At 36.3% G+C, this 144,179-nt stretch overlaps 1 long non-coding RNA gene across 1 annotated transcript; it reads left to right on the top strand.

Moving 5' to 3' along the window:
- Positions 1 to 82,291: 82,291 nt before the first annotated feature.
- On the top strand, positions 82,292 to 142,605 carry 4930523O13Rik (RIKEN cDNA 4930523O13 gene). Its single transcript, NR_040451.1, has 9 exons — positions 82,292 to 82,416; positions 86,152 to 86,242; positions 117,888 to 117,960; positions 121,282 to 121,291; positions 121,413 to 121,526; positions 125,047 to 125,153; positions 125,323 to 125,460; positions 136,544 to 136,665; positions 142,088 to 142,605. It is a non-coding gene; the product is annotated as an RIKEN cDNA 4930523O13 gene (long non-coding RNA).
- The last annotated feature ends 1,574 nt before the right edge of the window (positions 142,606 to 144,179 follow it).

Below are 144,179 nucleotides of genomic sequence, written 5' to 3'. Positions count from 1 at the left end.
CCTGAATGTGTTAGAGCACCTGGTTGTGATACCTCCTCTGGGGACTCTGGGGCTGCACACTGAGTTCAAAACCAAGGTAGACCAGCGCTGACAGGAATGAACCTGAGCTGCTGGTTGGGTAGAGCTCCTGTGTCCCTGTTCCTGCTGGTTCCAGGCACTCCCTATTGTGTTAGACAAGATGTGCTCCACTCAGCAGTGATCCTAAGATCCTGGGTGTGCTAGGGTGCCTGGTGTTTGGAGAGGCCTCTGGGGACTTTGGGACCATCTACCAAGGTTCTAAGGTTTCTGTTAAGTCATTTATTAATAATATTTGGAAGTTCCAGAGTCATAATATTTGGCTTTTTCAAATTCTTCCATTACAATACTGAATGATGACAGTTGTAGAAAAGGCATATAAAATTGCATAGAATTTGTCAAATTACAAGGTTTTTACTAAAGTTGAGAATCCCTGGGATGATAATTTCAGCTATGACAAATGTCTACCCTTTGTTCTTGTATTTTAAATGATATTGAAAAAAATTGACTACTTCCTGGAGGTCACATTTATTAACCAATAGCCCATATGTCTAGAATATTCAAAAGTAAGTTGTAAATAATTTGATTTTTATAGTAATTGTTTAGGAACATATCTTAGTCTTCAAAAATATTGATTAAATGCAAATATAAAAGTAACTTTTTCTTCTAATTTTAAATTTTTAAAATTCATTTTATACTTACAACTACATATTTGCATGTATGTATGAATTTATGGTGTTACAGAATACACTAAAATGAAAAGAAGTTTTGCTTGTTTTCATATGAAATTATATTTAATATGTGTAGAAATTTTATTTTTAATAAATATATATCCAGCAATGACACTACATACTCATATGAAAATTATATTTACTTTCTGTATGGAAATAAAACTATGAAGATGATATCTCAATTCAGAACATATATACCTCAAACACAAGGACACACACATTGATAAATCAAAGATTGCTGAAGCATAAATTGCACATAGAACCCCATAGATTAACAATGAGAGACTTCAGCTATCTACTCCCACCAATTGACAGAGCACCCAGATGGAACTAAACAGAGAAACAATAAAACTAACCAACATTATGAATCAAATGGACCTAACAGACATCTATGGAATAATTCATCCAAACACAATTTTCATTCATAATGAAAGCTCAACAGATACAAGAAAATTGAAACAAAGTCATGAATCTTACCAGACCACAATGGATTAAGGCTGAAGTTCAACAAAGGCACAAACACCAGAAATCATACATACTCATGGAAATTGAACAACTCTCTGCTCAATGATCTCTGTGTCAGGGAAGAAAGAAAGAAAGAAATTAAAATCTTTCTAGGATTCAATGAAAATGAAGGTATAACATACCCATATTTATGGGACACAATGAAAGCAGTGCTAAGAAGAAATTTCATAGCACTAAATGCCTCCATAAAAATATTTACAAAGTTCTCATATTAGCAATTTAAAGTTCACCTGAAAACTCTAGAAAAAAGAGTAAATACACCAAGGAGGCATAGAAGGCAGGAAATAATCAAACTCAGGGTTGAAATCAATCAGTGAGATATTATGAAAACAATGCAAAGAATCAAACAAACCAAGACCTGATTCTTTGAGAATATCAAGAAGATAAATAAACTCCTAAACAAACTAACCAAGAGAAAGGGAGACAGTATCCCAACAAACCAAATCAGTAATAAAAAGGGAGACCTAACAACTAACACTGAGGGAAATGAAAGAATCATTAGTTCTTACTTCGAAAATCTGTACTTCACAAAATTTGCAAATCTTAATAAATGGATTAATTTATAGATACTAATTAACAAAGTTAAATCAAAATCAGATAAACTATTTTAACATCACCATAACCTTGAAAAAATTTGAAGTACAAAGTTCTACCAGGCGTTCAAAGAAGAGCTGAGCTAGTTCTATAAATTCCTCAAACTATTCAACAAAATAGAAACAAAAGGATCACAACCAAACTCATTCTATGAGGCTATAGTCATCCTCATACCTAAACCACAGAAAGAATCAAGAAAACAGGGATACAGGGCCCATACATAAACATAAGCAAAGCAATATATACTAAGCAAGCTAGTAGTCCATATCAAAATAAATGGAGAGACAATTAAAGCATCACCACTATGATCGGGGACAACAAAAGTTTGCCCCCTATATTCCTATCTATTCAATAGAGTATTTGATTTCACTTTTTTTGTTTGCTTGTTTTTGTTTTTGTTTTTGTTTTTGAGACAGGGTTTCTCTGTGTAGTTCTGGCTGTCCTGGAACTCACTTTGTAGACCGGGCTGTCCTGGAACTCAGAAATCCACTTGCCTCTGCCTTCTCAAGTGCTGGGATTAAAGGTGTGCACCACCACACCTGACTCAATACAGTATTTGAATTTCTAGGCAGATCAATAAGACAACTAAAATAGATAAATGGGATAAAAATTGGAAAGGTGAGTTTCTCTATTTTCAGATGATATGATAGTATATATAATGACCCCCAAAATTCTACTGATCTCCTATAGCTGATAAACACCTTCAGCAAAGTTGCTGGGTATAAAATTAATTGAAAGAAATCAGTAGTTCTTTATACAATGATAAATGGGCCAAGAAAGAAATTAGGAGAATAACACCCATTATAATTGCCAAGAATAATATAAAATATCTTGGTATAACTCTAACCAAGCATATGAAAGTTTTCTATGACAAGAACTTTAAGTTCCCTGAAGGAAGAAATTTAGAAGATATCAGAAAATCGAAAGATCTCCCATGCTTATGGGTGAGGTAAGACTACCAGAGTGAAAATGACCATCTTAACAAAAGCAATCTACATATTCAATGCAACCTCCATCAAAACTCTGACACAAGTTTTATAGACCTTGAAAGAGCAATTCTCAACTTTATGTGGAAAAACAAAAATCCCAGCACAGCCAAAACAATCCTGAACAATTAAAAAACTTTGAGAGGAATCACCATATGTGACATCAAGTTGTACTACAGAGCAATAGTAATAATAACTGCATGGTATTGGTACAGAAACAGACACATTCATCAATGGAACTGAATTAGTTAAAGACCCTGAAATTAACACACACACTTACAGAGAGTTGATTTTTTCATATAAAACAAAAAAACATACAACAGATAAATGCAAGCATCTTCAACAAATGGTGTTGAGCTTACTGAATGTCTATATGTATAAGAAAGAAAATAAATTCATACTTACCACCTCACAAAATCTCAAGTCCAAGAGGATTAAGGATCTCAGTATAAAATTGAATATATTAAATTTTATCGAAGAGAAAGTGGGAAATACCCTTGAACTCATTGGTACAGGAAACAAGTTCCTAAACAGAACACCAACGGCTGAGGCTCTAAGACCAACAATTAATAAATGGAACCACATGAAACTGAAAAGTTTCTGTAAGGCAATGGACACTGTTAATAGGACAAATCAGCAGCCCACAGATTGGGAAAGAATCTTCTTATTGGCCTTCTGTCAACCCTACATCTGACAGAGGGCCAATATCCAAAATTTACGAAGAAATAAAGAAGTTAGACATCAACAGCCTGAACAACTCAAAAAATGGGCTAAAGAACTTAGAAAATAATTCTCTACCAGAGGAATAAAAAATGGTAGAGAAATACTTGAAGAAATGTTTAAAATCATTAGTTCTCGTGGAAATGCAAATCAAAACAACTATGATGTTCTATCTTACTCACATCTGAATGGCTAAGATAAAAACAAAACAAAACAAAACAAAACAAAACGCCCTCAAGACATAGAAATAGTACATGATGGTGATAAAGTGAAGCAAGAGGAACACTCTTCCATTTTTGGTGGGAGCATAAACTTGTAAAACCACTTTGAAATCAATTTGTCAGTTTCTCAAAAAACTGGGAATAGTTATATCTCAAGGCACAGCTATACTACTCCTGGGCATATGCCCAAAAGTTGTTTGAACATCTCACAAAGACACTTGCTCAACTATGTTTATTGCAGCTTTATTCGTAGTAGCCAGAAGCTGAAAACAACCTAGATGTCCATCAACTGAAGAATGCATAAAGAAAATGTGGTACATTTACATAATAGAATACTATTTAGCTATTAAAATCAAAAACATCATGAATTTTAGAGACAAATGGATGGAAATTAAGAATATCGTACTGAGTGAGGTAACCCAGTACCCAAAGGACATGCATTGAATGTACTCATTTATAAGTGGACATTATCCATAAAAATAAAAGTACCATGGTAGATTCCACAGATACAAAGAAGCTAAACAATAAAGAAGGCCCAAGCACGGAAGCTTGAATTTAACTTAAAAGGGAGAATGAAGTAATCATAAGAGGCAGATGGATGGAGGGAACTGGGAAGAAGGGGTTATGGAGAGGAGAATGGGGTTTCAGGATCAGATGTGGGAAAGAACAGGATAGATGGATAGATGGCCATGAAAATGAATGGAACTCTGCATCTGATAGGGATTTTGATTGGTGGTGGTGGTGGTGGTGGTGGGGTCATCTTCGGATGAGACAGAGTCCTGGGATAAGGAAGGTGCCCATGAATCAATGTGGATGACAATAACTGTGACTCAATACATTGGGGATATGGAACCTGAAGAGGCCACCTACTGTAGCCAGATGGGAACCCTTTTGGAGCAATATAGACACACACACACACACACACACACACACACACACACACACACACACACACACACACATATACACACACACAAACACACCATGTTCAACCCAAAACTTTTCCTTTCTACATGTAATGTAGGCATGGGGGAGGAAGCAGAGGCTGATAGAAAGCCCAGCTAGTAACAGGCCCAACTTGAGACCCCTCTCATGGGTAAGCACCAGTCTCTAATACTATTAATGATACCGTTATGCTTGCAGACAGGAGCATGTTGTGTTATGAAAGAGTCCACCGAGCAGTTAACTCAGACAGGTATAGAGATCCACAGCTAGTTGATGGAGCTTGCAGACTTATATGGAAGAATAGGAGGAAAGATTGTAGCCCCAAGGGGGATAGGAACTCCACTGAGAGACCAACAGAGATAAATAATCTAGGCCCTTTGGATTCTCAGCCTGTACCAAGCCAAGAACATACACAAGCTAGACCTGGGCCTCCCTGTTCATATGTAGCAGATGTGCAGCTTGATCATAATGTGGGTCCTGAACAACTAGATCAGGAGCTATCCCAGAAGTTGTTTGCTGTATGGGAGATATGTTCGTCTAGCTAGGCTGCTTTTTCTATTCTTGATGGGAGAAGAAGTTCCTAGCCTTGAAGAGACTTGAAGTACCAGAGTGGGGGAGATATCCAGGATGGCCACACCTGCTCAAAGAAGAATGGGATGGAGCATAGGGGAAGGACTGTGGGAGGGAATGACCTGGAGGGGGGCAATGAGGGGGATGTAAGTGAATAAGTAAATAATAATAATAATAATAATAATAATAATAATAATAATAATTGTAAAGCAGCTACCAAACCTGGACCCTATTGTGAATCCCAGAAAATGCTTGCTGAAGGAAGCTTGATATGGCTGTCTCCTGAGCGTCTTTGCCATAGCTTGACAAATACAGAGGAGGATGCTTGCAGCCAACCATTGGACTGAGTGCAGAGGGTCCTCTGAAAGAGCTGAGGGGGTTTGCAATCCCATGGAGGGAGCAACAGAGTCAACTGGCCAGACACCCCGGAACCCCCAGGGATTGGACCACCAACCAAAGAATACACATGGAGGGACCCATGGCTCTGGCCGCATATGTAGCAGAGAATAGCCTTATTGGACATCAGTGAGAGGAGAGGCCCTTAGCCCTGAGATGCCCCAGTGTAGAAGAGTGCCAGGGAGGGAAGTTGGGAGTGAGTAGGTGGGTGGAAATGCACCCTCATAGAGGCAAGGGGGGGTTGGGGATGGAATAGGGCATTTTGAAAGGGGAGACCTGAAAAGGGGAAAACATTTGAAATGCAAATAAAGAAAATATCAAAAACATAACAAAACAAAATATACAAATAACCTGCCTAGTCTAAAGGCACTTCAGACCCCCAGGGCTACACAGAGAAATTCTGCCTCAAAATAATATAAAAGCAAAAATAAAACAAAACAAAACACCCAGTAAATGTATACTTATGTAAAATAATTCCATTCATGTCTGCAAAATGTAAACAAGTCCCACTACAATACAATTGGCTTCATTCTGGAAAACCTCAAACCAATAATGTATTCTTTTTTGGAATCCATCAATGCAATAATAGTTGTCATAGTTTTCCTTTATGCATTGTCTACTTATATTAACAGAGTGTCTTCCAGTGACATCCAAGTTGGCAAAATGTCAAAACATCATTATGTTTTGTTAATAAATTTCTCCTATGAAAATACATCAGATTTTTCCTTATGCACTCATCTACTGCAGGGTACCTTGGTATATCCTATATTTTGAATTGTGGAAAGCAGAAAATTATTATTATTATTTATCTTTATTTTTTGCTGGGTATATACTTAAGAGTTGAAATTTGGGTTTCTCATAAGCAAGTCAGACCACGACCATTGAAAAATTAATAAAACTACAAAGGCAGTCTATGAAGAAGGCATTGACTATCAAACCTGATCTTTTAATCAACTAAAGAGAAAATAAGACTAAAAAAACAGTGCTTGTAGCTAATCAATGATTAAATGTATTTTGTTAATTGATAGTTTCATGAATTGTATTTTGAACATCTTTACCTCCATTGTCCATCTTTTTTCTGATCCATGCCCTGTTGGAGTAATGTTTTTGTGCACCGTGTAAAGGTTTTCTCTGTATTATTCAAATGCATGTTTCTATGGGATACATTACTTCATTATTGTCAGTTTTATGAAGCACCTGTCTCAGTCTTTTTAAAACATTCTTCTCCATCATTTTTGATTGGCTAATAAAGAGCTGACAAGCCAATAAGTTTGGCACAAGGACATAATGTGTGCCTTTCTATCCCAAGCAAGGGTCCCAGTTAGAGAGTCCCCAAAAGAGAGGAATCTAGAGATCTAGGAGGTGGCTATGGAAGAAGAAGAGTTGACGAGGACCACAAGAAAGGAAGAGAAGAGGTGGCCATACATTGTTGTGATGAGCAGTCAACCTAGGAATTCATGATGAGGATTCAGATGGAACAGAGTAAGTTAGGACAAGACTCTAAACTACAAGCATCATGAGAAGTAGATACTTAAATGGTTAGAATCACTTAAAACATGCCCAGTTTAGACTTGTACCTTGTTAATAAAATACCTATGTCTCTATTATCTCTATGTCAGATATTTAGGAGCTAGAATGAATGAGCTGGAGTAGAATGTAGCAATACTGCAGTTTATTGGAAGCAAAAGATGCATAGCAAAACCTCTGAGATAATTCTACAATGCCCCATTTAATTTCCTCCTAATTCTGCATCCTCGGTTCTTTAGTGCATTGAATTTTGTATATTCTTATCTGTGTTGTCATCTTCTGGAATCATCTAGCATCTCATCCACCAACTTTTTCTGTCTTTCTGTGGATCAATGACCTTTGGACAGAAATACAAGGTATAGATGTTCCATTGGTGCTGTATACTCCACAGTCTCATATTATCTGTATCATAATCAGTTATAAAACTCTGTGTTAACTATAATCTACAGAAAATAGAAGCTTCTCTGAGAAAGGTTGAAAAAAATTAATTTATAGAACCAATGATAAGTCATTGGGTTTAGTTCAGTCAGTTGCCATTTCAGTAGAGCAATACTCATAGGGAAATCAGTTAAGGCATGGGCTCATAGTGTCAATATTAGTGCCAGATATAGCATGCATCCTGTGGAGCTTTCTTAAGTTCAATCAGAAAGTGGTCAGATAATACCACTTAATTTTTGACAGTGTCTCATCAGTGGGCATATTGTGACAAGCACAATGTCATTTTTTTTCTATTTAAAATTTCTAGTTTTTTACTCCATTATTATTTAGGAGTCTTGGTCACTAATAAAAAGGTTGTAAAAGTGTATCATGCCCCAATGATATTTATAATGAATAACTACAAACTAGCTGCTTAGAACATAGGTCCACTTTCCCAGAAACTTGAACAGAGAATTCTAGACTCAAGAGACTGTCAAAGTCATGTTCTATCCATGTGTTTTTTGTAAGATCAATTTTTCACTTCTTCTAGTTTCTAGAATACCAGAAAGATCCTTACCTCTTTTTCTTTATGATACATAAAATATATGTTTGAGAGAATCCATTCTTTCGGTTGATGTTAAAGAAAGCAATCCCTGCTTGTCATTTCTTTCTTTACTTCTTTATTTTTTTTTTGAGCATCTTTTTAATGAACATACTTCTGATACATCTGAAGTATAAAAATACACCTTTGAAAATTTCTTAGGCCCTCTTCCAATGTTAGGACACAAGATTTTCAAAATGTAAGTTAAAACAATGTATAATGGATACAGTGCTAGACTCTGACTGCTGAGTCAAGCTTGAGATTCATGTCAGGCACTTGACGAATGATCTTAAAACACCTCAGAACCTACTTTCTCTTTTAATAAATTACAAACATGTGAAGTCTTAGAATTTATTAACAAAACCACATGTTATGAATAGAAACAAATTATGTACACATATGTTCCATCAAAATGGCAATATTTAACATATTTGGACATTTTTTGGAAGAAATAAATGAGGAAATAACAGAAATTCAACACATTTTTTATGAAATGTCACCATTAAGGAGGAATGTCTCCAACTTCATACAGGAATTGGGAACTTTTCTATAGTAAAAAGCTTGCTTGCTGCAAAACTATTTTCTGTCATAAGGTCAAGAACAACTTTGGTTTTCCATTGTGTAAATCTGATTTAGTAACAACAACCCAGAAAGAAAATCACTTAAATTGCCAAGCAATGTTAGGAGGGCTTGGAAATGAAAAGAGTGCTGTCAAATTGTATGTGAGCACTAGTTGTTTGCCTTGCCATACTCTGTCTTACCTGTTATAGCTGCTTGTTTATGTAAAAAATAATTGCTTCTGTGTTTGTAACTACAGCAGATATTTCTGTGTCACATCACAGCCTGGCTTAATAGTTACTTAGCTAATAAATGTGTTATCATCTTCTATAACCTTTGTAGATATGGATTGTTAATTTTACATAAGATTTTATTTTTAGTTATATGTCTTTCCATCTTTTATATGGCTTTGTTCCCTTGATGTCGTTACATCTGTGCTTGACTATGTCCATATTTCCCTTTCCTTAAAAAGATGTGACTCATGTTCTATACAGAAAATAAATGATCTCATCTCAACTGGATTGTAGACCCAAAAAACCTATTTCCAAATGAGGTCATCTTTTGAGGCCTGAGGAAATAAGAATTTGATAATACTTGTTTTGAAGAAGGGACATAGCTCAGCCCACTGGGAATATTCATTAACACAGAGCCAGTAAAATAGAATAGCATTTGACTGTTCTTTTCCATTTTGAAATCTGGAGAGAGCTTCCTCTAAACACATAAAAGAGTGGAAGTGGTAAGCAAAACCAATAAACAACACTGATTTTTTTTTCCAAGTAGATTCTCTATATGACACACTGTCTTTGACGACTCATTTCTGTATAGGAATTTAAAACAGCATGACATTTGCTTTGTAGTTAGTTAAAATTTCCACAGGTTTTAGAAAGAGGTATTATGATGGAAAATCAAATGGTTTCTGATTTTCTAATTTTTTATCTGCCAGTGTTGCATGATATTTCTTCCCCAAATTGGAAAAATACTACATACTGCTTGTCCTATATCAGTACGGTTTGTTCATAATTCTAACAGGTTGCCATGTATCCTTCTCCAATTCCATGAATGATTATAGTTTCCCATTGCAGCTTGATGTAGGGTCCTGATCATCTCCCTTCAGTTTTCATTCAGTTTCACCAGCTGGGTCAATGTTTCCCTCTTTATACTACCTAATGGTTATTTTAATTACATTGTTTTTATGTGGCTGTTATTATATGTCTGTTTAATATATAATACATCATTATATACAATATAATTAATATAGTATTATTCATACTGTATAAATAAAGCAGTATTATATAAATGCAGTAACATATATAGAGGTTTACAATTCTTACCAGTAAATTATTTCATTTATTTATGTACAAATTTGAAGAATTATCCTTAGATCATGGAAAGACTAAAGAAGTTCAGATTATGTTGGACCAAAAGGCAGGAAAGATGGCTCCATTGTTAAGTGTGCTTAGTACTTCTCAGTTCTAAGGATACATGTATATTTCTCAGTTACCTATAACTAAAACTACAAGGGATTTGACACCTTCTTTATACTCCACAGGTACCTGCTCTCATGTGTACTAACCATCCCACACACAGCTACAACTGTAACTAAAAATAAAACAAAGCTTTAAATATTTTCCACTAGTAGTCTTTCCAAAACAATTTGCTGGAGTATTCAATTGGTAAGTTACTAAATGGTTTGGTAGAGCTGCCTTTGCAGGATATGCAGTGTGAATCAGTTTCATAACTTCCCTGTGGGCAAATAAGCAAATAGTCTCTGTCAATTCTAATCATATTTTCTTGATGCTTAACCTTTTATCTCCAAATGGTAGTCTCTTTAAATTATCTACCTTTGTTTAATTATTTTAGGTATAACTATGAGTATTCTCATATTTTTGCATGAATACATGGATATCATAACCAGCTTGTCAAATTCTACAAAAGTTGTTAGAGATGATGGCAGGAGCCTGAGGATGCAGAAGCAGGCTGATCTTGATTTTGAGGCCAACATGACTTACAAGCAGATGTAAACTAGCCATCATTACATATAAAAGCATGTCTGAAAAACAAAATAATTCTGCACTGTAACGCAAAGTGTGCTTTATTCTTGTTTTGTTTGAATTTTAGCAAACAGATTAAGTATTGTTTCCCTTATTTACTCTGAAGTAACAGTAGTTATGGGAATTTCCATAAAAACTTAATTCCCAGATCTCTCTCTCTCTCTCTCTCTCTCTCTCTCTCTCTCTCTCTCTCTCTCTTCTCTCTCTCTCTGTGTGTGTGTGTGTATAAATCAGCTGATCAATGTATATAATAGAACCTACTCATACATCACCAAAATTGTAACTAATAGAAAAATGACCATTTTGTATTGAGAATACCTTGATGCTAATGGTATTCTAATTTCCTAACATGTATTTTCTGCAGCTTTTACATATCTAAATGTGAGTGACTTAGTATAAGGAAACACAGACAAAACTCCTGTAAAGGAAGTGAGTATCCTAAGATCAGGTCTGTACATCTTCTTCCATGTTCTCTAAGTACATTCTCCTAGTGACCAACCCCCACCTTTCAGAAGAACACGTGCTATAGCCGTCCTTCCCCTTTGTCCATCTTAGAGGATCACACAGATATTTTTTTTCTTTTCATTTTCTAAAATTCGTTATTTTATTTATTTACATTTCAGTTTTTTCCCCCTTCCCAGTTTCCCCTCCTCAAACCCCCTAGCCCTTCCCCTTCCCTTTGCCAGATGATGATGCTTTCCCACTTGCTCTTTCACTCCTGCTTCAGTGCTCTACCATTCCCCTTCCCTGGGTTGTTGGGAGCCGCGCCCACATTCGCCATTACAAGATGGCGCTGACAGCTGTGTTCTAAGTGGTAAACAAATAATCTGCGCATGTGCCGAGGGTGGTTCTCCACTCCATGTGCTCTGCCTTCCCCGTGACGTCAACTCGGCCGATGGGCTGCAGCCAATCAGGGAGTGACACGTCCTAGGCGAAGGATAATTCTCCTTAATAGGGACGGGGTTTCGTTTTCTCTCTCTCTTGCTTCTTACACTCTTGCTCCTGAAGATGTAAGCAATAAAGTTTTGCCGCAGAAGATTCTGGTCTGTTGCGTCTTTCCTGGCCGGTCGCGTGAGAACGCGTCTAATAACAATTGGTGCCGAATTCCGGGATGAGAAAATCCGGGACGAGAAATTCCGGGACGAGAAAAAATCCGGGAAGAAAAAACCCGGGAGGAAACTCGGGACGGGAGTTTCACCGGCGCAAGGAAGATCCCTCATTCCAGAACCAGAACTGCGGGTCGCGGTAATAAAGGTTCCCGTAAAGCAGACTGTTAAGAAGGATTCAACTGCATGAATTCAGAACTTTTCAGCTGGGGAACGTAGGTAACCCGTAAGTATAGCTTTACGAGGTAAGCCTGGCCTTGAACTTTCTAAGGAAATTCAAGACAGTCTATCAGAAGTAAAGTGGAAAATGTTTGGCCTTGAATTTTTTCTAATGTTAGGAGCCCTTTTGTTCCTTTTCACATGTTATCAAGTGGTTAAGGCAGGGCGGATTCTAGATGAAATTCAGGACAATCTATCAGAAGTAAAGCGGGGAGAGAGAGTAGGAGCAAAGAGAAAATATGGTACACAAAATAAGCGTACAGGCCTTTCCACGGGTCTTGAACCTGAGGAAAAGTTTAGGTCAGGTAAGAATACCTGGGGAGAGATTAGAAGGAAGGAGAAGGAAAAAGAAAAGAAAAAAGATCAATCAGCAGAGGTTTCTAGGAGAAGGAGCCTATACTCATCACTAGGTGAGCTCAAGGAGCCAGTTTTTAATAGTTCTGAATCAGATGAAAAGGCTATTAGGGCCTGGAAGGCGCTCTCCCGAGCAGGTGAAGCCACTGGACAATAATGACAGAGGCAGGCTCTTGCAGCCTACAAGGTCTTATTGTCCACCCTGGAGTTGTAGATCAGGATTGTAAAGGGGAACTTCAGGTTCTCTGTTCTTGTCCTCAAGTTGTTTTTTCTATATCACAAGGGGACAGAATAGCTCAACTAATAATTTTGCCAAGCCTACATGGCTGTTTTTTCTTCCTCTGGTATTCCTAGAGCTGCAAGAGGGATTGGTTCTACTAGAAATGATTCTGATTACTTAATAATGCCTTTAGATTGTTGTCAAATTTTATCTACTCACGTAGGGGTAAACCCTCGTGGCGTCAGGCCATTACAGGTCTGACAAATGGATGTCACGCATATTTCCTCCTTTGAGAGAAATCAATATTTATATGTTTAGATAAGAAGAGATCACCTCCATACCTTAAATGATTTTCAAAAGCTGTTGAGAAACAGTAAGAAACCCACTTAAAAATGGGATTGTGGTATATACTGATGGATCAAAAACTGGCATAGGTGCCTATGTGGCTAATGGTAAAGTGGTATCCAAACAATATAATGAAAATTCACCTCAAGTGGTAGAATGTTTAGTGGTCTTAGAAGTTTTAAAAACCTTTTTAGAACCCCTTAATATTGTGTCAGATTCCTGTTATGTGGTTAATGCAGTAAATCTTTTAGAAGTGGCTGGAGTGATTAAGCCTTCCAGTAGAGTTGCCAATATTTTTCAGCAGATACAATTAGTTTTGTTATCTAGAAGATCTCCTGTTTATATTACTCATGTTAGAGCCCATTCAGGCCTACCTGGCCCCATGGCTCTGGGAAATGATTTGGCAGATAAGGCCACTAAAGTGATGGCTGCTGCCCTATCATCCCCGGTAGAGGCTGCAAGAAATTTTCATAACAATTTTCATGTGATGGCTGAAACATTACGCAGTCGTTTCTCCCTGACAAGAAAAGAAGCCCGTGACATTGTTACTCAATGTCAAAGCTGCTGTGAGTTCTTGCCAGTTCCTCATGTGGGAATTAACCCACGCGGTATTCGACCTCTACAGGTCTGGCAAATGGATGTTACACATGTTTCTTCCTTTGGAAAACTTCAATATCTCCATGTGTCCATTGACACATGTTCTGGCATCATGTTTGCTTCTCCGTTAACCGGAGAAAAAGCCTCACATGTGATTCAACATTGTCTTGAGGCATGGAGTGCTTGGGGGAAACCCAGACTCCTTAAGACTGATAATGGACCAGCTTATACGTCTCAAAAATTCCAGCAGTTCTGCCGTCAGATGGACGTAACCCACCTGACTGGACTTCCATACAACCCTCAAGGACAGGGTATTGTTGAGCGTGCGCATCGCACCCTCAAAGCCTATCTTATAAAACAAAAGAGGGGAATTGAAGAGACTGTACCCCGAGCACCAAGAGTGTCTGTGTCTATGGCACTCTTTACACTCAATTTTTTAAATATTGATGCTCATGGCCATACTGCGGCTGAACGTCATTGTTCAGAGCCAGATAGGCCCAATGAGATGGTTAAATGGAAAAATGTCCTTGATAATAAATGGTATGGCCCGGATCCTATCTTGATAAGATCCAGGGGAGCTGTCTGTGTTTTCCCACAGAATGAAGACAACCCATTTTGGATACCAGAAAGACTCACCCGAAAAATCCAGACTGACCAAGGGAATACTGATGTCCCTCGTCTTGGTGATGTCCAGGGCGTCAATAATAAAGAGAGAGCAGCGTTGGGGGATAATGTCGATATTTCCACTCCCAATGACGGTGATGTATAATGCTCAAGTATTCTCCTGCTTTTTTACCACTAACTGGGAACTGGGTTTAGCCTTAATTCAGACAGCCTTGGCTCTGTCTGGACAGGTCCAGACGACTGACACCATTAACACTTTGTCAGCCTCAGTGACTACAGTCATAGATAAACAGGCCTCAGCTAATGTCAAGATACAGAGAGGTCTCATGCTGGTTAATCAACTCATAGATCTTGTCCAGATACAACTAGATGTATTATGACAAATAACTCAGCAGGGATGTGAACAAAAGTTTCCGGGATTGTGTGTTATTTCCATTCAGTATGTTAAATTTACTAGGGCAGCTAATTTGTCAAAAAGTCTTTTTCAGTATATGTTACAGAATTGGATGGCTGAATTTGAACAGATCCTTCGGGAATTGAGACTTCAGGTCAACTCCACGCGCTTGGACCTGTCCCTGACCAAAGGATTACCCAATTGGATCTCCTCAGCATTTTCTTTCTTTAAAAAATGGGTGGGATTAATATTATTTGGAGATACACTTTGCTGTGGATTAGTGTTGCTTCTTTGATTGGTCTGTAAGCTTAAGGCCCAAACTAGGAGAGACAAGGTGGTTATTGCCCAGGCGCTTGCAGGACTAGAACATGGAGCTTCCCCTGATATATCTATGCTTAGGCAATAGGTCGCTGGCCACTCAGCTCTTATATCCCATGAGGCTAGTCTCATTGCACGGGATAGAGTGAGTGTGCTTCAGCAGCCCGAGAGAGTTGCACGGCTAAGCACTGCAGTAGAAAGGCTCTGCGGCATATATGAGCCTATTCTAGGGAGACATGTCATCTTTCAAGAAGGTTGAGTGTCCAAGTGTCCTTCTCTCCAGGCAAAACGACACGGGAGCAGGTCAGGGTTGCTCTGGGTAAAAGCCTGTGAGTCTAAGAGCTAATCCTGTACATGGCTCCTTTACCTACACACTGGGGATTTGACCTCTATCTCCACTCTCATTAATATGGGTGGCCTATTTGCTCTTATTAAAAGGAAAGGGGGAGATGTTGGGAGCCGCGCCCACATTCGCCGTTACAAGATGGCGCTGACAGCTGTGTTCTAAGTGGTAAACAAATAATCTGCGCATGTGCCGAGGGTGGTTCTCCACTCCATGTGCTCTGCCTTCCCCGTGACGTCAACTCGGCCGATGGGCTGCAGCCAATCAGGGAGTGACACGTCCTAGGCGAAGGATAATTCTCCTTAATAGGGACGGGGTTTCGTTTTCTCTCTCTCTTGCTTCTTACACTCTTGCTCCTGAAGATGTAAGCAATAAAGTTTTGCCGCAGAAGATTCTGGTTTGCTGTGTTCTTCCTGGCCGGGCGTGAGAACGCGTTAATAACACTGGGTCATCGAGCCTCCACAGGACCAAAGGTCTCCCCTTCCAGTCACACCAGATAAGGCAATCCTCTACTACAAAGCCACCTGGAGCCATGGGTCTCCCCCTCCCCCAATGTGTACTCTTTGGTTGCTGGTTTCATCCCTGGGAGCTTTGGTAGGTCTAGTTGGTTGATATTGTTTCAAACCTATGGGGTTGCAACCCCTTCTGCTACTTCATTCCTTACCCTAACTTCTACATTGGGTCATACATTCAATCAGATGTGTGGCTGTGTACATCTGCATATCTATTAGTCAGGCTCAAGGGTCCTGTTAGCAAGGGCATCTTGGCAACATCAATCGGATCACATGGATCTTAACTACCAAAATTCCTTCTGCCCACACAATGCTTTGTTCTACTCTCCAACTCTAGCAGGCACTCCCTGCAAATCCACAGGCCACAATGATCTGGGAAGCAAGCAGACTAACTGCAGATCTTCACTTCACCCTCTATTCCTCCAAGTCAAATTTCTTAGTCTCATCTACATTACTGTTGCACACTTTTTGTTGTTGATAAGTGACACTCTTTGTCTGCATTCCCAAGGGACTAAGTAAGCAGATTCAGTAGAAATGCTTACCCTGCTCTTGTGAAGCTTCCCCACTGCTACCAAACGATTTCATTCCATGTCTCCCTACTCCATAACACATTTCACTTGGAACCACCAGTGCCTACAACTCTTAGGAACCCAGAAGATTTTTCTACAGGCAAAATGCAACAACAATACTCTACAAAGAACCAGCAAAGAAAAAGAAATCAAGGAACAAAAACCTATGCCACAAAGAGAAGAATAGATATCAGCACCTGGAGTTATAAATTCTCAGTGCCAGGTGCCTAGACATTGGTCCAAAAATACAATCAATAACTGTCAGAATAATATGTATCAACCAGAATTAGCAATCCTGTCATATAGGGCCCTGTATGTACTAACAAACCTTCAGGAAATCTGGAACACTATTAAAAGACTAAGTCTAAGATTGAAATACATAGAGAAGGGAGAAGAAACACAGCTAAAAGAGCCAGAAATGTTTTCCATTAATTTACTTGACCTCCTGATTGTAGCTTTCCCTCCTCCCAGTTCTCCTCTAACACAGCCCCTTCTATATCACTCCTCTTCTTCACCTATGAGAAGGGGGTGGACCTCCTAGGTGACAACCTACACTGGCACTTCACTGCACAAGTAGGCACATCCTGTTCCACTGAAGCCAGAGAAGGCAGCCATGTTAGGGAAACAGGACCTACAGGCAGGCAACAGAGACAGGGTAAAAAGTTCTGGAATAAAGATGGAAAGAAACTGAAAGAGACCAACGAATGACTGGCCTAACTTGAGATACTTCCAATAAATGACATTAACAATACTTTTTTTTATGGATGGTGACAGGAGCCTAGCACAACTGTCTTGTGAGAGACACCTCCCAGCAGCTGAGTGAAACAAATGCAGATGTACCTAGCCAATGTACCTAGACAGAGTTTGAGAAATCTTGAGGAAATTAGGGGAAAGATTGATAAATGCTGAGGGGAGAGGGATTAACAGATTCAACTAACCTAGATCCTTGGGGTCCTATCCTCCTGCTGCATCCTAGAAACAGAAGTTAATGTGAAAGATAGATAACACATCAGGGCAAATGATTGACAAAAGATATTCCATTCATCAATCACAAAAGCATTCAAGAAGTTTACTAGGACCCCTGCACATATGTAGCTAACACAGAAATTTTTAGAACAAAGTTCTAGAAGAAAATTTATCTAAACTTAAAGAAGGTTATAAAAAGCTTATAGAACACCAAATAAAATGGACCAGAAAAGAAAGCCACATCAACACAATAATGAAAACTCTAAATGTTGAAAATGAAGAAAGAATGTTTAAAGTTCCATGGGAAAAGACAAAGTAACAAATAAAGACAAACCTCTTACAACTACAGCTAACTTCTTAATGGGCACAGTAAAAACCAGAAGGGTTTGGTTCTACAGATTAAAGGACCTCAAACACAATCCCAATGAACTATGCCCAGCAAAACAAACTATTAAAATAATGGGATAATATAAGACATTCCATGCTAAAACTAAATTTAAGCAATATTTATGTCTAAATGTAGCCTTACAAAAGAGGACAAAAGGTAAAACATAATCTAAAAAGATTAAGTACATCCGTCAAAACATAGGAGTGAACAATTCCAGATGAACAATTCATACTAATTAAATGAAAAACACATGAAAAGGACATTGTAATTCTTAACAACTAAGTCCAAAACAAACTAACAAATTACTTGGTAGAAGAAACACTGCAACAAGTTAAATCACATATTGAACTTCACACAGTATTAAGGTGAGTTTTCTGTACCCCATTCATGCCAAACACATTGTCAGTTAGATAAAACCTAAAAAGATAAATGTAGGAGGTAAATTAAGTTGCAAAGATAATGGACCTAACTGATTTTTACAAATTTCATCAAAATACAGAAGAATATTCCTTCTTTCCTGCACCTCATGGCTCTCTCTCAATGGTTGATCATATACTCAGACACAAATACACCCCCCCCCAAATAACACTCTTTTGACCAAATTAGATGTCCACAATAGCATTAACAATAGAAAGCTTTGATACTAACACCTCTGGTGAGTGGAACACAGCGTCTGCTCTAATCCAATCTTGCGGGACCTGAGACTGCATTAACTAGGGATGCAGATAACCCAGCCTGATCAGGGGCACAAGTCCCTTCTGGTACACTCCAGCACCGGGGGGGTTCCTTCCATGCAGAGTTTCCACACACCCCCAAGGTCCTCACAGGACCCTCCACGGGATCTTAAGAAATCTGATGAGTGGAACACAACCTCTGCCAGGAGACAGGTTCAAACACCAGATATATGGGCACCTTCCCTTCAAGAGGAGAGCTGGCCTGCTGAGAATACTCTGACCACTGAAGCTGAGGAGAGAGCTAGTCTCCCAGGTCTGCTGATAGAGGCTAACAGAGTCACCTGAGGAACAAGCTCTAACCAGAGACAACTATAACAACTAGATTCAGAGTTTACCAGATGGCTAAAGGCAAACGTAAGTATCCTACTAACAGAAATCAAGACCACTCACCATCATCAGAACACAGCACTCCCACCCCACCTAGTCCTGGGCACCCCAACACACCCCAAAAAGCAAGACCCGGATTTAAAAGCATATCTCATGATGATGGTAGAGGACATCAAGAAAAGCTTTAATAACTCACTTAAAGAAATACAGGAGAACACAGCTAAACAGGTAGAAGACCTTAAAGAGGAAACACAAAAATTCCTTAAAGAATTGCAGGAAAACACGACCAAACAGGTGATGGAATTGAATAAAACCATCCAAGACATGAAAAGGGAAGTAGACACAATAATGAAAACCCAAAGTGAGGCAACTCTGGAGATAGAAAACCTAGGAAAGAAATCTGGAACCATAGATACGAACATCAGCAACAGAATGCAGGAGATGGAAGGGAGAATCTCAGGTGCAGAAGATTCCATAGAGAACATCACCACAACAATCAAAGAAAATACAAAACAGCAAAAAGATCCTAACTCAAAACATCCAGGAAATCCAGGACAAAATAAAAAGACCAAACCTAAGGATAATAGGAGTTGATGAGAATGAAGATTTTCAACTTAAAGGGCCAGCAAATATCTTCAACAAAATTATAGAAGAAAACTTCCCAAACCTAAAGAAAGACATGTCCATGAACATACAAGAAGCCTACAGAACTCCAAATAAAATGGACCAGAAAAGAAATTCCTCCCAACACATAATAATCAGAACAACAAATGCACTGAATAAAGATAGAATAGTAAAAACAGTAAGGGAGAAAGGTCAAGTAACATATAAAGGCAGGCCTATCAGAATTACACCAGACTTTTCACCAGAGACTATGAAAGCCAGAAGATCCTGGAAAGATGTTATACAGACACTAAGAGAACACAAATGCCAGCCCAGGCTACTATACCCGGCCAAACTCTCAATTAGCATAGATGGAGAAACCAAAGTATTCCAGGACAAAACCAAATTCACACATTATCTTTCCACGAATTCAGCCCTTCAAAGGGTAATAACAGAAAAAACAAACAAACAAACAAAAAAACAATACAGGGACAGAAATCACGCCCTAGAAAAAGCAAGAAAGTAATCCCTCAACAAACCAAAAAGAAGACAGCCACAAGAACAGAATGCCAACTCTAACAACAAAAATAAAAGGAAGCAACAATTACTTTTCATTAATATCTCTTAATATCAATGGACTCAAATCCCCAATAAAAAGACATAGACTAACAAAATGGCTACAAAAACAGCTCCTTCCATGGGTGCCTTGCTCCCAATTCCAAGAAGGGGCAAAGTATCCACACCTTGGTCTTCATTTGTCACGGGCTTCATATGTTTCACAAATTGTATCTTATATCTTCGGCATTCTAAGTTTCTGGGCTAATATCCACTTATCAGTGAGTACATATCATGTGAGTTCTTTTGTGATTGGGTTACCTCACTAAGGATGATGCCGTCCAGGTCCATTCATTTGCCAAGGAATTTCATAATTTCATTCTTTTTAATAGCTAAGTAGTAGTCCATTGTGTAAATGTACCACATTTTGTGTATCCATTCCTCTGTTGAGGGGCATCTGGGTTCTTTCCAGCTTCTGGCTATTATAAATAAGACTGCTATGAACATTGTGGAGCATGTGTCCTTCTTACCAGTTGGAACATCTTCTGGATGTATGCCCAGGAGAGGTATTGAGGGATCCTCCGGTAGTACTATGTCCAATTTTCTGAGGAACCGCCAGACTGATTTCCAGAGTGGTTGTAGAAGCTTTAAAATCCAACAACAATTGAGGAGTGTTCCTCTTTCTCCACATCCTTGCCAGCATCTGCTGTCACCTGAATTTTTAATCTCACCCATTCTGACTGGTGTGAGGTGGAATCTCAGGGTCGTTTTGCTTTATATTTCGATGATAATTAAGGATGCGTAACATTTTTACAGGTGCTTCTGAGCCATTAGGTATTCCTGAGGTGAGAATTATTTCTTTAGCTCTGAGTCCCATTTTTTAATGGGGTTATTTGATTTTCTGGAGTCCACATTATTAGTCCCCTATCTGATTTAGGATAGATAAAGATCCTTTCCCAATCTGTTGGTGGCCTTTTTGTCTTATTGACAGTGTCTTTTGCCTTACAGAAGCTTTGCAATTTTATGAGGTCCCACTTGTCAATTCTCGACCTTAGAGCACAAGCCATTGCTGTTCTATTCAGGAATTTTTCCCCTGTGCCCTTATTTTTGAGGCTTTTCCCCACTTTATCCTCTACTATTTTCAGTGTCTCTGGTTTTATGTGGAGTTCCTTAATCCACTTAGATATGACCTTAGTACAAGGAGATAGGAATGGATACATCGAATTCTTCTACATGATAACCACCAGTTGTGCCAGCACCATTTGTTGAAAAGGCTGTCTCTTTTTCCACTGGATGGTTTTGGCTCCCTTGTCAAAGATCAAGTGACCATAGGTGTGTGGGTTCATTTCTGGGTCTTCAATTCTATTCCATTGGTCTACTTGTCTGTTGCTATACCTGTACCATGCAGTTTTTATCATCATTGCTCTGTAGTACAGCTTTAGGTCAGGCATGGTGATTCCTCCAGATTTTGCTATCTAGGTTTTTTGTTATTCCAGATGAATTTTGAGATTGCTCTTTCCAATTGGTTGAAGAATTCAGTTGGAATTTTGATGGGGATCGCATTTAATCTGTAGATTGCTTTTGGCAAGATAGCCATTTTTACTATATTGATCCTGCCAATCCATGAGCATGGGAGATCTTCCCATCTTCTAAGATCTTCTTTAATTTCTTTCTTTAGAGACTTGAAGTTCTTACCATACAAATATTTCACTTCCTTAGTTAGAGTCACGCCAAGGTATTTTATATTATTTGTGACTATTGAGAAGGGTGTTGTTTCCCTAATTTCTATGGCAAGATAGCCATTTTTACTATATTGATCCTGCCAATCCATGAGCATGGGAGATCTTCCCATCTTCTAAGATGTTCTTTAATTTCTTTCTTTAGAGACTTGAAGTTCTTACCATACAAATATTTCACTTCCTTAGTTAGAGTCATGCCAACGTATTTTATATTATTTGTGACTATTGAAAAGGGTGTTGTTTCCCTAATTTCTATCTCAGCCTGTTTATCCTTTGTATAGAGAAGGGCCATTGACTTGTTGGAGTTGATTTTATGTCCAGATACTTCACTGAACCTGTTTATCAGGTTTAGGAGTTCTCTGGTGGAATTTTTAGGGTCACTTATATATAGTATCATATCATCTGCAAAAACTGATATTTTGACTTCTTCCTTTCCAATCTGTATCCACTTGATCACCTTTTGTTGTCTAATTGCTCTGGCCAGGACTTCTGTTGTTATGTCTCCCTTTTCATTTTTGATTTTTGTTAATTAGGATGCTTTCCCTGTGACCTCTGGTGAGTCTGGCTAAGGGTTTACCTATCTTGCTGATTTTTTCAAAGAACCAGCTCGTTTTTTGGTTGATTCTTTGAATAGTTCTTCCTGTTTCCACTTGGTTGATTTCGCCCATGAGTTTGATTGTTTCCTAACTTCTACTCCTCTTCGGTGAATTTGCTTCCTTTTGTTCTAGAGCTTTTAGGTGTGTTGTTAACTGCTAGTTTGTGCTCTCTCTAGTTTCTTTTTGGAGGCACTCAGAGCTATAACTTTTCCTCTTAGAAATGCTTTCAATGTGTCCCATAAGTTTGGGTATGTTGTGGCTTCATTTACATTAAACTTTAAAAAGTCTTTAATTTCATTCTTTATTCCTTCCTTGAACAAGGTATCATTGAGAAGAGTGTTGTTCAGGTTCCACGTGAATGTTGGCTTTTTATTTTTTATGTTGTTATTGAAGATCAGCCTTAGCCCATGGTAATCTGATAGGATGCATGGTACAATTTTAAAATTTTTGTATCTGCTGAGGCCTGTTTTGTGACCAATTATATGGTCAGTTTTGGAGAGGGTACCATGAGGTGCTGAGAAGAAGGTATATCCTTTTGTTTTAGGATAAAATGTTCTGTAGATGTCTGTTAGATCCATTTGTTTCATAACTTCTGTTCATTTCACTGTGTGCCTGTTTAGTTTCTGTTTCCATGATCTGTCCATTGATGAAATTGGTGTGTTGAAGTCTCCCACTATTATTGTGTCAGGTGCAATGTGTGCTTTAAGCTTTACTAAAGTTTCTTTAATGAATGTGTTTGCCCTTGCATTTGGAGCATAGTTATTCAGAATTGAGAGTTTCTCTTGGCAGATTTTACGTTTGATGTGTATGAAGTGCCTCTCCTTGTCTTTTCTGATGACTTTGGGTTGGAAGTTGATTTTATTAGATATTAGAATGGCTACTCCAGCTTGTTTCTTCAGTACATTTGCTTGGAAAATTGTTTTCCAGCCTTTCATTCTGAGGTAGTGTCTGTCTTTTTCCCTGAGATGGAGTTCCTGTAAGCAGCAGAATGTTGGGTCCTGTGTATTTAGCCAGTCTGTTTTTCTATGTCTTTTTATTGGGGATTTGAGTCCACTGATATTAAGAGATATTAAGGAAAAGTAATTGTTGCTTCCTATTATTTTTGTTGTTAAATTTGGCATTCTGTTCTTGTGGCTGTCTTTTTTTAAGTTTGTTGAAGGATTCCTTTCTTCCTTTTTCTAGGACATAGTTTTGTCCTTGTATTTTTTTTTCTGTTATTATCCTTTGAAAGGCTGGATTCGTGGAAAGATAATGTGTGAATTTGGTTTTGTCATGGAATACTTTGGTTTCTCCCTCTAAGGTAATTGAAAATTTGGCTGGGTGTAGTAGCCTGGGCTGGCATTTGTGTTCTCTTAGTGTCTGTATAACATCTGTCCGGGGTCTTCTGGCTTTCATAGTCTCTGGTGAAAAGTGTGTTGTAATTCTGATAGGCCTGCCTTTATATGTTACTTGACCTTTCTCCCTTACTGCTTTTAATATTTTATCTTTATTTAGTGCATTTGTTGTTCTGATAATTATGTGTCGGGAGGAATTTCCTTTTCTGGTCCAGTCAATTTAGAGTTCTGTAGGCTTCTTGTATGATCATGGGCATCTCTTTCTTTTGGTTTGGGAAGTTTTCTTCTATAATTTTGTTGAAGATATTTGCTGGCCCTTTAAGTTGAAAATCTTCATTCTCATCAACTCCTATTATCTGTAGGTTTGGTCTTCTCATTGTGTCCTGGGTTTCCTGGATGTTTTGAGTTAGGATCCTTTTGCATTTTCCATTCTCTTTGATTGTTGTGCCAATGTTCTCTATGGAATCTTCTGCACCTGAGATTCTCTCTTCCATCTCTTGTATTCTGTTGCTGATGCTCGCATCTATGGTTCCAGATTTCTTTACTAGGGTTTCTATCTCCAGGGTTGCCTCACTTTGGGTTTTCTTTATTGTGTCTACTTCCCTTTTTAGGTCTAATATGGTTTTGTTCATTTCTGTCACCTGTTTGGATGTGTTTCCCTGTTTTTCTTTAAGGACTTCTACCTGTTTTGTTGTGTTTTCCTGTTTTTCTTTTAGGACTTGTAACTCTTTAGCGGTGCTCTCCTGTATTTCTTTAAGTGATTTATTAAATTCCTTCTTGATGTCTTCTACCATCATCATGAGATTTTCTTTTAAATCCAGGTCTAGCTTTTCGGTTGTGTTGGGGTGCCCAGGCCTAGGTGAGGTGGGAGTGCTGTGTTCTGATGATGGTGAGTGGTCTTGATTTCTGTTAGTAGGATTCTTACGTTTGCCTTTTGCCATCTGGTAATCTCTGGAGCTAGTTGTTATAGTTGTCTCTGGTTAGAGCTTGTTCCTCAGGTGACTCTGTTAGCCTCTATCAGCAGACCTGGGAGACTAGTTCTTTCCTTAGTTTCAGTGGTCAGAGTACTCTCTGCAGGCAAGCTCTCCTCTTGAAGGGAAGGTGCCCAGATATCTGGTATTCGAACAGGCCTCCTGGCAGAAATTGTTTTCCACTAACCAGAGGTCTTAAGATCCTGTGGAGGGTCCTGTGAGAAACTTGGGGGTGTCCAGAAACTCCACACACAAGGAACCCCAGTGCTGGAGTGGACCAGAAGGGACTTGTGGCCCTGACCAAGCCAGGTTATCTGCTTTCTTAATTAATGCAGTCTCAGGTCCTGTGTGATTGGATGGGAGCAGAAGCTGTGATCCACTCACCAGAGGTCTTAGGGTCCTGTGGGGTATCCTGTGTTGGTCCTTGTGGATGTCCGGAGACTCTCCAGGCCAGGAACCCTGGTGCTGCAGTGGACCGAATGGGCCATTTAATATTTATTTATGATTCTTTTGTATCAATACCTTACAGAGGATTGTAGAATTGTTTTGTTCTCACCTTTCCCCTAAAATTTCTTTCCAGAGTTCACATATAGAATTACCTGTCCTTTTAGTGTTTGGCATTGCACATGAGGATTGTATTTTCATTCATTAAACAAAAAATTATACTTTATCTTCATTTTCCTGTGATAGTATTTTTCTTTTTCTTTCTTTCTTTTTTTTTTTTTGATTCAAAAATCAAATTTTAATTTGATTTAACTAAATGCCTTCTTTATAAAAAAAAATTATTGTTTTATTTACATTTCCAATGTTGTCCCCCTTCTTGATCCTGCATCTATGAGCACTTCACCCCATACCCTCACTTTCACTTCTAAGAGGGTACTCCCCAACCAACCCTCAAATTCCTACCTCTTCTCTCTAGCATCCCCATTCTATGGGGGCATAAAGCTTTCACAGGATCAAGACCATCCCCTCCAACTGAGGCCAAAAAAAGCAATCCTCTCGTACATATGTATGCTTTTTGGTTGGTGGCTTAGTCCCTGGGAGTTCTTAGGGGTCAAATTAGTTGTTACTCTGTTGTTCTTCCTATGGGGTTCTAATTCCCATTCTCTCCTTCAGACCTTCCTCTTCTATAGGTGTCACAGGGCTCAGCCTATTGGAAGACTGTATCTGCATCTGTCTCAGTCTCTCCTGGTAGAGCCTCTTAGAGGACACAAAGAAGGCCCAAATATGGATTCTTCATTGGGAAGCCGCAAACACCATTACAAGATGGCGCTGGCTACCTCTGGCCACCACACATGATTATGGGTATACAACCAATGTGCACATGTGCATAAGAGATTTTTGCCTAGTCACTACCTGGCCCGACACATATTAATGAGGTACTGGTAGCATAACCAATCAGGTATGGACACGTCACTTCTAGGCCTATATAAGCAGCACTATTTCTTGGCTCGGGGTCTTTTCGCCTCTGTAATTGAGCTCTCCCAATAAACGTGTGCAGAAGGATCTTATTGTGGCATCCTTCCTGCTGGAGAGACAGGAGCTCACAATTGGTGCCGATATCTGGGAAGTAACATCTTCAGGCACGAGCGAAGACCCCCCTGTTACAGGGAGGATTCAGAACTGCATCACGGGGAAGGAGAGGTTAATTAAGTGTTCCTGCAACACACACTGTTGAGAAGGATTCAACTGTGTGGATTCAGAACTCTTCAGCTGGGGAACAGTGGTACTGGTAAGAAGAAATTAATGTGAGTCTCTGAGAGGTATGTTTTCTTACGCAGTACGTCCGGTAATTGTTGCTGTGGTTGTGTTGCTTGCTTTCTTTCTTAGCCTTGATATTATGCTATTACCTTAATTTTTCATTGCCCTGGAAACGAGTGTATCTGCTGGGAGTAGCTTGGAAGACACATAAGATCATAAAGCAAGTGTAGATAAATTCGTGGATCAACCTTGGGGCTAAGAACCTCACGTAGATAAGTGAGTACCTCAAGGACGCTTTAGTCCAGGACTCAGATGGGTACTGGCTAGTCTACACCATTAGTAGGGCCGGTGCAAGCCTTGCTCAAAGAACAGGGTTTAAAAATTTCTGAAAGTACAGTGAGCAGGTTTTTAAAAGAGATAGACAGACTCGCTCCTTTGTTTGCCCCCACTGGGTCGCTGATGCTACCTAGGTGGGAAAAGTTGGGAAAAGATATAGCGAGAGAGGAAGCAGAAGGAAAAGTGAGAGCAGGAACAAGGCCGTTATGGAAGCTGATTAAGGCTTGTATTTAGGACAGGAAATGTGAGCTAGCTGTTAAGGAAGGGCAACGACTTTTGCAGGAGCACCAGGGAAGCATATCAGAAACAGAGAGAAATGAAAAAGAAGGCGCGCACAGAAATATAAGTAAAATAAGAAATATTAAAAAAATTAAAATAAGCTATTTCAGATCTCTCCTAGGGACAGAAGGAAAACGGGAGAAGTCCTGCTTCCTCTCTGGTTCCTATATGAGATATTCTTAGCTCTGGTTAGGATATCTGGGTCCCTTTGAGACACCAAGTTCTATTCCCTGTCTGTCTATTATCTGGCTTTGGTGCACGAAATTGTCCATATGTCTGTCAATTCATGTTTGTTTTTGTTTTGTTGTTCGAATGATTGTTCTGTGTTTCATGTTGAAAAATATAATTGGTTAAAACTTTATCTGCTGGCTGTCCATCCTTTAACTTCTTTAAAAAGCAGTCTCGATTTGCACAGGAGAAAGTGATGTAAGCACTGCGGCTGGGAGTCAGGTACAGCTGAAAAAGCCCTGCTGAGGGCTGATTGCAAATGGAGCTCTTAAAGGGGCAGGCAGCCTTTTGCTTGTAACAGAAAGTTAGCTTAAAATTGGGAACTTGGGGTTGGAGTCATTCTAAACAACATGAACAAACACAAGAAAACAGGTCATGTGCAATAGCAGTGTACAAAAGATGGAAAGAATAGGTTAAAAAAGAAATTACCAGGCATTTGCTCAAAATGGGGAAAAGGAAGACATTGGGTAAATGAATGCAGATCAACCAGAGTTGTAACAGGAAGGCCAATACCTCAGTATTGAAAAGTGCAACAGCCTAAACCCCAAATGTATGGGGCACTTCAGACCACAGTGTCCATGAGGCCACCCAAAGACCGAGGAGAGCCACTCCGGGTTCAGCAGGATAGGACATCTGTGCCAACTCCAGAGTAATTCTTACACCATAAATGGGGTGCCAACCTATTCCCTCAGATTTTAGAGGTCCCTTACCAAAGGATACAGTGGGCCTACTAGTAGTTGGGTAGGTCCTCTTCCGCTTTGAAAGGATTGCTAATACATCCAGGAGTTATAGACTCAGATTATGAGGGACAAGTCAAGATTATGTGTTCTGCACCCCAAGGTATTGTGGCCATTTCTCCTAGAGATCACATTGCTCAACTGTTGGTTCTTCCTAGTTTGCATAAGAAAGAATGACAGGGCTTTTTCAACTTTATACTGACTAATGATTACTCTCAGAAAAGCAAGGAAATGATGAAAGAAATGGGATATATACCTGACTAGGTCTTGGAAACAATTTACAAGGTAGAGTTTCTCCAGTTAAAGCCACAGAAAAAGCAGATAGGAAAGGGCTGGGTTTTTTTCTAGGGGCCACTGAGGAGCCTTTGCCCATTCCGTGGCGTGCCTCAGTGACCTTTACCCTCTGAGAAGTTAAAAGCCGCTTATGGCTTGCTTAATGAAACTTTAAAAAATAATGGCTTGATTATTGCACCAGAAAAATGTTAGTCATTTTTTAGGAGCCACTATTACTTCACGATGTTTCCCCACAAAAGATTAGTATAAGAAAAGATCATTTAAAGACATTGAATGATTTTCAAAAATTATTAGGAGATATAAATTGGATTAGACCTTATTTAAGGATCCTTACTTCTGAATTAAAATCTTTATTTCAAATTTTAGAAGGAGAATCACATATTGCCTCATTGTGACAACTAACACCTGAGGCTTCTGAAACTCTTAGGAAGGTAGAAACAGCTATCCAAAAGGCACAGTTGAATTGTATAAATGAGCCCATATACTGCTGCACAAATGCAAATATTGTGTGCTACTATAGATGAATGGGCCATTCTTAGATGTGCTTATTCTGGTTTAATTAATAATCATTAACCTAAACATCCTTTATTACATTTTATGCTAGTGAATCCAGTGATATTTCCAAAGGTGACAGCTAATACCCCTATAAAGGGAGCTATTGATATTTATACAGATGGATCCAAAATAGGAATCGGAAGTTATGTGATTAATGAAAAAGCTGTAAGGTTGCAATTTACACCAGGAGGCCCTCAATTGGTGGAATGTTTGGTGGTTTTAGAAGTTTTGAAAAGGTTCCTTATGCCCATAAATATTATCTCTGATTCTGTTTATGTAGTTAATACTGTATTAGCATTAGAGACTGCCGGAAATTTTAAGCAGTCTAGTTCAGTATCTGAAATTTTGATGAAAATACAAGATTGTATTTTGATGCGTGAGCATTCCTTTTATATTCAACATATTAGAGCACATGCATCGTTACCTGGACCTATGGTTAAGGGAAATGCAATTGCTGATTCAGCCACCAGAGATATGGTTTTCCTATCACAAAGTTCTATAGAAGGTGCTAAGAATTTTCATCAACTTTATCATGTCCATGCTTCTACACTGTTCTGTGTAAAATTTATTTATGCACCTTCCGTGGGCATTAATCCTCGTGGATTGCGACCCCTAGATGTTTGGCAGATGAATGTGATGCCTATCCCAGCTTTTGGTAAATTACAATATGAACATGTGTCCATCCATACCAGTTCTGGTGTCCTACATGCCTCTCCCTTGACAGGGGAAAAAGTAGTTCATGTCATATCTCACTGCTTAGAGGCTTGGGCTGCATGGGGCAAGCCCCTAGTGCTGAAGACAGACAACAGTCCTGCATATACTTCTTCTAAATTCAAACAAATGCAAGTGAAACATATTACTGGATTGCCCTATAATCCACAGGGCCAAGGCATTATTGAAAGAGCTCATTGTACTTTGAAACAATACTTGCAAAAACAAAGAGGGGGAATAGAGGCTATAACGCCTAAGATGGCTCTATCCCTTACAATATTTACTCTTAATTTCTTAAAATTGGATGATGCTGAAAGGCACCGACAATGGCCTCAACTGCCCAATGAAATGGTCAAATGGAAAAATGTCCTTGATAATAAATGGTATGGCCCGGATCCCATATTAATCAGATCCAGGGGAGCTATTTGTGTTTTTCCACAGGGTGAAGATAATACACTTTGGGTTCCGATGCGACTGACAAGGACTGTGAAAGAGCAAGATGAATCCCAAGATGATCCTGTTTTTCTTACTCCTGATGATTGAGACCGGGATAAGTATACCTTCATGGGCTGTAGTGAGATCATGGCCAGTACCTTTACCGGTAAATTCCAATTCTTCTACTTTGCCTTTGTTTTTTACAACGGAATGTTTTTTGGATGCACCTTGTGCATGACAAACTCCTCACGAGCCACGAGTGTCTAACAGTACGAGTTTCCATTTAAATTATACACTATGCTTTGTGCATAATGTGGATAAACTTTTTACACCCTGTATATTTTTAAAGAAAAAGATTATCTCTAATTGGGCAGGTCCCATTATCCAAAATAAAGTGAGCTCTGGAGTGTTATTTAATGCTTTAATGTAAATTGCTCACAGAGCACAATCAGGATCAGGTGATGTTGGAAATAATGTAACTTCACCGATAAATATCACCACTATCATGATAAAGGGAAATGTGACTATTCCCAAAAGATCACGATGGCCTGTCTGAGGCATTGCTTACCCTGCAAAGGGTGGATTCTCATATTGCCTCAGGACTAATGTTAGTGAATCAAAGAGTAGATATTTTACAACATAACATGGAACAGATGATGGATGTCATACAAATGAGTTGTGTCGCATCAACTCCGCATATGTGCATTACTCCTGTTAGGTATATTAATAATTCTTTTATTAAAAGTACAGATTTATCGAATTATCTGAAGGGGAACTGGTCTGGTCGCAGGAGCTGGAAAGGTTGCAGACGAAGCTGCAGATACAGATCCTGAACCTTAATGGAACCAGAGTGGAACCAGTGACCCTTGGAGACTTTACCTCTTGGCTTACCTCTGCTATTTCTTACTTTAAGGAATGGGTCAGAATGGTTTTGTTTTGTGCTGCTATATGCTGTGGACTGGTGTTCATGCTTTGGTTGGTTTGCATATTCAGAACTGAACAAAAAAGTGACAAGGTGATTATAACTCAGGTACTTTTAGCCGTTGAAAACATTGAAAACACCTCACCTGAAGTTTGGTTATCTATGCTCAAGAATTAGTTGGCATCTGAGTTCTCTGCTCTTGCATTCCACGGATTTATGGATCCATTGCACTGGGATGAGAGAGACTCAACGATCATTGATCAGCCCTTGCACATCGCTGAGGTTTCCTCATTGTACGTGATAGGGTGATCATGATTTCTCCACTAATTCATTCCTTAAAAAACTTGGCTGGCCTCTTTTGTAGAGTTTGCCCTAGGTCATTTAGCAATTACTGTCACATAGCATAGCGGTATCCAGAGACGGGCAACTTTCCTCATGCACAGACCAACCTAAGACACAGGACCTGGTGGCGATAGGGTTACCCTATGATGGGTAAGTCTGTAACATAGAGGAACGACCTAAAAGAGGAGCCATGGCGGATGGACATAATTGCATAGGCCTAGTCCAATAAAAAGGGGGAGATGTGGGAAGCGGCAAACGCCATTACAAGATGGCGCTGGCTACCACTGGCCACCACTGGCCACTACCCATGATTATGGGTATACAACCATTGTGCACATGTGCATAAGAGTTTTTTGCAGAGTCACTGCCTGGCCCGACACATATTAATGAGGTACTGGTAGCATAACCAATCAGGTATGGACACGTCACTCCTAGGCCTATATAAGCAGCACCATTTCTTGGCTCAGGGTCTTTTTGCCTCTGTAATTGAGCTCTCCCAATAAACGTGTGCAGAAGGATCCTATTGTGGTGTCGTTCTTGCTGGCGAGACGGGAGCTCACATTCTTCAATTCCCCTTAGAAGGGGGAACAAAATAATCACGGGAGAAAGATGGAGGAAGGGACCTGGGTGGGAGACAGGTATCCAGACCCATGGGAACCATTTATTCATGGGGTCAAGGGGGACCAAGCCTAAAAAAGAAAAGGGACTGAGACCAAGCAAAGGGTTGTCAAGGTCTGTTTAATGGAGGCTGGGAACCTGAGTATAAGCACACAGTGAGAGAAAATAGGGAGGGGCCAAGGGGGAATAATCAAAGCACAGAGAGAGGGATGGACATCTGGGGCGGATGCTGAGTGCAGGCTTCAAACATCTTGCGGCTTATCTTGGAATGCTGGCTTTGTCTAAATAGTCCCAGGTGCCTGGTCGAGATAAGAAGGAGGGGGCGGCTCCATTCCCAACAAAGGGTCAATTGGATCTCAGGGTAGGAGTTGTTGAAGGTCTGGTTTCCCACAGTTTGGTCTCTCACAGACAGGAGGGGGGCTCAAAAATGGAGGAAGAAGGATCGGTTATTGGGGGGAAACAGGAGAGAAGCCCAGATGGCCAGGAGAATGAATAGAAATGTGCAGATTTGTGAGGTGGGGGATGGGAACAACCATTGGAAAGTTCTAGACACCAGGCATGTGAGAGGCTCCCAGGACACAATGAGAATGATATTAGTTGAAATGCCCAAAAGTGGGGAAATGGAACCTTAAGCAACCATATCCTGTAGGTAGACATGGGTCCAAGTTGACGGATGGGGCCACCCACCCATCTCAAAAATTTTGACACATAGTTATCACTGTCTAAAGAAAATGCAGTAACAAAAAAATGGAGCAGAGACTAAAGGAAAGACCACCCAGAGATCATCCGAATTTGTGGTCCAACCCATGCACAGACAACAAACCCTGACTCTATTAATGATGCTAAGATATACTTGTAGACTAAATGCCTTCTAAACAAAGATGTCTTCTATATTTATTAAATTATACATGCTTACATACTTCAATGATATGAATTCTCTGTTTCTGTCAAAACTAATGTCTAATGAGATAATACCTTGTTTCTTAACATTCTCCAAAATTTCTTGATTTTAACAGGTAACATTTTAGCTATTATTATGCTTCTATTAGCTTCATTTTCATCCCTAAGTGATTCATAGCATAAAATTTGAACGTAACCAAAATATAGACATTGTGCTTCACCAATTTTTCTGATATTTATAAACTAAAGCTAAATAGCATTGAGTTGAGTTTTTGATAATTTGTATTAAAAAGTAAAGTTTATGGGACAACCAGTATGTAACACAAAAACCATTTTTATTCAGTTCAGTCAACATAGGCAGAGTATCTAGGAATTGGTAAGGATCTTGGGAAAATATTTTACTATAAGCTATAAATTAAAATATAAATTAAAATAATAGACAAGCTATTCAAACAAACCCAAATTTCATTATACAGTATACTATAGTTACACATTTCAGGATACCATATTCTGTGGATTTAATAAAAGTAATGACTAGAATGAAGTTATGGATAAGAGGAAAAACTAAAAATTTTCAGACCAAAGACAGTACAAAAACATTAGCAACGTGAACCAGAAAATACTGAATAAAAATGTAAAAATTTTAATAAACAGTAAAGTTTTAAAGTAGCAAATAGAAGTAATCATAGCTAATATGTTCTGCTTTGTTCATCAGCAGAAAAGTCAGAAGAATCAGTAAGAGGAAAAATATAGTAACATCAAATGTCATTAGTGAAAACAGTAAAGTAATAATTAAATATAACATTATTCATTTGGGAAATTCACAAATAAAATAATAATAAAATAATAGAATTGCTTAGCTACTTAAGAAAAGCCTAACTGGTCTTTATTTGACATAAAGTATCTAAATTATTTCAATGAACTAAAACAATTGCTCTAGCATAAAAATAATACAGTTTGGTGAGTTCTTATGAATATTCTTAAAATCCTTGCAGTAACATTGTAATCTACCCTTCTAGAAATGGATTCGAAAGAAAAAAATGTGAGAGTTCTTTCTAATCTAATCTGTAAGAAATTTTAAGCCAGAATTAGAGAATAATTGTATAAATGAAGCTTTTTTATGGTAGTAAGATAGTTAAATACCTAGTATGAACTACTGCAGTTACACGAGTATAGTAATTTTCATGTAGAGAACACTGACTTGTGTGAAAATAAACAAGTAATGATAGATAATTTCCTTACTAGAATAGGAAAATATCTGTCCAAAGAAATTTTTGGAAAGATATTTTTATTTTTAATCTTACACATAGACGGAATATGAGCAGCTACTGACCACATTGTGTAAATATTTGAAGGCAATGAGTGATGAATGTCACTATTCATCAGTTACTCTATCTATATGGTTCAGAATGACAGCTCATGGTTTAGGGATGCCCATATCTAGTAGGAATCTATTCATATCAATTAACCTAATCTAGAAAATCTCTGAAAGTTTTTCATAAATGTTGTTTTCCTGATGATTCTAGAGCTTGACCATATTGTAGTCATACCTACATGGAACCATGGAGTTGTCCTGGCCTACCTTCCTTGAAAGACATGCATCACACGTTCCTTGGACAAAATGTGCTTTCCAGTTCCTGAGAGATTGGTGCACTCCCTCAGGAATGATGGATCTGAGCTGCCTTATGATTTTCTGTATGTTGACTTAATAGACATAGAAGCCTGGAACTTACCAGGACAATTGCTCTTAGATATCAATCTTGTGTACCCAATATAACTTGCAAACATCACTGTATCCTGGCAACTACAACTGTATTGATGTTGGTAATTGGTATTATATTCTGTTTCTAATAAAGATATAAAATGTCTCATTGAGCCAGGCGTGGTGGCCCACGCCTTTAATCTCAGCACTTGGGAGCTAGAGGCAGGCAGATTTCTGAGTTCGAGGTCAACCTGGTCTACAGAGTTAGTTTCAGGACAGCCAGAGCGATACAGAGAAACTCTGTCTTGAAAAAACAACAAAAACAAAACAAAACAAAATAAAACAACAACAATAAAAAAAATGTCAAGTTGTTCTCATTAAAACTGTCATAGTCACAGTCTTGATGTGTCTCTTCCAAACCAAGTCTGGTTTCATTTCTCACTGCTGTATTCAGTGATCATTACCCATTACATAAGTGTAGGCATTTATAGACACCCATGGACATATACCTCTAGAGAGTAAGGTCCTGAAGTATAGACACTTGAATTGATAGAGGATTATGATGTATGAAATTTGAGTATGCTAAGACTGGTATTCAGTATCTTCTATTACTTTGAACTTCAGTATTTTATTGTCTTTGTAAGTATCATTGCTTGTGCCTTAGTTAGAGATTTTTATTTCTGCAATAACCTAAGCAACTTGGGTAGAGATGTATTTTTTTCATTTTACAGATATTTTCCTACTCTGGTAAAGAAAGTATCTATCATTACTTGTTTATTTTCACATAAGTCAGTATTCTCTACATGAAAATTACTATACTTGTGTAATGGCAGTAGTTCAGAACTCAAGGAACTCAGAAAAAGAACTCAGGGAAGAAACCTGTAGACAAGAACTGAAGCAGAAACCATGGATGATGTGATTGCTTTTCATGACTTCTGTCTGTTTTCTTATCCAACATAGAGCCACAGTGTAGGTGTAGTCCTTCTCAAGATGAGCAGATTCCTCCCACATCAATTATCCTGCATCACAGGGTTTACACACAAGACAATCTGGTCGACAGATTTCCTCAGTTGAGGTTACCTCTTCCAAAATTACTCTAACTTGCGTCTATTTGAGGTAAAACTGTGAAAAACAATATACTTACTATTTAATTCTTAAAGTAATTTACAATAAATATAACCCTGAGTCCTATATTTCTTAACATGCAATATATCATAATTATTAAGATTATAATTGTCATGGAATAATTATTTTTAAATAAATTTTAAACTAGATAGCATAATGTTCTCTGCATTGAAGAAGTTGCTGCAGGATAGCTTCTGGCATTCAATAAATAAATATATATACTAACATTTGCTTGTACTTTACCTTCTCTGTAGAAAAGAAGTTGCTGGATGCTTAAATATGTAAAAAGAGTCATATTAAGCTCTCTCTCTATATATATCTATATATAATATAGATATTACATATCTTTGTAAATTTTAAACTATTTTGCAATTTTGGGTTTGTTGATATGTAATACTCATTGTATTTTTTCATTTTTGTGTTTTTGTGAAATAGTTGAATTTTTATCAGTCATTTCATTTATTTACATTTCAAATGATATCCCCACTTCCTGGGATCCCCTCCAGAAAAAATCATTAGGTCCCAAGCAAACCAGGCAACCTTTGCTTCTATAGTTTAGCCAATACCACTGTTACAAGGGAAAATTCCCTTTGAGTTCATAGTCACCTTAATATAAGATCTTAAATAGACTCTTCTAAAGTTCCTTACTTTTCTAATGGATGTGCTTCACACCTAATCATTTAATTCACATATTGTAAGTAGTTTGGCCAATATGCGTAGGTTTGCTCCTGCCTCCCATCCTGATCCTGATGTGTAAATTAGCCTTCTTGGTTGTTTTGTTTTGTTTTTTCTGAATGAACATTTGAGAATTTGTCCTCATCTCTCTTTAGCCTTATGGCTTCTCTTTTGTGATATTTCAACTCAAATAAATAGCTATATTTTCAAAGATAAAATTCTGTGATTTCCTCCATACTCTGTGTAACAATGCCACATAAATACCATAATTTTATATGCCAGAGTCTTTATATAAATAAATCAGTGAACTGGTTGGATTATTTCCATGGTTAAGTAAAATTGTGTCAATGAGATAATCTAATCAAAGTATCTGTCTGTATATCACTATCTTTATGGTATCAGGCAAAACTTCTTAATAAAGGGTAGAGGACAGTAATGGTGTCTAATCTGTGCATTTGCATTATCTAATCAATGTAATTTCTTGAATGAACATCATGCATGTGTTTGTTTCAAAACACTGATAGTATATTCTTCTCTAATTTTTGTAAATACCAAAATGTTCATAGTGGTATGGATCTGTGATTGTAACTCTGTCATATAAAAGATTATCTTAAAGAAAAATAGGTTTATTTTTAATATAAACAAAATATTAATCTATTTTAGGGCTTCCAATAGATTTGAGATATTATGGCTGTGGAAGTAGTTTGACATTATTTTTGAATGATATACAAGGAAATAAAATATTATGATACTATATTCTTAATTGAATCTTTATTTGACAAACCACTTTAATTTTCATAGATCTTAACATTTCCTATATTAAAAATTTTAAACCTGAAAAGTTGTCACATCTATATAAATTTAAACTTCTTATTATAGAGGTTTAGTGAAAATGATTGAATATTTAATTTATCATATTTGATTTTAAATTTCTTTATTTTAGCTGGTATAGTCATTAAAGTTTAAAAGTAAACATTGATTCATTCTGGAGAATATACCTCTTAGAGTATATTATATTGTTCAAACAATATATGCAAACTCCAGTTCTGTAAACCACTGAGATTACCATAAAATAAATGTTTACAGTGTTGTAAACAGTGATAGAGAAAGAGAAGGACAGAAGGAAGAAGAAGAAACAGAGAAAGGAAGGGAGGGGTGAAAGCAATAGGGTAGGAAGGAAGGGACAAGGAAAGAAGAAAAAGGGAGGGAGGAGACAAAGGAAGAAAAGTATCACGTAGCCAACGTCTCTGTTCACGTAGCACAATGCATAATTAAGACACATAATTTGAAGAATGAAGACATTTATTCTTTATATGAAAATATATTTCAGGGCTCAGCCAATTTTAACATAATTTCAAGTGACAAGTTAAATAACTGTGAATTATAAAATGGTGAATATTTTAAAAACCCAATTTAATAACTTATAAGATTTTCTCATTCTTAGATAAATGTGATGTGAAATCTTTAAATCATTTTTGTCATTAAAATGACATCTGTGTTTCTATAAGTTATATGAAAAAAAGAGTATGCTATCAACAGACATGTCACTATTCTTTTGTGTCCAGAGATATATGAAGAATATATATATATATATATATATATATATATATATGAAGATATATGTATTTTTCTTTTTTAGTTCCCAAACATATGTTTTTCCATGTTATTGATGATATATGCTGCATATTGCTTCTTGATATATATATCATAACACAACAAAGTCCAGACAAATTTTACTATTTCTCAGGATTAGCTGGATGAAATAAATCAGTTTCAGTATAACTGAGTCAATGTCTTTAAAAGGACTGTGGATAAGAAAGGATTTCACTTTGTGTATTCACTTAAGCAAAGCTTCAATGGTTTTTGTTTTATTTTGTTTTGTTTGGTTGTTTTTTCTTTGTTTTCTATTTTTCAAAAATGAACTTCAAACAAAGAACATAAACTGTATGAGCATATGAGAGACTAATTATCCTTACTAAATTTAGGACAATTTAAAATTAAAGAATAGTAAAACTCCACTTGGAAAGGCTTTTTTTAAAACAATGTTTCTTTAATGAGGTATTAAAACTGACTCCATGCATTCATACGCAAGAACTTTTCTTGCTAGCAAGCAAACTTCAATACATAAAAATAATTCACCTAACATTGATTTCAGAAACACAAAATTGTTTACACTGTTAGAGATTGGTCTTGTCTTCTAAATATTATGGTTATGTTCTCTGTCTTCATTCTTAATAGAGGTACTTTATTTTGATATTAAAAAGGGATAAGTGAGAGATTAAAAATGTTTTAGATGTCTGTAATATCAAAACGGATAAGAATCACTGGCTCTTGAAACTGACTCACCCTTCCTCAGCCCCCCACTTCCAGTCCAAAGCTCAGCTCCCCCTCCCTTCCTAAAGCTGAATTCTACCAAATAAGCTACAATGTATGACCTTGTGATAACAGCTCCCTCAGCCAAGGTTCTTGCTATTTTTCCCAATTTGTTAACCCTTTTCTGTTCTGAAACTGCCTTAGTCTTAAACCTAATCATACAGGAAACTATTATGTTCTATATTGATACACCTCATAAAGGTCAGAAAAAATTCCCAGTCTTTTATGGACTATGTTTATGGATTAAATTTTTTTATTTTGACACTACAAGAGCTTCGACTCAAAAGTATAATTATTTGTATTGGATGTTTTGTTCATTTATATTTCAAATGCTATCCCCTTTGTTCAATTTTAATACTTAACATTCTTCTTGATAAGCTTTTAAGAAAAGGATATAATAATTATAAACATTTGTATATAGTCAAATGACTCATAGGTTTTGCATTGTTTATCTGTCTTTGACAAGCACCAACATATTCATTTTATTTATTCATATATAATTTTCTAAGTTTTAGATTGTAGAGTCTATTTCCCAGGAATCTTACTTTGCACAGAATGGATACTAAAGGTATGTCACAGGCGAATGCATCAGAATATGAACCTTAACTTTCATATTAATTGTGAATGTCATGCAAGACTCATTACTGTTATCATGGGATGATGTATTCATATCTCCAGTATTCTCATTCAACCCACAGGGCTGTTCTCAAGCTAATAGAGTACATTGTAATACTATGCAGAACAAGTCACAGAACCAAGGATGGGATGACTAATTTTACTCTTGATAAGGAGACAGGCAATATCATATTTCATTTTTAATGATTCATTTCTCATATAATATGAAGATTATCTGACAGAAAACGTTCGTTATCTAAAGTCACCAAAATTGAAAAGGAAAGCCTTCCAGTATTAGATGTACAAATCATATTTATATTTTAGAGGGCAATTTTTCTATATGCAAATTGAGCTTAAATATAAATACATTTGAGATTTCATTTCTTGACATTCAGTAATATTTTTCTATTTTAATATTAAATTTTTATTTAGAATGATTGATGGACTTTTATTGTACAATATACACAGACATACTTACATTTGGGTAAATCATCCTCATTACTTGAAATCTAAGACAAGCTAAAAAAATACATTTTATTCCACTAAGTATTCTAAATGTAGATTAAAAAATACAAACATATAAGAACCATAATCTGAATTTTGTGTCAGTTTACTGATATAAGATTTCAAGGACAAATTTTAACATTGTTTAAACTAGAATGTTTGAAACCATTCTCCATTATTATGTCCAATGATATATTTTATTCAGTACCTGTGATATTGTCTATCATATAATAAAATTAAACATACTGAGAATATTTTGTTTGATAAATATAATATTTCTGTATCAAATAAATGTATACAATGTTAATAATTTATAGTTAAGAATATGTATATATGTGTACAAATTTCAGTACTGTAAAAATAACATCAAAAGGCTAGTACATATCATCAGTGTATTTGTCAGGATCTCTGGAGTCACAGAACTTATGGGTAGTCTCTATATAGTGAGGGTATTTGTTGATGACTTACAGTCTGTAGTCAAACTCCCTTACTATGGTCAGCAGCAATTCTGAATGGAAGTCCAAGGATATAGCAGTGGCTCCGTCCCACAAGGCAAGCAGGCAAATAAGAATCTTCCTTCTTCCAATGTCCTTATGCTGGTCTCCAGCAGAAGGTGTGGCCCAGATTAAAGGTGTGTACCACCATGCCTGGATCTGGGATGTGCTTTGTAGAAGATGACCTTGAACTCAGAGATCTCCTTGCCTTAGTCTCCTGGGATTCATACCCACTATGTCTCAAGATCTCCATGCTAAGATCCAGGATAGAAACATGCATATCCCAGCCTCAAGATCAGGATCATAGGTGAGCCTTCCAATTCTGAATTATAGTTCATTCTAGATATAATCAAGTTGACCACCAGAAATAGTCACTACAGTCAATGACATAAATTTCCTCTAAGATTAAAAGAATTTAAAATGTATAGATAATGCATTGAACACTTGCCTTTTCTATTTTTATTTTTGGTGACTTTTTATCTTATAATGGAATGTAACATTTACAGTAGATTTTGTAGTATTATAGCATATATAAAATTGCAAAATTTCCAAAATAGACATATCATTTCTGTCCCTGAGGCATTTTCTGATGTGGACATGTCATAAATGACCTAAGGCAATTTAGGAACTTCATTTTCTGCATTGAAATAAAAAGGGGAAAAAAAAAAGAAAAATTGCCAATCTTAGGCTTTCTAACGCTAAAGAAAAAATCACTAACTATAGAAAATTATAAGTACATGATAGTAATTGAAACAATTTAAAATAATGAAATTATGAAAGTTTAAATAAAAGTATTTTATTTATATATAATAAATGATATGTATCCAATGAAACATTCCCATAATAGTAGTAATTTCATTTTATTTTTCCCTTCCTGAAATCTGACCCCATGGTCATTTTCTAGTTTAAACAATAGCAACAAGTTAATTCCATTCAAATACTCACCCAATACAATGAGTTTTGTTAGACAAGATTCCATTTGTTCAGATTCTATGGATAATTTGTATTAACAGGCTCCTTAAGGAATATATATGTTTAGTAGAAAGTTGAGAAAAAAATCAAAGATCATATTTTATTCTATTCAGAAGGTGCAAAGACATCATTATATCCACAGAATGGAGATATAATGAAAATCATGTCAAATTTATAGTGAAACTAAATGTTTCTCTGGTACATTACAAGTCTTTACATTTCTAGATGGAATGTGAAATGGTGAGGAAGTCTACAATTCTCAGAAGTAAGATTGACAGCAAGAATAATATCTCTGCCTTAGATTTTTTAAAAATTTCTCCTACAGTTATTTACAAGATGCATAGACAGGGATGGAGTAAATATTGAGACGGTTTAAGAGAGCCATAGTATTTCAATATATTTCTGCTGGATGATGGTTTTCAAAATTTAGATGATACTGGGTATCCTGTTTGAAAGAATTTTGATTGGGGTATGTGATATTTGTTCCACACGAGCTCGTCAGTTTTTGTGATAATTAAGACCTGGCTACAGTTTTCCAGTCATCTGTGACATCAATCTCAAGCAGTCCTCAGTGTAAGGTAACATTCACATTTTCTTTTTACACTATAGCCTACTCTGTTAATAAATATGGTTAGAATCTAAGTATTTTGGTTTGCTTAAAGTTTTCTTTCAACTCATTCTCAAGAAAAAAAAATTTCTACAATGCATTGTTTAAATAATGCTACCTCATCAGTATTATACAAAAATTAGTGATATCATAAGATTGGTGTATAGAGAAATGATTGGGGTATTTGGAATTGTAAAGTGGTCCAAAGAAACCCCTTAGATGATTAAAAAACAAGTTCAAGTGTATATGCATCATGTAAGCACATAGAAATTCAAAGGCATACACTTGTAAGGGTAGATTAAGGTGGTATGAAAACTGTGAGCATGCTTTTTTGTCATGCTATGAGGATTTCTCTGAAATCAAAACGTGAACATACAACTCTTGCATGTAAGAGTAGAGTTAAACTACTAGGCACTTCCATTACAAAGCTCAACTGACCTCACAAAACAAAACAAGACTGAACAGTTCTCTGAGAACATACTTCATAAAAAGAGTAACATGAAAACCTAAAGTACAAACTGCATAAATCATAATACACCAGATCTCTTTTCTAGGTTTTCAGACTCCAAAAGTTTTAGAGTATAAAATTCATTAAAGGTGTATTTGCCACATTTATTTCTCCTGTCTCCTTATACCTCATTTCAGTCCATGTGTGTTCTTAGGTTGGTACTTCATTCTATGAAAACTCATAGAGGTCCACAGTAGTTAATTTTGTTGGTCCTTCTATGGGATTCCCATCACCTTTAAGACTTTTCTACCCTTTCTCAACTCTTCCATAAAAGTCCGAGAACTTTGAAATGCTTGGCTGAGCTTAACTTGGTCTGTTTCAGTCAGTTGATGCATAGAACCTCTCAGAAAGGGATGGGGGATGAGGCAGGGTCTTGGTGAGTAGAAAGCAGAAGGGGGCAGCACATTAGATGCAAGTAAATAAATAAATAAATTTAAAGTAAAACAAAGAAACAAAAAGACTTTCATGACCTATTTGGTGAAAGAGAAGAAATCTAAGCTGCAGCCATTTTCCTAGCTTTCCCTTCTCTTCACATGACTCATTGAGGCAGAGTAATATTTTTCTTACTGCAATCAAAATAAGCAAAATTCCCACAAGCCTCTCATTCAAAAAGAAAGGAACACATATCATTTTCTTATGAATTGTATAAGATAGTGCTGCTTAGTTTTCATCCAATCTCTTTAATGTTGATATTTGTCCTATGTAATATTTTCTCTTAGCAAACAAGGTTGTTCTCTCTCTCTCTCTCTCTCTCTCTCTCTCTCTCTCTCTCTGCATATATATATATATGCTATGTCCACTGAATGAATGAATGAATGAATGAATGACAAAATTGTATGAGACATTTATATATCCAATTTATCTGCATTGGTGAAGGCTTCTTTCCTTTCCTTTCCTTTCCTTTCCTTTCCTTTCCTTTCCTTTCCTTTCCTTTCCTTTCCTTTCCTATGCAATGTGAATCTTTATCTCTTGTTGTAAAAGTTACAGATTGTATTTTCTAATTTTTCAGCAAGGACTGAAATGGAATGTCCAGAAATAAAGGTAATTTTCTAAAAATATTTCCTTCTTCTCTCAAGATGAAAAATATTTCCAGATGCATGCTTTACCTTTATTTTTCATCATTTCATTAAATGTAGTTTATATGTGTATTTAAGGTGTGAGCACATGCTTCCGTGAAGTAGCAAATTTGAAGTCAGAAGATACATTTGTAGGAGATGATTCTTTTCTTTCACTTTGTGGGCCAGGGGGATTGAATTTTGGCAGTCAAGCTTGATAGAAAACACCTGTATCCACTGAGCTATCTCCCTGGCCCTCTTGAACTGTATTTTGATGTTTGTACTCTAGAATATTTTTCTGGAGATACATAGTCACTTACCCATTTATACATTCATCTATGTGTTTACTCTTTCATCATTTCCTACCTAAAACCCCCTGAATGTCCATTCAACAATAGCAAATGACTTGGTCTTGACATCAAACAGGCTAGTCCATCAATTGACTCATGTGATGAGTTCTGACAAATTATCTTACGTAATCCTTATCCTTTATTGAGTCATTTAATACCTATTAGGTATTTATTGTCTTAGGCATTACTTGAATGATAGATGAAATGTTTCTTCCATTTGTATAAGTAAGAAATTAACAACTTATTCAACGTAAGTTCCATTTGACATGATGGAACCCAAATCCAACACTACTTGAGTGATCACTTAAGTAACCAGGAACCTAGGGTTAAACAGATAATACTGATCTAAAAATATAACTTAAGGAATAAAACAACTCCTAGTGATAATCTTCTATACTCACAGATCAGTGCCTTGCTCAGTCATTATTACAGGGGCTTCTACCTGCAGAGAAGTGAAGTGGTGCTGGGAGCCTCCCGGCCCAGGCCAGGGTAGTGGTGGATTCACAGAGTAGGACTCTGGTGAAGGCTTTAAAATTTGAGGGTCTCTGGGCTTTCTAGCTCTCTAATTATACTGAAATGCTGATGATAACTTCTAAAAAGTCCTAAAATTTTTCTTGCTGTTTCTGAAGGTAAAAGACTGCTGGTTTAGGTGATTAACACCTGAAGCCTAACAGTGGAGGATTATGCAATTCAGGCTTTGTTCTATCTTAGCAGGAGCTGCTGGGCTCTAACTTTCAGTCTGCTAGTCAGAAGTCTCAGGAAGAGAAGCCACTTAGATAAGTGATTATAGAATTTATTGGATGGAACACAGGGCCCACAATGGAGGAGCTAGAGAAAGTACCCAAGGAGATGAAGGGATCTGCAATCCTATAGGTGGAACAACAATATGAACTAACCAATACCCACCCGGAGCTCGTGTCTCTAGCTGCATATGAATCAGAATATGGCCTAGTCAGCCATGAGTGGAAAGAGAGGCCCATTGGTCGTGCAAACTTTATATGCCTCAGTACAGGGGAACACCAGGGTCAAGAAGCAGGAGTGGGAGGGTGGGGGAGTGGGTGGGAAAGCATGTGGGGGACTTTTGGGATAGCATTGGAAATGTAAATGAAATAAATACCCAATTTAAAAAATGGTAAAAAAAAAAAAGAATTTATTGCCAAGATGTAAAAGGTTTCCTATGAAAGCTATGTAAGGGGAAAACCAGAAAGGTCCTAAGTAGGTAAAGGGAAAAATTCTCTCTAAGTGAGGAAAGGGAAACGATGCTAGTCTAAGTGGCAAAGGCAAAAAGGTCTCTTCTATTGATCTTAGCTCTCCAGTGATCTTAGTTATCTTGATGATTTTCTTGTTTCTCTTTGTCCTCAGTACTTATAAATCTTTCAGAATACATGATCATATGTTAGAAAGTTCATCACAAGTTCACACAAAAAATCAAATCATAAATTGAAATAGAAGTTTACAATGGCGAATGTTTACATGTATATCCATTACGAGTAATTATATGCCTAAACATCCATTATCTGTCTGAGCTCCACAGGTTCACTGAAGGTTTAAAATCATAACTAACTTATTAATGAAGTTTTGTATAGATAAACCCAATTGGTAGTTTATCTTCTGTCCTAGCACCTATAATAAATCATTAGTTGCCTTTTAATGACCTTTGGTTTATTATTTTACAACCTATTGGAATGTGCTCTGAGTAGGAGAAAGTCTGGTTACCATCTAAGAGCAATTAACTGGTTACACTTGGGAGACTGACAGAGTTCTCACTGCATCTTTGACTATCAGAAAGGGACCTAATAGCATCTCCATTATAAAAGATGTTAATAATCACAGATATAATTTTAGGAATTCTGATAGGATCATCATTAAGACTTAAGTTATCTTTTTGTCTATATAGTATCACTACAAGATAGTACATCTTCTTGGATCTGCAGAGATGTGCTTCAAAGGGGGTGTGCTTCTACTTAGTGATTGTTATATATGTTTAATAATTGCAGGAAAAGCATATTAATAGCAGGATTCTTTCCTAAAGTTAGTCCCTCACAGTTTTGCTTAATGAGGGCTCACCTATCACAGATTATATAATAATCTGAGGCAGGCCACTTCAGGATGATCGCCTGCTAGTAATTAGCTTGTCCCATTAGGTCTCCAGACAAAGGGGAAACATACCCTGATCCATAACCATAAGCAATCTCCAATTGATAACCACATTGAAATGAAAATATAGTTTCCCACAAGGGAGTTTCACTGAGGAAACAAACTACTCTTAAGGGTTTTGTATTTCCAGCAATAGATAGCCAACAGGAAAGGAAGTCAACTGCATTTTTGGATGTTCCTTATCTCATAAGGTTGTGTCAAGGCTTTTTCTTCTACTTTATTTTTGAATTTATTATCATATTATTATCTATTATTTTATTTTACTATGTTCAATATAATGTATATATTATTATTATCTTGTTTTACCTTAACAGGCCTTTTGTGTATACACTATATTTAGTGATATTATGAGATTCCTGAGTATGTCAACTAGTGGATTTCTGTTTCTTGTGCCTTCTCTTCCTCTTGTTTCCTTTCATTTGTTTGTTTTGTTCAATTCGAATTGTCAGTTTTTGTTACATCATATTACATTTTATTTTATTTTACTTTATTTTATTTTTACCCAATAGAAGCCTGTTTATATTTTAATAAGGACATAATGGGGAAGATGGATATGGCTGTGGAAAGAGGGGGAAATCTGGAGCAGAAAGAGGGAAAACTATAATCAGGATATATTATATGAGAAAAATATTTGTAATAAAAGGAAACTTAATAATATGTTTTGACTTGTGATATAGATTTAGAGGTCACATGTTATATTTATTATGAGGTCTTTTTTTTTAACTATGTGAAGTAGCATAGTATGTGGTAACAACTATTTCTACATTTCTTTTGTCCAAAGAGAAGGATAGAGGGCAGAGGCATGTACTGAGTCTTGAAAGTACTGAAAGATATTCAAATGGAGTACTATGAGAAATTATCTACTTTCTTTTTGTTTATACAGAATAGAATAGCTTTTGCTGAACTAGGGAGTTATGTTTTTAGAATCATGAAAATGTTACTTACAAATAAAGAAACCATGGAAATCAAAATAGTTTGAAAATTACAGGCCCTTGTATAACAATGGCTTAAGAGAATTAGTGCTGTTAAATTGTGTTCATAATCTTTTTCACATGGATATAAAGAGAGGACTGGAAGTGGAAAAACAAGTTTTCTCATTGAAATCCTATTCAATCTAAATGGGATAACAAAGAAGCCTTCAAAAGAAGAATCATACTTGTTCAAAACAGTAAAAACTGGGTTGGGATTAATGGAATTAGGGACTATTTCAGAGAGCTAATAGCATCAGAACTTTAATAACTGATGGAACTTTATCAAGCCAGATAGCATGGTGTAACTGTAGTTTTGCCAGAGAAGGGTTAAAAATTGTGTGAAACAATTGTCTGAGAATTCTAATCTATAAATAAATTATACAAAACCACACCATCATCAAACTAATCAAAACCATCTAAAGCATACAAAGAAACACTTAGGTCTCATCAGAAATATTAATTCAAACATCTGAGAGAGGAGACCCCATATTCCAATCCATCTGACAGGACCCACTACACTCAGAGCAGTGGGTAAGAACTGCCCTCCCTCCTGCCCCCAGAGTCTTGGAGTTCCTGCTGGCAGCCTGATGGACTCAGGAAATTTCACCCACTAAGCCCTCCTTCCTGAATAACATTCCCCTTCCTTCCATCCCTCTTACCCCTTCCAGCTGGTCCTTGCTGCTGGGGCAGACCCCTAGTTGGTCTGCTCCCATGAAGACTCCATCTCCCAATCCATCCAAGAGGACCCACTGCACTCAGAGTAGTTAAGGAACCATTGCATTCAGAGCAGTTAAGGATCTGCTGCTCTCAGAGAAGTTGAGGATCAGCTGCACTGAGCACTGTTGTAAAGAGCTTGAGAGCTCCACTGAAGACCCAACAGTCTGAAGGCCTCCCAGGAGATCTACTTCAGCCAGGGCAACAGTTTAGCTGCTTATCTGCCTCTGTGTAGAACCCCTAGTTGGAAGGCCCCACTGTTGGTCTGATACACAAGCCTACCAGGAGACTTGAAGCAACCCAGGGACAAAAGAGGCAGACTCCATATACTCACCCAGATCAACAAACACCAGGGACATCCAGAGGCTGAAAGGCAAACTCAAGACCTTAAGCAACAGAAGTCGATATAGATGGATATTATCAGAACCCAGTTCTCTCACCATAGCATGTCCTGAATACACCAACCCACCTGACAATCAAGAATCTGTCTTAAAATTCTATCTCATGAAGATAATAGAGTCCTTTAAAGAGGATATCAATAACTCACTGAAAGAAATATAGGAAAAACCGGTAAACAAGTGAAGAAATTGAATAAAGCGATCCAAGATCTAAAAGTGGAAGTAGAAACAATAAAGAAAACACAAATGTAGGCAAACCTGGAAATGGAAAACCTAGAAAAGTGGTCAGGAATTACAGATGTAAGTATTGCTAAGAGAATAAAAGAGATAGAAGAGAGAATCTGAGGTGGAGAAGATATGGTAGGAGAGATTGACACAATTGTCAAAGAAAATTCAAAACATAAAAAAACTCTTAACTCAAAGCATCCAGGAAATTCAGGACACAATCAAAAGACCAAATCTAAGAATAATCGGAATAGAGAAGAATGAAGATTCACAATCAATGGACCTGAAAATGTCTTCAATAAAATCATAGAAGAAAACTTCTCTAACCTAAAGAAAGAGATGGACATAAAGATAGAAGAAGCACCAGGCTTGGTGGCACACGTCTTTAATCCCAGCACTTGGGAGGCAGAGGCAGGCGGATTTCTGAGTTCAAGGCCAGCCTGGTCTACAGAGTTCCAGGACAGCCAGGGCTACAGGAAGACACCCTGTCTCGAGGAACCAAACAAACAAACAAAAAAAGTACAAGAAGCCTATAGAACACCAAATAAATGGAACCAGAAAAGAAAATCTTCTTGTCACATAATTATCAAAACACTAAATGCACAGAGCAAAGGAAGAATATTAAAAACTGCAAGGGGAAAAAAGATCAAGTAATATACAAATGTAGACCTATCAGAATTACACCAGACTTATCAACAGAGACTATGAAAGCCAGAAGAGCCTGACCAGAGTTATGCAGACTCTAAAAGAACACAAAAGTCATCCCAGGCTACTATACCCAGCCAATATCTCAATCAACATAGATGGAAAAAACAAAATATTCCAGGACAAAACCAAATTCAATGAGTATCTATCTAACAATCCATCCTTACAGATGATCCTGGAAGGAAAACTCCAACATAAGGAAGACACCTGCACCAAAGATATTAATCATCTCACAACAAAGTCAAAAGCAGAGATCCACAAAGAAATAACAGAGACACATTAAGACCTCTATGCTTTTTATTTCCAATCACTGAAAGGTTCTAAGAGGAGACTTAGTGGCACAAGTCTGTCCAACCTGATTCTGTTTTTCTTTGTATGCTAGGAAATGATCTGTAAAATACAATTCCAAGAAAAGCAGAAAGCTCTGTTTGTCCAGTGTATTACTTACTCTGCTGAATGGGGAAGGGGTGTTTTTTAATTGTTAATATTATTTTAAGTTTCTTTAGTTCTCCACGTAGAAAAAAACAATAATTCTGTGTGTCTCTCTTTCAGCAATATTCCATCCCATCTCTATTTACATCCCTATTATAGCAAGTGACATTTTGCCTGGACTTTTCCAGAACCAGGGGTTTGTATGACAACACCTGAGATATGTGGTGTGCAGCCCATGATATGCTCACTATCCTTCAGGGGATTCTCTGTCCTCAGGCCAGAAGACCTATAGTATAAGTACCTCAGTAAACTTTCATTAACAGATTTCTCCCTGCCTTGTGTAAAGCCTTTGTTGTAGAAAATGTTAGCAAGAAGATGTTGAAATTAAGACCCATAAGATTGAGCCTAACATGGTTGTCCTCTGAGAGGCCCCACAAGCAGCTGACTTAGACCAAAGATGCTTACATCCAATCATTGCACTGAAGTCAGGAACCCCTATGGTTGAATTAGGAAAAGGCTGGAAGAAACTGAGGAGGAAGCAGATCCCGTAGCAGTCTCAAATAACCCAACCAGACAGCATACAGGAGTGCATCTGAGGTCCCCTAACATATATATCAGAAGACTTTGTGGTCTGGCCTCAGTGGGAGAAGATGGGCCTAATCCTCCAGATACGTGAGACTCCAGGGAGTGGGAAGACGTAGCAGGGGGTGGAGGACACATCCTGTTGAAGACAAGGTAGAGGAGGAATGTGATGAGGAACTGTGGAAGGGCAGACTAGGAGGGGAACAATGATTGTACTGTAATAAAAGCAGCCCACCCTAAAACCAAATTGTAGGCTTCTGAAAACATATTTTTATTGTAAAATTTTAAAACATGCTGTTGATTCTTCTATGTCCATTAATGTTTTCTTTACATGTATGTATGATCACTACATGTGAGCCTTGTGTCAATGGAAGTCATACAAGGTTTTGGATATACTGCAATTTTTTTATACAGATAGCTGCAGGGCACAATGTGGATGCTGGTCAGCAAACCCAGGTTTCTTGTTAGAGCTACAAGTAGTGTGAACCGATGAGCAACATCTGCAACCATGAAATAGGTATTATTAAATATTTTCATAAATTAATTTTACAGGACTCAAACATGAAAGTCACAGATCACAACATTGTCATATATTAATACCAAAAGTTTGGAGATGATGTTACCTGCTCATGACAATACAGTTTTACAAATAACAGATAAGTAACTCATTAGAAAGTTAAGCATAAACTCAATATGGAGCTTCACTCCTGGAACCAGTACTCAGGAGGTTGAAGCAGGAGGATATTAAGCCAAATGTAGCCTGTTTTAAAGTGAAAACTTAAAAAAAAAATGAAAGTCAAAAGAGAAAGAACACCTCAAACATGCAACTCAAATCTTACGTATGTTTAAAATAATTAGAGAAAAAAAATCTTGCACAGCAATTTGTCACAACACTATTCATGATAGCCAAAAGGCAGAAGTAAACCCAAATTGCATTTGTTAGATTAAAAAGCAATATGTGAGTATAATTAGATGGTATATATGGAGATTTACAAATTAAATTTCAAATTCTGTTGTATTGACATGTAGTTTAGTAGTCGAAAAATAGTGTAGTAGTGACATTAAGATAACTTTAGTTTGAAAAACTAAATATGCAATTCTTACACTTTGTTATATGTAAAATAAATCTCACAATAAAGATTATTTGGGTTCAGAGAAAGAAATTGCATTAAACTGGAGAAAATAGAGGGCTTTATGTGGAGTTAGATATTAATATTAAAATATTTCATGTTTGTTATATTTTAGGATATAGGGTCTTACAATATAGCCAATAATGGTATTAAATTCAAAACCTTTCTACCTCCATTCCAATTTTGAAACTACAAGCACATTGTTGTGAGAAATAATAAAAAAAAAAAGAATCCATTGCTACACCTACTGTAGTAGTGACTTGAGTGACAAGACTAGAAACCTGGACACAGTCTCCAGGCAAAAAGTTCACGGAAACATCGTATTCTGGAACCATGGCATCCCGTATAACAATTGCTCCAAACTTGTCCTTGTGAATGGATCTGTGTGCTTTCTTTCAGCTTTGTTTTATTATAGGTGCCTCCAAGCAATGACTTGCCAAATACCTAAGCATAATCAAACTTTGCTTCCTGGCCTTCACCAATGCCCTAGGTAGTCCTTGATCTGACCCTGGGTTTGGAATTCAGTGAGAATGTTACCTATTCAGTAACGTTCAGAATTGTCTCTAGTATTGTAAGAGAGAGAGAGTGAAAGAAATCAGGCATTACTATCTACTACATAGAGTTAGAAGTCTCAGGGCAAGCTTAGCAAAGTAAGTGTAGAATTCTTATTATAGTTATGTATAGCAGATTATATTACTTATTAGTAGAAAGTCCCCACACACAGTCACTTAGAAGAAAAGTCAAGTCACTCACTTATACAGGAATGTACAATGGTTAAGGTAGTAGATCAGGCTCTGGTTTGAGGAGGAGCTAGAATATTACAGTACTCATGAGAAGGTTAGCTAGAGCAGAACTCCCTAATTAGAACTATGGCTTGGGCGTGAAAGCCCTTGCCCTGGGAGTGTAAAAACCTCACACCTGGCTTCTAAGAATATGGCTGAAATGGTAACTCAATCACTAGTCTGTGGCAATCCATGCTATTCCAGCAAGCCCTGGAGGGCTTGCAGACCAGACAGGGGCATAGCAGGCCCGATTTCATCTCATAAAGTCTGACTCAGAGCTCTGAAGTCTCTCCACCCAGCTTGCTAAGTTCCCACTGGCAGATCATTACCACCCCAGACCCATGCTTCAAAGTCCCATGTCTTTTTGTGGTGCACTTCTGGCAAACCCACCCTTTGCTGCTATACCTTTCTCTCTGGAACCCAGTAGAGCTGCTGAGTGAAGGAAAACACCACACAAAACTAGTTCAGAAGAAATGGTAACTCAATCACTGGGGGCACATCAACTAGAATCTATTCTTGTAAGCCATATTAAATTTAAATAGTCTGGTGGCGAATCTAATTCGCCATCTAAACTGGGACACAAGTAGTTACATTTTTTCCTCTCACTGTCCCTGTCCAAAGGCCCCTCTCTCTCCTGCCTCCTCTCTTTCTCTCTCCAACCCAGAAGTTCCTCCCATTTACCCAGTGATTGGCTTATTTATTCATTAGGGGAAGGTTCACAAGAGGTCTCTTTCTCTCTCCAACCCAGAAGTTACTCCCATTTACCCAGTGATTGGCTTATTTATTCATTAGGGGAAGGTTCACAAGAGGTCACCTGAGTATGTGACGCATTCCTCATTCCAGAGAGCTCCTCCTGGGAAAGTGGAATTAACATTAAAATATAAACAGCACCAGAGCCATCCACAACAGCACAGGACAAAATATTAAGCTGTAAATAATGAATAAATATCACATAAATATTAATATTAATAAGGTTACATAATATAAAATCATATTTTCCCTAGATGCAGAAAAATCTCAGGAAAAAAATAATAAACCACCTAATTTCTATCGTAAGCTTCCAAAATAGTATGAATTCATAGGCAACATGTAAGTATAACTTGTATCAAAAATATAAAAATAGTGAACAGTCATCAAAATTGAAGCAACATATTTTATTCTGATACACAGTTCATAATGATTAGACTCGATCCGATGTGTTTCATCAATATGACTGTCAAAATGGCCAATAAATATATTAAAGTGACCTCAATCTCATTAGTCATTGGGAAATGCAAATCACAACCATAGTGGAAAATCACTACTAGATCATTGATATGTATTTAATTAAAAAGAGCCTCAACACCAAGAAAAACTCACATGCTAGCAAATTCTTGGTGAGATAGTTAATTAGTAAAACCTCTCTAGAAAGTATAAGAAGCATCAATTAAATTTAGAAGTATGTGCAACTGGTTGTCAAATAATTCCACATTTGAATAATTTCTAACAACAGAACAACCTGTGTCACCAAAAGAACACAATATTCATAGCATATTATTTAAATTATTTAAAAAGCCAAGAAATAAATGTATGTATATGTTAATTTGTAGGTATTGCAGATAAGTACAAAGTGCAATGCTCCCCAACAATGGGAATATGTAACAGACCAAATGGCTATAACTCTCCCAGATCTATAGCAGAAATACATAAAACATAAATTATAATGTTTGCTTGCATTATCTATCTATTCATAAACTGAACTAGTCAGCATTTAATCTGTGGTGAAACAGTTCACAGTGGTCACTGAAACTGGGCATTACTCAAGGAAAAGTAAAGACTTAGAAATGCTAATACATTTCTGAATTTTTTTGGATAAAATTTATACACTGTGTGTGAAAGAGTGTGTGTGTGTGTATGTGTGTGTGTGTGTGTGTGTGTGTGTGTTTGTATATACGTTTTTGTCCTTTTTATGAAAAGTGAACAGTTGATTTTATATTACAACTTTTAGGATATAATCCATCACTGAGAGATGCCAAGACGGGAACTCAAGCAGGGCCAGAGGTAGGGATCATAGATTTGCTACAGGCCAGTCTGATGGAGACATTTTCTTATTTGAGGTTTTCTCTTCTGAGATGACATTAGCTTATATCAACTTGACAAATTCTTAACCAATATCTGAATATTATATAGAGAAATGTACACTCAATCAGTATTTTGAGGTAGATGTGGTTTTTCATCTGTCTTTAAGTAGCACATTTCACCATAGAGAAGTAACAGGAAATGAATACATGTAAGTGGGGAATAAAATGTGTTGAGTAAGAGTGCACTCAGTGATGTTGGGACCAGCACTTAATATCTACTAACACTTTTTGAAATTAAGTTGAAGTAGGTAAATCATATTTTCTTTCTTGGATTTTCTGTGCCACAGTTTGTTTAGGATACAACTGAGGCCACAAATAGTGAAAAAGATACTGCCTTTTAATCTTTTCTGGGGCAACAACTACTCCAAAAATTTTAAAGCCTATTGTTTAAGAGAAAAGGCCTGTAACAAACCCAGGGATCCATCCCATAATCAGCCTCCAAATGCAGACACCATTGCATACGCCAGCAAGATTTTACTGAAAGGACCCTGATATAGCTATCTCTTGTGAGGCTATGCCAGTGCCTGGCAAACACAGAAGTGGATGCTCACAGTCAGCTATTGGATGGATCACAGGGCCCCCAATGGAGGAGCTGGAGAAAGTACCCAAGGAGCTAAAGGGGTCTGCAACGCTATAGGAGGAATAACAATATGAACTAACCAGTACCCCTAGAGCTCGTGTCTCTAGCTGCATATAGAGCAGAAGATGGCTTAGTCGGCTATCATTGGGAAGAGAAGCCCCTTGGTCTTGCAAACTTTATATGCCCCAGTACAGGGGAACACCAGGGCCAAGAAGTGGGAGTGCGTGGCTAGGGGGGTGGAGGGGGGAGGGTATGGGAGACTTTTCCGATAGCATTTGAAATATAAATGAAGAAAATACCTAATTAAAAAATGTAAAAATTAATCCACCATGAATAATATACATTGAGGAATTCAAAGTCCTAATTTATTGTATTGAAGCAAAACATTTTTTTTACATAATATAAGGCTATTAGCCACTCCTAGAAGCAAAACTTTCCAATGAAATTGCTTCATTGATTCTTTTAAAATTGGCTCACTAGAAGTAAACCCTTTACAATTTTCAAGATGTAAAGGACTAATAAAAACAATCTTCCATATCCATAATAATTCTATATGAAGTAGGCAGGGTAGGTTTTGATGCCTCTACAAGTTGCATAGCCTCATTAACCTTTCATAAATCTTAAGTTTCAAATTTATTTTGAACAACACCTTGATAGATCTGTTAAAAATGCCTGAAACTTCCTAGGTGAGGTTTGCAAGACAAAGGCAGTGCCATACAAACCTTGCTGAGGCTACTCTGAGCTTTGTATTAACTCAAAAGTAAATATTTCTAAATCCGGGCCTATTTCCTGAGGCCAGGCCCAATGATTACCCTTTCTCTGGTGAACTGAGGACAGATTCCATGGGGAGCATTCTACTGTCTGTCTATGTCTTTAATTTTGGACAGCCTTTTCTAAAATGATTTATGCCACAAACTTAAAGCATTCCTTATCACCTCAGAGCTGTGAAAGCATTGCTTGTTCTGTAGTCCTCTGTAAGGCAACAGACATAGCCAGACCCCAATTGTATGATCCAATTTCTGCATGAAGAGCAATATAAGTCTGTCTTTGCCTTGTTGGATGGCCACATGGCAGACAACTTTAGCATTCTTATAAGACAATTGTGTAACAAATGGAAACCCTGATTGAAGATCTCCAAAAATTCTACTAGGTGTTTTTTTTTTTTGTTTGTTTGTTTGTTTGTTTTCTTTTGTAGTCTGTCCACAAATTCCTGAAACAGTGTATCGGGAGCCTGTTTAATACCAAATAAATTCCCACTGAGATCTCCTTCCCAATAATGGGGGGGGGGTGGGTAATTTGCTTCTACCACTATATCCAATAAAGCTTGTGTAAACATGGGCAGCAGGCCCATGCTAGCCATAGCTGTTTTTGTTTGTTTGTTTGTTTGTTTTTACTTTTATTACTCTAGCAACCATCTTAATTACAAATATGAGTGAGTTAAAATTCCTAAGCCTGTGATCAAACTGCCAACTGCAGCCAATGGAACACTGGCAGTTTACAATTTTTAAGTTTCTCTTGTAACACTAGAGTACTACCACAATTTTGGGATGCAAAACCCAATTTTAACAGTGTAAGCAATCTATTCTTTTTAAAAATCAACATCAAAAGCATGACTTTCATGTTACACAGTTAAGTGTCTCCCTACTTTTGAACTGCAGTTATCAAGCCTGGGTCATTCTATGATGGCATCCCAGAGCACACCAGAACTTTGGAAATCAAAACTAAACATCTAACCGTCTAGTCTCTCCAAAAACACCAAGTGAATCACCTCCATGTTACAAAGTTTGGCTGCCTGTTCCTGCAAACAAATGCAAGACAATTCAGCCTCCAATACCTGAAAGAGACACTGCCCTAAATCCTATCTTTTATAAGTCTGGTTTCTAGGGTAAAAAATTACATAGAATATTACCCAATTTAGATGTATCTTTAGAGACCTATTTCCCTATGTTTGGCTCATGCCACATGTAGTTCTGAATTGCTCCAACCTGTAGCTACCAGTTTTAAGCCAACTTTCTATTACAGATGTTACACATTTTTATTCATACCCAATAATTTATAAGCCAATAATCTATAACCAAGACATGTAGAACATATTTATAATTTCTAAACAAGTCAGAAAGAAAAATGAAATGGCTGCATATATTTACTTCTTTAAAAACAGACAAAATTCTTAATTTTCTAGCTATAATCTCAAGAAAGGAGCACCTTGTCACCTGCTGAATCCAATAATCACAAGCACAGCGATCTTTCTGTAGGAAAAACAATCATCTGCTCCTTTACCATAGAAACCAAAAAGTGTCTGGTCCCTTTAAGAGCAGCTTTTACAGACAAATCAGTTCCCAGCAGGGCTTCTCCAGCTGAGCTAGACTCCTAACTACAGGTGTAGGGCTACAAAGGCCAATTGAGACTATTTATTATTTATTTATTTATTTATTTATTTATTTCCTTGAAATAGGTTAAAAAAAATCAAGGGCTGAACAACCTGCAGATAAAGTTTTAACCATTTTTCTTTTGAACATGAAACACAGAACAACAAACAATCAACCAAACCACGAAATGAAAAGAAAAAAAAAAAAGACTTTAACATAAAACAGTCAGTTTTGACAGACATGGACAGATTGGCATGCCAAGAGCAGAAAATAGACAGAGAGGGAAGAAAACAAGATGTCTCAAAGGGACTTAGACCAAGCATTTCTCCAGTAAGAGGGAGAGAGTGGGCAGGACATCTCCCGAATTCCTCTTCTTCCGAGGAGAGCTCTAAAACAGTTCACATTCAGTTTCTTTCTCTTTCACCAAAGCATCCCCAGATAGTCAGAAAGGACTGCTTTTCTTAAACCCATTCTCTTCTGTCTCAGGTGTAAACTATCTCTAGTTAGATTCCAAAGACTAAAAACACCTATGAAAATTACCTTTGATTCTCTAGATTTTAACATAACTCTAAACACATACATAAAACACATTTTACCATTACGTTGTCCTTCTACAAGGTTTATTCACTATTAGCTCAAATCTTTGCAATAATCTTGGAAAGTGCTACCCATGAACTCCCATCTTTTAAGAGCAATGGTACATTCAAGAGGGAATCATGGCTGGGTGTGGTGGCTCACGCCTTTAATCCCAGCACTCCTGAGGCAGAGGCAGGTGGATTTCTATTGCGTCCCGCTCGACCAGCAAGAAAGACGCAACAAACCAGAATCTTCCGCGGCAAAAGCTTTATTGCTTGTTTCTCAGGAAGATTCCGAACCGGGAAAATGGTGCTGCTTTTATAACCCGCAGCGTGACGTTTCAGCACCTGATATGGCGTGACAGCTCCCGATTCGTTGCTTGCCCATCACCCCACTATTACACCCCGAGAATGGGAGTGACTAGGAGTGAATTCACTCTCGCACCTGCGTACAAGGCTTGTTTACTAGTTAGGCACAGCGGAGGCCCGCGCCATCTTATAATGGCGATTGCTCGCGGCACACACGGCTCTCCTCAGAGATTACTGGCAGCACACATGCGATTGCTCGCAGCATGTACCGGCTTTCCACAGATTTCTAAGTTCAAGGCCAGCCTGGTCTACAAAGTGAGTTTCAGGACAGTCAGGGTTACACAAAGAAACCCTGTCTCAAAAAACAAAACAAAACAACAACAAAAGAGGGAACTGTGGACAAATCTCTTTTACAAAATCAAAAAAATGCAAGTAAGTCATGTATTTTAACCTTTATCTCTCGTGCCTTCAAAGCCTTTTTCAAACCTTCCACAAAGAGTTCCTGGTTACTAAGTGCCTCTCCCATGATCACTGAAGACTCAGTAGGATTTCTAGTTGAGGCAGCAGGCTCCCATTCAAGACGTCTTCCATCCAAAATCAGCTGAACACCACGGTGTTCTTCACTGAAGCCCCCGTACTTGAGCCCCACTTACTGGGCACCAGTTGCTCCAACCTCCAGGACTAAACAGCAAGGGTTTTGTTCTCTTGGGATGGAGAGATAGATCACCTGTTAAAAGATAAGTTTACAAGCAAAACATCAAATTCCTATTTGATCAAGCTTCTTGTCAGTAGTCTAGAAATTACCTCTCTTTCTTGTACTACTTTAATAAAACACTTCATGTTCATATTTATAAATCACTCAGTATACTACAGCACAAACACAAAATGCATCATTTTAAATATGTCTCTTCAGTATTTTTTTTGGTCTTTCCTTTAACAAAGAAGATATTCTAGTTGTTTATCTTATTAGGCGAGTCCTTCATAGAAATCTTTATGAACTTTCTATTGTTATTTACTTTATGCTCATAAGTAATTGCTGATATAAAGTAAAAATGAATGGAGAAGCATACAGTATCATATTCTAATGGCTATCTGAAATATAATGACTTACCTTTATATTCTATAGCCTGTCTCCAGCTCAGAAAATATTTTGCCCTTTAAATTTATTTCCAAATATTGTATATTATTAAATTAAAATATACGTATAATATGTTAAATTAAATACAAGAATAATCTTTTACACACTAGAAATTTGAAACAAGATAGTCATTAATTCCTTAACTCTATCATTCATATGTCTCCCTTTTTAGGGATACAACGTTGTTCACCTATAATAGTATATGAAGACTTTCTCTTTATTTGTAAAGGACCCTTAAGATAAACTTGTAGAGCAGAACACACATACACAATTGTTCCCACAACATATCTCTTGTGATTCTGAAGGGGATAGCAACCCTATAGGGAGAACAGTATCAACTAACCTGGACCCTTCACAGCTCTCATAGGCTAAGCTGCCAACCAAAGTGCACACATAGACTGGTCTGTTCCCCTGCTACATACATAGCAGAGTACTGCATTGTTGGTCCTTAGTGGGAAAGGATGTGATTAACACTGCTGAAACTTGATCCCTCTGGGAAGGGGGATGCTAGAGGTGTGAGGTAAATGAGAATGGGCAGGTGGCGCAACACCATCTCAGAAGCCAAAAAAGAGAGGAGAGAGGGTAAAGAACTCCTTCAGTGGGGACTGAGAAGGGAGCAACATTTGGAGTGTTAAATACATAAAATAATTAATAATATAAAGAAGTAAAAATTATTTGGTAAGGCAGACAAAGGACTCTAAGATATCTTATTCTAATAATAAAACGGATAATTGAAAAGTTTTCTTTTGCTATAAAAAGAAGAAAATACGTAGACTGGCCAGATGGCTCAGCAGGTAAGAGCACTGACTGCTCTTTCGAGGGTCCTGAGTTCAAATCCCAGCAACCACATGGTGGCTCACAACCACCCTTAATAAGATTTGACTTCCTCTTCTGGTGCATATGAAGTCAGCTACAATGTACATATGTATAATGATAAACAAAAAGAAGATATGTTTCATGTAATATCATGACCACTTAGGAAAAAAAACAGCTTTTATTGTCATGAATAAAATTTCATTTTTGTTTTTGTTACCTAGGCAACATATCATACTTAACTCATTTTCATCAGTGTACTCTGTTCTACTCAAGACAATAACAGAAGCCAAGATTTTTGGAGTTTATTCCACAGAGAAATAGTAGAAAATAAAAATTAATTAATAAAAATTATAACAACATAAGGGTAAAGATAATTAAACAATATTTGGACAAACTACTTTTCATGTATTAATACTTGAATTTGACAGATTGATGGAAGCATATACTTAGTGGCTTAAAGCTGAAGTCTCTTACAGTTTTTGTATGTTTCTACAGCAGTTAGGACAGGATATATATTGAGAGAAGCTAACAAGGAAGTGTATGCTGTTGTTACATTACAAAAGCTGTTGGGGTCAGAGACTGAGCATTGTCACAAAAGATGGTGGCCTGATTTGTTTATTCTCAATAGGTCAATGCCAGACAAACCTGAAAATGAAGGAATTTTTCTGTGTGGAATCATGTTAGAAAGAAAAATTAAAGGAAAACTTTCATTGATAATATAATATATTTATCTACAATGTATAGCTATGAGCTTTAGATCAATAAATAAAGGAAAAAAATGCACAAACCTAATCAATTTTCATCAAGGTGTGTTCCATCTATCACTGACTTATCATTGTCTTAAATGGAGTATATCCTGTAAGATCATAAGCCAAGATATCAGAACTTGAATTATGAAATCCCTCCCAGGGAAACTAGATTCCCCTCTCACTGAACCAAAGATTCATCATGTTCTAGTGATTGGTTCCTTATAAGTATTCCAACTTATTAAGGAACATTGCTTATGCTCTAATAAACCATAGACAAACACAGTAGTATCTGTTGTAGTATGTTCACTTTTGGTATAACAGATTCATGACCAATATTAGGATTCCTTATTTGTATGTCAGTTATTCCTACATGCACCTAGAAAGTAGATCCACAAGTAGAAAAAAAAAAAAGTTTGTTGCTTAAGCTTGGGAGAATAAGTTACTGTCATAATTTTAAGGTGAAGGGAAAACATAACTTGCTATAGAATGTGGGGCCACTGACCTTTATGCTTTCCACATTCTGAACTCTCACTGCTTAAACATCTTAGTGTTTACAATTCCCCTGTCTTCTCCATTCCATTTTTGTCCGTTTTCTAACCTAACACTGTAGGAGAGTGTCTCCAGGCACCCTGCCTTCTTACTGTTCATTCTTTTTCTGTCCGCAGAGAATTTCAGTTTTAAACAATAGGCACATATTAAGATGTTTCCAGTTATTCTTCTCCAGGGCTCGCTTGCTTTGCAGAGGACTCAGAATCAGCTCAACACACAATCTTTGCATGGCTTTAAAACTTGAATGTACCTTTGTTTCTCTGTAGATTAGGCTTACTAGACTGAACTTGGGTTTCACTTGTGTTTGCTTTGCATTCCTGGAAGGCAGGGTTAAATCAAAGTCTTTTCTTCCTTTTAATTGTGTTAGATTTGTTTCGCTATGCATTTTTGTTGCCCATTCACATTTAACTTGTACCTCAACTTTCTTTCTCTATCTGGAGTTTGGTTTTTGTTAAGCAGGCACTTCTCATTCTCAGGTTCACAAGAAAGAAACGTGATATTCCTTCTTATCCAAGAAGGTGCAGACAAGGGCCAAAAGGACAGCTGTCATTTCTGCAGGTATCAGAGTCCCCAGGGTGCATTGTAAACATTTGTAAATAGATTCTGTGTTTTGCATCTTGTTGAGAGAGAAGCCCAAATAAACAAGCTGGTAAGTGAAATGGTAGAGAAAGATTGATTACCTGCAGCAGTCCAGGAAGGCAGGGGATATAATCACAATTCATTGCTCTGCTCCTGCAGAACAGGATACAAAAGTAGCCATTGTTACATTGTTACAGAAAGTATTTTAGATGTAGACATAATCCTGAACATACACAAAAGACATTGCTGTCAAGGAAAAGGTGGTAGAAAAATTATTTAAGAATGTTTTGATGAAGGTTATCTAATGCACATTTTAAATATTAAAATTGTGTACAAGAACACGAAAGTATGCTCATCTTGAAGCAAAAACACAGCAAGCAGGAATATTCAGCATTCTCCTTTGATAAGTCTCTGTCAAATTGAAGTTTTAGAGACAAGCAAAAGGAAGGACACTTTGAATGTCTGTTATTTGCCTCTACATTTGCCTGGTTGATTTAGTAGCTAACGGTGCACTCATATTTTACTAGATGGAGAGAAAAATATCTATTTCTTCTTGTTTTTTAATTTAATCACTTTCTCCACATTTTTAAAGGAATAGTCACTAAAACAAAGAGTTCTTAACATTCTCCATCTTCGACCCTCTGACACCATCATCTGCTCCAGATAATTATCTTTTCTTATTTCAAATCTTTTCAGTCAATATTTTTAGATACACTTTTATTGGCCATTTTTTTTACCTTATACTTGAAATGTGTAAAGGAAATTTTCAAATTAACTACTATTTTTCCTTTGTAAAATCTCTTGTCAGGATTTCCTACTGTAATGCTGTGCTGGATATAAATAACCAGACCTAAAACTTTTAATCTATCCTTAATATTGGTAATTGCCAGGATAATCTATATTTAGTCCTTCAGCAAAGTTTGCTAAATTGTATGCAAAGATGATCAGAGTCTCCACCTGCAATATTTTTAGTTAACTGGCCATATCTTTATCTAAAGTGAATGACAAATATTCAATAGCAATTTTCTCCTTACACAGAAAAATGTATTTATATAGCTCTTTATATCAACCAGTGTTCTCCATATGGATAGAAGGAAAGATCTGGCTCCATAAAATTTTCTTGACATGCACACTATCCTGTTTGTGTACACAGAAAGAGATACAACACACACAAACACACAGAAACTCACACACACACACACACACTCATACACACACATGCACACACAGAGACACACATTTAGAAAACACAGTAACAGTAATTAAATAGCTCAATAAACACTGGAATATAGCTTATAAACTTATCTATAAATCTGAAATTTTTTAATGATATGGGGCTATATTCTTTCAAGATTTTATTGCTAAAAGATGGTTGCTAATCTCTCTTTCCTATTGATTTTTGGTAGATATTTAATTCAATATTATTTTACATAACATCAGTGCTTGCTATTGGGATTGCATGTCCACATTATTATAACATCTTTGCATTTTTAGATTTGCTTATCCTATGCAATATTTATGTTTACATGTTGTCTGGATATTTACTTGTTTCATTAGATTTAAGAAATTTTATCCTATGTATACTTAGTTTAGATCTCTTAGTATGTTGACAGTTTGACAGGGAGTAATCACAGCAACAAAGTGTAGGGAAATAAATGATGGAGATCAAGAACAAGTCATGAAAAAAATTAACAAAAGCTAACAAATTTTCTAGCAATGCTTGTAGAGACAATTTATCATCAGAAATATCTAGTGTGTTCATGAAGTGATTCAATATAAAGAATTTGGACCTCTGGAACAAAATAATATTTTAATTGACACAATTAAAAACATAGTCCATTTTTCTATATCTAATATTTGTACAACAGTAAGAAATTATGTCACATAATAGGTTGTGAAAATTAGAGGATAATACGTTCCCTTCTCCCTGTAAGATATTTCACTTTGGAGATTGTCTACACCAATGACAAGGAAAATTAGTTTAAACCAACTTAGAGATGAACACATATTTAAGCCTCATTATTCCAATTTCTGAATTTTAAGATATTGAGTAAATAAGTATTCATAATTTAAAATATAAAACTATTTCCAGAATATATACATAAAATCAATGATATATAGTTAATATTTTATTGAGAATTATGTAGTTACAACTATTTAATGATAAACAATATGAATAAATTATTCACTGCAGATACATGAATTGTACACATTATCCAAAGCAACATATTATAGACATACCAATATATTATTTCATTCATTAAAACTGAGGTTTTTGATTTAGAGGCTTTTAGGATCTTTGCTCTTTGTTAATTAATTGTTAATATTCTTTTTTTATAAAAGTATTTCAAAAATACATCTTTAAATGTTATTTCAACAAAAACAGAACAAAGATAACATAATATCAAATGTAAAATTTCATGTCAATATTTCAACACATAAAAATATTTTAGATTATGTACATCATTACATATTAAATTTATAAGTGGATATTCTATTACTTATTCAGAAATACCTGACTGTGGATTATATATATGTATACATTGTAAATCATAAAATACCAATGAAAAAAATGAATTCATTGTCAAGGTCTTTATTTTGTCATGAGATGTTAAGAGTTCATTGAATCCAATGTCTGTATTTTTTATTAAAATTCAACTGACTTTCTATGAAACAGAATAACATAGCATTCGACAGTAAGAATAATGTATTTCAAAATAATAATATGTTATTTAAATACGTTTTATTGACTGATAAATTGAACATGACTTATCTTGTAGAAGTGGTACATAATTTACATAGACAAAGTAATGTGAGACCTTTTCAATTATACACTTCACAGAAATTTAAATACTTAGAAATGAAAGGGAACACATTTATAACATCTTGTCAAGAAGTTATCATCCATTTTAATAAATTTATTCAGCTATGCGTTATGTAAACATGAATATACAATTATAATTCATTTGTCCCATGATTGTCTTTAAAAGTATAAATAATTTAATTACATCTATCTCCACAGCTTTCACCCTATAGTTTTTACTAAGAAGACATCAACTTAGTACATTGGGTGCATAGAAAGAAAGCACTATTGTCTATTTAAAAAAGACTTCTGTTGAATGGAAGAACTGTAATCCTATGACTTGAAATTGTCTGAAGGAAAAAATGGAAGGGCAAAAGCAGCCTTTTCCCTAATAGCTCCTGTTTAGTCTTCAATTCCATGACACTATCTAACACTTTAGGAATATTCATATTTATACTTGTTAATACATTTTGTTCTTTGATGAGTTGAGTCATGTATCTAATAAATTCTGTAACACCTCTCCAAATCCACTCAGTTTCTCTTCTTCAATATAAATCGGTTCTGTAAGTTAATTTTTTTATTTTTTATTTTTTGTTGTTGTTGTTTTTTTAAATCCCGACTCTGTCCATCCATATAAGCATGAGATTGGAATAAATTTGAGCCTGATGGGTTGTCAGTGGATACTAACCTAGATGCTATGCTTCTTGGTGACACGGAGCCAATTTGTTTGTTAGTAGTTAAGCAGTCAAAGGAAACCTCTGTGAGGATCTCACCACCATAGCTCTAACTTGGCTATGTAAGGCTTGTGTAAGCCAGTGCCACTACATGGCTACTGCTATGAGTTCATGATTTTGTCGGTATTGTCCTATTTAGAAGATGGCATCACAAAGCCATTTTCACTATTTTCTGGATTTTATGTTTTTCTTTTTTTTCACTTATCTTCGACAGTGATCTACCATCTAGAGATTGCCATATACAGAGATCCATCCCATAATTAGCCTCCAAATGATGACACCATTGCATACACTAGCAAGATTTTGCTGAAAGGACCCTGATATAGCTGTCTCTTATGAGACTAGGCCGGGGCCTAGCAAACACATAAGTAGATGCTCACAGTCAGCTATTGGATGGAGCACAGGGCCCCCAATGGAGGAGCTAGAGAAAGTATCCAAGGAGCTAAAGAGATCAGCAACCCTGTACGTGCAACAACATTATGAACTAACCAGTACCCCAGAGGTCTTGCAAAATATATAAAACATATATATATATATATGTTTTACCTACATGTATGCTAGTGCATCGCAAGCATGTTTGGTGCCTGTAGAGGCCAGCAGAGGGCACTAGATCTGCCACAACTGGAGCTACAAATGGTGATGGCCTCCCTTGTGGGTACTGGGACCAAAAACCGTTTTGTATATATGTTTTTAAAACTAATTCTTTTACCAAGTTAGATTCTGATAATTATTTTTGGTTGTCTTTGATACACTGACTAGACTGAGTAGACATTTATATTGTGTTTCCTCAGGAAAAAGTCTTTCACACAACACTCATGTATGTTCTAGAAGGTATATCATAGGCTAGGAACAAGCAAAGATCAGAAAGTAGGAGAGGTAGAGTTGCGAGATTGAAAGCAATAAGAGAAAAAAATAGGGGATATAATTAAAACATATGATATGCATGAGATTTGAGAGAATAAATCAAAATCACAAGTATAGGTATTTTTTATCCCATTAAATTAAAAATAAATCTTTGTTTTAGGTACCAAATACCAATGAAAAATTCAATACTAAGAAATGTTAAATTCTCACAATTGTATATATAAAATTAAAGTAATTTAAGTAGCCTTCTCTAGTGGGTACACTATTGATTGACTATAGAAAGATTTATCTAAGAACTGTCTGTTAAGTTTCTGAAAAAAAAAAAAAAACCTTTAAACTATTTTCATAATCAGCCCATGTGTGTATCAAGATTCCCATGTTCACAATGTTAATGTCTCCAGGGAACCTACGAACAAATAGAACATTTAGCTTTAAGTTTTATAGCAAATGAAAATAAGATTATTTTGCATGTAATAAAAAACAAGAAGAGGCATATGTTTTAAATTTATTGCTTATTGATATATTGATGTATTTAAATGTATTTATGTACTGTTGAGACAGGGACTCCCAGGTTGGTCTTGAATGTATTTTGTTACTCAGGTAGCTTTTATTACTTGCAGTCTTCACTTTTCAGTTTTTGGGAAAATTGATAGGGTTACAGATACATAGCATTATAATGGAACATACTTAAACATTATTATGAAAAAGTATTTTACTCTCTTTTGTTTTTATTTAATGAAATCTTAAGAACTGTATCTTACTTTCAAGTAAATGACCAAAGGTTAAAATTATATGCTGATACAGAGATAAAATTAACTCCAAAATGAGAAAGAAAATATAGGTGATTATGATTAATCTCTTTAAGACATGCTTAGAGAGTAGACTTCGAATGCACTGAAGACTTTGATTATGAGGCTAGCCCTTGAGAGGTGAATGCTTCCCAAACAATGGGCTCATTAACACTTAATACAACATAGAATATGTGTTTTGTACGAGCCATGATTTCATTGAAAATATTATGGAGCATATGCAAACATCTGAGGTTTTGATGATGATATTCTCCTACATAGGTCTGTGGCAATAAAGAGGATGATACCTCATTTAGATATTCTGCCAACCTCAGCCAGAATGAGTTCATTGGAACAAACCATTCCTGGAGAAAAATTTCAGGTCATAGATTTAATTTTTTGTTGTGTCTTTATAAAAATGTATTAATAGTATTTATTATTATATTTCATAATATTAATATTACTGGTTTGTATATTTGACCTTCAGTTTAAACTTTTGCTATAGGAGAAACTGACTGAATTTCATAGCTCTCAAATGTCCACAGACATTTTAGGGGAAATGAAAAGAAATTATAGAACATTGGAAGAACTTGCTGACTACATTGCTTCCTACCTTGCCTATAACTATGGGGAAAGTGGAAATGTCCAAAATGATTAGAAGGCAAAAGAGAGATGCGAAATTTTTAATCTATTTTAAGGCAGTAGGAAATCCATGTAAAATGATTGGATAGAAAAGTAGTATGGAGTTGAAAAAGACGATTCTGAGTCCTTCAGATTTGCTTAGCTCCTAAAAACCAAACCCACAAAATCTATAACAAGAGCTTAAATAAAATCCACTTACATTATTCGCTACAAGGCTCATTTCAATGCTAAGAATATCTTATAAAATATCTGTTGACTGAATAAATATTTGAATCTGGCTCTAACATTCACAAGGCACCTGCTCCAAATCCTTGGATGTCTCTAAGTAATCAAGTGATGAGTTCACCTATCATAACTTGACATTTAATTCATTTTTACTAAATCAAACCTTCCATAGAAAAATCCCTGGATTTAGTATAATCACATGTAAAATTTAGGAAAGAGCCCGAGCTAAATTTGAGACAGATTAATAGACTACTTTAAATTGCCATTAGAAAAATCCTTTCCTCTGAAAGAATGTTGAATATTAATTAACATTAGTATTCTTTCTTTGAAGTTTGATATTAAATAATTTGATTAACATAAAATTTGTTGCAGTTACAGTGCAACATTCAAAGGTATAATTGATAGTCCTAAAATTCTTTTGTCCATCATTTTGAGAGGTTTTTCAACTGTATTGGAGTTAATGGAACAGATTTGTCTTCCTAAGACAGTAGCTTGGAATGAATATTGAGAAGTCTTTCTCCACAAATAAGTGAAGGGTTAAAAAATCAGGTACATTGTCTCCTCATCATAGTAAAATGCATATAAAAATCCAATTAAAGCTAATTTTTAAATGCACAAATTTGTGATATTTCACACCCAAACAGTTTAAAATAAATGAGCAATATTTGAACACAGATGGTAATAGTTATTCTCATTAAAATCCACTAAGGTACGCAGTTGACTGGAATTGCTACAAAAAATGCTACAAATAAGTACATAAGAGGTTTATACTGATTGCTTAGATTAAAAACTAGGATATCTTTTCAACTTCCTTTTCTTGTATTTAGTTTCTTTGCAACTTCAGATATGAATACCGCATCTACATTATCCTGCCATTCCAGTTTTCCCAAATTCTACCTCCCCTCCCAAAGGAATGACCTTCTCATAATTGTTTATGTTGCATACTCGCCCTGGCATGCATGCACACACACACACACACACACACACACACACACACACACACACACACATGGGTGTGTGTGTATGTATATATACACATACATATATATAAAGTGAATTTGGATTTGCTCATTTCATTTCTGCATGTCTCCTAGGCAAACCTTGGAACTGAAAAATCTATGTGGGAAGGAGTGGGAGTCATCCCTAAAGAAAATGGATTTTTGTGTGTTTGTTTTTACTTTGAAATTCTATGTAAAGAAAAATGTCCAATAACCGTGTATATGCATATATAATATATAATTCTATATAACATATATTTATCAGTATATTGTATATTTGTTTATTATTATATAAAATATAATTACATATAAACATACATATTTTTATATATCAGAATAAAAATTATATCTAAAGAGTAAAAGAATCTTATGTTTTAAAAATGAAGATTTGATATAATTTCAAGTAGTATGTTTAACAAAATAATTGAATTGGAAGTGTTTTCACTATTTCCTATTTACTTTATAATAACATTTATTTTATAGAGATCATAATCTTTCAAGAATTTAGAGGCCATTCATTAAGATTTTGTTACTATCTAAATATTGTGGAGAACATTAACATGGAAACCAGATCATGTTTATATTTTACTTATGAACTTTACCAATCATGAATATTACATGGTTGACTACTACTACTAGTTTATGCACAGTGGTGGGAAGAATGATCGTATGTAGATGGTTGTGAGCTTGAAGGGGGAGCAGAGGTCAGTATGGCTCCTTTTCTCAATCACTCCCCACATTTGTTTTTATTTTTTTGTTTGTTTGTTTTTTTTTGTTTTGTTTTGTTTTTTGGTTTTTGGTTTTTTTTTGAGACAGAGTTCACTGAAACTAGAGGTAAATGACTGATTAGAGTTTCTGGCCAGTAAGCCCTAGTGTTACTTCAGATTTCAGCCCTTCAATACTAGAATTAGAGAAGTTCCCATGATTTTACTTCTTTAGGATGGGAGGATGGGTTTTTAAGATTCTAACTCAGGGTCTTGTGTTTACATGACAAGCATTTTAGCAACTGAGCTGTCGCCTCAATCTTCATACCCAAATTATCGAAACTTATAAACATATAATTTTAAGAACCTGAAATGTCTATCTAACTCAAAATCTGATAAATATCTTGATTCATTTTAGAAGATATTGTTGACTATGATGTGATCAATTCCTTTATCACATTGCAAGATCAGACACCACTTTTAATTAAAGTACAGATGGGTTTAAACTGTGTGCAATCAAACTGGTATTTCTGCAATACCATAGAAATGACATCTTGCAAAGATGCTTAAATGTATCATTTGAAACAGGATTAACATTTTAGCTGTCATAAACTTTTAACTGTCCACTCATGAACTAATATTTTAAACTTGTAGCAGAATGAAACAATGGAAACCATTATGGATACACATGATAAGAAAAAGCATGAGGTGCCTGATCTATCAAGAGGAAATGTTATTTAACTCATAGTTTTGGAATTCTAGTCTAGGATCAGGTGAAATTGTTTCTATAGGTCTGATGATTGCTGCATGATAGCACTGGTTTGGCATGATTGATAGGGAAATCAGGCTTTGAAAAAAATACAAAAGAAAAGAGGAAGAGAAAAGTGTCAGAGTCCCTCAACAGCATACCCTTCTTCATTAGACTAAGCATTGCCCACTAGTTTCTCTCTCCTAAGGACTCCACTATCTATAAGATGTTAATAGATTTGACATAATTTGTCATGGAGCTCCAGAACTCAGCTATTTGGTTGTTGTATGCAATCTGTTTTTGATACATGTTGTAAAACTATTTATTTTAAAGCATTTAAGTTAAATTGTTGGGTATTAGAACACACTTTGCATTTTTCCAGTAGCATGATAAATTATAAAAATAGTTTTAATTTTATAACAATTTTATTTTAGGATAGAAGAATCTTATGTCACTATTTTTATTTTAAAAACACTCATTTAAATGGCCATGATATTATTTATGTGTATAAAATGCTAGTATTCATCAGCTATTTCTTAATTTGCTTTTCTTCCTAACAATAAATTATTAACAAATTCTTTCAATAAGACTGATTTTTTAAAGTTATGGGTAAAGAAAAAAGGGAAGTAAGAGATAATAAATAATAACTTTTCAAATCAAATGAATACTACTAATAATTCATTTCCATTTGTGTTTAAAATAGAGCATAGTTTGCCTGCAATGTATTTCTGGTCTTCAGTCATATGTTTTATAATGTTCTGGCTCTTGAAATACATTAATTCAAAAATCATATTTGATTTTTATCCCCTCATCATTGAAACCATCACTCAACAATGTCCAGTTTCTGCTAAGGACATTTATACCATCATCAAAACAAATCCATACTGAATTTTAATGAAGATATTACCTTGACATTCTTCTGAAAGAAAATATACTTGCTTTATTTGAATTCTTGGCTCATTAACTACAATAATTCCCATGATTTTTGTCCTTTATCCAAGAATTTTGAGCTCGCAGGCATTAAGATCTGTTTAATAAGTAATAATCTAGTTTACAATGTACAGGATATGGCCATTAGTGTTAGAATAAAATACATGTTTAGGGTGAAAAAAAGTGGTATTTGTCTATTTGTTTGTTTGTTTGGTTGGTTGGTTATTTTTCATTTATATTACCCCTCATCTAAGTTTGAAAGTTATGTATAAAAGATGGTGAAAGAGATCGCCTTTCGAATTACAAGTGCCTGGACCTATGGTGATGTGCTATGTCTGATATTAAGACGTGAAATTAAGTGGGAGTTTATTTTATTTTTTAAGATATACTCTCTACCATACCACTATCCCAATAGAAGTCTCTTTAATAATTCACTACATTTTACTTCAGGATTCTTTAAGGTTTTTTTTTTTTTTTTTTTTTTTTTTTTTTTTTTTTTGTGGTGACCTGTTCTTGTTTTTAGTTATCTTCATTCTTTATTATTATATTTTGAGGTAAAGCATCATGTATGTGTATATGAGCACGTGATGACTTAATGTGTGTGTGTGTGTGTGTGTGTGCATGTGAATGTATGCACATGTGCTTGCTTATATTTGTGTATTCACCAGTGAGAGCACATATCTACAACAGAGACTAACAAGAGGATATCTTTCCCTTTGGTGAAGTAGTTTTTTATTGCTACCTGTGGAGCCCAAACTTCATCTGGACTGATTTGTTATTAGACGCGTTCTCACGACCGGCCAGGAAAGACGCAACAAACCAGAATCTTCTGCGGCAAAGCTTTATTGCTTACATCTTCAGGAGCCAGAGTGCAAGAGAGCAAGCAAGCAAATGGCGAAACCCCATCCCTTTTTAAGGAGAATTATCCTCCACCTAGGATGTATTACTCCCTGATTGGCTGCAGCCCATCGGCCCAGTTGTCATCACGGGAAAGGCAGAACACATGGTGGGAAAACTGCCCCTGCATGTGTGCAGACTATGTTTACCACTTAGAACACAGCTGTCAGTGCCATCTTATAATGGCAAATGTGAGGGCGGCTCCTCACAGATCCCCCTTTTCTTTTAATAAGAGCAATAGGCCACCCATATTAATGAGAGTGGAGATAGAGGTCAAATCCCCAGTGTGCAGGTAAAGGAGCCGTACACATAACCTCCTCCCAGGCTCATCACCCAGAGGGGTCCTGGTCTGGTCCCGTGTTGTTTTTCCTGGGGGAAGGACACTTGAACACTCAACCTTCTTGAAAGATGACATGTCTCCCTAGAATAGGCTCATATGTGCCGCAGAGCCCTTCTACTGCAGTGCTTAGCCATGCAACTCTCTCGGGCTGCTGAAGCACACTCACTCTATCCCGTGCAATGAGACTAGCCTCGTGGGGTTTAAGAGCTGAGTGGCCAGCGACCTATTGCTTAAGCATAGATAACTATATATCAGGGGAAGCACCATGTTCTAGTCCTGCAAGCGCCTGGGCAATAACCACCTTGTCTCTCCTAGTTTGGGCCTTAAGCTTACAGACCAACCAAAGAAGCAACACTAATCCACAGCAAAGTGTATCTCCACATAATCCCACCCCCATCCATTCTTTAAAGAAGGAAAATGCTGAGGAGATCCAATTGGGTAATCCTTTGATCAGGGACAGGTCCAAGCGCTTGGAGTTGACCTGAATGATGGCAAGTCTCAATTCCCGAAGGGTCTGTTCAAATTCAGCCATCCAATTCTGTAACATATACTGAAAAAGACTTTTTGACAAATTAGCTGCCCTAGTAAATTTAACATACTGAATGGAAATAACACACAATCCCGGAAACTTTTGTTCACAACCCTGCTGAGTTATTTGTCATAATACATCTAGTTGTTTCTGGACAAGATCTATGAGTTGATTAACCAGCATGAGACCTCTCTGTACTGGGCCAAATAAGTTCATTTGCTCATTAATGGCTCTGAGGTCATGGAGCAGTCTCCACTTTCCTGACTTTTTCTTAATTACAAAAATTGGAGTATTCCAAGGTGAGGTAGAGGGTTCAATATGGCCTAATTTTAATTGTTCCTCTACCAGTTGAATCACAGCTTCTAGTTTTTCAGAGGATAGGTGCCATTGAGGAACCCACACTGGGTCCCCTGTTTTCCATGGTATGGGTCGTGCTGCCCCAATGGCCGCTATGGAAAACCCAGACCCTGTCTGTCTTGGTTTCCATTAGGTGAGATAGGCTCTATCCTTCCCTGTTCTTGATGTCCTAACCCTTTTCCTTCTTTATAACCCATCTTTGCCATGATATTTTTTGCTTTAGTTGAATACCCTCCCGATGGGGCGTTTTCATTGGACAAAATAAGGCCCAAATGCTGCATAATATCCCTTCCCCAGAGGTTAACCGGGAGTGGGAGCACATAAGGTATGAATTTCCCTTGCTGTCCTTCAGAGGATTCCCACGTCAAGGCAATGGAGCTTATAGTGGGACATGATTGATAACCTAGGCCCTGTAATGAATGAGATGACTCTGTGGTGGGCCATGCTTTGGGCCACCAATGTGTAGAAATTATACTTTTATCTGCTCCGGTATCAAGGATGCCTTCAAACTCTTTTCCATTAATCTTAAGGCAGAGCTTAGGTCTATCATTTAAAGATACAACCAAATAGGCAGAATCATTTCCTGAGGAGCCCATTTTCTTTATCTCAGGTCCTGCAAATTTCTCCCTGGTATTATCAGGGAGGAGCAGCAGCTGAGCTATCCTATCTCCTTTACTAATAGAAAAAACGCCTTTAGGGCTTGAGCACAGGACCTGTATTTCAGGGGAATGTTGACAATCCATAACTCCAGGGTGGACTACTAAGCCCTGCAAGGTGAGTGAACCCCGGCCGAGAATAAGGCCCATGGTTCCCGGGGGCAAGGATGGTATAGGCTCCACCCTTGTGGGTCTTCCTGGGTCGCCTCTCTGACTGCGGAGGAAGGAGTCTGCCCTTTATATCCCTCACAGAGCGACACTGGTCGGCTCTATGATAACCCTTGCCACACTTAGAGCAAAGAGTGAGAGTCCCTCCCTGTTTACCTGGAGCTCTGCAATCTTTCTTAAGATGCCCAGGCTTTCCGCAGTTAAAACATGTCCTCTGATTATTTCTGCCCATGGAGCGGTTTTGGGATTGAAGGATGGCAGCCGCTAAACCTGCATTGCTGAGAGGTCCCCCAAGCTCTCGACAGACCCTGAGCCAGTCTTGTAAGCCTTTGTTCTTTCTTGGGGCTATGGCCGCTCGGCACTCCTTTGTGGCTTGCTCATAGATTAGCTGTTCTATCAGAGGCGCGGCTTGCTCTGAATCTCCAAAAATACGCTCTGCTGCCTCTGTCATTCTGGCCACAAAATCTGAGAAGGACTCTTGTGCACCTTGAGTAATCTTGGTCAACTGCCCACTTGCCTCTCCCTTCTTAGGTAGTGCTTTCCATGCCTTAACAGCAGCAGCTGAGATCTGAGCATATGCTCCCCAATGATAATTTGTCTGGTTAGCAGCGTGTTGTCCCTGACCTGTAAGTAATTCAAAAGTCCACGTTCTCTGATCCCCTTTCATGGTGGCATTGGCCCTTGCCTGCGTCTGGCAGGAGTCCTGCCACAAGGCTTTCCACTCAAGATACATTCCCATACTGGGGGCTACAGCTTTTACTACCGTCTGCCAATCACCAGGAGTCATAGCGTGATTCGCAAGCCTTTCCACTTGTGCTATAGTGAAATTAGCACTGACTCCATAGTTACGGACCGACTCGGCAAGCTCTTTAATCTGTATATACGCTACCGGAGCGTGGACACGCCCACCCTCGGCTCCTTCAAAGACCGGAAATGCCTGTTGTATTTTCCTTTGTTCCTCCTTTGGAATGAACGAGTCTGTGCATTGCCTCTCTGTCCATTGCCTCTCTGCGCAGGGCTGATGCACTACGCAGGGCGGGGGCTCAGCATAGGGTGGAGGTGCACTATGACCTTGAAGCCGACTGCCAAGAGGCCAAGCAGCAAGCTGGCCTTTGCCAGCCGCTTTTGGCTTTTTCCTTGACCGATTAGCTCGCATTTTATCTGGCTGGCACTTTTCTCTCTCATAACGAGCTGTTTCCTCCTCCAAGTCTGTTTCTTCAGAGAAGCTAAATTTTTTATCTGATTCAGAGCTACTAAGAACTAGCTCCTTAAACTCATCTAGTGATGGGTATAGGCTCCTTCTCCTAGAAACCTCCGCTAATTGATCTTTCTTCTTTTCCCTTTTCCCTCTTTTCCTTCTAATCTCTCTCCAGGTATTCCTACCTGACCTTAACTTTTCCTCGGGTTCAAGACCCTTGGAAAGGCCTGTATACTTATTTTGTGTACCATATTTCCTCTTTGTTCCTACTCTCTCTCCCCACTTTACTTCTGATAGCTTGTCCTGAATTTCATCTAGAATCCGCCCTGCCTTAACCACTTGATAACATGTGAAAAGGAACAAAAGGGCTTCTAACACTAGAAAAAGTTCAAGGCCAAACATACCTTATAAAGCTATTTTCCACTTTACTTCTGATAGACTGTCTTGAATTTCCTTAGAAAGTTCAAGGCCAGGCTTACCTCGTAAAGCTATACTTACGGATACTCTCGTTCCCCAGCTGAAAAGTTCTGAATTCATACAGTTGAATCCTTCTTAACAGTCTGCTTTACGGGAACCTTTATTACCGCGACCCGCAGTTCTGGTTCTGGAATGAGGGATCTTCCTTGCGCCAGTCCCGAGTTTTTTTCTCGTCCCGGGTTTCAGCACCAATTGTTATTAGACGCGTTCTCACGACCGGCCAGGAAAGACGCAACAAACCAGAATCTTCTGCGGCAAAGCTTTATTGCTTACATCTTCAGGAGCCAGAGTGCAAGAGAGCAAGCAAGCAAATGGCGAAACCCCATCCCTTTTTAAGGAGAATTATCCTCCACCTAGGATGTATTACTCCCTGATTGGCTGCAGCCCATCGGCCCAGTTGTCATCACGGGAAAGGCAGAACACATGGTGGGAAAACTGCCCCTGCATGTGTGCAGACTATGTTTACCACTTAGAACACAGCTGTCAGTGCCATCTTATAATGGCAAATGTGAGGGCGGCTCCTCACACTGATTGACCACAAGCACTTAGATATCTGTCTCTATTCCACAGAGCTAGGCTCTAAAGCACAAGTTGTAACATCTGCTCTTTCTTTTGTATACTGTAATGTGTGACTATATATACTAATGCTAGAAATATATCACTTTATATTGCTTTCCTGCTTACTATTTGAGATAAAAACCTTCACTGAATCTGGTGTTTATGGAATTGGCTAGAGTGAGTGATCAGTTAGCTCCAGGCATCTTCTTGACTTTGCCTCACTTGTGGTTAGATAGAGCACAAACCATCACATCTGGCTTCTAGGTGATGCTTCGGATCCATAATGAGGTCTTCACACTTTGATGACAATTACTTTAGTAACTGAGCTATTTCCCAAGCCCAATAATATTTTCACTTTAAATTTTGTGTAATATTAATCAAAATAAAAGGAAATTATTTATTTTGTAAAGTTGTTGCTTATTTTTTGTTTATTTATGTGGGGAGCGGGTGTGGCGGCAGTCCCAAAGGCGCCAGGGACTGCAGCTAAGTCATATGACTTGCACCTGACTTCCTCATATAAGACACAAACATCTTGAGTGCTGCGCAGGTGTACCAGGATACAGGTGAATCCAATTTGGTGGAGATTTGCCCCTGCTGCCCTGATTAGCTGAAGCCTCGTGACTGGCGAGGGGGCATGGCCTGCGGTGCGTGGATGAGAGAGAGTATAAAAGGAGAGGCCCAGGGTTCGGGGGAGATATAAACAAGAAGAATCAGGACTGAATAAACTGCTGTTAGAAGGACTGGTGGTCGCGTCGTTCTTGCTGGTCGAGAGCGGGCGCGACATATTTATTTATTTGTATTATTTATTTGTCTATATATTGAGTATGGATTTGTTCATATCATATTTAATTGTATGAGCTATGTCTTTTATTTTATCAATTTTCAAATGATGCATGATATCAAATGATGCATGTTAATACAATGAACATAGAATAGTTCACTTATTCTATAGTATTCTGTGTATTCATTAAATGGCATTGAGATTAATAAGCATGACCTATTTTTCATTTCTGATATTGGAAATCTCTTTTTTCTTTGGTATTCTGATGAGAGTTTTTTCAAACAGAGTAAAACATCTTCAAATGATTAGTATTTGAATATTGAACTTTGTTATTTTCTCTCTGTTTTCAAATTATATTATTTTAAATGCCAGTTCAGTTTAATTTTTTATTTATTCCTTCGTTTATTAAGATACAACAATTAAGATAGTTTCTAGATTTACAGGATTGTACAAATTTTGATTAACAATAAAATGTTTTAGAGATTAATAATTTGGCTTTTATTTGTCTATACCTTTATATGTATTTTTCTTCATATTTATCTTATTCTGTAGTTTCTTAAAGCCATGGTTGTAGGGAAAATGATTTTGTAAAATATTCAGCAATTCCCATGTCCAATGATTTTTTTCCCAATTATTTTCTGTTCTTCCATCGTTCCAAGAAGGTACCCATTGAAATCATCATACATATTTTTATATTTATCTTTCTCTTTTTCACTTCTCACTGCCTCCTCTGAGTCTCTGATTCTTTCACTGAGAGCACACATGACCCCTTCATTACTGTCACTATTTTATCTCTAGCACTTAGTTTTGATTATTAGAAATCCCATATTCCAATTTTGCATAATCCACATATTCACATACAGATAATATGTTTTACCTTTAGACTTATTCATGTAGACTTTGGACTTTTGTTAAATCTCTCATTTGCTAACACCCAAATGTGTCTAACATGTGATTTTGGTTTTCATTCATGCCCTGTCTATGAAGACTGAGACTTTTTACTGTATTTTGATTAGACTTTGAAACTTAATATGTATTATAACAGGGATTCAAGGGTTTTAGACACTTGGGTCTCAATTCATCTTGTCTGAAGTAGGTTTTGTTGAAAGTCTTCATTAGCAGCAGAGAGTTTGGGCTTCAGGTGCTTTGGGTTCTCTCATCTGTCTTCTTGTCATCTTAGCTTCTGGTTTCACCAGTTAGAGAGATCATATGCATGCCTACCTCTTCTGCTGTTACACTGTTATCATATGTAGGTCACAAATTAGTTGAAAAAGGATCATATGTTATAACTTATATTAACATATCAGGTGTCTATGTACCTTTGATTTTGACATGTGTTTATTTATCAACTGAGAAGGAAAGGCACACTACTAACTTAGGTAAGGTTTCTCAAGGGTCTTTTTGCTTTTATAATTTGAAGACAATCTTTGTAATAAATAACACTGTCTTTTTATTTTGGAGCCAGTCATGTGTATGTAGTTGTCTTTTAAAAACGAATGAAATAAAACAAAAACAAATATGTACAAACTTACAATTGCAGACATCTCCCTCAAGACCTTTGGAAAATACAGTCTGACTTTGTTCCATTCTATAGGCCAGAAATTAATTCAATGCTATACAACTATGCCAACCATTTTAAGACTTAAGGGCCTTGTGTTCCAGGGAAGTACATGTTGGTTGTGACTCAGAATTTATTTGTCTCGATAGCTTCCCAGGTGGCTCTTTACCTTACAGCCTGAGATGTCTCTGATGAGCTTTTAAAATGTCATTGATTTTTCAAGTTGCTCAACTTGTCTATACTTAAGGATGGTAGTAAAACATTCAAAGCCTTGTAGAATGCCACAGATATGACTGAAAGTGTCCAGTTTTATCTTTATAAGTTACATCATTGACTTAATGATATAAATACAGTGCAAAATTATGTACTTTTAATCATATTGATGTGGATGCAAAGAAAATAATAATGAAGTTACAGTGATAACATCTCAAAAATAAAGTATGTAAAATTGGCACAGTATTTTTCAAAATTTATATTAATAATTTTGATATGTTTTATGTAATGCAGGTCAAAACCACTTATACCTATTGATCAGTCAATATAGGTATAAAGCATAGCAAACGTCAAATTAATTTTACCATAGTTTTTTTTTTTTTTTTAGTGTTAATTGTCAGCTTTCAAAATATAAAATTAAGAGAGTTGGGCTTCTGTGAAAACCTCTATACGATTTCCCTAATTGAAGTTCCATTGATATGGAATGATCTGTCTACTGTGGGTGTTAAAATTCAGTAGGATAGGTAGATGATACTGAACAAGTGAGGTGAATCTTCACCATATCTGCTCAAAGTTCTCTGCTTCTTTTCTGTAGATGAAATTTGGTCAACAGCTTCAATATACTGCCACTGTGACTGTGATCAGAAACCTGTAATCAGAAACTATAAGCAAAAAATAAGCCCTTTCAGAAAATTTCCCTGTTGCATTTTGGTTTTCATTTTGTGTGACTTTTTCTTGCTTTGACATGGTTCTTTCACAATGAAAAATAGACATGTTTCCTCTCTATAACATGTTTTGGAAGTTTATAAGCTGTTTTCTATTTTATAGATGCTCATATTTAAGAAACCTTGGAATTTTAAAGTATTGGAGTTGTTAAATATTGTGGCAATAAACATTGTTGAATTAAAATGTTTTACATCAAAAACATGTTCACAAGCCGATGGGGACAAGAATGGAACATTAAGGATTTATACTAATATGTTTGAGTGTCAATATAACAATAGGTGAAGTTGTGATTAGTGTTAATTGTCAACTGACAAAATTTAGATTTATTTTCATGATGGAACATTGTGTGTTACTGCAAATGATAATCTTGACTAAATTAAAATCAATATATGCTGACTTGACTATTATGAGTAGGAATATTCTATGGTCAGAATAATCGTAGACTATGACTAACATGCATTGATTAGTTTTTTCTACTACTTTACTATTGACAAAATCTGATCAGATGCTGCAAAGTCCAACTATTGTGACTTCCCATCATGAGGGACTACAGCCAAGAACTATGCTACAGCCGGGCGTGGTGGCACTTTAGTCCCAGTACTCGGGAGGCAGAGGCAGGCAGATTTCTGAGTTCAGGGCCAGCCTGGTCTACAAAGTGAGTTCCAGGACAACCAAGGATATACAGAGAAACCCTGTCTCGAAAAACCAAAACAAACAAACAAACAAAAAAAAAAAACAAAAAACAAAAAAAAAAGAAGAAGAAGAAGAAGAAGAAGAAGAAGAACTATGCGACAAAATAAACCCTCTCTCCATTAAGCTGTCTCTGTCAGTTATTTTTGTCACAGCAAGAAATGAAATTAAGGTACATTATATGTCATTTGATGAAAGAGAATATATTTTACATGAACTATAATTTATATTCATAAATATCCTTGACAAGATAATATCACATATAATATTTTAGTATTTTGGCAAAATCACAACACTTAAATTAGATGGATCCAGGGCAGTGGTTCTCAACCTGTGGGTTAAGACTCCGTTGGAACAGAATGCTACTTCCACAGGGTTGCCAAAAACCATTCTGCTTATCAGATAATTACATTACAATTTATAACAGTAGAAAAATTAGTTACAAAGTATTAAAAAAAGGAACTTTATGATTTGGTGGTCACCACAACATGAGGAACTATATTAAAGGACTGGAGAGCAGAAAGATTGAGAACCACAGACTGTGACATTTTGAATTCAAAGGTAAAGAAAGTGTTTCAAAGTACTGGAAGTTTTAACTATGTAAACTATGTTACGTGCTATGAATACAGTTGAGCTAAACATATGACATTTTCTGAAAACATATTTGTCTCTACATAGACATTTAATAATATAATAATAAAAATTGATGTATATTTTCATATTATAAATTTATCTTTTTTTAACATCATTAATTATTTTATTTAAGTTAATCATATAATATAATTTAATACATTATTTAATATATATGATATAATTTAATATAAGTATAATTAATTTAATATATAATACAATATAATTTAATATAAGTTAATTATAATATAATATAATGTATAATTAGTATAGTGAAAATAACTTTCCCATAGAGATTAAAAGGTTATAATATATGTTGGGTACAGGAATTTCTCCAAATATTTTATGTCTAAGACTACAAAGTAATTTCACATCTATAAAGTTAGTTTGAAGACATGATTATTGTTAAAGATGTTGAGATTTCCATAGTTTCTAGAATTTATGACTTTATATGTATTTAATAAAATAGTATAACATATTTGTTTGTTTATTTATTTACATTTTTGATAAAAATATATTATTCTTATGGTTTTCATTCCCCAATTCTTCCAAGATCCTCCCCTTCTTTCCACTTAAACAGCTTCATATCACTTCTTTCTTCCTCTCCTTAAAAACAAAATTTGTCTCTTTATTCTAAGTAATTTAAAACAGGAACAAAAATCTCAAGAGACACATGTATATTCACATTCAAATCTTATGAAAATCACAAAATCAGAGTCCCAAATTTAAAGCAAAAGACCAGTAAGCCAAAAACTTTCTAAACAAAATAATATGATACAAAAATGTCTACAAATACAGAGCTGAGGTTGGTTTGTATTGACTTGGCATGGGGGTCTACAGTTAAGAGTGACTAATAGGTCCAATGAGTGTAGAACTAAGAGAACTAATGTTTCATTTGGAAGTGAATGCCAGTTTCAGATAACTTTTGTCCCACTACCCACTTCCATCTCTGGGATGTCTTTAGGCTTGAAGCTGTGGGGCCTGTGCATGCTTCCACAGTCTCTGTGAGCTCATGTATATATCAGCACTTCTGTATCTGGAAGGCACTGTCTGCTTAAACTCATATATTGACACATAATTTATAGAAACACTAGAAGGCTTCAAATTTACAGCAATCAGGACACCTCAGCAACCCAGTGCAGAGGTGACAGATGTGAGTCAATACATCCAGCTCAACGTATAATTATTACTGAAATGAAAATTAAGCTAAACACCAACCACACTAAACAAAACAACACAAGAATAACAACAGAAAACCCCAGAAACTCAGTTTAATGTGACAACCTTTGATTAAAAAATTAAAAACTTATATAACTTTATTATTTTTATGTCAGCTACTATCCAACTTGAGTAATAGTCATCTTCACTGATATTCTAAGGAACAAGTCTCTGAGAATCTTTGTGTGTGTGGTTCTAAGTTACAGCCTCACGGTTGTGATGTCAGAATGCCGCTGGGGGAGGCAAAATACAGAGGCCCGATGCTACTTTGCTTTCTTTCCATTGGGATGCCAGACTCATGGAATGCTGACAAGCAGCTCAGGAGAGATGAAATGCAGCCCAAAATCGAGGTCCAAGCCCATGTTACTCATGGTGTTTCTCAGGGTGTTTCTCAGGTGAAATGGCAGGAGCTGGGAGGGAGGTCTGGTTCTCAAACTCCTGGGCACCTAGAAGCTGCTTAGAACCATGAAGAGCTGAGAAAGGGGCATGAGGACCTGTGATGTTTCCTGGGTCAGGGGAAATCTGGCTGAGCTCAGGGTGAGTGCCAGGAGTGTAAAGAGACCTTCTATGGAACACTTGGACTCCGGGCAGTTATCCTTGATGAGAAGGAACAGTCCTTACTTGGCCAAATTGTTTAATCATGACACAAATGAATATATATTACTTACTCAGGGTAAACTCGAGACTAAATACCTTTTCAGTAAGGGATGCCCAGGAAGGGACACTCTTTGACTTGACACTCAGGGCCAATATAGATACCTCATTAGTATGGAGAACTACAGGCTATATGCTATTTCACCAGTATTCAAGATCCTCTTAATAGGGTGTTATGGTAGCATGGTACAGGACAGGATTCAAACACCGTCTATCTGTATGATGAGAATTGTCAGGGTTTCTTAATCAGTTTGACATCACCAGTTTTTCTGTCTGGTGAAATGGTTTTACTTGCCCGACATTTCTGAGAGGTTATTTGGATTATGTTGCTAAGGCAGGAAGACATACTGTAATTCTGAACAGCAGCATTCTATAAGTTTGAGTCTTCAAGTGAGGACAACAGGGAAAACAAACAGAACGAAACTACACCACTGCCTACTTTTGAATGTGGACAGGGTGTGACTAGCTAACCCAAACTACTAGTCATGATGCCTTGAAGGAGGAAAGCCTTAAACTTTGAGCCAAAGTAGTATTTTTTACACTTCTGAAAAGAAAATATAAAATGTATCCAAGTCTTCTGTAATCTTAACTGAAATTGGAGCTGATTCCTTTGGAGTGTATATAAACAATGCTTTTAAATGGTTCATTTCCTGTTCCTCTGTCTGCAAAATGTCCGTCCTTTGTGGCACCATTTTTTTTTTCTTCACTCGGCCTAAAAGAGCTTTGGGGTGTTGTTTTCTCTTTCCTGAATCCCTTGAAAATAACTTTGACGTGACGGGTATGATTTGATCTGTGGTTACTCTGCCATTCATGCCAATGTGTAACTCACATTGGGGCCATGAGCCAAGAAATGAGAGGACAACAGCCATTAGTGGTTCAATTGAGGGGAAGGAAACTTCTAAAGGAGACTGCTTTTGTGTTTGAATGGGAGCAGCCCCCATAATCCATTGAACATTGGTTCCCTGCTGATGGCTCTGTTTTGAAAGGTTATTGAAACGTTTTAGGATAAGGAGGGCAAGGAATTATGGGTCTACCTCCGATTCTGAGTCTAAAACTATGGGTCTTCACTGTCAACTGGATGCTATAAACATCCACAAAAAAGCAACCATTCTCATTACTGTGTTTTTATAGCTTGACAGACTACCCACGGTTGTGTAACACTGTTCTCAGGGAGACTTGAACAAATGCTACTTACCCCAGGCAGGGAACGGATAGCAGACCAAAGAAAGTCCAGCAGTCCATCCTAGTAAACCAAATAGTTTTATTCTTCGTAATTCTAGGGGTATGGATGAGGGGTTACTCACAGGAGCAAGGATAACTCAATTGAGCCACACCTTACAAAGCCCACCTCAGCATGGTGACAGTTCTTGAAAGCTGTCATCAGGGAGCACCCTGCAGAACTTGCAGACAGATCAGCAGGATCAGAGTGTTTCATACTTGTTGTGTCTTGTTTATACCTCTCCCAGGCACCTTGCCTGCTTTCTACTCTACAGACATCTTTACTTTTTACACAAACTTGGGAAGAAAGGGGTTTAGCTCAGCTTGTCAGTTTCAGGGATTTCCTGGGACCTCTGAATCAGTTCTTCCCTGTGTCTTAATGAGCTTCCATTCTATAACATCTTGAGTCTTAAAGCATTTCCCTCCAAGATGAAATGCTTAATCGTGGAGGAAATTGCTAACTAATATCTTCTCAAACTGTGTGCCAGAGTAAGTTCTTCCTCCCTTAAGTTCATTATTTAAGGTCTTATATCACCATCATAAGAGGTTACTAATACAAGTGTCCCATGAGATCCCTGGGGAAGGATAGACATTCTCTCTCTTTTCATTCACCTTGGAGGACAGGGATGGGAGTTTCTAATGCTTACAGTTGTTTGGTCATTAAAGGAAGTTTCTTTTTCACCGGAAACAGAGTATTAACTAATTTTTTTCTTAATCAAGTGTTTTACGACATCACATTCTCATTATTCTCACTATTGAGGGCCTGTTTTAACTCCTTTTCTTGTATGTATTCAAAATAAATATATATTTTGATATACATAGCTTCAAGGAGATAATTACAAGAGACAACCAAATAAATATATTTATCATGTCATGTAATTGCCATGTGGGATAAAAGAAAAATAAATCTCTTTGCAAATTTCCAGTACAGGCTACATTGTGTTATGTAGTCTGTAAGATGTTCATTTATACTTATTTTTGCTAAATATCTTAAAGTTTGTGCCCTTTAACACTCAGAAGTGGAAATAAAATTGATATTGAAGGTAGATGGAGGGAACTTAGTGGGGGCGAGGATAAGGAAGGGAAAGGGGTGTTGATCAGGTCTGGGGAGTAGTTGGGTAGGGGGCTGGACAGAGAATGGAAATCAATGAGTGGAATCACTGGGACTAGCCAGAAAAATGCTTCCAGCTGTCTATGGGGTGGCCATAGCTGAGACTCCTAGTAGTGGGAAGGTGGAGGCACAGAGGCATATGGAGACTGAAGTGGCCACCTTCTATAGCTAGGTAGGAATTCCAGTGGAAGGAGGGGACATCAATTCACCCATAAAACCTTTGATGCAAAATTTGTCCTGCCTACAAGATGCATAGGGATAAAAATGAAGCAGCGATTAAGGATACTGCCAACCAATGACTGTCCCAACTTGAAACACATTCCATGGGAAAGAGCCAACCACTAACACAATAAATGATACCCTGCTGTGGTTGTAGACAGGAGCCTATCAAAACTGTGCCCTGAGAGACTTCATCTAATAGTGGATGGTAACAGATTCAGAGACCCACAGCCAAACATCAGGTAGAGCTCAGTAGTCTTGAGGAAGAGTGGAAGATCAAGTGAGCAAGTTTAAGAGGTCAAAGACACCACAAGAAGACCTACAGTGTCAATTAATATGGGCCCATGTGGACTCACAGAAACTGAATCACCAATCAATGTGCATGCAAGCACTGGACCTAGGCCCACTACACACTTGTAGCACATGTTCAGCTTGGTCTTCATGTGGGTCCCGTAACAATTGCAGCAGGGGATGTCTCTGACTCTGATGCTCTATTGCCTCTTCCTCTAACTGGACTGCTGCTGGAGCCTGAGTGGGAGAAATTTGCTTAGTCCTGCATGTCCCATGGTAGGGTGGTACCGATGGGGTGGGGAGCTTCTGCTTCTCTAAGGGGAATGGGAAGGTGTAATGGGGAAAGGGACTTGTGAGGTTGGGATTGGAAGGAGAGGAGGGAGTGGGGGCTGTGAAAGGGAAGTAAACTGAATAAATAAATAAAAATAATAATCCCATACTTAAGTTTGATTTTTGTTAAAAAATTTGTCACAAGAAGACAGGTAACTTATGAAGACAAGCAGTTTATTTATTTTTCAAATGATGCATAGTGATATAGATGCACAATATAATATATAGTGGTATACACATATATATAAATAATGTCTGCATCATATATATATATATATATATTCATGTTCTCAAAATATCTTTACAGATGTAAAGTAACTTTATGGTCTTAGACATGAAGAATTTGGAGAATTCCAGTGAACAGCATCTATTATAAAACTCTTATTCTCTGAGGAAAGGTTAGTTTTTACTATATAATTCAGATAGCTAGATGACAAATATGTCTGTGTGTGTGTGTGTTTATGTTTGTGTGCATATGTGTCTGTCTGTGTGTATGTGTGTGTTTGTTGTATAGAAGATATACTGGAACAGCATTAATTAAGATATTCAAAAAATCAGAATTTATGTGGAAATAAGTAAATCTAAATAAAATAATTTTCCCCTCTTTCTTTCTTAGCTATTTAAAATATTGAAATTAATATAATATTTAAGTGCCAAAATGCTAATAGTGAAACTGATAAAAGTATTCTATATTTAAGTTCAACTTACTAAGCTAAGTATTATTCACTACATAAATATCTATATATAAATATCTAATAATACATATCTAATATATATTAGATATATAATATGTAATAAATATCTACTATGTATCTAAATATCTATATAAATATGTATATATTGTCCAATAATAACCAAACAACATTGTCTTGCTCTAAAACACTCTAAAATCTGTGCTCAATGTGTATGTCCTATAGTATATGTGCTTCCTCTATTACTCTTACAATGCTATTATTATAATCGTATGGACTAATTTCATCTATGTGTAGCAGATTTATTATATCATAGTACTTAAATCATATACCTATTAAGGACAAACAAGTGTTTAAATTTCATAAAGTTTTATATATATATATATATATATATATATATATATATATATATATATGTATATAAACGCTTTTAAATTATGTCTTTATAAATCTTCAGAGAGACCATGAAAGTCTTGTGATTATAATCAGCCAACAGTTCTTTTCAGGATTCTTATTCAGACAAAAAATGTGTTTTGTCGACATGATAATGTACATATGTGATTCTAAAATTCACATTTTCATATAAGTACTTGAATTACTAAAAGTGATCATGAACAAAAGAAAATCTTACTACTTACCCTCAAAATATGGATGCAAGTTACAAGATTTGAAAGAGCATGGAGAGCGATTTAAGAAAAATCTAGAAAGTGTTTGCAAGCACTAAAGCTAATGTAAAAATATGTTAAAAAAAACAGAAAACAAAACAAAAGACAAAAAACAAAAACCTCACACTCATAACAATGAAGGCAAGACCTCTCCTAAATTAATTGAGTACTCTTCAGCAAGGATAAGGAAAGCAATGCACAACAAAACACTGCCTAAAAACAGTATGATCATTTGTGTCAAATTCTCACTGTTATTTTTGTTTGTTTGCTTTCTTATTTGTTTACTTGCTTGTTTTTGTTTCTTTGAGTTAGGTTTTGTTTTACTTTTTGTTTTTTGTTTTTTAGGTTTTGTTTTGTTTTTTGTTTGTTTGTTTTTTGTTTTTGTTTCTCTGTTTTTGAGACAGGATTTTCTTGTGTAGCCCTGCCCGAGCTGGAACTCACTTTGTTGACCAGGCTGGCTGTGAACTCAGAGATGTGCCTGCCTCTGCCTCTGCCTCTCAAGTGCAGGGATTAAAGGCACCACCACTGCCTGGTTAGAATATAATACTTTTTAAAATAGCAAACAGATATTGTAACAAGACTCACTCATACAGCATTATATTTTTGGTTTATTTTTTTAATGAATAAACTAAAGTAGTTATTGTAAAATGTCTTTGTAAGTATTCTTAAATAGTATTTTTGCTACTTTTATTAACGATTGGTTATACTACATTGAATATTACATTGTATTGGGGTGAAAGTGGATTTCTGTAAACTCACTTAACATTTATAATAACAGAGTGGTGGACATTCCTTTCCTTTTGAAGATTTCTGACAGTTGTCAAGGCACAAGATATAAACTGTTACATACACACACACACACACACACACACACACACACACACACCCCTTATGGCCATTCTGTCCCTACTTATTTCTACTTACAGATATGACATAACTCATTGGTTTGTTTTTTTGAACTGGAAATGTTAAAGAAGATTACCTTAGCTGGAGAGGCCCCTGCCAATCTTTATGTTTATTTTTGTGCTGTTTCACTCTTTGCCTCTCAAACCTTCATAGAGTTCTGGTTAAGAATCCCTATTCATGCTGTCATGGTGAAAGAATACATAAAAAAAAAATGTCACTTACTATTGTGGATGTGAAGGGAAACTGGGTCTTGCCTACTTTGACTAGACTATTTTCCTGGCAAATAAATAAAAATAGTTTTAACTTTCATAAAAGACTGTTTCACATTTCATAATTGTAATATCAAGTACCAGTGTGATTCCACCTTTCATCTTTTCTCCTAGTTGCAGTGACAAAGCAGAGATTCCAATCACATTTTTCTTATGCTGGACATAAAGTACATTTATACATTTCATTTTATTTGCTAATGATGCAACATGATCCCTAAGGCTTTTTAAAACCCAGTTTTCTGAAAAAGTTAGGTATTTTCAATCAGGCTAAATAAAATATTATTTTACCAACATATATAAGAGAATGAAAGATTTTCTTTTATGTCTGTGGACAAAGGCAATGTTTATGGTGGGAGCTGACAAGTTATTGTAAATGTATTTTACTCCACTAGAATACTTATAGTTCATACATTTTTATGTTTTAACTTTGCTCTCTTTTCTTTTAATGATCCTGTCCTTATTTTTGAAAAAATGATATTTGTAGGTAATGATTAAAATTCATAATTATATTGCATACATGGAATTACATTCATTTTTCAGTATTTTCATGATTAGCTCATATCTTGAAAAACTTGTTGGGATTACTGCTGTTATTGGAAAGACATTATGGTCTAAGTTTGAAATATGGTAGGTCTATCTGGGAATGCTTTCCATAGAAAACTGAATACGGCCAATTTTTTTTCTTTTTAAGGCTTAAACAGTAAAATTGATGACTAATTTTTATTTTTAATTAACAAGCTTGAGAAAACCCTAGTAGGTAGGTAATACATACTTAGAGGGGAGTCTATGAAGGTATTTCCAGAGACACATAGCCGGGGAGTTTTCTGTTCTAAGGAATAAGATAATGCCTGGGAGATTGTACGATAGTAGAATTTTTATGATTTAATTACTTCCCAAAGGTCATAACTTTTAGTGCTGTTGCATCGAGTTCCAGCATGGAATTTGCAGGGAGCACTATCACTTGAAGGCTAGTAGATTGCCCCAGGGGCAGAATAATTGATCTTTGTTTCTTCTCTTCTATCAAAAGCAATGTCATTGTCTGTGAAAAGGAACATGACAGTTTCCATCACAATTGCTGCTTTTGATTTATTACTTTTTTCTATTTTGTTAATAATTTTTAAGTATATGTATAACTTGTTGGGAATTTTAAGCAGATATGCAATAGGTCTTAATAAAATCTACCCTCAGATTCTTTCCTTTCATATCCTCTTTTAAACATTCACCATATCTGTCTCCCAAAATCATGTACTGATTTTATTTGTAAACACTGCTGAAATTATTGGCATGGGTGTAGGACTTATCGTTGTCTTCTTATGACTGCTTCCCTGAACAAATCTGCCATTTCTCCTAGGAATGGCCAACTACCGAAAACTCAGAGGTATAGGACATGCCTAGTAATTTTAAGGAAAAAAATTATATTTTGCAAAATCTTGCATCATTTTATGTTATTCCCATTCAATGAATATCTTCTAGTTTGTAAATGAAGATCATTATATTACCTCCTTTATGAACTGGATTATGTTTTCTCCTGCCCTAAGAAATCAAACATTGTAACTCTAATTCCCAGTAGAAGTGGTTTGGTACATAGGGCTTTTATATGAAAATTTAAGTTAAATTAAGCTATAAAGATGGATATCTAATGTAAATTATCTACTGCCTATTTTAGAATAGAAAGACAAGAAATTTCTTTATGTACATGTGGAAAACAAACAACCAAATAAGAACAACAAAAAGAAGAAAACAAAAAACAAAAAACTAAGAAGTCACAAAGAGAGGGAAGCATCAATGTACCTAGAAGACAGGTGTTACCAGGTTCAAACCTGAAAGTATTCTGACCTTAGAAATTCATCATTCAAAACTAAGACATTAATGCCCATATCATCCAAATATTTCTGATCTTGTCTGACATTAGAAGGCAATACAGGTGCTCAGGGTAGCCATAAGAAAGCATCATACCCTCTAGAGCTGCTTTTTCAAGCAGTTGTAGCACAGGTACTCTAAAGGTATAGCATACAATTTAAACCTGTATTCATGTGCACATATATGCATTCTGTATCCATAGGCACATATACATGATTACAAAGAAAATAAACTTCTCATGTTGTTCTGGGGATCATGTTTTTCTGATGTCCTCTATGGCTCTGATCCTAGAGCTTTTCTTCCCCTTCTTTGCCAGTGTTCCCCTGGCTATGCCTAGTGTTGGGCTGTGGCTAACTGCATTTCTTCCCATCAGTTGCTAAATGATGCCCCTCTGGATAATGATGCCCCTTTGATGACACTGGCCCAGTCACCAATCTATAAGTATAGAGGAATACCATTAGGAATCATTTAATTAACTTTCTTTTGACCAGTCATGTTTTGTTCTACTCTGGGTCTCATGGCTATCCTGCTTCTGGTTCCTTGTCATTCAGGCAGTGTCAGGTGTGTGAGTTCAAAGTAAGATCCCAGGGATATAATTAATCCTACATGGTTCCAACTAAACCTGTTGAAATACCATCAACAAGTAGGGACCATGTGTTCAGATAACCAAGACTATGGTGGCGGGGCAAACTTTTTCATTAAAGCTGTATATTTCTTTAATATTTATATCTATTCTGATGGGCGGAAAAGACTGTTCATTTCCCAATGGCTTAATGACATAAATTTTCTTCCATGATGTCTATTTGTTATTTGTATATAAAGTCTGGTTAACAGCCATTCAAATCTTACATTCTGTTTTATTTGGGTAATTTCTATTTTTATGATGAATTGTAAAAATGGTCTTTCTTTTTTTGTATATATGGTGGACAGTAAAACTTTGATGTATGTATGGGTTACAGATAATTTATTTTGTCGTCCTTTTCTTTTATTATGTATATCACTATGAATTGCAGTGTTTTAAATGAAATGTTTAATGTGGTTTAACCAAATGTTCAAGTTAATTCATTAAATGAAGAACTAGCTGCAGTCTCTTTTCTATATCTACATACCATTTGTTTTCAATTTGTCTCATGTTCTCTGTACCCATTTAATACATTTTATGCATCTAACTTCCTTTAGATATTTATTGTATACATTTGCACACCAACTTTTTTGCTATAGTTTTGTTGAATTATGAATTTTGACATTCAATTATATAAGAGAGTTTTGCTGTATGCTGATTTCTTATTTGACTTCTTTTTGTTTATTTGTCTGTTTTTATTTATATTTGGTTATTCCTTTATAACCCCAAATCAGTCCTTCCTCTCTCCCAGTTCCCCACATACAAGACCTCTACCCATTACCCATTCCCTTATATATCTTTAAGTGTCCACATTTTTTTCTTGTTTTTTCTTTTTTTTTATTAGATATTTTCTTTATTTGAATTTCAAATATTATCCCCTTTGCTGGTCTCCCTTCCAAAAACCCTATCCCCCTGCCCCCGCTCACCAACCCACCCTCTCCTACTTCTGGGCCCTGGGATTCCCCTACACTGGGGCATAGAGCCTTCATAGGACCAAGAGATTTTCCTTCCATTGATGACCTACAAGGCCATCTTCTGGTACATATGCATCTGGAGCTATGGGTCCCTCGAGGTGCACTCTTTGGTTGATGGTTTAGTTCCTGGGAGCTCTGGAGGTACTAGTTCATTCATATTATTGTTGCTCCTATGGTACTGCAGACCCCTTCAGCTCCTTGGGTCCTTTCTCTAGTTCTACCATTAGGGATCCTATGCTCAATCCAATGGTTGACTTAGAGCATTCACCTCTGTTTTGTCATCACTGGGAGAGCCCCTTAAGAGACAGCTATATCAGGATCCTGTCAGCAAGCACTTGTTGGCATCCACAATAAAGTCTGGGTTTGGTGATTTATATGGGATGGATCCCCAATTGGGACATAATGAAAGCAGGGTGAAGAGGAAAACTCATAGCTCTGAGTGCCTCCAAAAAGAAACTGGAGAGAGCATATACTAGCACCTTGACAGTACATTTGAAACTATAGAATAAAAAGAAGCAAATACACAGAAGAGGAGTAGATGTCAGGAAATAATCAAACTCAGGGATGAAATCAACCAAGTAGAAACCAAAAGATCTATACAAAAAAAAATCAACAAAACCAGGAGCTTATTCTTTGAGAAAATCTACAAGATAGATAAACCCTTAGCCAGAATAACTAGAGGGCACAGAGACAGTACCCAAATTAACAAAATCAGAAATGAAAAGGGAGATATAACAGGAAATGGGGAAATCCAAAAAATTAAAATCATCAGATCCTACTACTGAAGCCTATACTCAACAAAACCAAAAAATCTGGATGAAATGGACAATTTTCTAGACAGATACCAGGTACTAAATTTAAATCAGTGTCAGATAAATCATCTAATCAGTCCCATGTCCCCTAGAAAAATAGAAACAGTCATTTATAGTCTCTCAACCAAAAAAAAAAAAAAAAGTCCAGATGAGTTTAGTGCTGTGTTCTATCAGACCTTCAAGGAAGGCTTAATACCAATTCTCCTAAAACTATTCCACAAAATAGAAGCAGGAGAAACTCTACCAAACTCATTCTATGAAGCCACAATTACTCTGATACCTAAACCACACAATGACCCAACAAAGAAAGAGAACTTCAGAACAATTTTCCTTATGAATATTGATGTAAAAATATTCCCCTTATCTTTTGAAAAGGAGTTAACACCTCCTCCACACACACATCAAGTCCCTGCAAAACTAGGCATACCTTCTCCCACTGAGGCCCAAGAAGGATGTCCATTTAGGGGCACAGGATCCACAGGCAGACAAGCAAGCAACAAGGATGGGTACAGCCCCTGCTGCACTTGTTTGAGGAATCCACATGAAGACAAAGCTGTTCATTTGCTACATATGTGCAGGAAGCCTCTGTCCAGCCTGTTTGCTCTTTAGTTGTTGATTCAGCTTCCAAGGGTCCAGGTTAGTTGACTCTGTTGATCTTCCTATGGAGTCCCTGTCCCTTTGGGGTCCCTCAGTGTTTCATCCAACTCTTCTGTAAGACTCCTTGAGGTCAATTTAATATTTGGGTGTGAGTCTTTGCATCTCTTTCCATTGGCTGCTGGGTGGACCCTCTCAGAGGATAGTTATCCTAGGTTCCTACTTGCAAGCATAAAGGAGTATCATCAATAGTGTCAGGGACTGTTTCTTGGCCATGGGAGCCATATCAATTTGTGGGGTCAATGATTGACTATGTCCTCAATCTCTGCTCAATCTGTGCCTCTGCAAATTTTAGAAACAGGATGTATTAAGGGTCAAAGTCTTTGTGGGTGAATTGCTATCCTTATCCTTCATCGGATATCCTGCTTGGCTACAGGATGTAGCCACTTTAGGATGTATATACTTTACTGGTAGGAGTTTCAGCTAGAGTTACCCACTTAGGGACTCTGATGCTTCTTCCCTCCCCAGGTATCTGACACCTCCAAAAGATTGAGACCCTGAGCCTAACTTCATTCCCTTTCCCATTTTGTAACTGCATATGATATTCCCCTACCTTGCCTCTTGCTATCCCCTATCCCCTCTTCCACCCAGTTCCCTCCTTTCATGTTGTTTTTCCTCTTGAGGAAGATTCAAACATCCTCTCTGGTCCCCTCCCTGTTATTTGGCATCTTTGGGAATGTTGACTATAACATGGTTATCCTGTAGTTTATGACTAATATCCATTTATAAGTGAGTATATGCCATGCATGTGCTTTGGGTCTGGGTTACCTCATTAAGGATAATGTTTTCTAGTTTCATCCATTCGCAGGCAAAATTCATTATGTCCTTGTTTTTAATGACTGAGTAGTATTTCAGTTTGTAGATATACCACCTTTTCTGTATCTACTCTTTAGTTGAGAGACATCTACATTGTTTCCAGTTTCATAGTACAGTTGCTATGTATTTGTGGAATGGTGGAGCATCATTTGGGTATAAACACAGAAGTGGTATAGCTGGGTCTTGAGAAAAAACTATTCCCAGTCTTCTGAGAAACTATCAAATTGGTTTCCTGAGTGGTTTTTTGAGTCTTCCCCCTACCAACAGTGGATGAATGTTCTGTTTGCTCCACAACCTTGACAGCATGTGCTGTTCTTTGAATTTTTGTTCTTAGGCATTCTGATGTGTGTAAGGTAGAATCTCAGAGTCCTTTTCATTTACATTTCCCTGATGACTAAAGTCATTGAACATTTCTTTTGGTGTTTCTGGGTAATATAAAATTTGTCTGTTGAGAATTCTCTGTACCTCATTTTAATTGTTGATGTATAGATTCTTGAGCTCTCTAAAGAGTTTAAAAAACTATGTATTTTCCTATACTGAACCACCCCTGCATTCCTGGGATAAAGTCTACTTTATCGTGGATGATTTATGATTTCTTTAATGTGATATTGGATTTGTTTTGCCAGTATTTTCTTGAGTATTTTTTCATTAATGTCAATAGAAGAAATTGATCTGGTTTTTGTTTTTTGTTGAGAATTGTGTAATTTAGGTATCAGAGTAACTGTGGCCTGATATAATGAGTTTGGCAGTGTTCGTTCTGCTTCAATTTTGCATGAGAGTTTGAAAAGTGTATTTATAGCTCCTCCTTCCACCACCATTAGAAGAGTTTTGATGCATACTTCTCTTTGCTTATGTTTTATAGGAATATTGAAATAGTTTACTTGATGTTGATTTATTTTTGGTAATTGGTGTCTGTCTAGAAAATCATTCATTTCATTTATATATTCCAACTAAATGGAGAACAGGATTTATCTATCTATCTACCTATCTATCTACCTATCATCTATCTATCATCTATCTATCTATCTATCTATCTATCTATCTATCTATCTATCTATCTATCTATCTATTTATTTCTCAGAAACAATGGTAACTTAATCTCTGGGCACAACAACTAGAATCCTAATCTTATAAGCCTTATTAAATCCTGGAGGATTCACCATATAAGCCAGCAGATATTAGTAGCTGCATCTTGCCCTCTCACTATTCTCTGCAAAAGGACTCTTTCTCTCCCCTGTTCCTCTCTTCCACTATCCAACCCTGAAGTCCCTCCTACTTGCCTAGTGATAGGCTCCTTTATTCATTAGGGGATGGTTTATAAGAAATTACCTGAGTACATGACTCACTCCTCTTCCACAACCCATCCCAGGAGAGCAGAAATAATATCAAAGTACAAACAGTCCCAGGACCATCAGGCCCATCCACAACACTTCCCCTTTTCTGTCCACTCAAAAGACTCTTTTCTCAGATATAAATTGAACACAACTAATACCATTTTGTAATTTATAAAGTATAAGATAAAGCTAACACCCATTCCATCATTTTTGTCAATAAAATAGAACATGGTCATATATCATAACTTAAAATTCTTATAATTCCACACCTGACTTATGTCCTGGCTTTAGATTGTAGGCCACCTGAAAACCATCCACTCAGATCTCTTTTCTCAATGTTAAATAGCCTAGGTTCCCTATGAGACTACAAGTAGCCTTTCAATCCTGTCAGAAATCTGAGAAGGACCAACGTTATCTGAAGGTATAGGAAGCCTAACAAAGCTTCCAGAACTGAGGCAAATTGTGGAGACAGCTGTCTACCCATACAGCCCTAGTAAGTCAGGAAGTTGGAGCATCAGTCTTCAGCCTTCTAGCCCAGGATCATCTGACAGACCTTTAAAAAACAGGGATCATTAAAGACTAGGCTATTATTTCTCAGCAGAACTGAGCTGTTCTAACTGGTAAAGTGTGTCCTTTCAAGAACAGTACAGGTCTGCAGGAGAGATTGGCAATTTCTGCCTATGATGACCTAGCCACTATGTACAGCCTCACCTGGAGGTATAGATGCTCAGCTGCTTCTTTGAATCCACTACTGGGAATCGGTTATGAGCAGATTTGTTTCAACAAGTGAATAGATAACATTAAATGTCATATTCTGTTGACTTCTGAAGGTTTTGAAAACCAACTATCTATGTAAAGTAATCTGGACTGCTGTCAGTTAATTACCCTCAGCTAAAATATCTGAAAACAACCTAATAATAAACTCAGAGCGATGAATTTGCTATTTGCCCCTTAACTCACAGGTTTAATTTTCTCAGATCAGTTTATAATAACACTTATAGAAGGACTGGGTCTATGCCCTGTACTTTTAAATTTTTGTATCAGTAGATGAAAATTATACCTTGATTTTTCATCAAAATAAATTCTGAACCAAAATAAGAAATTATGACTTCAACTAAGTAACAATTATAAAGATTTCTACCAAATGAGATTATGGCTATACAGTCAATTCTAGCTATTTCCTCCTTGTACCAATTATGACCATTTGTGAATTCCTTAGAAATATAACCTTAGAATAATGACCTCTAGCCCCAAAGCCCAGGGAACTAGGATGATACTTCATAAATTCTTCAAGCTGGATATGGATGTTGCATAATAGATAGTTTGAAGGGGAGTAGTGAAGTGTAGGGAAAATGGGGGAGTTGGTTGGCCTTAAGAAGGCCACACCAATGATTATTAATGTCTCTGATGTCTGTGTCTTGACTGGATCCAGCTGAAAGTCCAAGGCATCAGGAGTTCAAGTGGGTCAGTTCAGCATGTCTGACGATCAGACTCACCAAGTCTGTATATTTTGTAATATATAAATCTCAAAACAAAATTTTAGTATTATCAAAATAACTTTTTGTTTGATTCTCTGGAATCTAGTTTTCTTGGAGTCTCCCTCTACCAAATCTGGTCCACATTATTCTGGAAGGTGTATAGACATTAATCATCTTTTCTAAAATGGAAAGACAAAACCTTCATATCCTTGAGCCAGTAACCAGAAAAATCTTTATATTGACCTCTCTCCCAGAAGAATAATATAACCACAAAATTGAAAGTCACACCCATTTTGAAAGTTAAAACAATCCAAAACAAATGAAGTAAACTAAAATACTGTATGTGTCTATTCTTAGGCCTTTTCTGATTTGCCAAGCAGGATAAAAACCCAAGATTCTTGTGGAACCCATGTTAGACAGAATTTGAGTATATTGTGAGGCATATTGGAGCAATATATCCCTATACCATCTTTCTGATCAGAAATCTACCTAGAACAGCCATTTTGTTATATCATTTATCTGGCCCTCTGCCTGGACCCACAGACATTAATTTTATTAATACCTATTATAATATCTATCTGTTGATCTCTCTATCTATAGCTACAGACATTTATTAATTAATAACTGTTATAGCAGGTAATTATCACTGTCCTCTCTACTTGGAGTCACTGACTAATTTTCTCTATTCTTGTTCCAAACCATGGGCGAAAATCCCCGTATGATTTGGACAAAATTTGTATATAAATCTTTCCTAAAAGAAAATAATCCCAATTTTACAAATTTACAGTTCAATACATCTCTGACCTAAAAAAAAAATAGGCAACTTCCATCCGCCTTCTTCTGACTCAAAGCAGCCTGCTACTCCCCACAGCAGGGGATATCAGGGTTGCTCTCTTTGTTTCAAAGTTTCCACATTTGAGTCCACATGACTTTCTCAACACTACCCAGCATAAAAATAAATAAAATTAGATGAAATAACACTCTAACTCTCAGGCTAATAATCTCAAATTTCTAATGGATTCTTGTGTCAACTGATTCAGTAGATAGAAAACGATCAGCAAGTTCCAGCACTACACCCAACTACTCTCCACCCTGAAAGTCTTGTCAATTTAGTTCTTATCTCATGGAGACTCTCAGACAAAAAGCTCCAAAATCTCTCCACCCAGCTCTCTAAATTCCCACTGGCAGGTCCTTATCTAGCCAACTCCATGCTTCAAAACTCCCATGCCCTTTGTGGTGCATGTCTGGCAAACCTGCACTTTGCTGCTGAACCTTTATCTCTTGAAACCAGTCCACATGCCTTGTAAAGGAAGACTCCACACAAATGTAATTCAGAAACAATGGTAGGGTTTCAGGTTTTGGGTTGCCTAATGTTTCCAGGGGGAGGAAGGATGCTCCTGGGTTCCTTTAAGGCTCTTCCAGACTGAGAATGATATTTCACTACTGAAAATGATTCTACATGGTATATTTTATACAAAATCATCTTGATCCATCTATCTACTTTCCCCATTTACTGTTCTATAACATGTTCCCTTATATTGATTTTAAGATTTTATTCATCCTCTATATCTTTCTGTTCATGTGAATATGTAATTCTGTCTTTATTGTATAAAATTTCTACATTCTTATACCTATAAATTAATTCTTTCCATGAATTCTATAAAAATTTCTGTGTGTGTATGTGTATGTGTGTGTGTGTGCGTGTGTGTGTGATTGGGTGCATGTTTGTCTTTGTGTGAAGATAACAGGAATTTCTCAATATACCAAAGGTGAACATGAATATTCAACCATGCATGACAGGTACCTTAGATTTATACAGATCTTTCTCTTTCCATATTTCAGTTTATCTTCTAGTGTGAAATAGACACAACTTAGGACTGTATCTTAAGGTTCTACAAGACTCTACTTTCTGCACCTTTTTATTCTTTATTTTTTCTTAATTTTGTTTACTTCTATTCCTAATGCAATTTATTAATGAACATTTACTTATATTTTATAATTTTTCTCAATATCACTTAGAATTTTGGGAAGCATAATTTTCATGTGCAAAAACAATCTATTTTCTATGTGTTTTTTTTTCTTCGATGGATATTATGAAACTGCTTCTCCTTAGAAGCAATATTGTTCAGGAAATTTATGTGGAAATACTGTGTACTTTTCACACTGTTTTTAGCCTTTTAGAGTTATTTCTATTTTTATTTTTTATTTTTTTACACTCAAGATTTTATTTTCCCAACCCTGGTCTACCCACCGTCTGTTCTGCAACACATATCTCCTCCCCAACCCCCAATCTCCTCGAGGATATCCCCACCACCCACCCCATCACCCACCCAAGTAGACTTCTAAACTTCCTGAGGCCTCCAGTATCTTCAGGATTAGGTGTATCTTCTCTGACTGAACCAAGACCCTGCAGTCCTCTGCTCTATATGTGTTGGGGCCTCATATCAGCTTGTGTTTGCTACCTTGTTGGTGGTTCAGTGTCTGAGAGATATCAGGGGAAAAGGTTAATTGAGAATCCTAGTACACCTACAGGGTTGCCCTCCTCCTCAGCTTCTTCCAGCCTTTGAGTATTTCAAACATAGGAGTCAGCTCCTTTTATCCATTGATTGGGTGCAACTATCTGCCTCTGACTCTTTCAGCTGCTTGTTGGGACTTCTGGAGTGTGGTCATTCTAAATCTCTTTTTGTAAGTACTCTATAGCCTCAGTAATAGTGCCAGGCCTTGGGACCTCCTCCCTGTGAACTGGATCCCTCTTTTGGCCTGTTGCTGGACCTTTTGTTCCCCAGGCTCTTCTCCATTTCTATCCCTATACTTCTTTCAGACAGGAACAATTACTGGTCAGAGTTGTGACTGTAGGATGGCCCTCCTCCCTCATTTGATTCCCTGTCTTCCTCTGAATGTGGGCTTTATAAGTTTCTTCATCCTGCTGTCTGGCTTTTCATCTAACGTCCCTCCCTTTGAGTCCTGAGAGTCTCTCACCTCCCAGGTCTCTGATGCATTCTGGGGTGTCCCCCAACTTCCTACTTCTCAATGTTTTAAAATCTGTTAATTTGAAATATTTGCCTAGAATAGCTGAGTAGTACTCCCTTGTGTAAATGTACCACATTTTCTGTATCCTTTCCTCTGTTGAGGGACATCTGGGTTCTTTCCAGCTTCTGGCTATTATAAATAAGGCTGCTATGAACATAGTGGAGCATGTGTCCTTCTTACCAGTTGGAACATCTTCTGAGTATCCATCCCATAATCAGCCACCAAATCCAGACTGTATTGCATATGCCAGTAAGACTTTGCTGAGGGGACCCTGATGTAGCTGTCTCATATGAGGCTATGCCAGTGCCTTTCACATACAGAAGTAGATGCTCACAGTCATCTATAGGATGGAACACAGGACCCCCAATGGAGGAGCTAGAGAAAGTACCCAAGGAGCTGAAGGGGTCTTCAACCTTATAGATAGAACAACAATATGAACTAACCAGTACCCTCAGAGTTCATGTCTCTAGATGCATATGTAGCAGAAGATGGCCTAGTCAGCCATAATTGGGAAGAGAGGCCCCTAGGTCTTGCAAACTTTATATGCCCCCCCAATACAAGGGAATACCAGGGCCAAGAAGTAGGAGTAAGTGGGTAGAGGAGCTGTGGGGGAGGGTATAGGGAACTTTCAATAGTATTTGAAATGTAAATAAAGAAAATATCCAATAAACTAAAATAACAGTAAAATAAAAACTTAAAAAAATGAAATATTTGCCTGGAAAATCATAACTTTTCTCATATGATGCCAAATTCTTCATAATTACATTGAATCTGTGTATCTGTGTTTGAATAAAATTAAATAACATGAATGCTAGTATGAAGAACAGTCTCTCATATTTTTCTGAGAATCACAAAACTTTGTTGTAATAAACAATTATAATGATCCAAGATACTGTATGCAAAGTCTTATAAATTCTTTTTACTTTTTCAATATATTTTTCTGTCTAGTTTATACTGAGTTTGTTCTCTGGGGATTAACTTTTTCACAAATATATGTATAAGGTGCTTTCTGACTATAGCAAATAACACTCTTATTTCTTTCCTAACACTCTTTTCTACATCTATTCCCACTCACCCTAAAGAAGTTTTCCTATCACACACACACACCCATGTGTGCATGCATGCATGTGTGCCTGTGTGTATGTGTGTCTTTGTCTGTGTTTCAATGTCTGTCTGTGCATCTCTGTGTATGATTTTAAGGGGTCATTGAATTTAACCAAAATCCTCTGTATATCCATGGGTTAGAACTCTTTTTAAGAGTATGTTTCCTTTTAAATTTTCTACTCATTTTTCCTTTCATTATTCTAGTCCTAAGTTGAGGATTCCTTTCAAGAAAACATCTAATCAACCACCTGGTTTGAAACAAAGATGAAAATCATCCCCTCTGTGGTTTCATTCTTATTTGCAACTCTTTAATCTGTACCTGCTCTTCTATCTTAGTACTTTGTTTTCAATACTTCAAATCCCCTTTAAGAGTCAAAAGATGCTCAAGTAAGGAAAAAATCAAATTTCAAAGGTATATTGTCATTTTTTTTCTAAAGTTAACCTCTCTGTGGATTTTTACTCATTTATTCCATCAGACTTCTTGCTTCTAGGGGAAAAAAGTTCCTGGTCTACATAGTATTTAAGGTAATTCATTTTTTTAGATGTAGTTCAACTTACTTGTTTAACTCGGTTTTAAAACCAAGCTTCTTAGGTCCTAAAGACTTAAATGCTCATACTGTCCTGTAAAACACCATAGTTTGGTTCCCAGTACCATATCAGTTCATCACTACTATAGCTCCTTAGCCCTTTAATGGCATTCATCTGAAAACATAGCTGAAACAATAAAACAAATATAAAAATAATCTCACTCTTTAATTTAAATTTTCACAATGGATTTGCACATGATTATACTAATTTTGGTGTAAGCTTGAACATCTTCATACTTCTAATGAAAAAGAAATTAAATATATTTCTTCATTATCCTAATTAAAAATTTCAGGTAAATATAGATATTAGATTGCATACTGATCTCTCATATTTTTGTCAGTTATTTTTAATATACAAAGGTCAGTAGTCTGCAGAGTTCAGAAATAACTCTGATGGAGATATATACACTTACGTTTTAGCAAGAGAGGGTGCTCAGTATTCAGAGTTTTAAAAATATAGAGCTTGGAGCATGTAGTCAAGGTAGAAAAAGAACATAAGGAAATGTAATATCATCCTGTATTTTAGGAAATTCAAATACCAGGTGCATGAATAAATTCGTTAGGAAATAAACATCATTTCTGAAATAAAAACAACAACAAAATGCTAGAATATTCTTATAGAATAAATACAATGAACATCAACCCCTTTCATGTGTAAACAGGAATTAGATTATTCTTTCTTCGTATTAACAGGGTTGCTGCCACTATTTCCTCATTCAAATAAAGCAAAACTGGCTCATTTTCAAGTTCTAAACGGAGCCATTATGAATCAGTATGTTATTCATGTTTCTATAAATGAATGTTATACTACAGAACTACTCATGTTATTCTTTTTATTTTTTTTTATTTATTAGGTATTTTCTTCATTTACATTTCCAATGCTATCCTCAAAGTCCCACACACCCTCCCCTGACTCCCCTACCCATCCACTCCCGCTTCTTGGCCCTGGTGTTCCCCTGTACTGAGGCATATAAAATTTGCAAGACCAAGGGGCCTCTCTTTCCACTGATGGCCGACTAGGCCAACTTCTGATTCATAAGCAGCTAGAGACACGAGTTCCGGGTGTCACTGGTTAGTTCATATTGTTGTTCCACCTATAGGGTTGCAGACCCCTTTAGCTCCTTGGGTACTTTCTTTAGCTTCTCCATTGGGGTCCCTTTGATCCATCCAATAGCTGACTGTGAGTATCCACTTCTGTGTTTGCTAGGCCCCGGCATAGCCTCACGAGAGACAGCTATATCAGGGTCTTTTTTTTTTTTTTCTTTCCATTTTTTATTAGGTATTTAGCTCATTTACATTTCCAATGCTATACCAAAAGTCCCCCATACCCACCCACCCCCACTCCCCTACCCACCCACTCCCCCTTTTTGGCCCTGGCATTCCCCTGTTCTGGGGCATATAAAGTTTGTGTGTCCAATGGGCCTCTCTTTCCAGTGATGGCCGACTAGGCCATCTTTTGATACATATGCAGCTAGAGTCAAGAGCTCCGGGGTACTGGTTAGTTCATAATGTTGATCCACCTATAGGGTTGCAGATCCCTTTAGCTCCTTGGGTACTTTCTCTAGCTCCTCCATTGGAAGCCCTGTGATCCATCCATTAGCTGACTGTGGGCATCCACTTCTGTGTTTGCTAGGCCCCGGCATAGTCTCACAAGAGACAGCTACATCTGGGTCCTTTCGATAAAATCTTGCTAGTGTATGCAATGGTGTCAGCGTTTGAATGCTGATTATGGGGTGGATCCCTGGATAAGGCAGTCTCTACATGGTCCATCCTTTCATCTCAGCTCCAAACTTTGTCTCTGTAACTCCTTCCAAGGGTGTTTTGTTCCCACTTCTAAGGAGGAGCATAGTGTCCACACTTCAGTCTTCATTTTTCTTGAGTTTCATGTGTTTAGGAAATTGTATCTTATATCTTGGGTATCCTAGGTTTTGGGCTAATATCCACTTATCAGTGAGTACATATTGTGTGAGTTCCTTTGTGAATGTGTTACCTCACTCAGGATGATGCCCTCCAGGTCCATCCATTTGGCTAGGAATTTCATAAATTCATTCTTTTTAATAGCTGAGTAGTACTCCATTGTGTAGATGTACCACATTTTCTGTATCCATTCCTCTGTTGAGGGGCATCTGGGTTCTTTCCAGCTTCTGGCTATTATAAATAAGGCTGCTATGAACATAGTGGAGCATGTGTCCTTCTTACCAGTTGGGGCATCTTCTGGATATATGCCCAGGAGAGGTATTGCTGGATCCTCCGGTAGTACTATGTCCAATTTTCTGAGGAACCGCCAGACTGATTTCCAGAGTGGTTGTACAAGCCTGCAATCCCACCAACAATGGAGGAGTGTTCCTCTTTCTCCACATCCTCGCCAGCATCTGCTGTCACCTGAGTTTTTGATCTTAGCCATTCTGACTGGTGTGAGGTGGAATCTCAGGGTTGTTTTGATTTGCATTTCCCTGATGATTAAGGATGTTGAACATTTTTTCAGGTGCTTCTCTGCCATTCGGTATTCCTCAGGTGAGAATTCTTTGTTCAGTTCTGAGCCCCATTTTTTAATGGGGTTATTTGATTTTCTGAAGTTCACCTGCAAAATCTTGCTAGTAATTCTTAACTATGGTTTAAACTCAGATAAATGACATAGGTCACAGAAAATATTTTGAAATGCAGGGTTATATGTTCCTTCTCATGGATCATGTGATATAATTAATGTATAATACCTTTTGGCTATCATTTGAAAAGTTAATCTCAAAAATATTTTTTCACACCCTCACTTAACTACTTAATTTCAGGGTCTCATATGTTGTACTCATAGAATATTTGTATGGCTCAAAGTATTCTTTGGTTAGAAGCCAAACCCTGGAGCAGCCTCAACCACTCAGAAGTTACATTTTCTTTTTATTGTATTGAAAATAGATTATTTCAAACAATTTATTATGAGTATGATTCCTGATTCTTCACTCTTAGAACCTCCTCACATCCCCATCCTGAGAATTGCATCCACTACACAGAAAACAGTCATCTGGGGAATAATAATAAAAAAAGATAAAATAAGAACAATCAATATCAAATAGGATAAAACAAACAAACAAAAAATAACCAAAAAAGCGAACACATAGATGCAGAGACATACACATTTGCTCTTACAAGAACACAAAAACCAAAGCTAAAATATATTCACCAAGAATGTGTGAAGTTTAAAACAACAGCAACAATAACAACAACAAAAGACCTGACAAAATATAAGATGTGCCTGAGTTTAGTTTTGCATTGGCTATCTATAGCTAGGCATTGGAACAGCTTTCAAGAGTGCCTTGCGTCTCCAGTAACACTCCATGTAAGAGAATAGTGTTTCTTTATTTCTGAATGGATATCAATTGGAGATAGCTTCTGGCTGGGACAGGAAGTGGGGAGCATGTGTGCATTTCCCTCTCAGTAGAGATGTCACACACCATCTGGCACAGACCCAGGTAGGCTGTGTGTCTGCTGTCAATATCTGTTAGTTCATATGTGTGTGGTTTCTGGTATGTTTATAAGGACATGATTTTTAGTGTCATCCATACCTTCTAGCTTTTATAATATTACAGCTTTTTCTCCTGAAGGGTTCATTGAGCTCTGGAGAAAAATATTTGATGGAGACCTCCCATTTAGGACTGAAAGTTAGATGGTCTCTCACTCTTGGCTCATTCTCCAGTTGTTCCTCACTGTAATTCTAATCGACTGCAGGAAGAAGTTTATCTGATGGGTGAAAAAGCACCTATTTTTGAGTATAGTAGAAATCTGTTAGGAGTCATTTCATTGCTAGGCTCCTTTAGCAGTAGCATTTAGTTTTCCCTTAAGTCCTTGGTCTTTGTGGCCTCAAGTTGTTGTCAATCTGAGCAGTGCCAGGATTGTGTACATTTCAGCAAAAGACAAGTAAATCCGATTAAATATGTTTGTTTACACACACAATTTTTGTGCCACTATTGCATCTTGCAGGCAGTTCCTTATTGTAGAACAAAGAATTTGTAGTTGTTTTGGTGTTTGGTAAAATGCAGAATGCCTCCTAGTCACATGAACATTCTCAGTAGGTTATATATGCTTTAAGGAGACACATGCTTGGACTCTCAATGGTAATTGGATTATGTATGTGTTGTCTTCAGCAAAAGAGTCTAACCATCAATTTGTAGAAATAAAACAATTTTCTTGGAAAGAGCCTGGCTTATTTGAATTTTCTTTCAGCCATATACTCTATTTCATATAATCTATTCCTGGGACTGGAAATTTCATTTTGTGATGAGAGATGTAAAGTTAGTGCTATGGCTATATCTCTCCCCTGTTATTTGGCAATTTTATTTATATTGCCTTTAATCATGTGTATGTATTTTATGAAGCATCTATGGTATTAGACTTCCCATGGATGTCTCCTAGGTCTATCCTGCATTCCCTCATTTTTTCATTTGTTTTTTCTGCACAGGTCACGTGTTTCAAGAAAATGGACCTTCTCTCTCTAATAAAATATCAATTATAAAGAATTCCTCAGCTAGAAGCACAAATTCAGATGCACTCCCCCAATTCAGAGTGAGATTTTTATTTCAGGGGTGGGGGAGCATGTATGTTTATAGGACTTGTGCATGCTGTTACAATCACTGTAAATTTAGCTGTGCAAATGCCCTGATGTGTCCAGACAAGTATTTCACAAATATGCATATCTATCTCTAATAATATCCTCATGCTTTAAAGTAAAGATCCCAGAACTTATAGTTGAGCTACCAAACATAGATGTGCCATGTTTAGTTGTACACTCTTTATGCTTTTACATTCTGCACATGGAAAAGCTGTAGGGCTTTTTGCTGATCAGAATGTACTTCAAGAACAAGCTCAATGATTAGTACTAATAGATACACAACTATGAGAGTAAAGTTATAAATCATTAGAAATTCATTTAATACTGTATCTGTTTACGCTAGTATAGATATATTACCTCTTCTCTAGTGTATATTGTTTATATAATCTCAGGTTCTTTGCCCAAGTTATGATGTCAGGTATAGGTTTCTCTTGTAGTGCAGGTTTTAAGTCCAGTAATAATGTAGTTGATTCTTTTTCATGGAATTCATGCCAGTAATGCCATGCTGGCTACAAGCACATGGGGTCCACAGCCAGGTATGGTATGTTTACGTCTCTACTCTGCTCTTATGCATAGCACATTTCAAGGCTATGAAAGAGAGCCAGTAGTGATGAAGCTTTCACTCAGTATCAACTTTAATTTTCCATGGTTATAAAAATTACGGCTTAGACATTTTTGGTATTGTCCATGTTATCACAAAAGCTATTTTAAAATTGAAAGAGTATTTTTTCTATAACATTCGTACATTTTTCAAGATTATAACCTAATTACGTTTCTCCCTTTTCTTTCCATCATATACATTCTTTCCATATATCCCTCTCCATTCAACTTCAAGATCATGACTTTCTATTTCACTAATAGTTATTAAAGGCATATATATGTATATGTATACATATCCTTAAATATTACCTGTTGATTCTATATAATATAGCTTTTACATATGTTTTCAGTGATGACTATTTGGAACGGGTCAACCAATTAGTTTCCTCTTCCCCGGGAGAACCACCTCTCACACTTCCAGTTTTCCTCAGCTGCTTGTTTGTTTTTTTATTAATATGGTATCTTTTGTGTTTTCTCTACACAATTTAGCATGTTATGTGGTTTCTTCCTCGTTCAGATTCTTTTTGGGTTGTCATGTTCATGTGACTTTAATAATACAGCTTTTTATTTCACTAAACCAAATCTTACACCAGGCTCTCTGATCACCCTGCTATTATAATCTTTCTATTCCCTCTTCTACAATGTTACCGATGCAAGTCTGTTTTGTAGATATATTCATGGGACCTGATATCCACCACTCTGTATCTTGACTGGGTGTGATTTTCAGTAGTTATCTGTGTATGACTGTTGCAAAGGTGAGGTTTTTTTTTTTAATTGGGTATTTTCTTTATTTATATTTCAAATGTTATCCCCTTTCCTTGTCCCCCCTTCCAGAAACTCCCTGACCCATCCTCCCTCCCTCAGCTTCTATGAGGGTATTCCTCCACACACCCACTTTCTCCCAACTCCCTGCCCTCAGTTCCAGTAGACTGGTGCATCTATCAAGCCTTCGTAGAACCAAGGATTTCTCCTCCCACTGATGCATGACAAGGCCATCCTCCTCTGCAATATATGCAGCTGAAGACATGTGTACTCCTTTGTTGATGGCTCAGTCAAAAGGGAGTTTTTAAATGCAGGGTGAAGAGTAAAATTGTATGTGGATATAAGAACATTTATTTATTTATTTATTTATTTATTTATTTATTTATTGTAAGTACACTGTAGTCAGACGCACCGGAAGAGGGCATCAGATCTCATTACGGGTGGTTGTGAGCCACCCTGTGGTTGCTGGGATTTGAACTCCAGACCTTCGGAAGAGCAGTCGGGTGCTCTTACCCACTGAGCCATCTCACCAGCCCCTAACCAGGGCCTAGCAAACACAGAAGTGGATGCTCACAGTCAGCTATTGAATGGATCACAGGGCCCCCAATGGAGGAGCTAGAGAAAGCACCCAAGGAACTAAAGGGAACTGCAACCTTATAGGTGGAACAACAATATGAACTAACCAGTACCCCGGAGCTCTTGTCTCTAGCTGCATATGTATCAAAAGATGGCCTAGTCGGCCATCAGTGGAAAGAGAGGCCCATTGGACTTGCAAACTTTATATGCCCCAGTACAGTCGGAACGCCAGGGCCAAAATGGGGAGTGGGTGGTTAGGGGAGTGGGGGGCGGTAGGTATGGGGGACTTTTGATATAGCATTGGAAATGTAAATGAGCTAAATACCTAATAAAAAATGGGAAAAAAAGAACATGTATTTATAGGTTTTTGTTAGGAATTTTGTTTCTTTTATCAATTAATGATTGTAGATTTCTGTTCAATAACCATGACATCACTAGCACTGAGCAGTTAGTCATATCTTTTAGAAGAATCAATGGATATATCCGATTCTACTCTCAAGAAACTTATTTCAGGATCATATATCCAGCCAAAAACAATACAGTAATTTCTTGGTAACAAAATGTTAAATGTTCTCAACTCTTCCTTTTGAACCTCCATTGCTGAAATAAATGATGACTCTTTAATATCTACATTGTATTAATTAGAGCAAGTAATACAATGAGAAATCACATATATGACAAATAATATTTCAAAAGCTTTATAATAATCCCTAAGTTATGCAGATGAAGTTAGACTCTACAGCAGAGATTCTAAAACTTTCTAATGCTATGACCCTTTAAGACAATTCCTCATGTTTTGGTGACCTCTATGAAATTCTTTCATTGCTACTTCATTAATGTAATTTTGCTACTATTATGAATCATAATACAAATATCTGATATTCAGGATAACTGATATTTGACCTTTAAACAGTCTGTGACTTGCAGGTTGAGAATTGTTAGAGCATTAAATAAAAGTTTCAATAAAGAGAACACTAAATGTGTTATAGAGAGTGAAATGCTAAATATCGATAGGGGCAGTATGGAATTCTGCAAAATAGTGACTCATTTATAAGTCTGAAAAGTACTGCTTTACTCGGTGTCTAGTCAAGAATCTTCTTTTTCATATTTTAGCATATTTAGTGAAGGTTTATTTCCTATAGTCATTAGAGTAAAGAAGATACACAACAGGAGAACAGTTCTTTCATTGGTTACCTGACAGAAGCACTGGCCTGAGATACGGTATAGTTTCCCATATTTGTGAGGTGGAACTATAACAAATGTTTTGGTTTGCAGGTAACAATTTTTTTTTATTATGACTTAGAGATCAGAGAAAGAAAACTGCAGATGAATCAGTTTGTTTCAGCAAACAAATAATACATCTATTTGCTAAACAACAATGATGACTATGAGGAAAGACTCATCACAGAAACAAATATAAGTTAGACTGAAAGAGGCCCTCATATTTATGGTGACCCTCATATTTATAAAATTGGTTGATTAATTGTTGTGTTAGAAGCAAACCACATCATTAGCATAGATCTCCAATCACAAAGTCAAAGCAGTTATAGTTGTAATAAAATCAAGTTTTTCAACAACAGAGTATAGTGTATATACACATGATATTTTAGGTGCATACAAACACTGCAAGCTAGTTAGATAATTTTTGATGATAGAAAAATGTTGGGCAGATGGACAGATAGAAAGATTAAAAAGATCGACTCTAGGTAGATAGATACACAGATACAGATGACAGTAGACAGATGATAGGCAAATGGTAGATTCACTATTTGCTGTGAGATATTCTTCAATACTAGTAGTTATGTTGGAATAAATGAAATCTGTACTGACATGAGCCAGATTACATAAATGGGTGGAAATATTTGGGAATTGATCCAATTGAAAACACTATACCTCTGAACATCCTGGGAATCAACAAATTCTGTGGAAAGGCACAACAAATTTGTTCAAGTATTTTTCTGACATATAGAGAGCACGCCTTTTTTACTTTCTCTCATGTGTAAACTCATATTGTCTTAATTTCATTAACAAATGGCTATTGACAAGACATGATTTTGTTGTATTTTTTTGGCATTTTCATACCAATTTGCAGAAATACTTCTTTAAATTCTTCGTTTTATTTCTAATGAGGTTATTAGCTGTATTTTCCTTTAATGGTATGCATTCTATGTGTATCTTATGTATCAATATATATAAATGATAAGGTTTTCAAATATTTTCTCTCACTTAACAATTTTAGTCCAATTCTCAGTAGAGAATTATTATTTTGAAGTTCATTATTTCACAAAGTATAATTTATTTCTTTTTGTTAATTATGATTCTTTATGCCATATGTAAGAAATTTCTAAAGCCAATGTTATTCCCTAGTTTTATTCATCTTAGCTATTTATATTTCAAGGGATATTCAGTTTTGTATCAATGCTCTTATCTTGGGTAAGGTACAAATACAAGTTTATCGTGATTCATGTTGAAAAACATTTATTCTTGTATCATTTGTTAGATACTCTTCTTTTTTGTATTAAGTGTTCATGGACTCATTTCCATATATCTTTCACAATAATGAATCTCTTTATCCTAATATTACATTTATTTTTATTATTGTATCTTTGGAGTAAGGCAGAAATTAATAAGTATAAAACTGCCTCTCTTAACAATTGGCTTCATATTGTTTGTCCTGTTTGGAACCTGAGGCAGCATCATATTTGATCATGAGAATTTTGTTTTGCAGTCTACATTCATTTTTAGATCTTGGATGGTTCTGCTCCATTCCTTCACCTGTTTCTTTGTGCTTTCCTGGAATTCTTTAAGGCATTTTTGTTTTTCCTCTTTAAGGAATTCTATCTGTTTAGATGTGTTCTCCTGTATATCTCTAAGGTAGTTACTTGTGTCCTCCTTAAAAACCTCTACCAGCACCATGAGATATGATTTTAAATCCAAGTCTTGCTTTTCTCGTATGTTGGGGTATCCAAGGCATGCTGTGGTGAGAGTACTGAGTTCTCATGATTCCAAGTAGACTTGGTTTCTGTTGGCAAAGTTCTTGTGTTTGGCTTTTGCCATTTTTTAATCTCTGGTGTTAGATGTTATAGCTGTCTCTGGCTGGAACTTATTCATACTATGCATCTGTAAGCCCGTGTCAGCATGCCTGGAACACCAGCTCTCTCCTGGCAAGAGTAGTACTCAGAGGGCAGTGGAACAACCCCACCTCCTGGGTGCAGGCCAATAGGACCCTGTCCCAACTGCTCTGTTTCTTCTGTGGCCTGTGTGCTCCTGACTGACTCAGCCTTAGACAGTCACTGGAGAGAAAATGATGATCTCCCCTAAGTCCTGGGGTCAGAGCACAATAGGGAAAATTTTTCAGTGATGCTTCCATTGGCAGATGCATATGTGAAAATCAAAAGGTTGTATTGATTACATATATAGAACATTTGGAATCTGAAATATTCATTGATATTATGCCATTCCTAACTAAGATTGTATCAACTTAATATCAGTTACAGTCATTTAGGAAGTAGATTCAATTAAGAAGATGTTATACCTCATTGCTCTGTGAGCAATATTGTGATATAGTCTCTTGACTGATGACTGATATAGGAGGGCCCAGTTCACTGAGGTTGGTCCCTCCCCTGAACTGATGGTCCTGGTTGCTGAAACAACAATCCAGTAATCATCCTTTGACTGTTTGAATCTCACTGCTTTCAGGTTCCTACATTCAGGTTTCCTGCCATTCCTTCTCTGGAGTTTGGATTGCAACTTTTAAGATGAGATGAAACCATTCCAAATTGTTTTTGGTCATTGTGCCCCACCCCCACCCACCCCCAGCCTTGAGTAGGCTGGCTCAGACCTTGTTTGCCACAGTTGCTAGCTCATCTAGGTTTGAGTCTTCTGACCTAGGTAAAGTCTTTTGTCTGCCACATCTGCAGCTTCCTACAAGAAACTATCTGCTAAGCAGCCAAGCTTGTTTTCCTGACAGATCCTGACAAAGCAAAGTAAGATCCTGGCAGAGTCGGGATGGGTCCCTCCTTCCTTCCCGCTTTATAAGCTCAGACTCATAAGTAAACATTGGGCCTTGATCAGAGAACTTTGTTTTGCTGGTTATTTCACTTCCCTCCTTGCCTTTCCCATCCAACTCCATCTTTCTTTTCAGGAATCCAGTAACCTGTGGCCACTGGCAGCTACAGGTCATGATGTCTAATCATAGCAATTACAACTTTAATAAAGACAGATGCCTAATCTCCTCTAGGATTCATAATCTATAATGAAAATTTGATTTTAACATTATATGAAAATTTCCATGATTATCTACATTCTTTTAATTACTTCAAAGATTCTATCTTTACAGTTCTGTGTTGCATGTATCTTTGGCTAAACTGTCTTAACTCTGGGCACAGGCCATGTTACCAGTCCTTGCCCAGAGAATATTAGATCCATGAATGAAAAACACTGATACACACACATTGCTCAATTTAAACTTGCAATTTTGGATCAATTGGTGGCATTATTAATCTCTCAAGGCTAGTGTGCCCTCCTAAATACTCTTAGGTCAGCACACTAAATCTGTCCTAAACTTTAGTTGGTCAGTTATCTTTAGTCCTTGCTAAACATTTCCAACCTCCTGTGGGTATAAGCCTCCTGTGGCCACTGTGCTCAAGATTTCACAGGACAGGTTGGCTTTTTTTCTCTCCAAAGCATGCTGAATGCCCCCTTTCTCTCTCTTCTGTCTGTCTCTTGCCTGTGGGTACCCAGAAATCCTGCCTATTCCTTCCACCAAGCAATTGGCCTATGGCTTCTTTACAGATACATCAAAAACCAATTGGGGAACAGGACCTTCGCATCAGTACCACCCCTACAGTTCTGGATTTTCATTATATTTATCTTTACATCATTCCCTGATTGCATATGCATCTACTAACTTTATTTTCCACAATATCACAATACTCCTGCACAACACTTGATTGTTTACGTATTTTTCCCATTAAGTATAAAAACAAATCCTGCTGTCCACAGCCAGCCTTCATCATATGGCTGTGTTCCCATACTGTACATCAATTTTTCCCTTCTTCCATTTTTCTTTTGGCAAATCCTTTCTGGCCACTGTCTCCTTGAAATAATATGTGATTATATGTGCCCATGCAATTATTGAAGATGTTAGCAATTACCTTTGAAAACTAATTTATTCCTTTCCCTCTGCCTTCCTTTTTTTCCTATTAGATATTTTCTTTATGTAAGTTTTGTATATTATCTGCTTTCCAGATTTTCCATCAAAAATGCCTATCTTACACCCCTAACTCTGCTCACCAACACAACCACTCCTGCTTCCCTGTCCTGGCACTTCCCTACACTGGGGCATCGAGTCTCCTCAGGACCAAGGGTCTCTCCTCCCATTGATGTCCAACAAATCCATCCTCTGCGACATATGCAACTGGAGTCATAGGTCCCTCCATGTGTGCTCTTTGGTTGGTAGTTTAGTCTCTGGGAGCTCTGGGGTACTGGTTGGTTCATATTGTTGTTCCTTCTATGGGGCTGGAAGCTCCTTCAGCTCCTTCAGCTCCTTCAGACCCTTTCTCTAACTCCTCCATTGGGGACCCTGTGCTCAGTCCAATGGTTGGTTGAAAGCATCCATTTCAGTATTTGTCAGGCACTGGCAGAGCTTCTCAGGGGGCAGCTATATCAGGTTCCTGTCAGCAATCACTTATTGGTATGCACACTAGTGTCTGGATTTGGTGACTGTATATGGGATGTATCCCCAAGTGGGGCAGTCTCTGAATGGTCTTTCCTTCAGTCTCTGTTCCACACTTTATCTCCCTATCTCTTCCCATGGGTAGTTTATTCCCCTTTCTAAGACATTCTATAGTCATTAAAGAAATGCAAATCAAAACAACTGTGAGACTTTACCTCACACCAGTCAGAATGACTAAGATCAAAAGCTCAGGTTATAGCAGATGCTGGTGAGAATGTGGAGAATGAAGAGCACCCCTCCATTGCTGGTGGGATTGCAAGCTGGTACAACCACTCTGAAAATCAGTTTGTTAGTTCCTCAGAAAATTGGACATAGTACTACCAGAGGACCCAGCTATACCACTCCTAGGCATATACTCAGAAGATGCTTCAACTGAGCATCTTTTTATTCTATGAACTGAATATTTTAATAGTCTAATATCTAATTTCTTTAATGTTTTATTCTCCTCCTTCCAACTTCTATTTATAGCTTCTAATGAAACTTATTGAACTCAGCATTTACTTTTACTTTCTAATTATAATATAATTATAAGGACATATGCTCTACTATGTTCATAGTAGCCTTATTTATAATGGTCAGAATCTAGAAAGTACCTCTGCCTCTTATTCAATGCTTTTCCTATGCTATCTCTTAACTAGTAATAACAGAGGTCCATTATACAAAATTTGATATATTTTTATTCTATGAACTGAATATTTAATTGTCTAATATCTAATTTCTTTAATGCTTTCTTTCCTTCCAACTTCTATTTATAGCTTCTAATGAAACTTATTGAACTCAGCATTTACTTTTACTTTCTAATTATAGTTAATGAGTCTTTGTTTATGCTCATATTTTTTCATTCATTTCCATTTCATTAACATTTAATGCTTTAAGTTTTTATTAAAATTTAACATAATTATTTTAATTGTTACAATAGAATATCAATATTTTTTGAGAATTTCAAAGACATATATAATTTTTTTTGATCAAATCTACCTTCTATTTCTTGTCTTCAAATTTCTCTAGATTCACCATCTCACCAACATTACTTCTAAAATCATGAGCCCAATGATTCTTCTTAGTACTTAGGGCTACTTGTTGATGAATGATTATCTTTTGTGTACTGGGTAGCTTCACAGAGGCTAAATCCCTGAAAATAATGAGGTAGTATTGGGTAGATGACTACACTAAGGATATTTGAAAATGTAATACAAAAACATACTATTAGATATCTAAGGAAGAATACAAAGAAAGATCTTCTGAAAGAGTAAAAATCAATCAACTGTGAAGACATCCATGTAGCCATAAAATATTTATGGTTGTGTAATACTTGTTTTTCATAATTAATTTTCTGGTAATATATCTCTCTGACTCTCTTTCCCCATCTCTCTCTTTCCCTGGTATGTGTGCATGTGCGTATGCATATGACAGAGGAAAATATTTCTTTCCCAGTCACATAGGTTATTAATTCAAAAGTAAATCCCACTAGAAATGTGTCTTACCATTGCTTGACTTGTTGGTTGATGGAATGTCTTGGATCTACTCAAAATATTACCGACAATGCCACTTTCTTTGGTTGCAGTCCAAACCTTGAGTATTAAGATACTAATCTTAAAGAATTTACATAGTATACTTATAAGGTAGAAAAAAATAAAGGTCATATTTAAAATAAAGCCAAATCATTACAAGTTGAACTTCATGGTGCTGGAAGTCTCTATACTGCAGGAGGAAGGTCATGAATATTATCATCCAGCTTGGTCCCTATGAACTACAGTAATGACTGGCTTGCCAATATACAACCCAAAAATTCAATAGTGGCAGAAATATTATAGAAATAACTGTCCTATTACTTATTGGTTTTAATGCTTGCTACAAAATATCGAAGTCATGCCTGGCTCTGTATGTTGAATGGGATAAGCCCATTTAATATTTAGGGGCTTTGTTATTGTGTTTGTTTTAATTTATATGAATGAATGTTTACAAATGACCATAGACAAATGCATGTGGATGCACAGAAATACCAGAAGAGAGTATCATATCCACTAGAATAGTTGTTATAATTGGTTGTGAACATTGGGTGTTTAGTGATCTAAGTATTAAGTATCATATTTTCTACAACAGAAGCAAGCACTATTTACTTCTGAGACATCTCTCAAGACCTAAAATGATTATAGTTCATTTAATACTTGTTTTTTCTAGTTGATTCTTTTTTAACATATGTTTTCTATGAGTGGGTTTTTGCATATCTTTATATAATTTCCCTTTAGTTCGATTTGTTTAACAGGAAAAGTTTAAATGTTATGATGCAAAAACTGTAGCAATAGAATCTAAATATTTCAGAGTTTCCTATATTCAATTGTTAAATATTACAATCTGATAGTGTTCTTATTTTTCCCAAGTATCCAAACAATTTATTCTTTTACTCGCATATCACTAATATGTCAGCTTTTTCAGGTAGTATTAGAAGTATTTTCAAAGTTCAGTAGCTGTTTAGAAGAATAATTTTCTAGCTGTGTTATTTGCTATGAACTTAGACATTATGTGCCATTGTGAAAATCTCATCTAAGACTCCCTGTATACATTTCCATTTTTTCATAGAATAAAGGACCATACGGTTACCATGATGTCACTTTGATGGTGTGTTCACCTCTATTTAGGATCTGTTATGTTACAAGTTAAGAGATTTTGGGAAATTTCTTACATAAAACTTTATATAGTTTTTGAAATTATCAAATAAGTCTATTATTAATCCATTTGCTTTTCCTACCCAGGCCACAGCATACCATTAAGATATGTAACTAACACTCTCATAAATTTGTTCTTCTGTAGTAGACCAAGAGTCCTGATATGTGATTTCTTAGTAAGACCACCCCACAATCTAATCTCTTTTTACTTTCCTAGTACACTTATAATTTAATATTTCAGTCTGTCCTGTGTAATTTCATCTTAGGCATTTACAGAAATCAGTAACAAATATTTATTCTGTCCTTTCTTTTAATTTTGACTATAGTATTCTTCATTTCTAAAATATTATCTCAATTTCTTGTAAAGTTTCACCTCCAAATCTAACTCAGACCCTTGCTAAGACATCAGTGCAACATAACTTTGAGGTTTTAAGTTCCAGAATGTGAGGTATTAAATTCCCTCAGAGAAAAAGCATTTGTTTTATTTCTGTGTCATTCTACATGTATATTCATTTTTCAGTAGATATCTCCACACATGTCTTTACAAGTATTTAATTCAATTCAAAGGCTAATTTAAATCTACTTCTCTATTTTTTGTTCACATATTGTCTATAAAGTTAGTATTACTCAAATTATTTTCTTTACATCCACTATAACTCAGTTACCATAAAGAGATTCTGTTATCCTTAAATATTCAATGCAAAAGTTCCGTTCCTTTCATGTAGCCTATCATTTCTCTGCCAATAAGTCCTTTCTCCAGCAACAGTATTTGCAGTTATAAGATCTACAATCTCAATTTACTGTTTGGTTGCTAGAGGAATAAAATATTCCTCAGGAAAGAAGTTGTAAATATATATTCTCTCTTAATTTTTCATTTCTCTAGAGTAGAGTACTCTGATTCCCAATATTGCCTAGAAAAATATGTCTATTAATCTAAATGCTTTAATATATTCTTTCTTAGCTAGACCATAGGCATTAATCCAGTCTCTCCACCCTCGTAAGGGTGAAGAATAAAGTTTTAAAGTTTGAAATTGAGAAGTTTTATATATTATGACAAATAGTAACCTTAGAAACTGAACAAAAATTGTACACTATTATCATATGTTAGTCACTGAGCAATTTTTAACATAAAAATGTATATGTTTTACTCCACTATGTTTACTTAGATTAATTTTTATTGAATTGTTTCACTTACTAGCTATTCAATTCCCATAATCATTTATTCATAATGATTAAGTCCTGTTTAAAAAGTGAAAGTTCAAAGGATAACATCAGTCCTTCTCTCTTTAAACTTCCCAGGTATTATCTTTCTCAAAAAAGGCAGTAACATCTTTCTCAAGGTCTTAAGGACCTGAAGATTAATTAATTTCCAGTAAGTTAATGAGCATTTCCCAACTTCTAAGATAATTTCAATCTTTTTGGTAAAGTATTTAAAAAGCTTTTATCTTTTTTACAATTTTTATTTATTTATTTATTTATTTATTTATTTACTAAATTGACTTTTTAAAGTATCAGTGTTCTCTTATTACACTTTCCCATCTTATATGCAATTTCGTATTCCTTCCCTTCCATCTGAATGCATAACGTTTCAGTCACACCTTGGCAAACAAAGTGGCATCCAAAGACCAATTATAAAATAAAATAAAGCAAACAAATTATATTAGAAGACAAACAAACAGAAGAAGAATCAAAGAAACACCATGAGAAATACACATAGACACAGACTCACAGTAATACCATATAGCCACAAACTGTTACCCATAATATATATGGGGCATGCAAGGAACAACAGTAAATAAATAAAACAAAGAAAAAAGCATAAAAATAAAATAAAATAAAATAAAATAAAATAAAGACACTAATGATGCATTATGAGACAAAGATCCTCTAAAGATGCCATTGAGTTTGTTTTGTATTGACTGACTAATGCTGGGCATAAGGCCTGGCTTTAAGAGAGGTTTGTGAGACTCCATTGTGGAAAACTTTTTTTTTTTTTTTTTTTTTTTTTTTTGTGAATGGTTATCAAATGCAGACAGGTTCTGAGATGCTATCTTGTGTCCACTTCTTATCTCATACAGGCCCCAGGCATGCTGCCAGGTCTTAGTGTGTTTAGAAGGCCTTGTTTCTTGGTATCCTCAGTCTCCTTGGTCTCTTACACTCTTTTAACCTTCTTTCTGGTTTCCTACTCCTGAAGAGAAGAATGTGGTAGAAATATCAATTTAGGGCTGGGTGTTCAAATTTCTCTCATTCCCTGCACATTGACCGGCAATGGATCTCTGGGTTTGCTCCCAAATGCTCTGGGAGAAGCTGTTTGTTTGGTTTTTTGTTTGTTTGTTTATTTATTTATTTATTTTCTGGAAAAAAAGCACTGATTTATGAGTATACCAAAATGCTGTTAATATTTATTTAATTTTAATGCATTGCTAGCATAACAGTAGCATTTTGTTTTCCACTACATCTCTAGACTATCTAATCTCAGATTTTTGGTCACCTAAATAGTATGGGGAATTGGTTCACCCCTTAAATCCAATAAGATATTGTTTGATCACTTCCACAAGCTTTGTATCACATTATAGAGGCATGTTAGAGATGGTTCATTGGTTAAAGTCTAGGCTCACAACCAAATAGATTCTTTTCATCAGAGTCACTTAGAACTTTGTCTTTTACATTTTTTATCCTATATGAAAAGTTACAAGTTGTAATTGTCATCTCGGAAGCTTACTGCTGAATAAACTTATCATTTCCAGATCTTTCTGATCTCTAGGTTGCTGTTTAAACTCACCAGTGCTGACCCAAACTTCTTTTCAAATTGACTGATTTCAAACTGTGCCTCTCTTGGTTTGTGACTGAGTTGCTGTGCTAGACCTGAAACTAATTCTTGTAATTTGATTGAATCTGGGTCCTTCTTATCCTCTGGCTTGCTCTGTCTTCATATATATCATACCTCTGTAAAATTGTCCTGGTTAAACTGCCTTCTCTCTCTGTCTCTCTCTGTCTCTCCCTCTCCCTCTCCCTTCCTCCCCCCCCCCTCCTTCTCTCTTAAGTCTTTTTTTTTTCCTGTCTGTACTTGTGAAAGTTGAATATATTGTATTTCTTTTTTTTCCATTTTTTATTAGGTATTTAGCTCATTTACATTTCCAATGCTATACCAAAAGTCCCCCATACCCACCCACCCCCACTCCCCTACCCACCCACTCCCCCTTTTTGGCCCTGGCGTTCCCTTGTACTGGGGCATATAAAGTTTGCGTGTCCAATGGGCCTCTTTTTCCAGTGATGGCCGACTAGGCCATCTTTTGATACATATGCAGCTAGAGTCATGAGGTCCGGGGTACTGGTTAGTTCATAATGTTGTTCCACCTATAGGGTTGCAGATCCCTTTAGCTCCTTGGGTACTTTCTCTAGCTCCTCCATTGGGAGCCCTGTGATCCATCCATTAGCTGACTGTGAGCATCCACTTCTGTGTTTGCTAGGCCCCGGCATACTCTCACAAGAGACAGCTACATCTGGGTCCTTTCGATAAAATCTTGCTAGTGTATGCGATGGTGTCAGCGTTTGGATGCTGATTATGGGGTGGATCCCTGGATATGGCAGTCTCTACATGGTCCATCCTTTCGTCTCAGCTCCAAACTTTTTTTCTGTGACTCCTTCCATGGGTGTTTTGTTCCCACTTCTAAGGAGGGGCATAGTGTCCACACTTCAGTCTTCATTTTTCTTGAGTTTCATGTGTTTTGCAAATTGTATCTTACATCTTGGGTATCCTAGGTTTTGGGCTAATATCCACTTATCAGTGAGTACATATGATGCCCTCCAGGTCCATCCATTTGGCTAGGAATTTCATAAATTCATTCTTTTTAATAGCTGAGTAGTACTCCATTGTGTAGATGTACCACATTTTCTGTATCCATTCCTCTGTTGAGGGGCATCTGGGTTCTTTCCAGCTTCTGGCTATTATAAATAAGGCAATATATTGTATTTCTAATCCACTCTCTCAAATCTTTCTCTGATTCACCACTTTGTCTGCACCTATTAGACTTCATTTTCAAACATGGTTATTTCTTTCTACAAACTGGTTTTACCTGCATTATTTGGGATTAAAGAGTATAATAATAAGCACATGTCTTTATTACAGCAAGAGGTGTTAAAGGTATTTCATTGCAACTTGATCACACAGATCTAGTAGGGCTTTGGATGTGAGCCCTTTTCAGAGCAGCCATGTGTGCAAGTTATTGTTTAAATCAGACCTTGCTGAATAAATCTATAAAAGTATCATTCTACTTCTTAAGCAACACAATCGTTAACCATATGCCTTATATATAAAATTTTAATTTAAAAATTTCAACTCATAATCTATCAATTGTAAATATTCTATTTTCTGCTTGACTTTTCTAATACATAAATTATTTTGGCCTCAACAAATACATTAATCAATGTTAGGTTTAACATCTTCTTGGTTAATGTAGATTTGAATGTTCAACTACTGTGAATGAAAGTCAATTTGTTTATTTAGGAAAATGTTTGGTAAAGGATGAAGTTCTAAAAGAACTATGATATTTACAGAAATGTGTCACATTCGGTTATTTATTTTCAATACAAACTTTTAGAAATAATATGTATTGCTGTTGTATTTTTATCTGGAAGGAGAGATTGGGGATAAGAGATGATGACTACTTTATGAATGGGATTTGTGTTTCAGGAGAAAACAGGTACTAATACGGTGCCTCTCCCGTCTTTCCCATGTCCGTGGTTATGGAAGCGGCAGGCAAACTGATGTTGAAACTCTAGATAAATATCTACAATGGAACATTTATTGATATCTGTATTTAGATATTTTGTGTCAAATGTCCTGGATGTCAATTTGTCATCAGAAGATTATTGATTTGCATTTGAAACTGGAGATGAAGATTTCTGATGGAGTGGAAATGAAAAATTATGGCAATGGTAACTTTATTCTAAAGACAGTATTTCATATTAATAATTGAAAGAATATATGATCAATTATAGGAAATTTAAAGGACTATACCTAAATTTCAAGGAAGATAGTGATAAATACATATTTATATGCTATAGCAGAGAAATCTATGCTTCTGAAAATTGAGCATCTCAATTATAGTGGTGCCATGAGTTTTATATTTCAAAGAATACCTTAAAAATTAAAAAGATGCCTTTAATTGAGCCATCAAATTTCCCTGATGATATAGTTTTCAAAGTACATAATTAATAGCCACAAATCACAGACACAAATACATATACACAAACATACACAGAAAGAGATAGATAATAGGTAGATAGATAGATAGATAGATAGATAGATAGATAGATAGATGATAGATAGATATAAATGTATGCGCATGTGTGGTGAGTGTATTTGTGAGTATATGTACACCATTTTCATATGTACATAACATTTTTTTCTAGGCATATCTAACATTCCCTCAGTTACATAAGTATTTTTGCTACTTATATATTAAACTCTCTGTGTGAAATATTATTATGAAGGACCATTGCACACAATGTTTTATATTCATTAATATTGATTACATATCTATTCTTACAGTTACACTTATATCTGACTTTAAAAGTCCTCTATGTCAGTTCTCTAAAGATTATTTTAGTCGAAATGTCATTTAAACTATAGATGTTGTGGAAAAAAACTAAGAGTTAAAATAAGAAGAGTGAAGACCAATGAGTGGATACTTCATTCCTCCTTAGAATAGGGAACAAAATACCCATGAAAGGACTTAAAGAGACAAAGTTTGGAGCTAATACAAAAGGATGGTTTATCCAGAGACTACCCTACCCGGGAATCCATCACATAATCAGCCACCAAACCCAGACAATAATGCATATGCCAGCAAGATGTTGATGAAGTGACCCTGGTATAGTTGTCTCGTAAGAGGATATGCCACTGCCTGGCAAATACAGAAGTGGATGCTCGCAATTATCTATAAGATGGAACACAGGGCCCCCAATGGAGAAGCTAGAGAAAGCACCCAAGGAGCTGAAGGGGTCTGCAACCCTATAGGTGGAACAACAGTAAGTACTAACCAGTACCCCCAGAGCTCATGTCTCTAGCTGCATACATAGCAGAAGATGGCCTAGTTGGCCATCACTGGGAAGAGAGGCCCCTTGGTATTGCAAACTTTATATGCCCCAGTACAGGGGAATACCAGGGTCAGGAAGCGGGAGTGAGTGTGTAGGGGAGTAGGGCGCGGGGAGAGGGTAGGGAACTTTTAGGATAGCATTTGAAATTTGAAATGTATATAACGAAAATATCTAATAACAAAAATCTATCTAAAAAATAATTACAAAGCTCTCTGACCATGCAAAAATTGGTATGTAACTGTCATATTAGGGAAATGCCTTGAGTATAATTCAACATTTACTTGTAATATTCATGTCCTTTAAATTCATGCTTCACTTTGCATGCAACTTTCTACAAGATCTACTAAAATGAATATAGAGCTGTAATAGTGACTGCTCAAATTGGAGCAGATTGATTTAAAAGCCAAATAAAAATGTTACATAGACCTGTGAAGGGCACATGGAAATATCTTGTTTTTAAAAGTAATTTTATATACATTATGTCACATTTTGACTTTTAGAACTACATTTGTATGTTCTTAAATAATGTAATTTATGATGTAATCTATTAAAAACACTTCTGGGAACAAGAAATATATGGATATTTTTTAACATCTTGTATATTGCTGAGTTCATTCATTTCACTTTAAAATGTTTGAAAAACATTTAAAAACATTTATTATCTAAAATCATTTGAATTCAACAAAGAAAAATTCTATCCTGTTTAATATTAACATTTAGTAAATAGAAGATGCTCTAGAAATTTTCCTTTTATCTATGTATAACACTCACGACTCTTTGAAATAACAAAAAGCCAAACTCTGGGCACTACATAACAAAAGCAAAAGAAAAGAATATGAAATGTAGAAAAAAAAAAACCCAACAAGATAAAATAACAAAGCACTTACAGATTTCACTAAAAAAGATATTACACAACCTTAAAATCAATTTGCAAAACATTTGATTTCACATCATGTATGTGGTGTACTGTTGTCAGTATAGCCACAAAAGAAAATGCAGAAAAGTGACAAAAGACACCTTTTTATTTCAGGTTAGTGTTGATTTTGTTGTCATTCTTATTATTTGGTTTTTTTATTGTCTGGTTGCTTTTCACTCACAGTTTCTAAAAAAAATGTAACACACATGGTAGGTCAGTGTAGGAAATGGCTGTAGTTTTTGTGAAGCAGAAGATTCAGGAATAGGTAGATCAGAAGCAGGTGTGGAAAGGAAGGATACAAATTTGAACAGGGCAGAGCAAGGAGGATCCAGGTTCTCTAGTGTGAATGGTTTTTGTGATCTCTACATATAAAAAGTAGCTCCTAATTGCCAAGATCTTTGAATAACAAAAACACACAAAGAAAATATTGTCTGCTGAAATTTATACAGAGGAGACTTAAGTCTTCATCTAAGTTGATTGGTTTATATACATCAAACAGAGTCTCCTATCAGAGACTTTATGATCTCTAAAAATCAGTAGACCATCTCTCTCTACAAGAAGGGCCAAATGTCAAAATATCTTAAAAATAACAAATAAGTTAAATACAAAATACAATGACTGTTCTGCTTTTAGTTTTTTAAACAACATGTTAAAAAAAACAGGACTTGGATCAGAGTACATCTAATAAAAATTGTAATAACTCTAATTTAGAATAAAATGTATAGACAAATATTGAAAGCACATGAATGAGATGATAAATTTGATCCCAAACCCTGCAAAGTATGCATACATGGATAAACCAAACAAACAAAACTTTGAGGAAAGGAAAATAGGATTAGGATTTTCAGGAATAGTCAGATTTCATAGCAAGACCCTGTCTCAAAAAGTAAATAAATAAAGAAGATACTAAATAACGAAAGGAATTCTCAAGTCCACGGTTGACTGTATACAGTATTGTAAGAATAGTCACATGATGTAAGTATTCTTCAGAAAAATTGCCGTGGTAAATTTTATTCTTTTTTAGATTTTTTTAAAAAAATTCTTGTCTCATATCACATCCTGACCCAAGTTGTTCCTTCATCACTCCTCCCAGGAATAGCATCTGAACATGGAATAACATGTGACAATGAGAATGGGCACAAACTCTCATGTCAAAGTTGGACAACACAACCCAAAAGGATGAAAAGCATCTCAAAAGCAGGCAGAAGTGTTAGAACATACCCCCACCCCATCTCCCACTGTTTGGACTTTCACAAGAACACCAAGCTACACAATTGTAAGGAATATACAGAGGATATAAATTAGACCAAAAAAAGCCCTGTGATTATTTCTTCAGTTTGTGTTCACCTATGAGCCTTGCTTAATTGATGCTGTGGGCTAGGTTTTTCTAGTGTCTGACAATTTCTGGTTCCTATAATTCTTCCTCCTTCTCTTCCACAGATTCCCCAACTCATCCTAATAATTGCCTATGAGTCTCCACCAGTTTCTTGATGAAGCTCTCTGATGATAATTGGACTAGACTCTAATATATAGTAAAGCACAATATCGTTAGTAATCATTTTATTTATCTATCTTCTATCTATCTATCTATCTATCTATCTATCTACCTATCTATCTATCTATATCTATATATATATATATATATCTAACTATATAACTAACTATCTATATATTTCTGGCCAGTAGTGTTTTTTTTTTTTTTTTTTTCTACTCTAGGTCTCTGTGGCATCTAGACACTGTTTCCTGGAAGCAGACATCAGCTGTAGGCTTCCACTCATGGCATGGACCTCAAGTTGTACCAATTATTCATTTGGCCACACCATCATCAATTGCAGACAGAAAAAAATTATAAGGGTAAGGTTTTAAGACTGGGTTGATGACACTACAGTCCCAAAATTGAAAGCCTTGCCTTGTTACAGATGGTGGCTAGTTCAGGCTCCTTATACCCCATTCACTGGGAATTTTAGATAGATTTACCCACATATTCCAGGAAGTTTCCACCACATTAGGTTTCCACATCACCCCCCCCAAATGTCCTCCAATTTCAGTCTCTCAGTACTTTCATTCTTCATTGTCCTGACAAATGGATACCTCATGTTCTCTCCCCATTTGCAAACATTGTAGCCACAAAATTAATTCTATATCCAACTTCCTAGGGAAATCCATGTGTCCCTCAATTTGTGTAATCCTTCTTGCTTAGCCTCTCTGAGTCTGTGGATTCTAGAATGATTATTCTTTACTTTACAGTTAATAGCCAATTATAAATGATTAGATAACATGTTTATCTTCCTGAGTTTGGGTTACCATAATCAGGATAATTTTCTTTTAAATTCTACCCATTTGCATACAAATTTTATGATGCCATTTGTTTAACCAGCTAAGAAAGAGTTTATTGTGTAAATGTATGGTGTTCTTCTCATCTATTGTTTAATTGACAGATATACTGTTATATATATTGTTTCCAGTTTCTGACTATTGTGAATAAAGCTGCTATGGACATAGTTGAGCAAGTGTCACTATAGTAGGAATGTCTTTTGCATATGTGCTCAAGAGTTTTATAGCTCTGTTTTGAGGTAGAATTATTCCCAGTTTTCTGTGGAATTGCCATACTGAGCTCTGTAGTGGCTGTACAACATTTACTCCTACCAACAATGCAGGAGAGTACTACTGGCTATATATCCTTGCTAGTCTGAGCTGTCACTTTTTTATTTTAATCTTAGACACTCTGGGTATGGCAGCCTCTAGATGGTCCATCCTTTTGTTTCAGCTCCAAACTCTGTCTCTGTAGCTCCTTCCATGGGTGCCTTACTCCCAATTCCAAGAAGGGGCAAAGTATCCACACCTTGGTCTTTGTTCTTCCTGAGCTTCATGTGTTTTGCAAATTGTATCTTATATCTTGGGTATTCTAAGTTTCTGGGCTAATATCCACTTATCAGCGAGTACATATCATGTGAGTTCTTTTGTGATTGAGTTACCTAACTCAGGATGATGCCCTCCAGGTCCATCCATTTACCTAGGAATTTCATAAATTCATTCTTTTTAATAGCTGAGTAGTACACCTGACACCATTGCATACACTAACAAGATTTTGCTGAAAGGACCCTGATATAGTTGTCTCATGTGAGACTATGCTGGGGCCTAGCAAACACAGAAGTGGATGCTCACAGTCAGCTATTGGATGGATCAGAGGGCCCCCAATGGAGGAGCTGGAGGAAGTACCCAGGGAGCTGGGTGGATCTGCAACCCTATAGGTGGAACAACAATATGAACTAACCAGTACCCACCCAGAGCTCATGTCTCTAGCTGCATATGTATCAGAAGATGGCCTAGTCGGCCATCAGTGGAAAGAGAGGCCCATTGGTAGTGCAAACTTTATCTGCCTCAGTACAGGGGAAAGACAGGGCCAAGAAGTGGGAGTGGTTGTGTGTGGGGGAGTGAGTGTGGGAGGGTGTGGAGGACTTTTGGGATAGAATGGAAATGTAAATGAAATAAATACCCAATAATAATAAAAAAGGAAAAAAGAAAGAGAATTGTGTTCGAATTTTGATGGGCATTATACTTATGATATCTGTAGAATTCATCAAGTAAGATTGTCACTTTTTTCTATGCCAATCCTACAGTGTATGAGCATGGGAGATCTTTCCAACTTCTGATAATTTTTAAAGAACAATAAAAGATAATTTAATGACACATGATATACAAAATTCAAACCATAATTTAAAATACATTGTGAAAAAATAGAAGATGGAGTCATGTTCAAGTAACATAAAATTTGATTAAACTACACATAAACACACAAAAAATAGAATACCCACTAGTACAACTATTTAGCTCTAGCCACCTGACTCTTGACAAAATTTCAAATGCACACTTTAGAACAAAGAAAATATAGTTAATAAATAGTTATGGGGAAATTGAAAGTCCATATATAGATATCTGAGACTAGAACCTATCTCCCACTCTAAAAGTTCAATACAACATCAACAAAAAATCTTTAAAATTTTAGAGAAAAGCACAGTCACATTAAGAAAAACATGGACAATAGCTTCATGTATAGAGAACTAAGAGCACAGAAAATAAAGGAATTATGAATGATATCACAGCAAACTAGAAATCCTTAGCATAGCAAAATAAATAGTAACAGAGTGAAGGGAAAACCTAGAGAAAGGCAGGAAACGTTTAACAAGTGAATTTTACAAGTCTTTAGAAACATGTTTCACAAGCTCAGAAATATGAAGGCCACCAGACTGGGAGATTCTGTCAACAATGAAGCAAGTTCTTTGAATAACTCCTTCACCGAACTAGTCCAAGCAATATTTGATTTAAAAGAGGAAAAGAAATGATCAGCACCATTGTTTCAGGAAAATGAAAGTCAATTCTATATTGGCCTCATATCTCATCCCAGCCAAAGTACAGCAGCAATTTACTGGAAAATGAAGTTGGCATAGATGTGGAGGGAAAAGAACAAAAATTGCTTGCACAGTATTGATAGGAAATACAATTAGTGCAACAAGTATTAAAATTATCATAGATGTTATTTGATAAACAAAAAGTCCTCTTATAAGAGTAATCAAACATTACTGACAATAGATCCAAAACAATGAAAGTCAGCATCCAACAAAGCCTGCATATCCATGTTTATTCACAACCTTTATCATCTACTTGCCTTTAGATAGATAAATGGAAATTTACATGTCAGTCATATGAAAGGATCCTGTTTGGTATGTAGAAATTTATAATAATATAATGTAATATCTAAGTACTGAAACATTCAAAAGCAAAATTACAATACTTACATTAATAAATTATATCATGACTTGCCTTCTGAAGAAGTTTCAACTATTGAAAATTCATTCAGGTCTTGCTAACAGATATGAGTTCCAAAACTGTTATTTGGGATGTAAATTGGAATTATTTCATTAGCAAGAAAAGTTACCCTCTATAAAACAGGTAAGCTGTACACTCTTTTGGGGCTGTTAGTCAAATGTGAAAATCTGCATGTGACTATACATTATTTGATTGTTCTTTTAGTAGTAATGGTATTTTATTAATTAAATCAACTAATTCAACTTCCAGATTAAACTGGCACCAGTTTTTGCCAAGCCAACCATTTTACTTTACATGCAACAGAATAAGTTTTCCTGTATTCCTGCATCCTTTATAAAGAATAATTTGAAAGATGTTTACTTAAGGCTCAAAAAATTTGAAAGTCAATTATTTTACTGTTTCACAAAATACTTTTGAGAACATCTTTTGTTCCTTTGGGTATGTGACATTTTAAAATCCAGTATTTACTAGTAAATATTGGTGACTACATGTTAATCTATGGAAAGTATTACTTCATTATTCCCATTGCTCTTGGGAAACATGTGTAATAATTAGCAAACAAAACAGGAAAAATAGTTTATGATTATACATAGGAAATTAGATAAATTTGTTGGAATTTAGTGATCATTGAATATACCTCTAAGACTCACAGGATCCAAGAACTTCACTTTTAGAAAAATTACAAAACCCTACTCTGTTAACAATTTGACAATGACTAGCTTTCAAAACAAGTGCCAGCACCAGGATGAAGCCTAGTCATACCTTCACTGTGTTTCTAATAAAAAATTTTGACAAACTAAGCAACCAACACAATAAACACTATGACAATGATAAACCTTTTACTACTCTCCCCTGTAAAAGTCCTGTCTACATGAGGTTGGCATATGCAAATTTCCAAAAGAGTAAGAAAAATAGACGAAAGGATGTACCATCTAGAGACTGCCATACTCGGGGATCCATCCCATAACCATCCTCCAAAAGCTGACACCATTGCATACACTAGCAAGATTTTGTTGAAAGGACCCTGATATAGCTGTCTCTTGTGAGGCTATGCCGGGGCCTAGCAAACACAGAAGTGGATGCTCACAGTCAGCTATTGGATGGACCACAGGGCCCCCAATGGAGGAGTTGGAGGAAGTACCCAGGGAGCTAAAGAGATCTGCAACCCTATCAGTGGAACAACAATATGAACTAACCAATAGCCCCCCAGAGCTCGTCCCTCTAGCTGCATATGTATCAGGAGATGGCCTGGTCGGCTGTCATTGGTCGTGCAGACCTTATATGCCTCAGTAAAGGGGAACACCAGGACCAAGAGGTGGGAGAGGGTAGGTGGGTATGGGAGAGTGTGAGGGACTTTTGGTATAGAATTGGAAATGTAAGTGTAATAAATACCTATTAATGATAATATAAAAAGACATAACAGGGCTAAAGTAAAAAAATAAAATACTCTAGTAGTCAATCAACCTGCTCAGCCATTGCTGAGCCTTCAGGGGAGCAACAAATTTTGAATTTTATGCTACACACTTTCTCCTGTCAATTTACTTGAAACTACCAGTAATGTTAAGTATTTTCTCCACACATATGAAAATCAATAAACAAAAGTGAACCCCCCCAAAAAAAAGGAAAAAAGAAAAATAAATAGATAAAAGTAGGAACTAAGTCCAGCATATCAGAACCAGCATTTGGAATTTATTTCATAAAGAGAAATATCTCCAGAAGTTGACACTCACAGAAAAACTATATGTTAACTTTCACCTTTAAAAGGCAAAAACAAAAATAAAAAACACTTTCAAATGAAATTATGAAAAATTACAACCATGGTGAATTTTACCTCTATGATAAGTCTAAGATATATCACACTCTTAACATTTCTCAACTTGGATTTTACCTGAGAGCACATGGAACTCAATTGAAAACTAAGACATTCTTATTCTATAACATTGTTACAGCTCACAGGGAGATTTGACAAGTGAGCAGCCCAGGTGCTTTACAATTATGTATCTAAGAAGAACAGCACAGGGTACAGCAATATGTTTTCTACTAGAATTGGAAACTTGAAACTATGTATGTTGTCAAAATCAAGCAAACTTGTTCACTACTTACAGACTTATTTAATTTGTCTCATTTCTCAAACCCCAGAGATGCTTATCTCTCCAAATTCTTTAATTACTTAGAAATATGTTTTTGGTAAAGGTAGCTCAATAACTAATTAAGATAGATGCTTCCACCTATTTTCTTCTGTCCTTTGCAATGCATGTGTATAAGTCGACAGAATTATACTTTTATAGCAGATGTAAATTCTTCCTAATTCATTCTGCTCTAATATTGATTTCCCAGGCTTAAAATATCATGTTCCCACTCTCCTTGTGGGAGGTTATATTTCTTGCAAGCAGTTGGTTTAAAATGCAATAAGATAATATTTCATTCTTTTATCCACATGCCAAACATGAAATTTCTATCTGTATTTGTTACTTGAATAACAGTATCTCTGATTTCTCTATATTCACTCTGTTAAATAAAGTTCTAATGGGATAAAATATAATAATGACTAAAATTGATCTAGTCCATGGAGTGCAAGAGGTCATTCACACACACACACACACACACACACACACACACACACACACACACACACACAGAGGGGCAGGGGGTGATTCACAATTCTTTTATAAGACATCACTTTTAAAGCATAAAATTCATGTTGCAGACTCACCTATCAAGATCAACTGTCTTGATGACAAATATCTTTGAATTCAAGGTCAGGCTGGTATCCATAGCATGACCAAAGTAGGGGTGCAGGGATACATTCTTTGGGTTTTTATATTGGTGATAATATAAAAATAGAGCAATGGCCTTTGTAAGTAATAGTTAAATCATGAATCTTCCAGTGTTTGGGACAATTGGAAGAGATACTTTTGTAATGAACTAGCTCAGAGCAAATGGTATTGCTGATATAAGATGAGGACTTCCACGTATAATAACTCAATGAACAATACAGGAATTATTGATTTCAGCAATCTTTGGACTTGCAAAACTCCTTCAATTGCTCAGCCACAAAGCATAGTTTCAAATAGTAATGTCAAGTTATGCAATACAAACCTTGTCTTCCCCACTGAACACACTTGCTTAATTTTATTTTACAATGAGATACAATAGATGTCTTTTAGATGTCTTTTCTTCTGTACTATCAATGTTCATGTGAAAAGCATTAAAATGTACAATTTTATGATACTAATTTTTATCTCAATTTAATAGTTATTTCACACTACACCTCATATTATGAAGTAAATAGCTTTTGTCTTATTTTGTTTTCCTTTGACATAGTTTCCATGAGCTGATCTTGTTATTCTTTTACTTGTGATGGATTCTGTCAGTTGAAAATGCCTGTGTGAGATGGGCTTCAATTCACCCTGAGTATAGATGCTATTTTTAAGCAAAGATTATAGCTGATGAGATGTTTTCTATCACCTTTGTTTTTATATAATTCATTTTCTTCTAGAGTGTTTTAATGGTGTGTCTGATTCACTATGTTTAAACCACTTACAAAAGTCAATATATACTGTGTTTCTTGAATTTTAAAAGATAAATGGAGGCCTGTATAAACTTGTAAAGCAACTAAAATATAATACTTTAAAAAATATTCAATTATATTCTATTGTTTCCTAGCCCATTGCTAATAAAGGTACCCTTTCTAAAATTCCATGTTTTGGAATAAGTCATATAGAATATGAACCATATTTGAAGATATGTCAAGGTAATATGTTAATAAGCCAATTTTGAAAAGGTAGAGCCTACTTTATTGTAAATAATCATAAGTAATATTAAATATGTACATATTTGATTTGTTTTTGAGTTTTATTCCTGCTGTCCATGTTAACTGTCTTAACAAATATAATGTTTCACATTGTGATCTAAAATTGCTTGCATACTATCTAGAAGAAATATATAGTTTACCCTTTTTAGAAATGGGAAAAGAAGTCCTAGAAAACAAGAATTTTATTCTATTTTAATTGTCTATTTTGTGCTACAATTATATATTCATAGAAGTTAGCTTTTTGTATAAAATAAGTATTCTGGGGTACAAGGATATCTAATTTGTTGAAATTGGAATATGATATTATCATCTCTAAATATGTTTACTCAAAATTATAGATTTCTATGGGCTTCAAGTGGTCTAGAGTATTCAGGTTAGACATAACTGCTAGAGTATAAGTGTATAATTCTAAGAAAATAAAGCAGTTTTGTAGTCAGAATTTCTATCCCTGGATATAAACTCTGATAATACAAAGATCGTCCCCAAAGTCCAGAATTGTTAAATTCAAACTTTATAGAGTTACTGAAAGAAAACATTGGAGATGAAAAGTTGGTTAGAAAGCCAAGTTTGCTCCATGCTTTTCTACCTCTTTTAAATTTCACTAGGCATGATGCTCTGTTATATAAGAAACATTTTACACCTTAGAACAGAGTTGTTTCTATTCTATGCTATGTTGTGACTTGACTTGTCACCTAGATCTGCTCTCCAGGGAGTGCAGTGGATGTCTTAATAATCCAGACTCTCTGATTATTCAACCATGTCCTCCTTATTTGCTTCTACAACTTATACTTGCAAAAGTGATGAGCTTTTTCTTTTCATCTGTTATTAAACATTACCAATGAAAAATATTAATGTGATTTTCTTTTTATTTATTTGACTGTATTTTATTAATTATGCAAATATAAAATGAGACCACAGTTTTACCACATTTGGAGATGCGTGAATGTATATTATACATAGACAAATAGCCAGAGGCATTTCAAGCTTAGTGTCTTAGTTACTTTTTTATTGTTGTGAAGATAAATTATGATAAAAGCAACATATAAAGGGAGGCATGTAATTAAGTACTTGCTTATAATTTCAGATAGTTAGTCGATAACCATTATGATTGGGACAGTGGCAGCAGGCAGGAGGGCATGGCACTGAGGCCATAGCCAAGAGCTTTTATATACAGGAGGCAGAAAGAGAGAGAGAGAGAGAGAGAGAGAGAGAGAGAGAGAAGAATGACGAATGACCCTGGTTTAACATCAAATTCCAACTCCAGTGATATACTTCCTTCAAAAGTCACACCTTTGTGAATGTGTTACCTCACTCAGGATGATGCCCTCCAGGTCCATCCATTTGGCTAGGAATTTCATAAATTCATGTATTCACTGATAAGTGGATATTAGCCCCAAACCTAGGATACCCAAGATATAAGATATAATTTGCTAAACACATGAAACTCAAGGAGAATGAAGACTGAAGTGTGGACACTATGCCCCTCCTTAGATTTGGGAACAAAACACCCATGGAAGGAGTTACAGAGACGGAGTTTGGAGCTGAGATGAAAGGATGGACCATGTAGAGACTGCCATAGCCAGGGATCCACCCCATAATCAGCATCCAAACGCTGACACCATTGCATACACTAGCAAGATTTTATTGAAAGGACGCAGATGTAGCTGTCTCTTGTGAGACTATGCCGGGGCCCAGCAAACACAGAAGTGGATGCTCACAGTCAGCTAATGGATGGATCATAGGGCTCCCAATGGAGGAGCTAGAGAAAGTAGCCAAGGAGCTAAAGGGATCTGCAACCCTATAGGTGGAACAACATTATGAGCTAACCAGTACCCCGGAGCTCTTGACTCTAGCTGCATATATATCAAAAGATGGCCTAGTCGGCCATCACTGGAAAGAGAGGCCCATTGGACTTGCAAACTTTATATGCCCCAGTACAGGGGAATACCAGGGCCAAAAAGGGGGAGTGGGTGGGCAGGGGAGTGGGGGTGGGTGGATATGGGGGACTTTTGGTATAGCATTGGAAATGTAAATGAGTTAAATACCTAATAAAAAATGGAAAAAAAAAAGTCACACCTTGACTATGTCCTATAGCCTTTTTTTCCTAATAAATGACCAATATGATCCAATATGATCATATGCAGTGAACATTTTTTCTTGTAATGATCCTTAATTTAATCATCTTAGTAAAAACATTACTGTTTAATATTTAAAATTATTATATGTATTTACATTTCAGCCATTGCTCCCATCCTGGTTCCCATTACCACAGTTTTTCATCACATTCCTTCTCTTCCTTGCTTCCCATAGGATGGTCACCTCCTCCCCTCCCCTAGCAGGCCTCCCCTTCCCTAAGGACTCAAGTCTCTTCAGGATTAGGTGAATCTTATCCCACTGGGGCTAGACCAGGCAGTCTTCTGTTGTGTATGTGCAGCAGCCTCGGAGCAGCCTATGTAAGTTGCTTGGTTAGTGGATCAGTCTCTGGGAGTATCCAGGGAGGTTAGTTGAGACTGCTGGTTTTCTTATGAGGTCACCCTCCCAATCAACTTCTTCAGTCCCTCACCTATTTTAACCCTAGGAGTCCCTGACATCAATCCAATGGTTGGGTCTAAGTATCTGTGTTTCTCTCAGCAGATGCTGGTACTGCCTCTTAGAGGACAGCCATGCTAGATTCCCATCTGTAAGCACATCATGGCATCAGTAATAGTTTCAGGCCTTGGAGTGCCTCTTCCCACCATGACTTGGATCCCAAGTCAGGCTTGTAACTTGATCAACTTTTCTTCAGTCTCTTTCATTTTTGTCACGGTAGTTCTTTTAGACAGTAATAATTCTGGGTCAAACATTTTTGACTGTTGGTTAATAACTCTCACTCTCAGGTTTCTGTGGCTTTCTAGAGGGTCAGCCCCATCTCCCACTCCCTGAAGCTGCATACCTCCATTCATTCTCTTGGACCTCAGGGCTTTCCTACTGTCTCTCTCCTCCAACAATTTTTGGAAAATAAAATAGCATTTTTGGAATAATACAAAATTTAAAATTAGGAATTTTAAACAAAGGTTTGGTTTTACTTGGCTAGAAGCTTCACCGCTACTTACAAGTGTTCATAGTCTTGGGAGATATAATACATGCTATTAGAGAAGAAAATTAATTATTATTTGTAAAATTGTCTTTTATTCACTTAATGTAATTGTTGTCTCACATGCTTACTTGAAAGTATTTTCACCCTTTCTAGTTATTTTTGAAATCTATCTGGCTGACTCTATTTAGATATTCTGGCCCAAACGCCTCTTCAAGGTAACTGATTTAATCTGACTTCTCTCTACTTCTCACTGAAATCCTTTGCTTTGATATCAAACTCTGGTACTTTGATATCAAACTCTGGTAATCTGTTCTAATCTTCTGGCTCCTTCTCATTCTATTGCTTGCTCTGACTTCACTTGTGTCTGGACTCACTGACTCAAATAAACTGATTGACTAGAACTCAGAGATCTGTATGTCTCTCTAGCCTGAGTGATTCAATTAAAGGCATGTGCAACCACACTGGGCTCTAACCTTTTCTTTACCTGAAACTTGCTCTACTGGACTAGACTTGAACTCAGAGATCTGCTCACCCTGGTCTCCTGAGATTAAACGTGTATCTGTATTCCAGCTGATCACATAGACCTAGAAGTTCTTTGGATATTATCCCTTGCCAGAGATGTCATGTTGCTAGACTAAAATAAAATTTCAGTTTCACCCAGCTATGGATGTTGCCAGCTACAAGACTGACATGTGACCTAAATGTACACACAGGTACAATAGTGGTAAAGATTATTATGGGAATAATCAACTCCCTTTTACAGCTTACTTCATAAGACTAAACCCACTCAGTCAATTAAGCTAGGGACCTGAAACTAGACAGGTCATCGATTCTGAGGGGTGGGTGGGTGGGGTAGAAATCTACAATTATTCTGTTAAATATATTAATTCATACCCATAACTATGTATCCACAGATGAGCAAATCACTGAATCTTCTTCAGAGAACATCAATATGTATTTATGTCCCTGCTGATTCACCAGAATATTGGAGGGAGGGACAGATAAGATCTACTGGTAGGATGAAAAATATACATTTGAGTTTGGTATGGTGTTTGCCTAATTTAGAAAATGAACTGAGTATAAATGCTTTCCTGCTCTTAAAGACTATATTAGATTTTATGATATGAAGAGGAAAATCTCAAATATGTAATTTCTCTAAAAAATTATTGAATCTTTTAATGTCCTATCTTGAACAAGCTTATTTTCTTTCTAATTTCCAGATCAGAAATTTTGGGAATCTGATATGAAATACGTAAGAACAAAGCACAATGTTTTTATTTCATGAAAAGCTCAAATCATTATACTATCACATGTTAGCATCTTAACACAGCACTGAATCCATGTAAGTTGTTATTTTATATACCTTCTATTTACTTGAATATTATTGTGATGATTGGATGCAAATTACTGTTACAAAATTGTACATCAAACATCCTAAAGATAGCTATTTTTTCCATTCTAATTTTGCTACCTTGAATCATACATACCTTTAGACTATAAGCCATTCTTTACCATACAGAGGGCATATATGGTGTAAATAGATAATTTCATTACTCTTCATATGTATGAGTGCTATATGCATATGTCATTTATCATCTCCTTAAGCAAATATTTTCCAGCTTAAATTAAAATGTACCTTAATTTACCCTAGACTAGTAGTGAAGCAATGATATAAAATGTAAAAAATAATCACCAGTAGTAGTCATTCTAGTAATGTATTTCGAAACTATCTTTTCCAAGATATCAGTTTTCTTAGATATAGCCAGAGAAGAAAATGTAATTAACATGTCTTTTCAACTGGATTATTGTTGTTGGATAAGGATGTGTGAAGTATCAAACTGTTCTCAGTGATTTATTCTGATCTAACATTGATTAAATTAAATAGAATTTCTATTTCATTGTGTATTGTATAAAATGTTTGATGTACTTTTTAGTATAAACATAAGAATTCTACAGTTATAAATCTAAGTCTTCATAATCATAAAACAAAATATTCAACTATAGTATCTTTAGTATAAAAAATTTTCAAACTATTAATGTATTATCACTGAATTCTTGTCTATTGACCCTTTACAATGGAACTCATTTTCCTTGCAGTTCAGGGTTCTTCAGAAAATTCAAGTTGCTGGGTCTAAACTTTTGGTCTTGAGTTTTTCTTTGTCTACATTAGATGTCATAGATTTTCATTCATGAATTAGAATGTAGCATTGCTAATTATATCCCAATGTTTTGGGTGAATCATGCATGAAAATGACTTCAACAAATTAATATCTTGAGGATTGTATAATTTCAAATGTTAAAATGAAGATAAACACAACAAAAACAGCTTGTTTCCTTGGATGTAGCTATACTTAAGATATAGCTACAAATCTAGACAAATAGGCATATATCTTCATAAATTAAATAAATCTGATCATAGTTATTTCTTCAACTATTAATTCCAGTAATAAATTTAAATTTTAATCATAAAAATCTAGCCATCCAATATCAGGATATAAGATTAAATGCATAAACCTTCCTTAAATATTGAAAATAATAATACTACATATCTTATTTTATAATTCTCCATATACTACATATTTACTAAGATAAAATACAATTTTATATATTATGTTTACTAATAACTTTAAATATAAAATAACCAGAAAAGCAGGTTAAATAATGAGAATGGTTCTATATTCAGGTTAAATATAAAAAGGAGATATTTATCAAAGCAAAGAGTTTTAATGAAATAAAAATCATTTCAACAAATATTTAGCTTATTAAATGAACATACTAAATTTATATAACTATAGAAAAATTATTCACCATATTTGACACTTAGTCATTTGTTCTTATAAAATATGCTATTTTTCCAGTGCCAGAGCGTATCAACTTTTTTTAAAAGTCAGAGTCCCAAACACATAATTGTTAGTTAGAAGAGTCTAGAATCATTCACTTTGACCTATCAGTTTTGACAATTTTCTTTGTATTTTGACAAGAGAATCCAGTCTCAATTGGATTATTCTTTCTTCATTCAGTTGCCTTCTTCCTAAAAATAATTTGCAAAGATGAAAAGCAGAGAACCACTTCATTATCTTCAGCCTGACACTCCTGATCCCACTTGTCCTTTTCTCTAATGCTACTGATTTAATATGCAGAAAAACTTCCCAAAAGACAATTGATTCCTATGCCCACTAAGACACTTTCTGCTGTATGCATTGCATCTGCAAATGTTTAACTCTAAAAATGTGCATAATTTTAGCAGAGACCTCTGACCCAGACAAAGCCATAGTACGTGGTCCTGAAACAGTAATTGAACTTTTTTTTCACAAGACAAAAGTGTTAGAACTATCAATGTCAGAATCAGTTCATTTCAATCAGGTCTGTATTCTCACATATGAAAGAAGACAGAAATATAAGTAACAGAGAAATGCCACGATGGCTTGGTAAATCCTAAGTATTATCCAAGAGAATGGAAGCATAGGCTTGAGAGTAGGTACTACTGGAGAAACTCATAATTATTATATAGGAGAATACTGAAGCAATGGTAGCTTTTTATCTATCAACATTGGCATTTTGTTGTTTCTATATTTTGACAAGTTTATTGAGTCCCATCTTTGGAGAGTTCACATATACACTATGCCATTTACAGCAGAGAATGCTATCAGCAAAAGCTGAGTTATGCCCAACATCACATATGGATATTAACATTGCTCAAATGGTGCCCCAAATGGTAGTAGTTGTGGGAGCCTTTTGATAACATTATTATAGGGAGTGGCAGATAACAATGAAAGACTGAAAGGAGTGTGCTGTGATAATTGGTTTTGTATAAGATAAAAAGTTAACTAAAAAAATTAGCTCATAATGTACTCCAAATCTCTAATAGAGGAAGCTAGGTGTGAGAAATTATAGGAACAATGTACATTTTTATGCAATTAATTGTTGATAAGTATTTATCTGAGTTTTAAATTAAGTCTAATTAGGCTTACATTTATCAGTGCCCATTAAGGGCAGAGCATTTAAAAACATTTGTCTTTTTAGAGTGCCTGCATATTTTAATAAAGTCTATAATATTTGTATAGATTTCCAAAGCATATTGAGGATTTTAATAAATAAATATTTTGGTTATCATGAAAATTAAAGTATATTTGTTTAGAATGTCAAAAGTTTGTATTTAGTGATCCCACATTATACAGTTGTGGTGCCACAACAAATGATGGGGCAATGGCAATTTGATCTTGGAGTCCTGTAACAGCAATCTTGCCAGCTGCAGTCTCTTCCACTTTCATGATCTGGATGGAGTTCTCACTGGTACAGTGCCGGGCATCCATGTCGCAGTAGCATTGTGTGACCCCGCTAGTGGTGGTCAGGTCCAGGTACTCTCAATATATTTTGTGTGCTATGACCAGAGTTGTAGCGCAGGCAGATGCTGAAGTTCTTCACATGTAGGGGTGTCTTCTCAAACACGCACCTGCAGTGCACAATATGACTTCTTCATCTTCTTCAGCTGTGACACAAAGTACCAGTAGAGGGTCTTGGCCAACACATGGTTGGGTGCAAATGATGTGCACTGGTTACAGTAACAGTGTGTGTCACTTTGGAGTTGGCAAGGAGCACCCCACCACCTTGAATTCCTCAACCTGAAAGTCATTGTCAGGAGAAGGGTTTGTGTATGTAGGGGGTAGAGGGTTAAGGAGGCAGAGCTGACCTGGAATCCATCAGTCATTCCACAGAGTGTATCAAGGTGCCATGCCCACTCACCCTGCCTTTCCTAGATACATATCACCGGATCAGTTTCAAACCTGAGCACACACAAACCTTTCAAAAGACCACTGGCAAGCATGTCAGAATGCATGTGCCCTGCTAGGAGGCTGCCTCCGTTTCTCCTTTCAGAAAGCCTACTTCACATGCAGGTGGCAGGCTGCTCTGCTCTCCATGAAAACTCCAAGCCAAGATGGCAATGGTGGCTCATGCCTTTAATTAAAAACCAGGAAATGCTCTGAGTATGTTTTGTATTCTTTAGGTTTTGTTCTCATTTTTGTCATCTAATTTCAGGCACAGAGTATAGTTAAGTAAACTATTTATAAACCATAAAAAATAGATTTGATAATTAATATGTAAAATATATAAATATCCGTTTATACATATAAAATAAGTCATTAGCACAAAATAAATCATCACTAATTTCTACTGGAATACAGGTACTAAATAAATAAATTAATGACAGAAAGAAAAATACCATAAACTATATTAAGTTATTTCACTGTTACTAACTCAGTTTGGAAAATATAAATAAATAAATAAATAAATAAATAAATAAATATTTCCCTACATCTCTGTGTCTATACATTACACTTCTTACATTAATGTACATTCTCAGTATAGACTATGGGATGGAAAAAGTACAATTTTATGTTGGACTGACGTAACAAACCATACTGTACCCATATGATGAAAGTTAATATAACCACTAAGAAGTCACATTATGGCACACCATGCTGACATGCTTTAATGATACACCATGTGTGGGAATAAACATAACAAATAGCATTAGAGGGCCCTAATTAAAAAATTGTTTTGTGAAAGATCTCATGATTCTCAAACTATGGGGAACAAGGCACATCTGAGAAATGTAACAGACAAGAAGTAACTAAACATACTTGATAGATAACTCTTAACTTTTTCAATTATACCCATTGCTGCAATTTCTAATGTTTTAAGTTTTAATAATTTTTTGTTATTGTTGCTAACTATTTTAGAACAACTCTGTTATAATTTAAACCGGATTTCTGATGGTTAGTCAATTTATAACCTAGAAGTGCACGATGGCAGGAGCCCCAGAACTCTCCTCTCCATTTTTTCTTTAACTACAGTATCACTGGGATTTAAGAAAGATGTTGATGCATGTAGCTTTATTTGAGATCTATAAATCCCAGGTCAGGTTACTACACTTCCACAGGAAGACTTTACCTACTGATCTGTCTTACTGTTTATTTCACATAATAACTAGCACATATGTATTGTTCATCAAATCAACACATGAATTCATATTCAAGATATTGTCACGTAAATGTAGCAAGTGATTCAGGTTTTGAATTCTTGCTTGAATATCCACATTTCAAGGGATATTGTATTAGTTAATTACCTGGCCATAGATTACCTACTTAATTTTGAATGGCATGTTTGTGTATTATAGTACATTTTGCTAAGTGCATATAGATAAAACTCTGCAATATATAGAAAATAAAGGGCATGTAACAAAATGGCTGCAAGGGCATATTTGATTAAAGTGAAATAAACTCAAATTCTCCTCTTTTATGTTATTTCCTGGCTTTATTTTACTAAATGGGCAGAATGACTTTTGTTAGGGTTTAAAATTCAAGTTTTTGTCTTTATTGGAATTGTATGTTTAAGGGACTTTATAGTGGATCTAAGTTACAGCATTTATAATATTTTAATTGAAATTAGCAAAACACATCATGTAAGAGAATGTATTACATCAACTATAAATTGGCCCCTTTATTAGTGTTCTGTCTTAGAAGTTGGATATAGTAGCTAATTTAAAGGCTTAATTTGAAGTACAAACTCAAACAATACAAATATAAGGTTTTTAAAAGGATAGATAGATATAATCATCAAATTCATAGACATTTCTAGTTCATATGATTAAAACATTGTGTAAGGATTCTGTATAGAGAAAACACAAATCCTGAAGAGGAAAACATAAGCTGATACTGACATTTTGAATAAAATTGATGTGTCTTGTGTCATTTGTCTTTCAGACTGGGATCAAAGTTGGTACCATGGGAATAGTTATTTAATAGAAAGCAGAATATTTGTGACAACTGCCATTCCTATTCAACAAATTGGCAAGCAATGCATCAAAATCATGTAAACTCAGTAAAAAAAAGCTGAATAAAATACAGAATGGCCAAAAATAAAACTACTCAGGTCAGAAATATGTTTTTGAATGTAATGTAGCCACAACCATGTTTTGAAGAGAAACCTCAGCACTTGGAAGAAATATAATCCAATAGCATAACAGAAAGGAGGCTTTGTCTGGTTATGAGGCGTGAAAGTACAAGGCAGAACTCTCCTCAGTAAAGATTGCAACCCTCCTACAGAGAGCTGAACTGTATGCAAGAGCCTAACCCAGCAAGGAAGACTTTCTGAGCTTACTGATTTGGTTTTACAAAAAGATTGACAGCAGCTCTATTACAACCTGTAAATTTAGCTGCAAAATACAACTTGGTGTATGTGGGAAAACATGTTTATCCAAGCAAAGAAAAAGCTTGAAATTATGTATACTATTGTCGTCCCTTTATATTTATTCTTAATTTTCATTTTGTATTTTATTTTTTTAGCTCTGAGGTTTTAAATGGGTTTTGTTCTCTTCTTACCCTCTGGGTGTTCTTTCCTACTTTTTCTCCATGACTTTTCAAAATACCAATTATGTGCTTCCCCTGTCAATGTTATTTAAATTTTTCATTATCCATTTGCAAACTCAGTCCTTTTCATTTTTTTCTTTCATAAACCCCACCACACTCAATCCCAGTCCTCCCAGGTCTGCCATTTTATCCTTGTGCCCCACCATCCAAGGGAAAAAAAAGTCCAATGTATGTTGCCCATATACTCACTGGAACATGGTCAAACTCCCAGTGACCAGCCCCTTAACAAAACAGTATTTCCCCAGTTGCACCCTTGCAAGAAGCCATAAATTGTGGAGAGCCGCACTTCAGTATCCTTATCACAGTTTCTAAGTGTTCCCTTTGATGACTTTATAGTCTGTTAAGTTTTCACGGTTAGAGTTGAGGGAGGGTTTGGATATCTCACAGATCTCTTCAGTATTTCTCAACTGTGAGACAACAGTCATCAGTAGTATTTCCAAATTAGATGCTTTACGCTTTACAAACTGAGGGAACACAGATAATGGACTTCCACATATTTTCTAACAACAGCATGGATCATGCATACTCATATGATCTCTGGCATCAGCACATGCTACAGACCTCAGTACAGTCACCTCTGGCAGTACAGACCACAACAAACATCAACACAGTATCAGCCCTGCACTTATTAATGAATAATTCCAGCTTTAAAAAAATCTTTAACTATATTCTTATTATTGAGTGTATCTGTGGTATATCTTCATTGTTTCTGGCAACTTGAAACAAACATGGAGTTTTTGAAAAAGGACACTCAACTGTAATTATGCCACCATCAGATTGCATTTATATAAGTCTGTTTTACATTTTTGATTAATAATTGCTATCAAAGATCCCAGAACATTTGGAATGGTCCTGGTCCTGGTCCTGGTCCTGGTCCTGGTCCTGGTCCTGGTCCTGGTCCTGGTTCTGGTGAGGTTGTCCTGAGTTTATATAAGAAAGCAGATTGAGCAAGCAGTGTACATTTATGGTCTCTGCTTCCGTTTCTGACTATAGGTTCCTGCCTTGAGTACCTGCCCTCAGTTTCTTTACTGACACAATTTGAAACCAAGGTTGTAAACTTGAATAAACCTTTTGTACCTAAATTGCTTTTGTTCATGGCATTTATCATAGCAAAGTTAACTTAATCAGCACAGGATGTGACTGAGGTACATAAGAGTGTTTTTCATGTATTTTAATATTACACTTCCTGTAAAAATCACTCTACCTGCTATAACCATCAAGTAATTTGATCCATAAGCTCAAATGAAAATCATACAAAAACTAAAACATCTTCTAAAATCAGTTATAATACATGATTGTTCATATTCTCTACCCTCACGCTATATAATGATTAAGATTATAGATATATCATTAAGTTAAGTGAAGTAAATAAAGGATAGAAATCCATTAAAAAAAGCATCTACCATGGTCCCATAATCAACAGATT

This window comes from Mus musculus, chromosome 15, assembly GCF_000001635.26.
Source record: "Mus musculus strain C57BL/6J chromosome 15, GRCm38.p6 C57BL/6J".
Taxonomy (NCBI): Eukaryota; Metazoa; Chordata; class Mammalia; order Rodentia; family Muridae; genus Mus; species Mus musculus.
Note: the sequence above shows the minus strand (reverse complement) of the source record. Positions and strands in the feature narration are given on the sequence as shown.